The sequence below is a fragment of the Sorex araneus genome, chromosome 8 (genome assembly GCF_027595985.1).
Source record: "Sorex araneus isolate mSorAra2 chromosome 8, mSorAra2.pri, whole genome shotgun sequence".
NCBI classification, from domain to species: Eukaryota; Metazoa; Chordata; class Mammalia; order Eulipotyphla; family Soricidae; genus Sorex; species Sorex araneus.
The window spans coordinates 49,931,262-50,061,041 of record NC_073309.1 but is presented as its reverse complement, the minus strand read 5'-3'; the positions used below and the strand labels follow the sequence as shown (position 1 = coordinate 50,061,041).

Below are 129,780 nucleotides of genomic sequence, written 5' to 3'. Positions count from 1 at the left end.
GCCCGCACAGCAGAGCCTGGCAAGCTCCCCGTGGTGTATTCAATATGCCAAAAACAGTAACAAGTCTCACCATGGAGATGTTACTGGTGCCTGCTCGAGCAAACTGATGAACAATGGGAGGACAGTGCTACTATTGCTCCGACCCTGGAAACTTTTTTTTTTTGCTTTTTGGGTCACACCTGGCGATGCTCCGGGGCTACTCCTGGCTTTGCACTCAGGAATCACTCCTGGCGGTGCTCAGGGGACCATATGGGATGCTGGGAATTGAACCCGGGGTCGGCCACGTGCAAGGCAAACGCCCTGCCCGCTGTGCTATCTCTCCAGCCCCCGGCCCTAGAAACTTTTGTTTTATTTTTTGGTCACAGCCAGCGGTGCTCAGGGCTTACTCCTGGCTCTGTACTCAGGAGAATTACTTCTGGTGGTGATCAGGGGATCAGAACATGCCTGGGATTGAAGCTGGGTTGGTTGTGTTCAGGGCAAACGCCCTCCCCGCTGCACTATCACTTTGGTCTCCCCCAAATGTTTTTTTATTTTTTGCTTTTTGGGTCACACCCGGCGATGCACAGGGGTTACTTCTGGCTCTGCACTCAGGAATTACTCCCGGCGGCACTTGGGGGACCATATGGGATGCTGGGAATCGAACCCGGGTCAGCCGCGTGCAAGGCAAACGCTCTACCTGCTGTGCTACCCAGCACCTGTTTGGTGGATTTTTTTTAAATACTTTTTTCATTTGGGGGCCCTACCCGCTGTGCTATCGCTCCAGCTCCTCCCTCAAACTTTTTTATTGTTTTGTTTTTTGGATCACACCCATCGATGCTCAGGGATTTCTCCTGGCTCTGCACTCAGGAATGACTCCTGGAGGTGCTTGGGGGACCATATGGAATGCCGGGGATTGAACCCAGGTTGGCTGCATGCAAGGCAAACACTCTACCTGCTGTGCTATATCGCTCTGGCCCCTCCCTCAAACTTTTTATATTGGGGAAAAAACAACTCCAGGGGCAGAGAAATAGTAGAGGGGTTAGAGCACTGGCTTTGCACACAGCTGGCCTGGGTTCAATCTGTAGCATCACAGCTGCCCTCCAAGTACTGCCAAAGGTAACCCATGAGCATAGTTGAATGTGGCCCACCAAAAGTTCCCCATTATTATTTTTGGGCTCAGGGCTTTTAGCTCTGTGCTCCGGGTCTCTTTTTGCAGTGCTGGGGGCCCTATGAGGTGCTGTGGATTGAAACTGGGTCCCCATGTGCAAGGCTGGCATCCCCGACGGTATTAGCTCTATGGCCCTAAACGCATTACTTCAGCTAACCTAGAATGGACTTATTATGTTGCCTTTGATTTTAATTTAATGTTACATTCAGATACAGCTCACACACATTAGTGTAGCAGTTCCTGAGCATCCCTGGGGAGGTGAGGACAGGAGGCCACGGGGGTATCACACCAGGACACTGACCCACGCGCGCTGGGCGGGGGGTGGGGGGGGAGGGGCCCTAAGCGTCCCCTCGGTAAAATGAGTGTGGGGTTCAGTGCAGCACTGCTGGCTGCAACCAGGAAGGCTGGAGGGGCAGGAAGAGCTCAGGGCAAGACCGAGTTCCAGTGAGTACTGGCCGGGAACCAGAAAACTTAGAAAGAGCTGTATTGGGGGTAGGGGGAGAGGGGGGCTTACTCTTGTATTATTTGCTGGCTGCAGCAGCCTGGTGCAATGAAGAAAGGTTGAGAGGGGGCCAGAGAGATACTGCGGGAGGGAAGGGCCTTGCCTGTATGTGGCAGTGTTAGCTGCAACCAGGTTCAATTCCTGGCACCACAAATGGTTTCTGGAACACCCCCAGGACTCATTCCTGAGCACAGAAAACCCAGAGCACCACTGAGTGTGGTCCAAACCTGCCCCTCTCCAAAAAAGCATCACATAATGGTCACAGCTCATTGTTTGTGAAAATTTTGGCATAAAACCTGCAACAAGAGGGGGCTGGAGCGATAGCACAGCGGGTAGGGCATTTGCCTTGCACGCGGCCGACCCGGGGTTCAAATCCCAGCATCCCTTATGGTCCCCTGAGCACTGCCAGGAGTAATTCCTGAGTGCAGAGCCAGGAGTAACCCCTGTGCATGGCCGGGTGTGACCCAAAAAGCCAAAATTAAAAAAAAAAAAACCTGCAACAAGGATGGTAGAAATTGTGGCATGCCTGTGTGTACCCGGGCATAGGTTTGTAGGTGCCCACATCTCTGTGTGCATGTATGTGAATGTGTCTGAGTGTATGAGCTTGCACAGATGCGCATGTATATAAGCATCACATGCATCTATGTACGTGTGCATGCATGTGTTTATTTACACACGTGTATGTCTGTGCATAAATGTGTCTACACAAGTGCATGCATGTACTTATGAGTGCATGGATATGTTTATGTGTGTCTTCATGAGTGCATGTGTCTTACAAATGCACATATGTTCATGGATGCAAATGAATGCATGTATGATGAATGCATAAGTGTACATGCATGAGCATCTGCACAAATACATTGTGCATGCATGTGGACTTACACGAATGCACGGATGTGTGGATATGCATGCATGAATGTTTGCACAAAAACATACATGTACACAAATGGATTGCACACACGTGTCTGCATGACTGAATGGATGCAGACATGCGTGTCTGCATAAATGCGTATGTGGACACACGATCACACGTATGTGCATATATTGCTTGCATGAGGCGGCATGCATGTATATGGTCATATATGTGCATCTACTTGCACGAGTGTGTGTATATGTTTGTGCTCATGGGGCGACTCCATCTCAGGGCAGGCAGTTTCTTCGAGAATAAGGACAGGGAGGGGACGCTCCCTCCAGTCCAGTCGCTGGACCTGACACTCAGGTGTCACTCTGCACCTGCCCCTCCCCCCCGCTTACTGCCCAAGGACTTCCCACCTCCCGGCCCCAACTGCATCCCCTCAAGCCCCCCAGGTGTCAGGGAGGATGTGTCCAGAAGGAAGTCCAGCTCCATAGACGCAAAATGGACATGTGTCACTACCCTCTGCCCCTGCACACAGGGGTGTCCTTTGTCCCTAAGGATCCCAGATGAGGCCATAGTCACAGGGTGCAGCCCGGGGTCACTCTGGCCTCATTGCCTCCCGCTTACCCAGCGCCACTGGGGGGACGTGAAGGGACCCTCGGTGACAGTCCACAGCACTCCACAGCCCTGCTGACTTCTCAGAAGAGACGGAAGAGCTGAATCAGGGTCTGCAGGCAGTAGGGCTGGGGGTGGGGAGCACCCTGTCATTTTTTTTTTTAATTAAAAACAATTTGTTTTGTTTTTGGGTCACACCTGGCGATGCACAGGGGTTACTCCTGGCTCATGCACTCAGGAATTACTCCTGGCAGTGCTCGGGGGACCCTATAGGATGCTGGGAATCGAACCCGGGTCAGCCACATGCAAGGCAAATACCCTACCCTCTGTGCTACCGCTCCAGCCCCGCACCCTGCCATTATTATATGCCCTCACCCTGCCTTCCATCCCAGCCCTCAGTGTACTGGTCTTTGCACCCTGCACCCTCGTGCACCCTCCTGTCCCCCACAATGCCTCAGGGAGAAAGTACCAGGGGAGTAGGGAGCCAACCAGGATCAGTGCAGTGGGGAGTTGGGGGGTTTGGTGAGCGGCACACCAGAGTTACGCCTCTGGCCTTGCCTGTGTACCCCTGAATGTGAGGGTTTCGAGGTGACACAATCTGGAGGTGAGGTCACTGGGACAGGCGGGTGCTCTCACTCAGAGGACCAGCCTGCTGAGACCTGTGAGGGGACGTGGGGGACAGAAGGTTGCAGGGCCAGGGGAGGTGGGGGTTGTGGGAGCTGGTGGACACATCTTCATGGGACCCACAGCACTTTTTGGGGTCTCCCATGGCTGAGGGAAGACTTAGCTTCTGGTGCTCCCCACCCGTACACAGGGTGGGCTTCACCTGGTCCTTTGTTCCTCAGTTTCTTCATGTTTTCTTCTTTATGTTTCCAGGGTGGGCTGGAGCGATAGCACAGCGAGTAGGGCATTTGCCTTGCACACAGCCGACCCGGGTTTGATTCCTCTGTCCCTCTCAGAGAGCCCGGCAAGCTACCGAGAGTATCCTGCCCACACGGCAGAGCTTGGCAAGCTCCCGTGGTGTATTCGATATGCCAAAAACAGTAACAAGTCTCACCATGGAGACATTACCGGTGCCCGCTTGAGCAAATTGATGAACAGGACGACAGTGCTACAGTACTGTTTCCGGGGCACACCTGGTGGGTGCTCAGGGCTTACTCCTGGCTCTGAGCTTAGGATCACTCCCAGTGGGCTTGGGGGTCCATATGGGGTGCTGGGGACTGAACCTCGTTGGTGGCATGCAAGGCAAGTATCTTAACCATGTACTATCCCTCAGTCCTTCCAAGTCGTGACTTTTGATATTGTCTTGTGACATGTCCAGGAGACCTGCCTGTCTTCAGCACCCCCTTTCCTTCTGTCTTTTGGCTTGTCTGGGTGCTCAGGGCTTGCTCCTGGCTTTGTGTTCAATATCACTCCTTGAGGGACCAGATGAGGTGCTGGTGATGGGGCCAGGGTCGCCTTGTCCATTCTTGTCAATGGTGGCCAGTCTGTGGCTCTCCTGAGCCCCTCCGGACAAACATACTGTCTTGGCTTTTGAGAATAAATGGAGGCATGGATGGATGGATGGATGGATGGATGGATGGATGGATGGATGGATGGATGGATGGATAAAATGACAGGAACTCAGCCTTCCAACCTGGCTTTCCAAACCTGGCATGACACTACCACAAACCCGCTTCTAGCCCCAGGCGGTCAAGGTGGCGCTCTGCTGACCTCTGGTGGCTGGCTGGAGTATCACCACGCTCCGCACCCAGGGCCCAAGGGCAGAGCAGCTGAGGCAGGGCGGTGGGGCTGAGTAGGAACCAAACACTGGTCTCCCCTGTCCTTCTTCCTCTAAGCTGCGGGCTGAGAAAACCCTGACACCGCCACCCAGGCACCATTGCCATCCCACCTCTGTCACTGACCCCGCTCTATGTCTGACTGGCCTCAGTGTCCTCCTGGTTCTGGACTAAGTCCTGCTGTGGCTTGTGACTGTCCTTGTGGCTAATGCTGTGCACTGTGGAGTTTTTCTGCCCTGCCCTGGCCCCGCAATACAAGGTATGTGCCACACTCCTGGATCCTTTGTTTTTTTGTTTTTTTCTTTTTGGGTCACGCCTGGCGATGCACAGGGGTTACTCCTGGCTCATGCACTCAGGAATCACTCCCGGCAGCGCTCGGGGGACCATATGGGATGCTGGGAATCGAACTTGGGTCGGCCGTGTGCAAGGCAGACGCCCTACCCGCTGTACTATCGCTCCAGCCCCTCCTTTGGGTTTTGGGTAATACCTGGTGATACTCTGGGGTTACTCCTGGCTCTGTGCTTAGCTATCATCCTGGTGGTGCTCAGAGATCGAAGCTTGGTCAGCAGAACGCAAGACAAGTGTGTGCCATGCTGAGGTATCGCTCCGGTCCCGACCCTTTGGTTTTCATTTCTGATTTTTGTGGGGGATTCAAGCCAGTTGTGCTCAGAGGACCACGTGGTGGTGGCAGGGGTTGAATCTGCAGTTCCAGCCCACTAAGCCATCTCCCCTTTTTTGCGGCTACTCCTTCAAGGTGTCGAGGAGCTGTTCTTGGCTTTGTGCTTGGAAATGACCCTGGTGGTGCTGAAGGTCGTATGAGATGCCAGATATCCCCACTGGGGTCTGTGATGCAAAACAAGTGCCTTACCCACTGTACTATCACTTTGAGATTCCCCCCTCCCCCAATTTTCAAAGTACATACATATACTCTATTTTACTCCTGGCTCTGAACTCAGGAATTAACCAGTGTAGGTCCTGTGCAAGGCAAGTGCCCTTCCTGCTGTACTATTGCTCTGGCCCCATATTCTTTATTTTTATCTTTTTGCTTTTTGGGGTCACACCCTGTGATGCTCAGGGGTTACTCCTGGCTCTGCACTCAGGAATTACTCCTAGCAGTGCTAGGGAGGCCATATGGGATGCTGGGGATTGAACCTTGGTCAGCCGCGTGCAAGGCAAACGCCCTCCCCGCTATGCTCCACCCGTGACCCCCTATTTTTTTTTGCTTTTTGGGTCACACCCGGCGATGCACAGGGGTTACTCCTGGCTGTGCACTTAGGAATTACTCCTGGCGGTGCTCGGGGGACCATATGGGATGCTGGGATTTGAACCCGGGTTGGCCGCGTGCAAGGCGCATGCCCTACCCACTATACTATCGATCCAGCTCTCCCCCCCATTCTTTAAAACATAAACATCTTTAGAACATTGGGCCTGGGGCTGGAGCAATAGTACAGCGGGTAGGGCATTTGCCTTGCACGCGGCCAACCCGGGTTTGATTCCCAACATCCCATATGGTCCCCCGAGCACCGCCAGGAGTAATTCCTGAGTGCAGAGCCAGGAGTAACCCCTGAGCATCGCCAGGTGTGACCCAAAAAGCATAAAAAAAAAAAAAAGGGGCTGGAGAGATAGCACAGCGGGTAGGGCGTTTGCCTTGCACGCGGCCGACCCAGGTTCAAATCCCAGCATCCCATATGGTCCCCTGAGCACGGCCAGGGGTAATTCCTGAGTGCAGAGCCAGGAGTAACCCCTGAGCATCGCCAGGTGTGACCCAAAAAGCAAAACAAAAAAAACAAAAAAAACAAAAAAAAACCCAAAACATTGGGCCAGAGCAATAGTACGGCGGGTGGGGGGGCGGGGGCATCTGCTTTGCACATGGCTGACCCGGGTTCCATCCTCAGCATTCCATGCGGTCCCCAAGCACCGCCAGGAGTAATTCCTGAGTGGTGCAGAGCCAGGAGTAACCCCTGAGCATCACTGGGTGTGACCCAAACAGTCAAAATAATAATCCCCCCCCCCCCCAAATAAAACCCTGCACACAAACACATGATTTTTTTTTTTTTTTTGCTTTTTGGGTCACACCCAGCAATGCACAGGGGTCACTCCTGGCTCATGCACTCAGGAATCACCCCTGGCGGTGCTCAGGGGGACCATATGGGATGCTGGGATTTGAACCCGGGTCGGCCGCGTGCAAGGCAAACGCCCTACCCGCTGTGCTGTCACTCCAGCCCCACACATGATCTTTAAACATGTTTTTGTGCCATACTTGGTGTGCTCAGGGGTCATTACTGGCAGGGTTTGGGGGCCCACTGTGGTGCTGGGGACCAGACCCGGGTCAGTCATGTGCAAGACCAGTGGCCTACTCCTGTCCTAGCTCTCCAGTTCATTAGCCTTGACCCCTGATTTGGGCTCCTGGTTTGTGCCTGTGGCAAGTGCCTCACTCATCTCCTGGTACTGGTCTGTTGCAGCAGCACCTCCTCCAAGAAGTCTTCCACACATCCTTAAGGGAAGCTTGGCTCCTCTCAACACAAATGCTCCTTACTCCCCCAAAGCCCCCTTTGGCTCAATATCAGGTGTGTGTCTGGGGTGCTATGGAGATGTGAGAAAGGGGGCATTTAATTTGTTATTGGGGTATGCCCTGGGAACACCTCTTACTGGGGGCACCTGATCTGGTATTGGAGGCTGGGTCACTTGTGGTGCTCGGGGTTACTGCTGGTACCAGGGATGGAATCAAGGTCGGCCACATACCAGGAACTGCCAGCACCCCTACATCATCTCCCCCGCAAGGGTTCAAGTGTGGAGCTGTGAACATCCCTGTGAGGGCAGCATTCTGGGCGAAGGGCGGGGCTCCATCCCTGGCAAAACAGTTCCTGAGCATGGCCGGCAGAGACCCCCGAGCTGGGTGGGGGCCCTCAAACAAGAAACCAAGCGTGCTGCTGGCCTGGGGAGTCCACGTTTTCAGTGCCGGCAAAACCCCCCATCCCACCGTTGGCTCTAGGGGTTGCAGTCCGACCTCTTCCAAGAAAGCCAGTTATGCAGGGATTGAGAGGGGCCAGCGGGAATGGGGGTGCTGGGTCAGGGGAGGCAACAGCAAAAGGAGGTAACTTTCCGCTAAGAGCCCTGCGGAGCTCTGGAAGGTGCCGGGGGCACAGGAGAGCCGGGCTTTGGAAGGCGTCGCGGGGTATGTGAGCCCAGCTGTGGAAGGCTACCTTGGTTACCTGAAGCCAGAGACCAGAGTGTGGAGGAAAATGGCATTTGAGATTCAAGGGGAGGCGAAAGGAGGCAGTGGGGCAGCTGGGAGACCCTGTGGCAGCCTCTGGCTTGGAGGGGATGGAGGGTGGCCATGGCCGGGGGGCCGATGGGAGTGCTGGGAGCTGGAGTATCACAGGTGAGGCCAGGGGACAGCCCGGGAAGGGGTCCCAGTGCCTCCCTGGGTGCCCCCATAGGGCCACCCGCACTCGAGGGTCACTGTGCAGCTTTGCGGGAAGCCCTTGCCTTGGCCCTTGTGTTTTCTTTCTGGTTTTTGCCCTTTTGGGCCACATCTGTCTCTGCACTCGGGGATCACTCCCGGCAGACTCAAGGGGCCGTACGGGGTGCGGGGTCAGCCGTGCACAAGGCAAACACCCTCTCCACTGGACTATGGCTCTCGTCCTCTTGGGTGTGTTGGGCCACAGACTGAGTGGGAGGCAATGTGGGGGCTGGGTGACACTGCTAGGGCCACCCCTGTAGCCCTGAGTCACTCCACTTTGTGCCTGGATTCTCAGGAGACTTGTGCACCGGCCTAGCGGGTCACCCCTCCAGGGGTCAGGGGGCTTCCAGAACTGCACTGTGGGATGCTGGGGGTCAGATTGGGGCTTGAGGCATCCTGGAGCATTGGGATCAAGTTGGCCTGTGGGGCATGTGACAAGGAAGCAACCTGCAAGGGGGGTGGGGGGCTCTTGTAGTCCACATAAGGCAGGCGGGGGCAGGGACGGGGATGGTCCCCACTGTGCTCCTCCTCTGCTGGCAAAGGCCGAGGGAAGCCTGGGATGGGGGGTCTTCACTTCTCCAGGTGTTTTGTACAAGATTGATTTATTAACTATGATACATGTCACATAAGGCCTTCAGTTCTTTACACCGTTCCCATTGAGACAAGTACAATACTTGGTAGCAAATACAAGATTTTCAAAAACAAAACCAAACAGAAACACCTGTGCGAGAAGCCTGGCTTCAGCCCTCCAGCACAACCCCACGACGAGTCCAAAAAAACAAAACAAAAAAACCCAAACAAAAAAGGCTGGAAATGAACTGAACATTCCTAACGCCGGCTCTGCGTCCAGACTCAAACCCCCCAAATACAAAGAAATACTTGTTGTACTTGACAGTTTTCCACTTCTGCGGCCAGCCTACAAAGACCGATCAACCCCATCCGTGTGTGTGTTTGTTCTCAGGAAACTCAAGATATATTATTCAACATATAGAGAGAGCATTTAACAGGTGAAAAATACAAGTACCAGAAAAATAAGCTGGCGGCAGCACTGTTCCGAATTTTCAGACGTTTTATTCCCAGACAATCCCCACATTTCCTTTTCTTAAATGTACACAGGAGACATGATTCTTTTATGCAAACAATAACTTACGCCCTGTCACTGCGACGTGGGACGATGCAGCGGCCGGGGCCCTGGGAGGCAGTAAGTGGAACCCCTGGGGTCCGGCCCGGACGGAGGGTCCTGGTCCCTTCCCAAGCACATGTGCCTGGGGCCTGCAGAGGGCCCACAGCAGCCGGGGTCAGAGGGCATGCTGGGACCAGCAAGGGACCCTCAGGGAGCCTTTTGCCTAGCAGGTGACCCCCAAGTAGTGTGGGCCCCCAGGAGGGCGGGGGGGGGGGCACCTGGCTCCCTCTGCTCTTTGTGTGCTCGTGGGTTTCGTTTCAGGGCTGCTCCCTGCTATTCCCTGCGCCCTCACGACACCCTGTGGAGGACTGACCCTTCGAGCCCCCCCGTGCCAGGCTAGGGCTCTGGCACCCCCTCCCCGGGGAAACCCCCCATTCACCTCCAGGTAGGGGTGGTGGGCCGTCCCGGAGCAGCTCCCAGGGCTGTGTGCGTGCAAGGACAGGGGGTTCCCGTGGACTGACGCCCGCCCCCCGCGGTGATGCCCACGCAGAGTGACCCCTCGCCCGGCTGGCAGGGACAGGCACGGGCATCTGTTCTCTGGCTGTAGGGTGTCCTAGGGCAGAGCAGAGCCAGGCAGCCCCCATGCCAGGCCAGCACGGTGCCAGCAGCAGGAATCTACCCCTGGGGAACCCTGCAGGAGAACGGGGGTGGGGGATGAGAGCCCCATTTTCCAAGCACCTGATGGGCTGCAGGAGAGTCACAGGAGGCTGGGCACCCCCTGCCGGCAGCAGGGCGCAAGTGTGGGGCTGGGGGCTGGGGGCGCAGGGCCACAGGCGCTGCTGCGTAAAGTGCAAAGGGACCCACAGGCCGCGGCCCCGCCCTCTCCGCGGTGCGAGCAGCTTAGGGAGGGGGAAGCTGGGGGGACGCTGGGGAGTCCGGCTGCCCCCACACCTCGGGGCTCCTCTCTTCCCGCCCCCGCTTCAGTGAAGAAAATGGATTCACTCCCACACAGCCAACACTAACCTCACCCCCAGTTCGCCGGGCACCCCCGCACGCCCCTCCCCTCGGTCCCGGGGCGGACCCTGCCTGCAGGGCGCGTGGGCACGCACGCAGCACACACGCAGCAGCAGCAGCAGCAACGTTCGGTAGCTCTGTAGTGAGTGGAAAGCAGGCGCCGGAGCCGGGGTTGGGGGCGGGCAGGCGCCGGCACCCCAGTTTTGCTCTCAGATGCCTGCCCCCCTGCCCCCGTCCCCCAGGTCTGCGGTTCCTTCTTCCGTGGGTCCCGGGAGGGGGGGCTCTTGCTTTCCTTCCAGTGTTCCTGTTGGAGGGGATTGTGTCCCGAAGCCTGGGGAGGGGCTGGGGGCGTGCACTCTTCTGGTCCAGTCCCCCCCACTATCTCCCCCGCCCTCCCCACCGTGCTAGCGCCTTCAGCAGCGTACCTGGGGGGCACGGCGCTGGCTGACTGAGTGTTCCCCGGGAGGGGCCGGCCAGGCTGTGCCCCGGGCGGGGACGGACCCAACAGATGGGGCGTGTTCTCTGGGGGCACTGCGTCCCGGGCTCTGTCCAGCGGGTGGGGAGCGGGGCGCGGGCCCGGGCTGGCCCTTCAGTCCTGCGGGGCGCCCGATCCCGGGGCAGCCCCCCGCCCTACCTAGCCGTGCCCGCCAGTCCCGGGGCTCACAGCGTGTGCTCGGCTTGCAGCTGCGCGGGGAGCAGGGGCTGCAGAGGGGACTGCGGGGTGGGCGGTGGGGACTGGGGTGGGGAGGGCTGGCTGGTGACCGGGGTGGACGTGAGGAAGGGCACGGCGGCGGCTAGGGCCGACGGGGAGCTGGGCGCGGCGCCCGGGGCGTCGCTGATGGGCCGGTTGTAGAAGAAGAAGGGGCACTGCTGGATGAAGAGCTCGATGATTGTCTGGTAGGTGCGCGTGGCCGTCAGCGCGTCCATCGTGCTGAAGTCGGGCCGCATGAGCGTGGGCCAGAAGCAGATGGACAGGTTCTCGCTGGTCATCAGGTTCACCTTGTTGTTGTGGCTGACCCTGGGGGCGACAGGCGCGTCAGCACCCCCATCCTGGGGCGCCCCCACACCCAGCTCGGACCCCACTTACTTGTTGAGGTGCGAGATGACGTACTTGAAGACCTCGTGGTTCTCTCGCGGGAAGCGCCGCAGCACGTCCTTGAGTGCGTGCAGCTTCTGCTCACGGTCGTTGATTTCTGGGGGGAGGGGCACAGGTCACGCCCGGGGGTGAGGCTGCCCTGAGCCACCACCATCAAGGGCACTATTCTAGAGGCTGCCCCTGGGGCTGGGCTCTGCTTCCAGGGCAGATGGTGGACTGTCCTCTCCCCGGACACAGGGGGTCTCCTGAGCCCTGAGAGGGTTGCCCAACCCCCAGCACTGGGACCGGTGCCCCGACAGGCTTGGGATCTTGGGGCAGACAAAAGGACTCCAAGACTTCTTGGGGGACCTGAGGCTCAGTACTGAGCCAGTCCACAGGAGCCCCCAGAAGAACTGGCAGGTACCCCACAACTCCTGGGAAGGGCACCACATAGAAAGGTGCAATTGTGCACCCCCCAGGTGAAAGAGCCGAGAGCCCCCATTCTCACCAGGGGCCACTGCCGGGAGGGTCCCCGCCAGCAGGCAGCTCAGGAAACATCCAGCTGACAAACTAGTGAGTCCTGTGCAGCCACTCGGGCCTCCTCTCTCTTCTGTTTCTGGACCCTCCCCACCCTTGCCGCACAGCTTGTGCACTGACCTCTGAGCAGCCTCTCTGGCCAACTTCCTACCTTGGAACCCAAGATTTATTTCAATTTATTAATTGGGGTTCAGCCCAATGGGCACACACAACCTGTGGCCTGGAGCTCCCAAACCCGGCACTGTTCATCATCAATAAAAAGTTCACTGATGGGGCTGGAGTGACAGGACAAAGGGGAGGGCGCTGGCCTTGCATGAAGTCAACCCGAGGTCAATCCCCAGCATCCCCTATGGCCCCTGGAGCCCACCAGGAGTAATTTCTGAGCGCACAGCCAAGAGAAGCCCCTGAATACTGCTGGGTGTGGCCCAGAAACAAAGCAAAACAAAACAACAAAACAAAAGATGGCTGATACAAGACTCAAAGGAAGGGGGTGCAGGGAGGAGGTGCAGGTGCCTTGCTGGGGTTCAGGACACAGGGTCACTGACTCTTCCTCTAGTTCCTCTAGTTCCTGGTTACCACACTAGTGCTCCTTTCCTTCCCAGGGGAGGTGGCCCCACACTGCTGCAGGGGACACCCCTACCCGGGGCCGTGGGTACCCATCGGACCCCAGTGACCCAGCAGGAGGATGGGCTGGGGGCAACAGAGGTGTCAAGGTGTTCGCCTTGTACACAGCTGACCTGGGCTCCATCCTACCACCCCACAGGGGCCCCTGAGCACTGCTGGTGGGCTTCAAACCAAACCAATGAATAAGGCCAAGGAGCTTGTCACGCGGGCTGCAGAGCAGCTCTGCACACAGGGGCCCTGGGGCCCCCAGATGCCAATGGGCACTGCCCGGGTGGGAGGGGCAGACCAGGGCCTGGTCAGGGCAGCACTGCTGCTCGATCTCCACCCATGCCCGCGGCCCCAACATGGGGCCACCTTCTGCCAGTGACCTTGGCATTTAAACCACATCCAGGCTCTGATCGTACACACACAAAACAGCTCCTGGGGACTAAGTGGAAAGAGGCGGGCAAGGCGCCGTTGCCATGGAAACCCAGTCAGCCTGAACCATGGCTCAAGGCTTGGGGCTCCTCGTCCCGTGGCCCCTCGGCACCAGCCCAGGGTGCGCCTCTCACCCCGTTACTCCCTGCTCGTGAGGGAAGGTGCCACGTCAGCAAGATGCAGCCCCCCTCACCCCCCGCCAGCCCTCAAGACTTGAAGGATCCAGCCAAGGCCGGGTACAGGAAACACAATGGGAAGGGGAAGCGACAAGTCCCCACCCCTGCCAGCCTAGGGCCGAACCGCAGGCGGAAGGAAGCAGGCGGTGGGAAGCAGGCGGTGGGAAAGGCAGCTGACCCCCCTTGGTGCATTTTCCATTCTGGTCCCAGCCCCTCCAGACACAAAGATGCTCCCTCAGCAACTCCCCAAGAAGCAACGGGGTTCTGCGGGTGTGGGACCTGCGGCTGCCTCTAGATGGCGCCAAGCACAGAAAAATGCCACTGGGCTGGGCTCCTGCCTTACCTTCCTCCAACAGGGCGTGCAGAGACAACCCTGCCTGAGACAGCCCCCTGGGCGGTTTCTAGGAGGGCTGGACAGGGCTGGGGCGCCTGCAGCTCCAGTGACCCCAGAGTTCACAGTCCTCCTCCCTGGTGTGGGCCCCAGCCTCTTGGGCACCCCTGCCCCCTGCATCTGCCCCGGTTAGCCCGAGCGTGTGCCGTGCTGCTCAAAGTCCCTCTGGAGCTTGGCAGGCGGGGGGAGATGAGACGAGGGGCTGGGCGCAGACTTCCCACCGCATGGCCACTGCCACTCCTTCCTCTGCACGAGCTGAAGGGGGAGGGCTCCCGAGGGTCAGAGTGGGGGACCGCCGTCAGTGAGGGAGATGGTACCCACGTGGTAAGCTCAGTGATCAGGCCCCTCTGCCAGTGGTTCCCCAGGGGACAGTGGGGCAGATGCAGCCCGTGGCCATCTGGCCAGGGCCACGGCGCCACTCCCCCGCCCCCCCTCCCCCAGCCACATGCTAACACTCTTCAGTGACAGATGGGAGAAGAGGGGTGACAGGCGCAGATCACCCCGATCTCACCCGGAACCCAGCTAAGGGACGCCCCGGGGTCCCTGCCTCCTGGCCCCACTCACTGTGCGCCTCCACCAGGTCGCTCTGCATGCCGTAGGGGACCAAGGGCTCGGGCAGTTCGGAGAAAAAGCTCTTCATGGCACCGGCCACGGTGTTGACAGTGAAGTCCTTCTCGGCCAAGTCCAGGTTGTGGTCTGAAGGGAAGTCGGGGTGGCGGGTGAACACAGATGCAGCCCGGGGGGCAGGGTCCCTGGGAGACACCCAAGGACATCTCCTTCCAAGACCCCGCTCGGGGCAGAGCTGGACACCCCCTCTGGACTCTCTTCACATTGGTGGCCAGCAGGACCCTGGCCTTCCCGGGGAGCAGGCCCGCTGGAGCATGTCCCCCTCGGCCCCTCCCGCCCGGGCGCCCCTGACCTCGGCTCCAGTTTCTGTTTACATACTTCACTGCATTCCTGACTTGTAAGAAATCTGCTACTGAGAAAGAGTCACGCTTCTTGTTGGCGGGGTGCAAACACCCAAGACTCTTTGGTTTTGGTTTTTGTTGCTCAGGGATCATACCAGGGAGCGCTGCAGCCTGAACCGAGGTTGGCTATGTGAGGCCGATGCCTTGGCCCTGGGCTGGCTCTCCCACTACCAACTGGTTCTTGCACATGTGAAACTGGCCCTTCGGTGTGTCATGCTGATCAATCCCACCCACGGAAATGGAGCACATGTGTCTTGTGTGTGTATGCATGGGCGTATGTTCTCTTGAGGTACTCTGGCCGGGCCACATGTGAACTAGACCCAAGTTAAGCCCCTGGCTGGTCCTGAGTGACTGATGCCCGGGAGATGCCAACCCTGGGCCTCGCCTCCCCATGGCAGCTCCAAGGGGCTGGGCCCCCTGTCTTGGCCGTACCTTGGTCGAACTGTCTCTGCAGACTCTCCATCTCCGACTTGTTCCCGCTCACCCGGTAGATGCCTTCAGTGCTCAGTCCTGCGGGGAGAAGAAACACCTGGGGCTCAGGCACTTGAACCCATTTGGGCTCAATTTGCTTTTTTTTTTTTTGCTTGTTTTTGGGTCACACCTGCTGTTGCTCAGGGTTGACTCCTGGCTTTGTGCTCAGGGGATCACTTCTGGAGGTGCTTGGGGGACCATACAGGGTATCAAGGATGGAACCAGGGTTGCTGCATGCAAGGCAAGTGCCCTCCCTACTGGAAATAATGTTGTTTTTTTTTTCTTTTTAGGGTCACACCCGGCGATGCGCAAGGGTTACTCCTGGCTCATGCACTCAGGAATTACTCCTGGTGGTGCTCAGGGGATGATACGGGATGCTGGGAATCGAACCCGGGTCAGCTGCGTGCAAGGCAAACATTCTACCCGCTGTGCTATGTCTCTAGCCCCTGGATATAATGTTTTAACTCTCCTTCCCCACTACCGAAATATGTTGTAAATTTGCTCTGGTCTGCAAACAGTCTTGCTTTATTAGTCCACAGCATACATGCACTACTACTCTGACCCCCAACATCTGAGACCAGTCATTTCTTTACGATGTCTTTTTATTTTTTGCAGATGGGCTGTGGAGAGGGTTGGGACTCATCCCGCAGTGCTCAGGGTTGGGGATGGAACCAGGCTGGCCCCATGAGAGCAAACTACTGTCATACCTGCCCATCTCTACCATCCCACCCTTCCTTCATGTGGTTAGAATAATCTTTCCTATTTCCAGATAAGATGTTTGGTTTCTGGTTTGTTCCCAGGTTTCAGTACCAAAAAAAAAAAAAAGATGTTTGGGGGCCATACCTGACTGACACATGCGACCATGCGGGTTGCCAAGGAGTCACACCTGGCAGCTGTGTGTAAGGCCAGCACCCTGCCCTGCCTACTCTACCATATCGCTCTGGCCCTGTTGTGAGGTTTTTCACATTGAAGGTGGCAATGCTTCCAGAACTTGCTTGGTAAGCGCCCAGGCAAGCAGGACGCCAGAGCCAATCCCCCAGCACCACTGGGCGCTGATAACCCCACTACCGCCCGACCAGGACAGAGGGACTGAGGGACAGGGGCATCTGTGGGAAAGCTGGCTACACCCTGGCTGCCAAACCCACACTGCTCCTCTCAAGATTTGTCTGTGGTACTGCGGATGGAAGCAGGTGGGCAGGGGCGAGCGAGGCCACGGCCCTGCCGTCAATTAACAGGCACCCGCCCGCCCCCAGTGGCCCAGAGCTCTGCCTTCAGTTGCGCTTGGATGGCTGCTGCCTCTGGGGGGCCGTGGCCTGCTGGGGAGAAGTGAAAGCAGCCAGGGTGGCCGGGTGGGGGAGGCTCTGGAATGGGGACACTGAGCCAGCAATTCCAGGGCTTTTAAAAGCTGTTAATGGCACATGGGCCTTTACCCCTGGGGAAAGGGGGTTAACGGCGCAGGCCCCAGGACCCAGGGCTGTGGGGGATGGACACAGCCCAGGGCGGCTCCTCTCTGATGAAGAAAGGGAGGCGCACCTAGGGGGTTCCTGGTCCCCAAACACACAGCTCAGCGGTAGGGGGCCGAGTGTCCAGGCCCTCCAGAAGATTCTGGAAGATGCTGGACATCCATCTAGCAGGCTGGGGTCCTGCTAGGATACCCCTGAGGAATGACACATGACAGTGAACTCCCGGGCTCCTAGAACTCAGGGGAGCTGCAGCGGCAATTGAGCTGCCCACCCCAGAGGTCAGAGGTCAGGGAGGGCCTAGTAATGTCCCTGGTAACAATGAGCAGCTTCAGTAATTAAAAATGGAGTCTTGTCTTCTTCTGTTTTGGGGTGGGGGGGTGTGTTTCCCGAGCTATTATGCTGGGGGCCTTGATCTTGCCTAGGGGGCAGGGGGGTTCCCGGGAGGCCAATGTGGTGCCAGGGGACAATGGATTCTTTGCCTCGTGGCTTTCTTAAACTGGCCTCAGACATGTTTCAACTTCCTCCCTGGTTTGCAGCCCTGGTAGCAGCTCATGCGCCGACTCATGACTCAGCGGCCTCTTGGCAGGCTGGGATGTGCCAGCAGGCACCACCTTCTTCGACAGGGTGGCTGGAATGGTGACCATTTTCTGGACACTCAGAGAAAGAGCAGGAGTGGAACAATTCCTGAGCAATGCAGGGAGCATAGCCCGGAACGGCCTGGGGCCATCTGCCACCCTGTCCCACACCTGCCCACGCCCAGGGCAGAGAACAAGGCACCAAGGCGCCCTCCTCTCCCCTCCCCCACCAGCGGGAGTGGGCGCCTGCCAAGACCTCACCCCTGGAGCGAGTGTTCCCCGACATAGGCGCATTTGTAAGTGCAAGGCCAGCTCCAGCACCAATTAATCATCAACTTAGTATTTCCTGTAAGCGGCCCGCATGTTTATTTTACAAAATCCCATTTTAAAATAGCAGGGCCACCGCTCTGCCCCGCGCCAGGCGTCGCTTCGGAAATGCATCATTTGCTCAGGCCAGTTACCATTTGTCACAACTACTCGTTAAGATGTCGATGAAAACAAAACCCAGCGCTGACAGCAGAGGCAAGACCGCAGAGGCAGCGCCCGGGGAGTTGGAGGCCAGAAACGTGGGAGTCCAAGGGGCATTTGAGCCTCAGAACACCCCACCCCAACATAACCTGGTTCACAAGCAGCATCTCCCAAGAGGGAGCCCCGAAATCTGCCTGAGAACCTCCCCTTAATCCCCGAAGCCCCTGGACTTAGGAGAGATCTCAAGAGATCTGCTGAGCAGTAGCCTTGGCTAGCAGTCTCTCTTCTTATTTTTTGGCCACATCCAGTGATGCTCAGGGGTTACTCCCGTAGGTGCTTGGGAGACCACATGGAACGCCATGCATGGAATCCAGGTTAGGTGCATGCAAACTGAGGCCCCCCCTACCCCTGCACTATTTCTCCAGCTCCAGCCTTTTTTTTCCTTCCTTTAAAAACAAACATAAGCAAACCAATGGGGCTGGAAAGATAGTACAGTGGAGTTCTTGGGCCCACCCCTAGGATCCAACAAGTTTCGAAAGTATCTTTCAGGTTTCAAGTTATTCTCTGGGAACAGAGCAAAAGGCCGTTTCAGAACGGCCAAAGCGACAAACAGCAGAACAATGCTGGACCCTTCGAGTCGTCTTCCTTGGGCAGTCTGAGATAGGTGCACCATGGCAGGGGACAGAAAATGCAGAAGCAAGTGACTATCCTCTCAGCGTGAGAAGCAGCCAGGCCATGGCAGCCATTCTCGGGGATGGGCCCCCTCGGCCGCCCCTCTTCCGCTGTAGTCATGTCTAGGGGGTACCCCCAGGGCAAGGGTTAGGGCACCAGGCTCCATCCCCGGCACCCCACATGTTTCCTGAAGCCCCATCAGGAGGTGATTCTTGAGCACAGAGCTAGGAGTCAGCCCTGAGCATTGCTGGGGGTGACCCTCAAACCAAACCACCTGACACGGGAGGCTCACTATGCGTGGACGCAGACTCCTAAGCATGCCTGGGCCATGCTCCAGGTGCTTCTCCCCAAGCTCTCATGGCACTACAGACTCCAGTTCCCAGGTGGGGATGCTGAGATTAAGGGGCGAGCCTCGGGCAGACATACAGCAGAGCGGGGGAGCCGCCCCCTCCAAGCCCCACCCGGCCGCCCCTGCCTCTGTCCTACCGAGCCCTAATCCACTGGACCGCCAACTGCGCAAGCTTTGGCTGGTTCCAGGGTGCCCCTGTGGCAGGTACAGGCCTCACTTCCTCCTGCTGCCTCTGGGCGGGGTCATGGCTAAGTGGCACCCGGCAGGCTGGCAATAAGAGGTCTCTGCCTGGGTGGGACCTCCTGGGCCCAACCACCAAAACCCCTCATGTTTCCTTCTGAATGACCGGTCAATACTTCCTGATGGACAACATGAACCAATCAGCTCCAGACTTTCCATGTTTGGTGATGGTCACTCGGGACAAAATGGTGGGTGGGCGCGGCTGTGGCTGAGGGGGTCTGCCCATGAAAGGTAGGCAGGCACCTCATTTTCAGGGTCAGAGGGGCTGCAGACCAAGGGGACAGACCCCAGGCCCATGCCGTCTTGGCACCTGGAGCAGGAGGAGGTGCATGGCGCAGCCCTCGGATTGTTCTGCTCGTTACACCCCTACAAGCCCTGACAGCGGCTCTCCCCGTGGGCAGGGTCTGTTCGAAGGCCCGGCCGCAACAAGCCCGTCTGCAGAGACACTGCCTGAGACATGCACAGGGACAAGTGGGGACATGAGGCTCCTCCCCCCCAGAATGGGGCCACTCTCCTCAGCACCCCCCAGGACCCTCCCTGAGCCGGGCCCCTGTGGCCCCAGGCTGGCTACTCCTTCCGGTGCCCAGAGTCAAGCCTTGGAAAGTGGGGACCTGCTCTGCAGCAGTCCCCTGGTCTCCCCCCACTCCGCAGGAGCTGGTGTCTCTTTGTTCGATGTCAATTTAGGCCCATCTCTGGCTGTGTCAGACCCCACCCGCTGCTGTCTGGGGGGAGCAACTCACACCAAGTCTGGGTGTCATATGGCTCTCGCATCTGGCTGGTCCCGGGTCTGCTGCCATCAGCTGTGAGAGAGGTCTGGACCCCGCTGCGCCCTGACTGTCGGGTGGCGGGGAGCCTGGCGGATGGTTCCACACTGGCCCAGGGATACACAGGCGGCTGGGGGTGAGCAGACTGTGCCCCGCAGAGCAGCCAGGCGCCTGCCCAGCCGGAGCAGCTGTGGGAGTTTCCTGCCAACCCAACAGGGCCCAGGGCGGCCCTGGGTGCTCAAGTGTGACTTGGTGAGCTCATGCCTGCAGGCCAGCAGTCTGGGTTGACGGCTGTGACTGGGGGCGGCTCAAAGGCTCCACAAAGAGAGAACCCAACCCTACCCCGCCTACACACTATGCAGACTACCCTACCTACACACACACACACACACACACACGCGCGCGCGCGCGCGAGCGCACATGCAGGTACGGAGGTCTTGCTTGTCTTCTACAGCTAGTGGGTACCCCAGGCTGACGACCCCACGGCCCCTGCACGAGACCTGGGTTTCACTGCCCCCCACCCCCATCGTAGCCTGTGTCATGCCCGAACACAACGCAGAAGAACAGAGGTGGCAGAGGCAGGGATGCACAATGTCTGGCGGACTCTGGTCTTACCCTGGCGCTACCGTGCATCTAAGGGGTCCCGGGCCTCCAGAGCATTGCTCAGGACCTCCTCCACCCAGACAGGAAAATAAGCGCCCAAACCACCATGGCAGCAAAAGCAAATGGGGGCTGGCCCGGGGTCTGAGCATGCCACCAGCACTAAAAGGATGTGCCCCTCCCCAGAAGCTGGATCTGTACTGACCAATGACTGGGCAGCTCGCCCCCGAGACACACTGGTGCCGCCCAGTTTCACCCAGCTGCGGGGAGTGGGGCTCGATGACTGCGGGCAAACGTCTTCACTGTGGGAGCCAAGCCAGCACGTAAGCCCCAAGTTCCATCCCTGCACTGAGTGGCCCCTCCCCAGCCCTCCAAAACAACATCCCGACTCCTACACGCCAGGGTCTTGAGGTGAAAAAGGGCCATAAAGCAGAGCGCCTGTCCCCATTCCACTAAGTCCCTGCTGTCACAGTGCTAGGCTCTAGACTTGGGCCGGGGGAAGCCCCAGCAGCCCCTCTGCACCGCGGGTGACCCCAGTGGGAAGGACAGGGATGACGCCCAGCTCAGGCAGGCAACCTGGGCCTCCTCCTCGGCCCCCGAGGCGCCCCAAGCTGGAGCACACGCCTGGCATCTGGGCGCACGGGAGGCACGTCCGGCCTGAGTCCTGTGGCCGAGGGCAGGCGTGAGGGGAGGGCCGTGCCAGGCAGACCTGGCGGAACTGTGGCGGGATCTGGCCTTCCACTCAGACTATTTCTGTCTTGGATGCCAGGGCAGGATCATGCTGAGAAATGACTTCTCCTTGGCTGCTGCGCCCTGCAGGCAGCTTGCCAGGCCTGCTGTTCCGATCCGGGCATGGGGCCGGGGGGAACCCGCCAGCAATGCCGAGTCACAGCCACTGCTTATCTGCAGAGGCAGGAGTGAGCCGACTGCCTGCCCTGAGTGAGCAGAGTGAGCGACGGACACATGCGCTCGCGTGCGTGTAGGTGCAGAGGGCTGGAAACGGGCCCACAGGAGGAAGTCTGAAGCCGTGGGGGATGCTTTGCCTTAAGACGATGTGGGTTACAGAAAAGCAACTTGCTAGTAAACCCAGACATGCAGGGGAAGGGTGAGATTTAAATAACGCGGAGCCCCTATAAAAACCACAGCCGAGGAAACCGCACACCTCCTATTTTAGCCCTTTATCATCAATTCAAAGCAGTATAAATATGGCAATTAGGCACATAAAGCCTAGTTGGTGAGCCCGAGCCATAACAGTACCTATTAAATGGTTGGTGCGACAGGAGGGACGGTTGGGGCTGGAATGAAGCCACCGTCTCTCAGAGCCACCGTCAGGGCGCTCCTGCAGCATGGGAGAGTGGTGATGGCTGGGCAGCTCTCCCCAGGGAGCCAGGGCAAAGTGGAGAGCGTGGACAGGGTGTGCAAACAGGCTTTTGGAAGCTGCTTCTTCCCAGGGGGCAGGGACCTGAGGAAGGTTCCAAATGGTCCAGAAGGCTGCTGGCAGGTCCCCGAGACCCCGGGACTGGCTTCCCTATGTGAGGAAAGACAAGAACTACAAACTCCGCAGAGCAGTGTCCCACACCCCTCATCCCTGCCCCCTGTCCAGTGGGGGAGCTTCCTACCAACGCCCTACCCTCAGTCTGTACTGCTTGTGGGCATTCATTATTACTCTGCTATACTTTATTTAAAAAAGAAAAAAAAATTGGGGGGGGGGTGGGGAAGTGTCACAGTAGCAATGCTTAAGGCTTACTCCTGGATCTGCACTCAGTTAATTACTCCTGATGGTGCTCAGAGGAACACAAGGGATGCCAGGGATTGAACCTGGAGTCAGCTTCATGCGAGGCAAGGCCCTCCCGTTGTTCTATGGCTCCGACCCCAGCTATGCTTCTATATACCCGCCCGGGGAGACCATTCTAGGTCTGTCCCTCTCCAGAGCCATCCGTACGGCAGCAACCTGCACAACTCTCTTTGCTGACGGCAGAGGAGTCCATCGCATACATGCACCACAGTTCCGAGTGCTTCTTAGTTATTTTTCTTATTATCATCACCATTTTTTACTTCCACCCAGAGGTGCTCAGGGCCTACTCCCAGACTGGGGCTCGGGGGTTGCTACTCGTAGTGCCAGAAACTGGACCTGGGTCTCCTGCATGCAAAGGCATTTCTCAGCCCATGGAGCTCTCTGCACTGCCCCCTTTACCCCCTACAGAGCCACATCCAGTAAGGCTGGGGGTCAGGCTCAGCCCGAGCTAGGTCTGCCAAACTGCTGCTCAGTCACCTGCAGGTACAGCTGCACTGGTCAGACCCAGCACACATGGCCTTGGGGTATGAGGAGCTTCTTGATGCTGAGCGCCTTGCAGAACAGAGAGAGAGAGGGATTGGGGGACTGCCCACAGTCCGTCCCCTGCCCTGTGTGTCTGTCCCACTGGTCACCTGCAGTACAAACAAGTGACGTGTGGGAAGGGTCTGGGAGCCCCACCTGACTGTCCCCATCTTTGTCCCTGGAGCCTCAGTGAGGGCCATCTGAAGGCACAGCCTATAAGTGGCAGGGGTGAGACTAAGTCGGGGAGCTGGTGCCAGAGAGCTGGAGACCCTCAATTCCAACAGTGCTTGCGTAGGGCCAAGTCCAAGGTCTTCTGGCTGGGGCCTTCTGACATCCACATCCCCTTATTTAGGCTTTGAGCTCCCCCCAGCAGAAAGATGAACCAGCCAGGACTAGAATGATCTCCATGAGTCCCAGACCCCCCACCTGATTGGGGTGGGTATCCTGCCTGGGGGTACAGATGCCTGCAGGGATGCCGCCCGCACCTGTCAGAAGGCAGAGACCAGTCATGGTGGAGGCTTGCTTAGGCCCAGGACAGCATTTCCGGGGACCCTGAACAACGTGGGAGCCACGGACAGCTGCAAGGAATCAGCCTGAGGACCCGCCTGGCCTCTGTCCTCCTGCTCCCTCCCTTCAAGGCAGCCCTGCAGCTTGCTTGTGGCGTTGGGGGGCAGCCATGGAATGACCCCAATCAGCAGCACTTTCCCGCTTGAGGGGCTGCCAGTTCCAGCCATCGTGAGTCTGTGTGAGAAGGGAACGAGGTCATGGGGAGTGTTAGAAGCCGAGAGGAGGCCCCATGCACGCTCCATGACCGAACAGGACGACACTGGGCACTGCTGCAGTGGCAGAGCCACTCCTGGCGCAGGGCCAGGCTGCTCACCCTCACCGTGTCAGGTATCCTGAGGACGAGGGTGTGCTGGCATCCCAGCCAGTGGGGGTCACGGCAGGTGTGTGGAACCTTCCTCACACTGACAACTGCCTGTCCCCACTAGTGACCCCTTTAGCTGTGCCCACTCCTGACTTAACGGCTTGTCAGTCTGGTGTGTTGGAGCTCAGGGCTCACTCATGGCAGCCCCCCACCCCACACTGACACAGAGAATTCTGCTCCTACGCAGAACCTTTTGTGACTACCTGGCTAAAGTCTGCAGCGATGCTCCAGTGCCCACGGCTCCCCTGCCAGCTGAAAAGGACTCCTGAGGCGGGGCAGGGGGGTGTGGTTCTCGAATGTCCACCTGGATACTCACAGTTAAAAGGCCCCAGCCCTGCCCGTCCCTCACGGAACAGTCTACTGGGGAAGGTCAGTCTGAGCCTAGCGTGTGACCTTCCCAGAGGGCGAGCAAGCACAGACACTGGGATGGGGGGGGGGGGGGGCGGCAGGGGCTATCTGAAAACGGTGTTGCAGTCAGGGTGCAGGGAGGCAGGGTCAGGCAGCAGCTCCTGCCTATGTGTTCGTCAGAAGGGGAATGCCAAGAGCTGAGACTGTTCCTGGAGCAGCAGGGCACCTGCAGCAGTGACGGGCCCCAGGGGAGGCCTCCGTGGCTGGCACCTCTTCTCTCTGCTGCAGACTGGCCCTGCACTCAGCAAGAAGTCCCACTAACCCAGTGTTTGTCCTCCGTGTCCTCATGCAAACGCTGAAACTCCACAGCACACAAGCCCACATTCCTCACTAGGGAGATTCTGCCTTGTCCTTGATTAGAAACTCCACCTCCTCATCCCAGCACAGACCCTAGACCTGATGTGGACCAAGTTGGCTTGGGGGGATCCCCTCTCTCTTGCCCTCACTGCTTCCCCTACCCCTCGGCCCCGTTGGCACTAGGCACAGCCACCCTCAGCTCAGAGATCTCTGCCACCACCTTGTATCCACTGGGCTGCATGTGAGCAAGCATGTGCAAGAGCATGTGCGCGCATGTGTACACACAGACACACCCACGCATGCATGCATGCATGCATGTACATACACACACTCTCTCTCTCTTCCCCCCCTCCTTTTTTTGGGTCATACCTGGTGATACTCAGGGGTTACTCCTGGCTCTGCACTCAAGAATGACTCCTGGAGGTTATCAGGGGTGGTACGACATGGGATGCCAGGGACTGAACCCAGGTTGGCTAACTGCCTTACTATTGCTTCACTACCCTCTTTCATGACGATACAGAAACTGCACCACAACTAACTCTCTCTCTCTCTCTCTCTCTCTCTCTCTCTCTCTCTCTCTCTCTCATGACAGTGCAGAAACTGCATCGCTGACATTACACTAATTGTCAAGTTCTGGGGAACAGACAAAGGCCTCGATTATATGCAAAAGAGAGAAGGATAAACCAGATTCCCAGGATCTTGGACGGAAAGACTATATTTTTACAAAGATGTTCAACCATATTTTAGCATAAACCAACTAGCAAACCAATGAAGTCATTTAAAGGCATGACATGTTGTTAAACAATCACCAGTTCTGGGGCCAGGGAGGGTACTTGCCTTGTAGGGTTCGATCCCCAGTACTCCTCATGGTACCCTAGGCCCCACCAGGAGTGATCCCCGGGAACAAAGCCAGGAGTAAGCCCTGAATATCACCAGGTGGGCTCCCGAACAAAACAAAAACAAAGCAAAATCTGTTCAATGCACACAAATCTTAGAAAAGGCCCTAATTTCAGGGCTTAGCTGATGAGTCATGTCTCAGGGAAGGCGTCATGTGCGTGCTGAGGCCCGAATGTCTGCTGTAGGGACAGCAGTGGGCAGCGACCCCTGACAGGAGCTCTTGTCATAAAGCACAGAAGCAGGTGACCTTCCTGCTTCTCCCTGGTTTTTGAGGGCAAATCTGCGACCTCTCTTTTCCGAGAACAAGCTCTGTGGGGCTGGAGATAAGCCAAGAGCAGGTGGTCGGTGGTATGGGATGGCAAGCTCCCTCGGGGAGCCCAGGAGGTCGGTCTGCAACCCTGCTACTGCCCCGAGTCCAGGGCTCTCTGGCACAGTCAGGATGGATGGACAGACGGACACCCTACCCACTGTGAGTGGCTCATCATGGCTAACCCCTGGCCCCACAGAGGTCCCCAGAGCCGGGCCTGCACCTTTAGAGGGAAACGCCCCCAAGCAAAGGGAACCTGGACACGAGAACCTTCCCTCCAGTCCCTGAGCTGGTCCCTCCTTCCTGATCTGCGCAGGCCCAGTCGAGGCAGCACGGGGAGATCATAGAGGGAGATGGAGCGGTGGGCACACAGGTGCAGTGTCAGCTCTGAGCTCAGATGCAGGCACCAGCCGCCCCTGCCAGTGTGGGACAAAGTGTGGGGGTCCCCCCAGCTGAGGCCTCTGCTAGAAACCCAGAAGCTCCACGTGCCACCCCAGCTGGCTCCCCAGCCTTCCGAGAGCCTGCAGAAGCCTCTCGGTAAGACACTAGCATGGTCACAGCCTCCCGAGTGCCAGCCACGGTCAACTAGCCTTGGTGAGCAGCATCAGCACCATGGCTCCAGGCGGGGGCTTCCACTGTGACCACCCCAGCAGCAGAAGCCCCCAGCCACGCCCACTGCCCTGGGCCTGAGGTCACAGGAAGTCATCCCCACTGTCCCACTATACAGGAACAGGCCACCAGGTATGTCTTCTGTTTCTTGTTCTTTTTTTTTCGGGGTGGGGGTCATCCTTGGTGGTGCTCAGGGGTAGTTACTCCTGGCTCTGAAGTCAGGAATCAGTCCTGGCTGTGTGAGCAAGTGCTGCACTCCCGCTCTGCCTCTCCACGCACGTCTTCGTGAAGTTGGGGACACACAAGCATCAAGATACAGATGAATGTGATCATGAGCTTGAGCTGAATCTGCAAGTCATCGGTGAAGCTGCTTTTGGGAAAATGATTTCATTCCCCTTATTGTAAAGGGGAAAACAGTTGTCTCTGCCACCTCCCAGGGCTGTGTGGGGATGACGAAGATCCTCGGACAGAGAGCAGGTGCGTGGGGAAGGTGCAGGCCTTGTACACAGCCAAGCCAGACTCGAACCCCAGCACCATAGGTGCCCCCTCCCCAAGCTCTGCTTATGTGACCCCTGAGTTCAGAGGCAAGAATTAGCCCTGAGCACCTCCAGCCAGCTCAGCTCAGAACACCCTCCACTGCAAGACAGACATCCCTGTACTCGGCCGGTGCTAGAAGGGGCAGCAGAGGCCTCATCCTCATACCCGCATTCCCACTTCCGACAATGACGAGAAGAGGCGGAACGGGAAGAAAGGCCCTCAAAAGAGCCCTTCCAGGGGACTCCTGGCTGAGGACGATGCAGAGCAGAAGCCAAGACAAGGATCCGGTGGGAGACACAATTCTTGGATCTTGGTCTCACCTGACTGTCCAACTAAAACAAAAACCAAAACTTCTGAGCTGAGGAAATGCTAAATAATGGAGGTTGCAGTGAGACAGGAGGATGAAAGAATGAAAACCCAGGAAATCCTCAAGTGTGACAGAAGGAAGCCATGGGGTGTGTGGGGTCTCGGTTGTCAGCCACTTGTGCTCTCACTCCTGTGGGCTACATGGCCCCGGGACCCGCAGGTCGCTTAGCAGGTACACACATGCATACACAAATGCATGTGTGCACTAGGTCACACACACACAGGCCTCAGACCTGTACATACACTCGCACATATGCAGGAAGAACAAAACTGTAAAGAAAAGGGGCCAGAAAGATAGTACAGCAGGGAAGGTGGAAGGATGTTAACCTTGCATGTGGCAGACCCGGGTTCAATCTCTGGCATCCCACATGGTCCCCCAAGCACTGCCTGGAGTTATTCCTGAGTGCAGAGCCAGGGGTGACCCCTGAACATCACCAGATGTGGCCCCCAAACAAATGAAAACCAAACTGTGAATAAGATCCCAAGGGACAGAAAGAGTAGGCAGAGAGAAGAAAGCAAAGGGATGATGGCTGGGATCGCAGGCAGGCACGGGAAGGGCCTACAGAAACTGAATGGGCCCTGTAGCCCAAACAGGCCACCGCTGCAGAGCAGGAAGCACCCCCTCTCAGCAACCCTGAACCCACTCCCTGAAAACATTGAGCCACTTTTTTGGGGGTGGGGGGAAGAGAGGGTTGAGGCCACATCTGGTGATACTCAGGGGTTACTCCTTGCTCTGTGCTCAGGGATCACTCCTGGGAAGACTAAGGGGACCACATGTGGCACAGGGATTAAAGTAGGGCTTGGCTGCATGCAAGGCAAGAACCTTATTACACTGCTGTGATACGCTTCCAACCCTAAGCTAAAGCTATTCTCCAACGACAAATAACAACTTCCAGCCCACAGTAGGAAGCAAGTTCTTGTGAGCAGGCAAAAAATAAGCACTCAGAAATTACTCCTATGGGATGTCGGAGATTGAACCCGGGTCAGCTGCATGGAAGGAAAACACCCTACCCACTGTACTATCCCTTCAGTCCTCCAAAGTGCATTTCTTAAGCATGCTGTAAGTATTGCTTTAAATTAGGGTGGTGCTTAGTTTTAAGTGGCAAAATAAAAGACTTTACTACCCACGGGTCTCTGGAGAGCATTGTACAAAAGCAAGCCAGAGTACGAGAAGCAGAAACATCCCGTCTGTGACAAAACTAGAGACATCTGTGACCCTGCACCCCAAGAGCGAGAAGCACTCAGTGCTGTCTGGGTCAAACAGGAGCGTGGGAAGGTGAGGGTGAGTAGGCCGGGGTCACAGCTGTCAGGCTAAGTGAGTCCATTTCTAAACCATCACTGCTGCACCAGTCCAGGCAGAGCTGCAAAGCTGGCTCTGTGCAGGGGCTCGGGCAACCGTCTGCATAGGTCACACCCATGGGAGGGGGGTCCTGGAGAGAGAAGGCCTGGGCATCCTGCTGCCAGCCACAGTGCCCAGGGCAAGCCAGGCGAGGAAAGAAGTTGCCACATCCAGCAAGTGACAGTCTCCAAAGAACCAACACCCTGCAAGTTTAAAAATGGTTCAGTACAAGACGTTGGGGAAGATCATAAGCAAAAACAGTTAAAGGAAAACCCAACCATAAAGATCACTCATCCAGAAAGATTGGCTTCAGGAAGGTATCTTCTGATGAACTGAAAGACCAATGCAGAGGGGATAAATGCCAAGTGAACAGTGGGGCTTCCAATGAAGCTGAGCGACTGTGTGGAGCAGACACAGGCATTTAGAAAAGGTCGGGGACAATCAAAGGGGAATGACACCAGGGAGAGCTCAGAGAAGAAGAAAAATTAATACCTGCTCATACCAGAAATGTGAAACATGGAAAAGAGACATCTGGGAACCCAGGCAGGCACGGGAAAGGCCCACAGAAGCCAACCGGGACCTACAGGCTAAACAGGCCACTGACGCAGAGCAGGAAGCATCAGCTCTGTCTGGCCCGAAAGACCCTTCTAGGGGCTGGAGAGGGGAGATGGGGAGGAGGATGCTGACCTTGCATGTAGTCAACCCAGGTCTGATCCCCAGCATGCTGAGGATTCCTCGAGCACCACCAGGAGTCACTCCTGAGCACAGAGCCAGGAGTAAGTCAGGGGATAGCAGGCTGGGTGTGGCCCCCAAACTTAAAAGTCAAGTGGTTCTTCCAAAGTGTCTACAAAATCACAGTAATTACAGCTACGTGGGTGGGAGCTGGGGTCCTGAGCTGGACAAACGAGAAGAGAGGGTGCAGAAAGCCCCCCTAGTCCCTCTCCTTACACAGGAAGTCCGTGCACATTCCAGTTTTCAATCAAGTGACAGGAAGACAGATCGTGCAATAAAAACACGTCACAACTGAAATAATGTTCTCCCCTTCAAAAAAATAAATCTTAGATAAAAATATAACCATTAAATACTAGGAGGAAAAAAACTATGCTGGACTTTCAAAAATTATCTGGGAGTGGGGCAACCCTTTCTAATCTATCAAGGACCCAGGAGCCAGAAGAAACAATGGGAAACCAAATTCAACTGCAAAACTGAACAAGATGGAAGAAAGGGGGAATCAAAGGCAAAGAAAAGATCTGGCAGGGGCTGGAGCAATAGCACAGTGGGTAGGGTGTTTGCCTTGCACGCAGCCGACCCGGGTTCAATTCCCAGCACCCCATAGGGTCCTCTGAGCACCACCAGGAGTGATTCCTGAGTGCAGAGCCAGGAGTAATCCCTGAGCATCACCGGGTGTGACCCAAAAAAGAAAAAAACAAAAACAAAAACAAACCACGAGATCTGGCAGCTGGAGACTTGCGTCAGGCTGTGGCTCCCATGGTCCTGGTAGGCACCTGTCTGCCTGTCTACCTTCTCAGACCAGCTCGCCACCCTGGTGCGGGTGATAGGCCGTGTTGTCTCTCAGGCCAGGACGCAGTTACTCTCCTCGAATCGATGACCTTGGGACAGGGAGATGGCTCAGGGCTCAAGGCACATGCCCGGGAGGCACAAGGACTCCACTCAATCCCCGGCACAGTGCACCCCACTGCCAGGTTCTAGGAGTGACCTGTCCAGCTAGACGGACCAAGTGTGCTGGGAGTGGCCCTGTGCCTCCTAAGCAATGTCTGGGGGGGTCTGAAGAAAATAATCAAAATGAATGTCTTTGTGCCAGCAGCAAAGCTGGGGATCATCTCTCCTTCCCCCCATCTCTTCCCCCCCTTTCCTTGGTTTTGGGGCCATACCAAGAGGGCTCAGGGCTTATTCCTGGCTCTGCATGGGACACCCTATGCAGTGCTGAGGATGGAACTGGGGTCCACTGCATTCAAGGCAAATCTCAACCCTACAACTCTCTCTGGACTCCACATGTCTGTCTCTCTGTAGATCAGCACCCGGCAGGGGACGTGGCTCAGCCCTGCTCCCACTTGTGGGCCTCCTGATCACTGCCCTGCCCTGTCTTGCATCGAGACTGTCACAGAAGGCCATCCACGTGTGCAGCAGATCAGGACAAATGTTGAACATTGGGGGCCTGCATCGACCACCTGCTGCCTCACCAAAATGCGGCCCCTGCCCAGCCTCTGACCTGTGGAGCGACCAGGAGAGCCCAGGGGATGACCTATCACACACCACAGGTCTGATGGTCTGAATCCCACTTTCATTTTATAATTTCTGGGGGCCACATCTGGCTCTGCACTCAGGGATCACTCCTGGTGGTGCTCAGGGGACCAGTACAGGATGCTGGGGATGGAACCTGGGTCAGTCATGTACAAGGCAAGCGCCTGTCCCGCTGTCTTATAGCTTTGGCCCCTGAATCACACAGCGCAGACAGCAGCAGGGAGAGGTTCTGGGTGGCTCTGTGTCCTGTTCTTGCCCTTCAGTGAACTGGGGGATGAGCCTCATGGCTTATTCTCACCTTCTGTTCCCCCTTTCAACAACATATGCAATTTCCATTCTGTCAAAGAGACAACCATTTGGGGGCTGGGAGAGATAGTATAGGGGGTATAGCACTTGCTTTCTACGGACCTAGGCTCAAAACGGTGTCCTTTTTTTTTGTTTTTTTTTGTTTTGGTTTTGTGGGTCACACCCGGCGATGCACAGGGGTTATTCCTGGCTCATGTACTCAGGAATTACTCCTGGCGGTGCTCGGGGGACCATATGGGATGCTGGGATTTGAACCCGGGTCGGCTGCGTGCAAGGCAAATGCCCTACCCGCTGTGCTATTGCTCCAGCCCCCTCAAAAGGATGTCTTGAGCCTGCCATGAGTAAGCCCTGAGCACATCTGGGTGTGACTCACAAAAACTGCCCCCCAAAACCAAGAATCACTGTACTGAGCTCACTTCAGGGGGGTAATCTTATCTTAGTTTCCCCATCGAGTCCTAGGGCTCTTAAAATAACAACACATAAGCTATGGTTCTCGAGGGTCCAAAGACTTAGGAATTGATGCCCATTTGGTTTTGGTCATGGCTGAGATGCCTGTGCCCCCCAAAGTTCTAGGGGAATGGGTTCTCGACTTACACAGGCCAGCCAGGACGCCAAGTGCCTCTGTACAGATTAAACAGCCACAGAACCCCTCTCCCTGCCATAGCCCAAAAGCTGGCCGCGGACATCCACAAAAGAAGAAAAGAGTTTTCTGTTGTGGCTTTGAGGCCCGCCCTCCACAAAACCAGAAAACAAAACAGAAATCCTGTAGATAGTGCCAGCTTTCGGGCGCCCCTCAACCACAAACACAAGAGATCTGGTTTCCACTGACCTGTGGCGCATGTGAAACAAGAAATTGTGTGTTTTTAAAGAAAGCTCTTGGTAGGCCACCTGACTCAAACTGCCCCAATGTCCCCGCCAAGACTGAGTGAGAGAGAACGGAGACTGGGGCGCGATCATGCCCCATCTCTATTGGAGAAAGTGGCATTCAACTACCCCACCGAGAGCCCTAGCATCTTACATTTCAAACTCACCAACCACCCAGGAGACAGCCTGTGGCCACACAAAGGTGTAAGCTGAGACCCGGGCCTGGGGCCTCAAGGTCGCCCGGCTCCTTTGGCGGCTGCTCCTGCTGCCTTTGACCTCATTTCCTGGCCACTCCCGCCGACCCAGTTGCTGTACCCTGCAAGGACGCTCCCTGGGCTGCCCCCTGGAAGGGGCCTCCACCTCACAGGCCCCAAGTTCAGGTGCCTGTGTTTACCCTCCCTGCAGCGCCCCCTCTCCTGGACAGTATCGGCCTTGAGCGGCTCCCATCCCAGCAGGCCAGGGACCCCCGCCCTGGACCCCACTCAAGTCTGATCCAAGGGGAAATAGGGCTGCTAGGCAGGCAGGCCAGGGAGCATGCCTGGTGCCCACCCATCTGCTCCATCCGGTCTAAAAGCTGGACGAACCATGTCATCTGGTGGATTAGATAGAGATGAGGGACCTCGGACAGATGGCAAGATGGGGAACATTCACAGCCCCTGGAGTCGGACCTGTCCCCCATGGCTGCCAGAATGGCTGTCCTGAGTGCTCCTGTGGGAATTTTGCGGGTTTCTCGTTGGTAATGGCACAGCCCCCTTGTCTTCTCCATCTGACATGCTCTCCCCTCTGCATACCCCATCATTCTCGCATCCACTCAGGGTCTGAAGCTATGACCACTCACCCCTACATCGCTTAGACAGTACCAGTCACTGTCAGGGTCCTTGCCAGCTTGCACGAATGCTAAGGGCAAGGAATCTGCACACACCCCCTTTTTTTTGCCCACCAGATCTTTTTTCTGAGATGTTGTATTTTTTTGGTGACATGTAACCCAACGGTGCTCAGGGGCCATTCCTGGCTCCGTGCTCAGGAGACTGTATATGGTACTGGGGATTCGAACCACGGCTGCAGCTGTGTGGAAGGTAAGTGCCTTCCCTGGGCACTGCCTCTGCAGACCCTCGCCAGCACCCCAAAGGTGCATGGTGTGGCACATGACTCAGCAGTGACGTCCATGTGCAGTAGGGCTGAAAAGGCAGCACCCTCCTGGGGCTGGGCGCCGGACACAAACCGAGAGATAACGAAGGAAATGCACAAAGGGCTGCTTCTATGAAGAAGGGCTGGTGAGGAGGAGGTGCGGCGCCCCAAGGGGCAGGGCCGAGATTTTAAATCAAATGTACCTGGTTCCAAAGTCCTTGTGTGACCTCTGCCAGCCAGCCCATTTCTGGGCCCTTGGGAACTCAGAAAGGGGAATGAGTCACTAGCTTTTCTCCCTGGCAGAGAGAGACCCAGGCAGAGCTCTGAAGGTCAAGTGTCCCTGGACAGGGACTGGACAAAGTCTGGTTCACAGGGCACGGCAGGCTTGAAGGCTCAGATGATAACACCAATATGGCAACAAAAATTCATTGATTCTGCACAACCTTTAGGAGACATTACTCCATGGGAAGTGAGCCAGCAGGGGCGGGGCCACCAAAATATAAACCTCACACATGCACACACATGCTCCCGGTCCCTATGGGTCCCTGGCTTCTTCCATTGCGGCCCAGTTCGAATCACACGCTGAATGCTCCCTTGCACTGTGATGGCTGCTGATGGCCTCCCAGAGGGCATTTTCCTCAAGACACTACTCTCACTGGGCGTGTCATTCACCTGACCAATGAGGAGCATCGGGAAGCAGCCCCCAGCCTTGGCACAGAGCAGATCTGCGGGTCCACAGCTCAGAGCCTCCCCTCCATGTCCTGTCCCCCCACTCCCTTCACCCTCCCGACTCACCACGGGTCTCCAAGATCAAGGCTTTCATTCTGGTGTTACTGGTTATTGTGAGGTGATGGTGTCAGGAGCAACCCCATCCTGTCATCCCGCCGTCCACCACCAACCACAGAGGATGAACCGTGCCACAGGGTATCCGGAGAACTCAAGACTCACCCCACCCACTGCACCCATATATGAGAATGATCCAGCTGCTGCTAGAACATGAAGGACAATGCTGTGTACCCCACAACTCTCATAAGAACCCCTCAGAAAACAGGACACATGGGGGCTGGAGTGACAGCACAGCGGGTAGGGTGTTTGTATTGCACGCAGCCGACCCAGGTTCGATTCCATATGGTTCCCCGAGCACCACCCAGAGTAATTCCTGAACAACCTCTGTGCATTGCCCGGTGTGACCCAAAAATGCAAAATAAATAAATAAACAAACAAATAAATAAAAAGCACTGCAGCACTGTCATCCTGTTGTTCATCGATCTGCTTGAGTGGGTACCAGTAACGTCTCCATTGTTGAGACTTGTTACTGTTTTTGGCATATCGAATACACCACAGGGAGCTTGCCAGGCTCTGCCGTGCAGGCGGGATACTTTCAGTAGCTTGCCAGGTTCTCTGAGAGGGACGGAGGAATCAAACCCAGGTCAGCCGCATGCAAGGCAAATGCCCTACCCGCTATGCTATTGCTCCAGCCCCACACCCCCCAAAAAAAAGAAAACAGGGCACACATGACATAAAACACAAAGCCCTTATGGGGAGCACCAGAACCCCCAATCCCTTGCAGCGTTAACTCTCAGTCTCACTGATTACTGCCCTTCGGAGACTGGGATGGGTCTGGAACAACTTCGAAGCTGTCACATTCAATAGGCTGAGACTTCATTATGAAAATGGTCTTACTCCTGGGCATACAGACCACGTCCATGGGTGCACACAAAGGCACCGAAACACATAGGCACGGCAGCACCCCTGATGGTAGCCCCAAACTGGACAGCACTCAAATGCCTATGGACAGCAGAGGGAGTGAAGGAACAGGAGGCTATTCGCGTGACAGGCTGACATGTGGCAGGGAGGGTGAACAACAGGAAGCTGTTCATACTGCCAATGCGTGCATTTATGGACTTCGGCATGGGTGACTCGCACACCAAGGCTGAATGAAAGGAGCCACATACACCAACTGTGTGCTTGGACAGTGCCTTTTTAATTTATGGCTTTTAGGCCCCACCCAGTGGTGTCTGGGAGAACCAGGCAGTGCCAGGGATCAAACTTGGACCTCCAACATGCCCAGCTGGAGTGGGAGAGAGAGGACAGCGGGAAAGGTGCTTGCCCAGTTTGACCCCGGCACCAAGAATGGTCCCTGAGCCCCACCAGGAGTGATGCTGAGCACAGCCGGCAGCGGTCTCCAAATCAACAAAAAACAAAACGCAGAGGGCTCAGCCTGTTGAACTACCTCCCTAGCCCCCCAAAACCATGATTTTGATTCTCAATTTGAAGCAAAGAAGAAAATAGGTATTGAGAGTTTAAAGCAAGCCAGGAGACCTGGGGACTCCGGGCGCGGGGGCGCACGGCCTGCCCTGCCGCAGGGAGGGGTGCAACCGCAGTGTCCAGACGCTGCCTAAAAGCCCCAGGCTGCTTCTCTTTTCATGACAAGACCTATAATAGGGCCCAGGCAAGGTTTTTTTTTTTTTTTTTTTGGTTTTTGGGTCACATCCGAGATGCACAGGGGTTATTCCTGGCTCTTCACTCAGGAATTACCCCTGGCAGTGCTCAGGGGACCATATGGGATGCTGGGATTAGAACCCGGGTCGGCTGCGTGCAAGGCAAATGCCCTACCCGCTGTGCTATTGCTCCAGCCCCCCCCCAGCAAGGTTTTTTTTTCTCGTAAAATGTCTCATATTCTGGGTTTCTGATTATTTTCTTTTTATTTATTCTTGTTTTTTGGCCACACTGGCTGTGCACAGGGCTTACTCCTAGCTCTGTGCTCAGGGATCACTCCTGGCAGGCTCCGGGGACCGTGTGGGGTGCTGGGGATGAACCCAGGTCAACTGTATGCGCGGCAAGTGCCCTCCCCCTGTACTATCTTTCTGGCCCCCTCTGGTTATTTTCTCCTAAAAAAGATATAGACAAGCTATTTTTCTGTTTTTTGGGGCCACACCTGGCTGTGCTCAGGGCTCATTCTTTGCTCTGCACTGAGGGAATCATGCCTGGAGGGGCTGGATAGGTGAATGGTGGGATTCTGGGGTGCCTGGGATCAAATACAAGTCAGCCTGTGCAAGGCAAGCACCCCACCCGCTGCACTATCACTCCTGACCCGGGAGGTGAGAGTTCTTACAAAGGGGCACAACACCTCATGTTGTCTGAGCCACAAGTAGAGGTGGTTACTGACCCCTCAAAGGTTTGACTTCCCAGACCTCTCCATGAGAAAGGCACATTTCCCCTCTGGAGTCAGTAATAAAAGCACTGGGTGATACTTCGAGGCCATTAAAAATTCAAGTAACCCCAAATCCTTCTGCAGTCCTTTTATTCTCCAGTCCCCCACATTAAAGAAACTCTATTACAGAATCAACTGCAATTTTTGTCTGTTTGGGCCACACCTGGCGAAGTTCAGGGGTTACTCCTGGCTCTGTGCTCAGGAATTATTCCTGGCAGTGCTTGGGGGGACCTTATGGGATGCTGGGGATGGACCCAGAAGGCAAGTGCCCTCCCCGCTATGTTATCGCTCTGGCCCCTAGACTGAATCTATTTCAAGTGCACGACTGGACAGTGCTGAGCTCTGCAACGGGAGCGCACCTTCACTGCCACTGGACAGACCCTCGTTCTATCAGCCGGAAAAGGCTCCCGTGCTCCTCTGCAATCAAATCCTGCCACTGCAGGCAACCACTGATCTGCTTCCTGTTGCTCCAGATTAGCTTGTGTTTTCCAGAGCTATATATAAATGGAAGTGTAATTGGCCGCCTCTGGTGTCTGGTTTCTATCATTGCCCAGCAGATGAGTGTGAGGCTCTACCACAGCCCTGCACAGCAGCAGCGACGCTATCCAGTGGGTCTGGGCAGGCCAGGCTGTCCCCTCACCCGAGGGTGGCCTCAGGGCTCTGTGAACAGGACTACCTAGTTTTTGCATGAACGCTTCCCTCTCTCGCAGGCAGCTACCAGGAGCGAAATGGTCCGTGTCTGACTTCTTCATGGGCTGCCAAACAGGGTGCTCAAGCGAGCCAGCGGCAGACCAGCACCAGCAGCAGAGGGCAGGGGCTCTGAGCGTTCTGACCAGTGCCTCGTCTCCCCTGGACGCACCAGCTTTCCTTTACTTTAAATGGGGCCACACCCAGCATTCAGGTGGGGCCTGTGGCCTAGGGAAGCCCCTGTCAGCTGCTGGATTTCCCAGTGGTTCCTTCCCTGCATCAATTATGTGCATGTATGGTAAAATGCTCCCCTGAAACCCTCTGGACACGGTGGGGAGGCAACTTCAAGGGCACATAATGGCGGGCACATAGAATATATAGAATTAAAAAAAAAAAAAGACTGCAACGTCTTTTTTTTTTTTTTAGTGGCTTTTTTTGGATCTCACCTGGGAATGCTTAGGGGTTGTACTCAGAAACAACTCTTGGTAGTGCTTGGGAGACCATATGGGATTCAGGGGATCAAAATCAAAAGGGCAAGGCAAATGCCCTCCCCGCTGTACTATCGCTCTTGCCTCGGCAAAGTCATTTTAGATCCATAAATGAATTAGGAGCTTTGTGTCTATGATGATGCGATGCTGGGCATAAAACTTTTTTCACTGACTAGAGGCGAGTCAGGTGAACAGGATCTGTTGCCCAGTGCAGATGTGCCCCCCAAAAACTACACAGAGAACCCCTTCACTGTGGACAGGTGGAAAAGTTTGAAACCAGGTTGCACAGCACCTCTCCCCCCTGCAGAGGGCGAGGGAGCAAGCAGGGTCCCTGCTGCAGTGCTGCCCAGGAAGGTGGCCACCCGGATCTCCCCGAGAGCCAGTGAGGAGCAGATCAATTATTCAGTGCTTCTCTCCTGCCGGGTCTGCTCTTGCTGGACCCCAGACAAGGGCCCGACAATGATAAAGCAGCATGATTTATCCCAACCCATCTGGATGGCCCACCCGGTTTCTGAGGTCGGCAGAACAAGCTCTGGTGAACTAAGCTCACAGTCACCCAGTGCCCAGTGCAATGCCTGGGTCACAGCAGAACATGGGAACCAACATGCTGGCACTGTGATTTCTAATTTGTTTGTGGGGGTTACTTCAAGCAGTGGGGGGGTGGGGGGGAAGGTGCCCTGTAGTGCCGAGACTGTGCTCAGAGCCCCACGCATGCCCAGTCTGTGCTTGGCTCTGGTGCTATCTCCCCTGTCTGACCTAGTCCAGCGACCAATGAATGTAATGAATGCACTGCAGTCCAGGGTGGAAGCCGAGGCCACCTTCTGTCCATATGCAGTGGCTTTGAGCATGGGCTGAGAGGTGCTGGGACTGGCCACAGCGATGATGCGAAGGGCTGTTGGACAAATAAATTGGTGTCATGATAGAGAAGAGGTGGTTAAACATCACAGCAGGAGGGAGGGAGGGAAGGAATAAAGGCACATCCCTGGAGAACAGTGTTTTTAGTTTGGTGCTGACAAGTGTGGCTGCAGGTCTGGGACTGCCTGTCACTGAGCCCCAGTACCCACAGACCTTGCTGAAGCCTGACTCCAACTTGGAGCTGAGATCCTGAGTGCTGTGGCCAGCGTCAGGCACCAAATGCCCAGTCTGGAAACCCTCGGGTGGGGTGGGTTCTCTGGCCAATGCCCAGACTCTGCATGCAAGGTGCCCAGGGTCTAGCCCTGACTTGCAGGACCCCCGAAAATCATCACTGGCAGTGACCCAAAGCATGGTCATTTGTGGCCCAAATACTTCAAAATAGGAAACTGGAGAAAGAAAAAGGTCCTCATCTAGCCAGATCAGCTGTGGGCAGAACTGAAGGTTCTGACTCACTGCTCTGCCGGCGAGCTCTGCCTAGGCTGGCAAGCGCTGCTTCAATGGTGCGGTGCATGCATCATTGCAACAGGAAGGGCCGGTGACTCTACTGCCCTGATGAAGGCCCACATGGACGAGCAACAGAAGAGAAAGCAGCCAAGGCTAGTCTAACTGTGGGACACTGCTGTCCTAGGCCCAAAGAGGGAGCGAGTGAAAATCTCACATGCATTAGCCCAGTAGGCAGAGGGGCTCAGCCGGGTATTGTTCCTGTCACTGGTGCGATTGGGAAGAACTTGCTCCAATTTTGAGTCCCACAGAAGTGGGGGGATTGGAGCAGAAGCTCAGGGGAGTTGAGCTGATCACCACATATGTGGCTATGTGCCACTCAAGCCACTCAGGGAGATCCTCCAACAGCCTTGGTCACTCTGGGCAGCAGCTGTGTTGGCAAGAGGGTGAAGACCCTCTCCTGGGACCTAGATCCCAGGAACTGGCCACTTCCTCGTGTGGAAGGGGCCAGCCACAGGCCCCCTCTGGAACATGCATGGACTTGGTTGCTCTCCTTCACTGGACACTCTCTTCCCTGGACAGAGTCAAATGCAGCGGCCTGGGGGAGGCCTGGAGGCAGAGCACCAGACTTGCAGGCGTGAGGCCTCAAGTTTGATCCCTGGCACCACTCTATCAGCTGGGGCCTGGGATGCCCAGTGACACAACCAAGTGTGGCAATGCCACACCCTGTGTGCGCGCCCTAGATGCAGCAACGCTAAAGGGGTACAAGAGGTCCAGACCATGGCCCGGTATCCACACCGTGACAGAGCCCATACAACCTCATGCTCTGAAACAGCAGGGGGAGGGGTGGAGAAGGGCCTCCTGGCACTAGTGGAGGAAGCGGGCACTCTGGGGGCGAGTGTGGTGTCAGCACTGGATGGGGATAGGAACTATGGCAGTGCTGGAAATCATAAACCATGTACCTTGATAAAAATGGGGGTGAAAACAGAGTGGGAGCAGTACTAGCAGGAGAATCATTCAATAATTGATGATTGTCACTACCGGGAGTTGGGGTAACCCAGAATGCGCCCCATGTGGTGCTTGTCATCAGAATGACAGACACGACGCCCCCTCCTGTCTGTGCTGTGGCTGCAGCACCCACACGCGGGTGATGTGCACAGCGCAGGGAATCCCACCTGAGGCTTCAAGACTGCAAGGCAGGAAGGAACTTTGCCACTGAGTCACCTCCGGGGGACCGGAAAATGCCTTTCTGAGGCAATAAGCTTGCTCTGGTGGCCCCAGCACTTAATGGCCATGCCGCCCACTCCCTCCGCCTGGCCGGCCTTCAGTGCTGCCTCTCTGGCTGTGCATGGTAGCTGGGCAGGGGCGTGATCCCACAGCACAAAACGAGAGGATGCGGGAGTGCTGGTCTACCCCACTGGCAGCTCCTGGCACCACCCTGGCAAGGGCTGGTGCTGGATTTCGTGAATCAGGACAAGTGTAGGCTGACTGTCCCACGGGGACCTAGCGCAGCTCAAGTCCCAACCACAGGAGTGGGCTGTGCAGACCAGTCCCCTCCCACGTTTCTGCTCCTACTTGCTCTGATGGGCTGCAGGACTAGCATGGAGACACCCGGTCACAGAGACCTGCCCCAGGTTCGAGTGGGACCCGAGCAGGAGCAGGGAGCAGCACAGAACCCCCAGTTCGTTCACTCACCTGATCACCCCACAGTCCCTCTTCCCATTTCCCACTGCCCTGTGGGTTAGCCCTCAGCTCAGACAGGAGTCAAGATGAAGCAGTTTGGCTGACGTCAGGGGGCTGAAGATGAAGGATGGGTACAGAGAGCACCACACCAAGGACAAGACTCACAGAGAGCTGATAGTGACAGGTGACAATGGAGCAACAGCCACTGTGCTGCCAGTCAGAAGTGGGTTCTAGAACTTGAAACCATTAGGTTCGGAAACCAATGACATCTCAATCGAGAGACTGAAAGAATACGGAGAAATGAAACTTCAAAAGGGACCAGGGGACAGCACAGAGTTAAGGCAAGTACTTGGTTCCCACACGACCGATGCAGTTTTGATTCCCAGCACCCCACATGGCCCCCCTGAGCCCTGCCAGGAGTAAACCCTGAGCACTTCCAGGCATGCTCAAACAAGAGGTGACAATGTGCTGGAGCTTGAGACTCAACAGCAAATATTCCTGGACCCTAAACTGTCTTCTGCAATAAGGGATGTGGCCGGGGACAGCTGGAAAAGCGAGCCCCTACCATAGGCAGGTCACCACAAGAGGGAAGCTGCTACCCTGAGGCTGATAAAGCCACCCAGGAAGGGAGTGCTTAGAAAAACCAGACTACTTTAGATAAGTCCAATGGCTTCACAGCAGCAACTGGAATACATTTCAGAAAAGAAGATACAAAGTACTGAGGAGGTTCAAAACGGGAGAGAGAAAAACCATCATTCAGTAAAAAACTTAACTCCAGCGGTATCATCCCATTTGAAATTTTTAGACTTCCTGGAACGTATGGCCAGTGACATCTCAAACTCTACAACACCGATAAACCAGGAGTAGCACACCAGATTGGATGGAATGTAATGTAGAAGGCAACCGATCTCCATTCACGAACATAAACACAGAAGGCTTAACCTGTAGCAACATCTTAGTAATCTCTTCTACAAAGACTTAATGGTTTCATGGTGAGATACAACAATCTTCACTAACTTTCTTCTAAGGAAACTTTTGATCTTTTTTTTTTTTTTTTTTTTTTGCTTTTTGGGTCACACCCAGCGATGCTCAGGGGTTACTCCTGGCTTTGCACTCAGGAATTACTCCTGGCAGTGCTTGGGGGACCATATGGGATGCCGGGGATCGAACCCGGGTCGGCCGCGTGCAAGGCAAACGCCCTACCCGCTGTGCTATCGCTCCGGCCCCAACTTTTGATCATTCTGTTAGCAAACTATTGGTAACAAGCAATATATAATAAATTATTGGGGGCTGCTATGGGGATAGGCTTAAGAGCTGGTTAGGAAAATTGGAGACAATGGTAGAGGGAAGGTGTAACGGTGATGGATTGGTGTTAAAATATTGAATGCCTGTAAAAATCATCATGAACAACTTTGTAAATCACAATGTTTATAACATGTAAGGAAAATAAAATTTAAAAAAGTTTTGTTGGAATAAGTAATATAAATTTGTTATATGTCAAAGGGGGCAGGTTGGGCTTAGGAGGGAAATTGGGGATATTAGTGGAGGGAAGGTCATACTGGTGGTGTTGGAAGACTAAATGCTTGAAACAACTGTATAATGAACAACTTTGTAAATAGGTGTTTTAATAAAAATTAATTAAAAAAAGAAAAAACAGAGGGGGAAGTACAGCCTTCCCCAAAGCTTGATCTCTTAGGTATCCTTTCCCCTCCTCAAAGAACACAAACTATTTTTGTGTGTGGGGGTGGAGGGCAACAAGCCAGGCCAGGGGGGTCCTTCCTCGGCAGCCTTCTTGTGTCTACTCCCAGATGCTAGACTGCACCATCCAAAACCAAGCTCCAAAGACGGGCACTAAAAAGGTTTTGGGAACCACCCCCCAACCAGCACTGCTTTGACAAGGCCGGTGGTCGCCAGGATTTGGCCTGGACAGCTACAGAGGAAAGCTCATGACTCAGGGCACCCCCACAGGACACTCTGTCATCACTGCCCAGCAGAAAGGGCACAACTACTGACCCCTGCCTTGGCTTCAGATGGGCTACATCGACATTCTTTTGGTTTTGTGGTTTTATTTTTATTTATTTATTTATTATCTTTTAAAAAAAAAATTTATTATATCACCATGTGGAAAGTTACAAAGTTTTCAGGTTTATGTCTCAGTTATACAATATTCAAACACCATCCCTTCACCAGTGCCCATATTCCACCACCAAAATCCCCAGTATACCCCCCGCCACAGCGCCCCCCAACTGTATAACTGATGAATTTCACTTCATTTTCTCTCTAATTTTTTTTTTTTTTTTGGCTTTTTGGGTCACACCCGGTGATGCTCAGGGGTTACTCCTGGCTCATGCACTCAGGAATTACTCCTGGCGGTGCTCAGGGGACTATATGAGATGCTGGGAATCGAACCTGGGTCGGCCGTGTGCAAGGCAAACACCCTACCTGCTGTGCTATTGTTCCAGCCCCTATTTTTATTTATTTTTGTGGGGGTGCTTTTGGGCCATTTCCAGCCAAGCTCAGGGGCTACTCTCTGTGTGGTGCATGGAGGCAATGCCGGGGACCATGTGATGCTGGGGACCCCGATCGGGTGGGCCTCTGGCACGAAGAGAAAGTGCTGGGACTCCCTGGGTTCTCTCCTGGGCCTGGGTAAGCCCATCTTCCTGAGCTCAACTATTAATGCTTAAGAATGCACGTGCGTCCTGAGACCACCTCTCTTCAAAGCCCCAGCTTGGAGAGATTCCAGGAGAAAGAAAGGGTGAAAATGGGAGTTCATGGAGATTCACAAGGCCACAGAGACATACGGGAGCTGCAGATGACACAGGTGACACAGAGCTGTGAATAAACACACGTCAAATGCTTCCACTTGGGGTGGGACAGATCCACAGAGGTTAGGGCTGAGGCATTTGCCTTGCACGGTCTACTCCAGTGTCGGCCCCAGCATGGCACATCAGCCCCTAAGCACAGAGCCCAGGGCAGCTCCCAAGCACTACAAGGTGAGGCCTATCTGCTCCTGCCTCTGCATGCAGGTTTCATAAAGTCTAAGGGCAGGTACCAGAGCAATAGAACAGCTGGGAGGGCATCCACCTCGCATAGGGCCAACCCAGGTTCGATCCCTGGCATCCTATGGGGTTCCTAGAGCCCCACCAGGGTGTGATCCCTGAGTGTGGTTGCATATTAGTTACTCAAAAAAGGAAAAAAAAATTCTGAGAGCAGTATACACAGACATCACCCCCACCATGTCACGGACTAACCATCAGCTGCTACCTGACGAGAAGGTCTGAGCGTTCCTATCTATCACTGCCCACAGGGTGCCCAGGTCATTGGCCCTAGACACACAGTGACACAGAGGACAGTTAGCACCCACGATGCCGTTGGCCAATGGGCTCCCTGGCAGACGGCAAACCCTCTTACCTGTGGCCTCAATGTACTCGATACATCTCTCGATGAAGACAGGGATGGGCTTTTCCGGAGTCACCACAGTGGTCAAGGGCACTCCAAAATAGTTGCTCTCCCAGGTCGCCTTTGTGATGGATGGCCGAGGTTTAGGCTTTGGTTTCTGTCCAGGAGAGAAACGAAAGCATGAAAAGAGTCAGTATCAACACATGCCAACTTCAGGGTCAGCACAGCCCAGTCCTGAAGATGTAGGGGCTGCCGCAAAGATCCCAGCGGGGCAGGGATGCACATGTAGCCAGAGCTGCTTTCATTCACTTGGTACTTCGGAGTCTCTGAACATCACAGGACACCGGCAACTTGCCACAGAGTCACACGTCGACTGCTTAGGAGAACAAAGGTGTTTATAAGAAGCCAGCCATGTTTATCTAATAACAGGGAGATGACTATCCACATCCTTGATCAGGGCGCAAGGGGGCAAACAGGAAGTTTTCCAAACATCCCCTTTGGATAAGAGATGATGTACATAAGAGATGGCCGCGCAATTCAGAGAGATAAAAGGTGAAGTGGCAATGGATGGCTTCCGCTTGGCGGAGGAGAGTGTCCGCACGCTGTAAGGGCCGAGGGCCCCGGGTGACACCCGCGAGGCCGGGCTAGCTGCCCAGGTTTCCCCCTTAGAAAGGGCAGAACTAAGGAATCGAACATGACAGCTGAGAGAGTTCTTTGTTTCTCCATCCCCGTCACTCCCTGCACCACACAGTACTGGAAACTGCAGCCCTGGGGTTTACTATACACCCAGCAAGTCTCAAGTCAGAAACTGCTGCCAACCTCTCAACATCACCAGCTAAAAAGGAAAATGTCCCCGGTGCCTGCAGGACACAACTAGTGAGTAACCAATGCTGGGCTTCAAAAATTCACGAGGTCTGTCTCATAACTATTCTTGAGACATTTTGCCCTAGAATTATTCATTTTTGGATTTATGTCTTAAAAGATTCTCAAAGGTGGGCTGTTGAGATAGCACAGCAGGGAGAGCACTTGCCTTGCATGTGGCTGACCTGAGTTCAATCCCTGATATGGTCCCCTGAACATCACTGGAGTAATTCCTGAGTTGCAGAGCCAGGAAGTAAGCACTTAGCACTACCGGGTGTACCCTCCCTACTCCCAAATGAAAACAAAGATGCTCAAGGGTCAGAGAGAAACCTCAGTGGGAGTGTAGGCTTTGCACCTGGGAAGTTGGGGTTCCATCCCTGGCAGCACTAGTCCCCTGTCCACTGCCTGGAGCAACCCAGGAGTACTGTGCCAGGAGCAGCCCCAGCACTCCTGGATGTGGCTCTAAAACAAACAAAAGTAACTGGCAAATTTCCTAAAGTCACAAAACACTATGCTTGACCTTTTTTTTAAAATATATACTGAGGGGGCTGGAGCAACAAGATAGCGGATAGGGCGTTTGCCTTACATGCAGCCAACCCGGGTTCGATTCCCAGCATCCCAAATGGTCTCCCTGGAGTAATTCCTGAGTGCAGAGCCAGGAGTAACCCCTGTGTATCACTGGGTGTGACCCAAAAAGAAAAAAAAATACTGAAGAGGAGGCTTGTTTATATAGGACCAAGGTATAGGGACCCAGATGTGAGCAACACCTTCTCATTCCCAAGGGTCTGAGGCAGATAAAGTGCAGTTTCCCAAGGATGCCAAAAGCCTATAGGGTTGGAAGTATTTAGGGATCCTTGTATAAGAGCCTCAGAAGAGGGCAACTAACGAGCTGCCAGGACGGCCGCTTTCCTTCCTTACCCTGCTCATCCTCAGACCTTTGGGCACCTCTGTAGATGAACAAATCACTTCCTGTTTAGTCTGAGGCTCTATGAGAACTTCCTGTGAAACACATGGGGGGTGGGGATGGGAGGCACAACCCAGCTGAGATGAAAATATCCATGAGAGAAGGAAGGAAGAGGCCCATTCTGGGTGACTGGAGGGAATCACCTAGACATAAAGCCAGCAAGGCCTCGTGTAGCCTGCTCCGTGACTCAGTGGCGGGCTGGGAGCCTGTCTCGCTCTGTTCAAACCATCGGCTCTGCAGACAGGTGCAGAAATGAGAGGGAGACATTCACAAAGGCTGCGTCTCTGTATGGAACTATGGCATTCAGACCGGTGCCCTCCTCATAGCTTCTTAGGTGTAGTAAGACACGCCAAGCAGCAACTTTGAAATCTGACAAATTCTGTGCCTCAGCCCCTTAGTCATGAGGCAGCGGCCATGAGGGTGTGATGCTTGGGCCAATGAGGCACGGCTCAGCCCCCGGCCCCCATTGGGCTCCTCGAGTATAAATGCCACTGAAGGAAGACTTGGGCTGAATGTTCATGTAGCTCGACACGGTGCTGTGGAGAACGATGAGGCAACTGGCATGCTCTTTACAAAAACAAAAAGGCCACAAGGGCCGGGGAGCTGGCTCAAAGGGCTGGAGCACACAGGGCCCTGGGGAGCCCAGCACAGCAGGGAGCAGCTCCCAAGTGATGCCCAAACAAAAGAAATGCCATATGAGGTGGCGGTGGGGGGGGCCGATATAGCTCAGGGGCTAAAAGCACCTGTCTTGTGAGCATGAGACCACGGTTTTGATCCCCAGTGCCACCTGCATCCACACAATCCTGGTGGTCCTGCTACGTGGTATGCCCAGGATTCTGGCTGATGGTCTGCTGGTGTGGATAAACACCCTGACGAGAATGCATGCCTGGCAAACTCTCAATCCGAATGTGCAGAAGCACAACCAAGCGAGAGCCCCCTCACCTGCCCCCGAGATGCAGCCTGATATACAACCTAGAGCCAGGGATTCATGGGGCTCGCCATGCCCTTGGAATGCTGGCTGAGGCATCTAAATATCCAGAGACCACCTGGACCCAAGCCTGTGGAAACTGAGAGACAGCAGCACAGCGCCCAGCCTGACAAAGCAAGACCCGGAGGAAACTAGAACCCGGAGCATCAGGGAAGTGACTTGTAACCGCTTCAGAGCCTCTAGTGAGGGACAGGCTGTACCACCCATCAGCATGCAACTGTGAGCTATGGGCTGGAAACCGCCGCCTCCACCACTCCCGAAGGCCAAGCTCCGGCCTCCTTTCCTCACAGATACTTCCCCACTCTTGATTCACAAATCTGGCAGTTCGAGCACCAACAGCCCCCCTTTTCAAATTTTTGGGACATATCTGGCAGTGTTCAGGGCTTATTCCTGGCTCTGTGCTCATGGATCACTCCTAGCAGGGCTCAGGAGACCCTATGGGGTGCTGGGGTTTGAACCCGGGTCAGCTGTATATAAGGCAAGTGCCCTCCCCGCTGTGCTATTGATCTGACCCAGAGTCCCCTTTCACAGATGGAGAAGCTGAGTCCTGGAGCATGTCAACCAGCTGCCCACTGTTCGGTCCTTCTGATGGTGAGCCCAGGCTGGCGCGGACAGCACAGCTGCAGGTGGTGAGGCTACATCACTCCCCCAGGTAGCAAAGCTCCCTCGTGGAAAGTCATGGGTCAGTGCACACTGCCCCAAGTTCCCCTGGAGTGGCCCTGTCCAACGTCTCCTCTCTGAGTTTAGACACGGGCTACCCATTAGGGAGTCTCAGGGGCCAGGACAGCACCCAAGGTGGGACCCCAGCACAAGACAGCAGGACACCTTCCCTGGGGGTCCCCAGCACCACTGGGCACGCTGTCTACCACATCACCTCCAAAACCACAATGAAGCATGGAGCCAGAGGGGACCCCGGCCTGAGAACGAGCCACATATGTGGGCTTCAAAGCTTCAGGTCCCCTTGGGTGGGGACAATCACTAGGAGTGGCCCTAGGTCTGTGCCATCACCCAGGAGCAAGGTGAGGGCTCTCTGTGCCACAGCACATCTGAGAACCCACAGCGTGGCACCAGGCAGTCCAGACAGGAACTCTCACTCTGTCCCTCCCATGGCCACCTCCACGATGAAACGCTTCTGACACTTAAAAGGGAAAGAGGAGAAAGAAGAGGGCTGTCACCCTCATCCTCACGTTGGCCTCTGTGGATCCCACTCTAACAAGTCACAGCCCTCTGCTCTGGCCCTCTCCTTTGGAAATGTACCTGGACCCACCCCGACCCATGTGGCCAAGAAAACAAAGACACAGGCCAGTGTTCCAGGCCAGGGCTGTACTGCGGAAGCGCTCTGACGGGCAGCGCCTCTGGTCTCGGGGCAAGGAGAGGACAAATACAGGGGAAACCCCCAACCTTAGCAGAGGAGGAAGAGACAGTTTGGGCGTGGGGCCTAGAAGGCCAGTCTACAGCCCCCTCCGTACCAGTGTGCAAGAAACAGGTGAAAACGGCAGCGAAAGGAGGGTCTTCCCAGCAGCCCCCTTGACAAGAAGGCGCCAGAGCCTGGTGAACAGAGGGCAGATGGGCGGGCAAAGAACATTAAGCACAGCCACGGCTGTATGTGTGGTGTGGGGGCTGAGGTGTGCATACCAACAGTACTGTATCACAGGTGCTGACACAATGAGGAGGGCCTGAGACAGTACAGGGGAAGGCACTACTGTGTGTACCCCAATTCCATCCCAGCACCCCATATAGTATCCCAGGGGTACCCCAGCCCCCTCTGCCATGGTATGAGCTGTAAGTATAGAAGTAACACACACGTGAACCTCTTCCTATTGGGAAGTTTCTGGAGGGTAGAATCTTGGCATTCTTCCTTTTTTATTATTGTTTTGTTTTGTTTTGGGGCCACAAATGGAAGTGCTCAGGGCTTACTCCTTGCTCCGCACTGGGAGATCACTCCTGGTGGGGCTTAGGGGATCACATAGGGTTACAGGGATCAATCCCAGAAAAGCAATAAGTGTGGCGAATGCCTTACCTGCTGTACTATCTCTCTGGCTGCACTGGCATTTTTTTTCTTTTAGTCTCAAGAATCCCACTACCTGATCACATAGCAAAGTAGTCAGAGTTAACACTAGGACCAAAACTGTCTCCTGCCCGCAATGACCTTAGAAGCAAATGAACATGAGAAGAATAGCTGCCACAAAAGGGAGGTGATGGGGCCGGCCGGCAGGCAAGGGAGCGTCTGAGCCACCCTTTCTGGGTGAAACATATCCTGGCTCCTGTAGAAAAGAAAGAAAGTGCTGCCCCACTGTCCGCTGCCAATCTTCTCTCTGGGCTCCACACACATCCTTACTTCTGCAGATTTTAGTGGGAAAATACAGGTGACTGGAGCCGGCCCATTGGCCAGTTCAGGAGCAGGAGCGGCACTCGGGCGGAGAGGCCCTGGCCTGTGCACCCCACAGCATTGTCACTGCTGTCTGCCTGCAAAGGGACCTCACAATTCCCAGCAGAGCTTCAACAGGATCCTTCCATAAATTACCCACTCACACCCCAAAATGTCTTTTTATGGGGGTGCGGGAGTGCTGGGGGCCACACAAGCAGTGCTCAGAGGCTATTCCTGGCTCTATGCCCAGGCGTGACCCCTGACCCCAGGGGACCACACATAGATTCTGCAAGCAGAGCAAGTGCCTTCCCACCGGTCCTGTCTCTCTGGCCAACCCCTGCCCCCGGCCAAATATTCTGGTTTGAGTGGTGCCCCCCCCCATTCTCCTTCTGCAGAAACAACGTCTGGGAGTGAGAGAAAACTCGAGGGGAAGGCCACTACGACTGCCACGTCTATGGGCACCCTTCCCGGCTGGCACGGCGGGAAAACACAGGCAGGCCCCCAGCCCCATGGAATGGGCAGAAGCACGGCAATGGGGCTGCCCCTTCAGCCTTTGGCCAGGCAGAGGGGGCTCAGCCTGATGGCAGGTTGGGGCGCTCTGTACCACCCCTCAGCTTGACTAGAAGAGCAGGGAGACCTCAGTCCCTAATGGGGGCACTTGAGTATCGCTGGTGGGGGAGGGCAAGACATTGAACACTGTGTGTGTGTGGGGGGGGGGGTGTGTGCTGATGTCATTTTCTTTCTTCTCTTGCTGTTTTACAAGAACAGGTGTGCTGTAAGTCAAGGCCAAGAGGCAAAGATAGTCTATTTTCTGAACACACTGCAGCATTTTTCTGGGCCTGAAATAAACTGGGAAATGAATGGCGCCAGCTCGGAACTGCTTCTTGGGGCCACAGTTGCTCGCAGGCCTTTTTTGTCCTCTATGCTGGGAGACGCTCAGACCAGACACAGACAGCACCATGCTGCTGTGAGGGGCAGCGTGTGTGCGGAGACAACCAGAGCCTGAGCCCTTTGTCTGAAGGGGACAGTGACGCAATGGAGCAGCCCCAGCACATGGGGCTCCCCCAGGGACCAGAGCTGAGGAGCCTCAGTGCCTCCGTGTGGGGACCAGGCTGGGCAGGGCGCCCCCGCCCGCTGAGTCACGAGTGCCTGGGCTCCAAAACCAGGATGGAGAAAAACCTTCCAGGGGCGGGAGGGAGAGTAGGGTAAGCTCCTTCCCTGCACGCAGCTACCCTGAGTCTGGTCCCCCGGCTCACAGAGAATCCCCTGAACCCCACCAGGAGTGATCTCTGAGTACAACCAGGTGTGGCCCCAAAACTCGAACCCCACATCATTCAGGTTGGGAAGAGAACCAGAGGAATGCCTGCAGTAAGAATGTCTGAAGTGGGGGGTGGGGGACACCCCATAAGGGCTGCAGGGGCCTGTGTGGTCTGGGGGCCCTGCACCCCGCCACTCGGCACTCTGGATGCATCGTGTCTTGTTGAGCCCTAACTCAACGCTGCTGTCTCTGAGGCACCCCCCAGGCACCTCGCAGCCTTTGCCTGCCTCCCCCTTCAAGCCCCAGACTTAGCTTCCCCACTGTGGCCAGCTTGGTTTCAGGTGGAAGCTCTGAATTACTTGGCACCTGCTTTCTGCACTCTAGTAACATTGCAAAATGCACTCAAGTGTAGGCTCCAAACCTCCCACCCCCGCCGTGGCCAAGCACACAAGTGCCCATGAGATGCCAACACTGACTGGAACGAGCCACCTGCAGAGAATAGACGACCTGCAGAGAATAGCTCTGGGGCCAAAGATTTTTTTAAAAAACTTTTGGGAGCCGGAGCACAGCAGGGAGGGTGCTTGCTTTGCACACGGCCAACCCGGGTTCGATCCTCGATATCCCAGAGTGTCCCACGAAGTCCTTCCTGCAGAGCCAGGAACAAGCCCCAAGCACTGCTGGGTGTGACCAACTTACATAAATAAATGATGAAAGAACATTTTTTGGTCACTTGCACCCCAGCACATGTCTGAGGGCTCTCTCGCCTGCAGCACCCAGGATGTCACAGAGCTCTACAAAGTGCGCCCCCTTTCCCCAGCTGGTTTTTATTCACACCAGGAACCCTAACTCCGTCCTTGGCCTCACAAAATGAGAGCTGTGTCCCACACAAAGCCACAACAACCAGCCAATTCACAGGCTCCAATGAAATAAGCCGATTCACAAACTGTCAAACTGGTTACTGGGCTTCTCAGAGGCCGAACAATGCATGATTGAATTGGTTTGTTTTTCAATAGGTTGTCTTGTCATGCGGTAGCTGCTGCGAGTGAAAGATTTTCTTTATTGTTCTGTTGTGTGTGTGTGTTTTCACAGAAAAATACGAGCACATCAGGCAGAAGGCTAAAGAGCCAAGAAAGGTCTTTAAAAGTCCCTGGTGGAACCTGCTCCGTTTGCAGATTCGAGCTGGTCCTATAGGCACCTTTTGTGGAGCGAGTCTCCCCGGCCTGCTTCTTGGCTTTCGCCTTGGACCCTGCTGGTCCTGATCTCATCTCTGCAAACTCACAGCACCCGGGGACAGGGACCACGTATGTGCCGCGGCGACTCCCGATGGACAAAGCGGCCATTCAGGACCCTGCTCCAGCGTGAGCGCTACTGCGAGTCTCATTCACTGAGTGCGGAAGGCACCCACGATGAGGGCGGGTTGCTCAATGGCTCAGCTGGGAAGAGGCCCCAGTGAGAACCCGCTCACAGGCTGCACTTTCATGCGCGGGAATGAAAGCCACCCCTCACTCCCAGCCCCACTTGGACAGCAGAGAGCCGCGCTGGCACGGAAACCACGGGCGCGGGGCAACTCCTCTCTGTCCCCACCCCACGGGGACCCGGAGCAGAGCTGCCCTTGTCGCTGTGAGGGCTGTTGCTAGGGTAAGTGCTGAGAAAATGGCCCAGCGACACCCAGGATGGAATGGAACAAAGGGCAGGGCTATCAGGATCCTTTCCTGAGAGCAGCCCCGGCCACTTTTCTCCTCCCCGAGAGCAAGGCACCTGTTCCCACCCTCAGGCCTCACAGATCCTTGTGCCCTCCCTCATTCTAGTCACTCCACCTGCTCCCACACGCAGAGGGTCTGGGAGGGGCACGCCAGCTCCCTCCTTTGCCACCAGCACTGTGGAGAGCAGCGGACACATCAAGATTCTGGGGTCTCACCTCCTGGCCGTGACCACTGAGCCTCTTCACCATCACGGTCCACCCGGGCAGGCGAACCCCTGAGTGCCCGGTGTGGTGGGGGTGAGCAGAGTTGTGCCAGGTCCCTGGTGGGGGTCTGCCAAGTCGAAGGTACTCAATGTGCCCCCCGAGGCCTGACGGAAACAGCTTTGGAGTGCTGCTCGAAACCACAGGCCAAACCCCCCACATGGGGCTGGCCGAGCACTACTGAGCCCACGGCACTGTTCCAGTGAAACAAGTGTCAGGGTGCTGGAGCAATAGCACAGTGGGTAAGGCATTTGCCTTGCACGCAGCCGACCGGGGTTCGATTCCCAGCATCCCATATAGTGCCCCGAGCACCGCCAGGAGTAATTCCTGAGTGCAGAGCCAGGAGTAACCCCTGTGCATCGCCGAGTGTGACCCAAAAAGCAAAAAAAAAAAACCAAAACAAAACAAAAAACAAAAAAACAAAGCAACAAACAAGTGTCAGTCTGCGCCCGAAACGGCAGTGATTTCCACTGTGCGACTTACTCACACCTGCCAGGCTGCTGCTCTTGGGCTCTAAGGATCATTTTCATCTAAGGTACAGAGGGTGGCCCAGCCACGGCAAGACTGGGAGCTGAAGGTGACCTACAAGCTGAGCTCAAGGCTCACTCTGCCGTTCCTGCAGAGCGCGCAGCCGGTGTGCTTTAAAGCATGCTTGTTTGAGGTGTCCCCAAAGCACTATTTTCACCCAATGTTCGACATAGCTGGAGAAAGATCTTTCTCATTCAGTGTGCTGGGAGAATCTCTACTCCCGACCCCCCAGAGTCAGAAGACTGCAGCCCCTGGAGAACTGTTCTGACAGCTCTGCACGGGGAATGGAGAGGGAGAGAACAAAGTCACACAACGTTTGAGATGTTTGCATGCAGCGTGATTCTCCAGGAGAGCGGGGGAAACCCGAGGCGGCAGGAAGGCTGCACTAAGGCTACCAAACCAAGGGCAGTTTTCACACACCTGCTGCTCCCCACATCTGGGACAGCCAAAACCCACCTAAAGTTGAAAGAACCGGGAAAGGAAAATCCACCCCGGGAAATTTCCCAGAGGCCTCACCTGTGAGGCATGGCAGGGGAGGGGAACACTGCCTAGGACACACCACTGCCTTGGCCTCTCTGACACTGCATAGGTAAGAATGTTCTGGAAGCTCCTGCATGCTACTAGGGAACACAGAGCAGCTATGTCTTTCTGGAAAGGGTCCTGCAGCACAACTCTTGGTTTTTAAGGGCCACAGACTAGCATCCAGGTGACAGCGTAGAACAGCCTGCACTCAAGAGCCCTCTGACCAGGCACTCTGGGGTCACCATCCCCCCCACCCTCCCTGTGCTACTTTCAGCTGAGTGGCCACCATGGGATTGGGCACTGTTCTCTCATCCCGAGGCCCTTCTCTGCAAGTCTCTCCCCTGATTCTGGAAGGAAGGGGAGACCTTTTCTGTCATCAGATCCAAGTCCCAGGGGCCAGGGCACTCTGCCCTGCCCACTGCATTCCCCCATCTAGCCCAGACTTCGGCAGCTGTGATGCTGGGGACATTGGCTCACTGCCTGTCACTTAGGATGCATCTGATCTCCTGCTCCCATAGGAAGCGGAAATGCCCAGTGTCACCTAAGGCAACTCGCTGAGAACTATGGAGCTGGACATCACACAGTGTGTCACAAACATGGCGCAGAGTCCTTGCTCCCAGGAACACAGATCTCATTCTGCATCTGAGTACCTAAAGACACTTCACTGATCTGTCTGTGCAAATCAAACAATTGTGCAACTTCTCACCGAAAATGCAGTCACCTTTACAGACCAGCCAGGAATAGCCGGACACAGGTGCATCTGCGGGGGAATGGCTGCTGGGCAGCATGGAGACTGGCACATGCGCTTCTGGATCCTGTGTTTTCTGTGTTGGTGTTTGTTTCATTCTTTTCCTATAGTGCTGGGAGGTCAAGCCTCACTAAGGCCAGCAAGTGCCCAATAGCAAAGCTACGGCCCTGGTCCTGGGTCCTGGGTCTTGGGGGCAGGAACAGCAAATGTGCTGTCACTGACCTGGCAAGCTACATGTCAGGGCACTGACAAGCTCTCCACAACCTGCTCATTCCAGTAATTACTGTTTGGACAAAGATAACTCAGGCTATTTCCCTAACATCCTTACAACTTAAAAAGTGGCCAGTAACAGCTATCTAAGATTCTGTTTCCTTTACCAAGGAGCACGTGCCTGCGTGCACACACAAGAAGGAGAGGGAGAGAGAGAGAGAGATTTACACTAGAGTTGCTTTTGAAAACCATGATCATTGGGACCAGAGAGTACACAGGAATTAAGGTGCTTGCCTTACACGTATGTGGCCAACCTGGTTGCTTCCTGGATACAGTGCAGTCCTCAAGTACTGCAGGTAGCAACCCCAGAGCAGAGAGCCAGGAGTAGACCTGCAGCATGGCCGGACATAGCCCCCAAACACAACAGAACAGAGCTCACTGAGACCCTACTCCCACATCACCATCCCCGAGACAAGTCTGACCTTAGTGTTCCTTCGAAGGCTGCGGAGAATGTTCCTCCTCCTGGGGTCCTCATCAGTCTCGTAAGGAATGACGGCGCTGTCCCCCTTGAAGCCCTGGGAGGCCTGGTCCTCCTCTTTCTTCCGGATGGGCCCCAGCTCGTCGTCACTGCCCACGCTGAAGCTGGTCCGGTAACTAGCAAACCTCCCGAGCCGGCTGCATCTCGTCCTGTACAGCACGGGCTTGCTCACGATGGAGACCTTGCGACCGCGCTCCAGGGAGCTGGTATCCATCTCACTGTCGGAACCGTTCCCACTGCCGTTGGACTGGGCCTTGTTGATATTCCGAATGGTGATGATCTTACCCTGGGTGCTGTCGTGGGGCACTGAGTAGATGTTTTCTTCTTCGTTCCGAGGCTTGACCACCGCATCGATGGGCTCAGCGTAGTCGGAAGGATCGAAGCCATCGGGAGGGAGCCAGGTGCTGGATGACACTGACTTCCTCTGGCCCTCTCGGTGGCCTTGGTCTAGGTAGGAGAGGTCCCCCTTGGTGATATCAAAATGGACGGGAGGCTTTGGTCTGACTGGTGGAGGTACTTTGTTGTTGAGTTTGCTCTCGAAGCTGCTCACGAGGAAAGACAGCCCGTCGTTGCCCTCCAGCTCCATGGAGAGCTTCGAGTGGTCTTTGCACAGGGACGGCAGGGATGCGTCTTCCCGGAACAGGCTGTAAGAAGGGGGCTCAAGGTCCTCCTCCGAGTCCTGCAGGTTCGAGTTACAGAGGGGTGAGCCAGCGCGGGGTGAGTTGAACACTTCCTCGGCAGTGCTGCAAGCCTCGGCAACATTGTCGTACATGTGCGCCGCCTCAATGATGTTCTTCTTGTCCACCACGTCCTTGAAGAAGGGGTGGAAGAGCTCTAGCCGATGCTGGGGCTGGCTACAGGGGATGCTCGTGAACCGCCCGTCGATCTCCTGCGCGATCTCCTCCCCCTCACTCAGCTGCTCCCGGCTGAGGTCATTGTCGAGGACGTCAAGAGCCCCGCCCGTGAGGGCCACCAGCTGCACAGGGATGATGTCCTGCACCTCACACAGAAAGGCACGTAGCATAGCCAGAGAGGCCTTTCGTTTGGCAGAGTAAAAAACAATGTACCCGTGGACCAGCCGGCTCTTCCGAATGCTGAACGAGGAATGGTACGAAAGGACTGACAGTTCAATGCGCTTCCGGTGCGGCCCGACGGGCAGTTCAAGTAACACGGAGTTGTGGCTTCCGCACTGGGCTGACTGACAGGTCTGAGACTGAAGGACTGGGGAGAGGATGTCATCGGCACTGGAAGGGTCCCCGCACATCAGACACATAACGATCCGCAGGTCCACATCCGCTAGGTCCTTGATGCTCGCTGTGGAACTGACCAAGTTTAAGTTCCGCTTGGAGTCCAGGAGGCCTTTCAGCACTTGGCTGATCTGCTTCTCGTTGATATTGCGGCCATAACTGATGCCAGCGGAAGCTGGGTCCAGGAAGACGCACTGCAGCTTGCTGGCAATCTGCTGGCCTTGCTGGATCAGGCTGTGCAGAGTCTCACCACTGGGGTCGCCTCTCTTGTTCACCAAAATCAACGTCAGGGGGAGATGGACCAAGTGGTTCTCTCGCCGACCCAGGGTGGACTCCCGGCTCTTCTCGATGCTCTCCACCACGTAGGACAGCGACTCCTTGGAGTTGTAAAGGCAGAGGCAGCCGTGGGGCTGGAAGGTCGGGGTCTGGAAGGAGTTCACGGGGAGCCGGACATTGCCCTCGATGGGCCTCAGTGAGAGCTCATACATTTTCCCATCGATCACATACTTGTCATCATTTGTGCAGAGTGCTCGAATCTCATTGGCCAACTCTCGAGCGAGGCCGTCTTTGCCCAGGATGACCAGATTGATCCGATCGATGTTGGAGTCAGAGAGGGAGTTCTTCTGATTCCGGTCGGAGGGGCGGATGAACCGGGAGCTGATCAGATGCTCAATCTTGGCATCCACGCAGGCGGGGCAGCTGGGGCACGTCTCCTTCGTGGGGTGGTACACAAAGTGGATGTGCTTCAGGATGAGGGCGTCCCGCTCTGCCTGGAGCTTCTGCAGTGCTTTAAAGCGTTGTTCCTCCCCTAGGACATCCTGGATGACTCCCATCTTCTCCTTGCTGGGCTTCGCGTCCAGCTCGAGCTCATAGAACAGCTCTGAGTACTCCAGAAGCAGCTCCTGGAACTCCTCCTTTGCCTTGTCAATGATCTGTTTCTGGTGTTTGCCGTAGATGTCCATGTAGACGGACTCTTCCAGCCACTGGTAGAAGTCCTCGTTCATGATGAAGCTGCGGGCCTCCTCCCAGGGCTTGCCGGGTGTGATGAAGGGCGAGGTCTCCAGGTTCTCCTTGAACGCCCTCCGCATCTCTGCCCGCTTCCTCTCATTGCGCAGCTTCTCCAGGTGGCTCTCGAACAGCTGCTCGGCGGGTGCTGTATCCATCAGGTCAAAGGGGACACGCTCATTCTCCATGTTGTCGATGTGGCTCGTGGCATCCCATGGGGTCTCCTCCAGCACCACGAACCACTTCAGGAAGTCAGGCTTGGTTTCCAGCAGCTTCTTGGCTTTGCTGCAGCTCAGGTGGTCGATCTCCTCAAGGCTGGGGATCAGCGCCTCGAAGGCCAGTGGCAGGGCAGCCAGGTAGAGCTTCCGCCTGCGCTCAATGTGCTCGTGCTTCAGGCGCTGGACGTGTTGCAGGAAGAGTTTCTTGGCCTTCGGGGTGCCCTCCAGGTAGACATAGTCCTGATACTCGGGGGAGGCCTGCATCTTGCGGCTGACGCTCGCCCAGTTCTCGTTGTGGCTCTTCACAATGCGGCTCACCAGCCACTCATATTTGTCTTTGGCCGTGGCAATCTGCTGGCTCTGCTGCTTGAGGGCCTCGAAGTACGGGATGATCTTCGTCTTCCCCCGGCTCTTGTCGATGAGCTGCACCAAGGTGCCAAAAGCCAAATCCACATTCACGTTGGACCGGGCCGAGGTCTCCACGACCTGGAGGTTCTTTTTGCTTAAGGCAAAAGTGTGTGCGTCGCGAATGTACCGCTCCACGCCCTCATCACACTTGGTCAGGACCACCACGATGGGCTTCTTGGTTTTTGCAAGCTGATTGTAGAGGTTGGAGACGAACTTGAGCTGGTCGTCGAAGCTCCGGTTCATGCCCCGACTGACGTCGATGCCCAGGAGGAAGCCATCGATCAGCAGCTTCCCATCCGGCATCTGCTTCTGCTCAAAGTCCTGCTCCAGCCCCAGCTGGTCAGTGCAAAAGTACATGAGTTTCTCGGCCGACGCGAGCTTGGTCGCGGCAGCGCGCTTGATGTAGGGCTGCAGGGCTGTGCTGCGGTGCGGCTGGAAGGTCTGGTCGTCAATGAACTCAGTCTGCTCCACCACATGCATCTTACACTCCACACAGTCCTCCAGGGAGCGGCCAACTTCGCCCCAGTAGAGGAAATGGTCATTATTGACCACCCGCCCCCCGAAGTCACTGGTGCTGAGCACCGAGGTGTGGTCCAGGTGGAACTCATCGGCACTTGGGCGCACAAAACGGTTGCACAGACACGACTTCCCAATGCCACACTGGCCCTTCTCCTTCTCGGTCCCGGACAAGCCCACCACGCTGATGTTGTAGGTGGGGATGCGGACATCTTGCTTTCTTGCCATCATCATTGTCGACACATCCTGCCACAGTCGGCCACGTCCGGGATCAGACTCGTGTTCCCAAGGGGCCCCACCGGCTTGCTGACACCATCAGTGGGGGCCGGCTGCCCATAGTGTAGCTTCACTAGGACGGGGTCAGTTCTGGCCACTTCTCATCGCCAGAGAGCCAACATTTCTTCCTAGATAGAGAGGGAAAAGAAAAACCCATCAGCACCATCATTTCAAAATGCAATCCTCATCACTGAGCCGTAGGAAAACCGAGTTTATTACTCAACAGTATTTAAGAGCAATAAACATCCAATGTCACAGGCCTTATGCTGAGTGGAGACATGAGTAAATAAGATCAACGGGCACGGTCACTCAGAGAGGTGCAAATAGCACCGGATGGAGGGAGACAGGTGACTGAGAAGATGGGGCGCTTAAGGCAAGTGGCTGGAAGAATGCCAGCAGCACCGAGGACACATGCCCAGCTCCCCTTCCGTGGTGATGTGAGCATCAGAGCGACAAAGTTAAGCAAAGGACTAGAGCCTATGGGCCAGAGAGAGCTCCTATCTGCACATGGCTGACCTGTGTTTAGCCCCCATACCACATGTGGTTCCCTGAGTACCACCACAAATGATCCCTGAAGATAGAACCAGGAATCAAGTCTGAGCATCACCAGTGTGTGCCCCCGCCCCCAAACAAAAAAAGAACAAAAAAAAGAATTAAGAGTCCAGGGCAAAAAGCTGAGCCCTCAGCACTACTCTGCCTTTGGGCACCTAAGCTGAGGCTTTACCTTGTGGCCACTCAGTGATCCAAAGGGCAGGAGGAAAGACCAGAGACCACACAGCAAAGATGCTGGACCGCACTTCAGGTGACAAAAGAAGTGAGATTCTCCTGGAGGCCCTGACATCACTGCACTTGACATTCCAACCAAGCACATGGACACTCGACAGACTCTAGGTGAATGAGGCTCCAAGGGGCCATGCGCTGTGGTCTGAAAGGTCCACCAAGGTCAGGAGAGCTGAGAATGGCGACATCAGCAGTCCTGACAGTGGGCTGGGCACACCATGACTCAGAGCCATTAGCAGGCTCTAGACCATTCTGTACCCAGGGTAGGCTGGGAGGGTCATCAGTGGCATCAGAGATCAATAGTCAACTCTGGACTATGAACAGGGGATGAGATAAAGGGATTCTGGCAGTCAAGGGCTCGGCAAGAGCACACGGGCTGCAGCCATACAGGTGGTTTGATTCCCAGCATGAACATGACACTGCCGGACTCTGGGCAGGGTCTATTCCTGACTGTGTGCAGGAATGTCCCTGGTAGTCCTGGGGGTCCACATGTGGTGCTGGGATCAAACGGGGATCAACTGCACTGGAGGGCAAGTACATCACCCGTTGTACAATCTCTCCTGCCCCTGGACCATTTTCCAAGGAAGAATCCTAAGGACTGACAACCCTTGCCTCCCAAGAACCTAATGGCGGGCCCCTAAATAGCAAAAGGGAATGGAGGGAGCGGCCCAATCCTTCCCCATCCCCTAGTTCTTCAGGTGAGCCTGAGAAAATTCCACAGACCTGTGAATGCCACAGCGTGTCCCCCCTGCCCCCCCCCCGAACATGCTGGCAAGAGCAAGTATCTGCCTGTCAGTGTGTGGAGCATTCAGCCAGGTTCACTCCAAGCCATGCAGGGGTTCAGGTATGCCAGCGCCTGACCAACCAGGAAGAGGTGAGGAGGAGGCTGAAGGAGGCCAAGGTTGCATTCTCTCTCCAGCAACCTCTCCTCCCAGGGTCTGGGAGGAATCACAACCACCTACTCGATGAAGTTGAAATGCAACTTGGTGATAGGGCTCCCTCGTTCAGAGACTGCTGGCTGTCATTATTGGCAGGTGGGTTCATTACAGTCTTCTTCAAAAAGTAGAAAAACTACGTCACCAAAATCACAGGGAAACAAAACACCAACCTGCTCCTGAACCTCATCAAAGAAATGTGCAGTCACTGAGCACCCAGGCTTAGGGGCCCCTTGAACAGCATGACCGTCCATTGAGCTCACTGCCTCAGCGCTGGGTATCAGGAAAGGCCAAAACAGAGCCACACAAACAGGCGGGTGGTTGCTTCCAACCCAGAATGCAGCCAGTCGGCTGGCACAGTCAATGCTGTGCGACATGAAATTCGCCTGGCACAAGAGCGGTTAATGCTTGGCCACCTGGGCACTTCCCACTTGTTAGAAACCAAACAGGTTCCCTGACAAACGAACGGGTGCTCCTGTTACCCCCGCTGCTCTTTGATGTCTGGGTAATGCAGTTTTACTAGCTCCTCAATTGGGGCTGAATTACATGGTAAACAAAGACTGTTAGAAATCTAAAGATGCCTCAGACATTTGGTTAGAGGAAATAACCCCAAGTGCTTGGTCACAAGCACGTTCAACTGTTCTGCAAGGTAGGTGGGGAGGAATGAGCTGAGTCACACAGTGACGAGCTGGAGACCACAGCGAGAGAGAAAGTCGAAGGTGGGGCACACCCAAGACTGCGGCGCCTTCCAAGAGCGGGGCTGACAGCAACCAGGAGACTTAAACAGCAAGCTCTGGGGTCCATGCTGGCCAGCCAATTTTGACCCTTTCAGAAGTGAGGCGTGAGACCAGGGGTGAGGAAACTAGCATCTGGAGCAGTGACCCTTTCATCTCTGACTTGGCAGAGTTTTTGAAGGAAAAATACAGAAACACAGAAACAAATTTTATGCCGTGTCAACTACTTCATAAAGGGAAAAACATTCGAGGGGATTTGCCATCACTTCTCACAAACACAGAATGCACTAGAACAGAATGCAAGCACCTGAGGGCTTTGAGAATCAGCCGCCAGACTGCCAGGGCTGCCCCCATGATCTGACCGAGACACAGCATCCTGCCACCGCTGGAAGAGGCCATCTGCTCGGCATGCAAGACACAAGACACTCCAAGACGGCACAGGGATCTGTTGGGACGCAGCCTTGCTGGGACTAGAGCATTCCCTCTGCACAGATGTCACTGTGTATTTCCCTCCCTGTCCAACCCCCCTTCCTGGCCCCCACCCGAGAGGAAATGTTGCGAGGCTCTGGGCTCATGATAGCCAACACACAATTCTCCCCAGGAGCCAGCGCTAAGACCGGCCTCCTGACCTCTCATAAGCCTGATCCACAAAGTCTGAAAACACGTTCAGTTTCGGGCCACCAGGGACACGGAACCAATGGCATGACACTATGATGATTATGTAAGCATATAGCAAGAAAATAGGACGATGTTTGCAAGGAATCGTTAAATAATCTTTTCAGAATCCCAACAGGACCACAGAATGAAAGTACGCATGGTAACTGAGAGCTAAGAGCTTTGCCCAACTCTCCCTACTACCTCCTACTACCTAACACCTCATGTTTCTACATGGGTTCTGGAAGCGATGAATGACCATCCGCGGCTGGTTAAAATGTTTTCTGGACAGAAAAGAATAGTAAAAGGAGCAGTTGTGACTGGGAAACACTCCCCATAATAGAGAAATTTCCAGAGGAATTATTTTCCAAATAGGTCAGAAGACCAAGACAGAAGCTCTGTTAAGGACAGACTACTCTCCACAGTGACTCCTGAAACTGGCGGCCCCGGGAGCACATGTCACAAACCATGTAACATATCTCTGTGTAATGTAAAGTTCACCCTGGTTGCATTTCTGGGGCAAAAAGGGTCCTGAATGGAAAAAGCTTCCTTGCCCTAGTCTACAGAACAGCTGAATTTAAACAATCTGTAAACTGACAACAATTTCATATTATTAAGTGACGCTCAAAGGGCTGGAGTGCATACCTTGCACGGGGCATCTGAAACTTTTTTTCCCACTAATGACCCCTTACCTGCACTCTTTCTCCAGCCCCACAAATTTATTTTAAAGCAAATCTTACATGACCCCCACAGTTTGGTACTGCACTTGCCCTGCAATTAAACAGAATTTAAAAGGGCACCAAAATCTAATGTATAGGACGCAGCACACTGACTCAGGAGGTTGGGACCAGATGACTCAGCAGGTCTCATTTTGTTTCGGTCTCTGAACACTCTTTTTGGGGGTAGGGGGACACACCCAGCAGTGTCTGGAGATTAAGGGACCATATGGGGATGGAACCCAAGTCGGACACGGACAAGGCAAACACCCTCTCTGCTGTACTATCTCACTCTCTTAGCGAGCAGCTAAGACAGATTCTCGGACAGTTCATGTACCATTTTTTGCAAATGTCCCTTTCAATGCCTCTTGATTAATTTTCCTCTAATCCTTGGCAAAGGAACCTCTGGATTCCGGGGTAGAAAAAAACAGAACTATGTTCCTTGTTCCTTCTTTGGGGGGTGGGGGGGTGGGGATAGACGGGGTGGGGAGGATGGGGCCAGGGACAGGATCCAAGGGCCTCATACCTGAGAAGCATGTGTTGCGCACAGAACTCCGCCAGCCCGCACTGCCCTCTGCCAGCCCAGCTGCCCGCACCGACAGCAGCAAGCACCCTGCTACTCACCAGACACAGCTCCCGTGCTCCAGGGCTTACAGGTCTCTAAGGCCCATCCCAAAGACACAAAATTTCTAAGCCAATTATTCACAGGATGAAATCAAATTCCCCTGATGAATGAAGGGGGCTGCTTTTCTGCCAAAGTCCTTCCTTAAACCTGATCCCCAGCCGCTTCCCTCCGGGGGCGAGGGGAGCTCTGGGCCAGCTCTAATCAAGCCATCTGAGCAGAGCAGCTAGAGACAAAGGCAGAACCCAAGGCGGAAAACCCTTTCTCACTGAGGCAGCAGAATTGCTCAGGATTACCTATATTAAGAAACACAACAACAAAACAGGATTTCTGATAAGCTGTAAGAATATTCCATGCTGAAGGAAATGCGAAACCAGGGCCAATTCAAACCTGAAGGCCCTGTCCTGAGCCTGAGTACCAGTGGCCCAGGGAGCTGAGATGCTGGGCAAACCCACAGCCAGCCACAGCCGAGCCACATGCCCGTACCTCCCAGTGCTCGAACCCATCCACACTGGACTCGGAAGTGCTGGGCGAGTCCCTTGCTGTCATCACAGCACTTCTCTCTGAGCACTGATGACCTGGTCTGTTTCTAACTTCTCAGCGGAAAAACTCATCCTTGGGGCCCAAGCGAGAGCATAGCAGGTAAAGCACTTGCCTTGTATGTGGCTGACCCAGGTTCAATTCTGGGCACCCCATAGAGTCTCCCGAGCCCTGCCAGAAGTAAACCCCTGAGCTCCACTGGGTATGCCCCAAAACACTTATAAAAAGAAAAATTCCCTCTCTTGAAAAGGCAGCTCTATGAAAAATGCTGAGAATATGCAGGAAAAACAGGCTCCACACAGCCTGTAGTACTTGTGGACAGAGGCCCGAGCTGAGCCACAGGCATCTCCGCCCACTGGGGAAAGTGAGGCTGCCCAGCAGTGCGTCTGACAATTCTGCTCCCCTGGTGGCATTGAGATGACAAGAGAATGGCGGCCCGTAATTTCCAATTATTTCTCACTCCTCGTTTGCATTGTTCTATAAAATGCCAGGCCTAACATGAGCTACTGAAAGTAGTAAAACTTTTACCACAGCATAAACGCTTAAGAGAAAAGAACATATGATTGTCTTTTACTTAATTACCTCTAATAATGAAAATGGTGTCACAGAAACAAAACAGAACCCACTTTAACACCCAGAACATGTCAGTGGGAAAGAATCTAGAACCAGAGCATAAAGAACTTTCAGGATTTACATAAGCAAAATCGATACTCAAATTCATCTTCTCCATTTCCACATTTACATACTCGACTTGATTCAAATGAATTTAAACACAGAGACATACGAGATGAGGAAAAATGAACAGCTATAAGGCTGACTACGGGAGGGGCTAGGAATCAGCCCCAAATCAGACCTTCCGGGCCAAACTAGTATTTGAAAATCTGCTAATCAAGGGGAATTACTGTGATCTTTATCTAGAGATGAACATATAACAAACTGGATTTTCTGAATGAAAAGTTGACATGTGTAGGCACTATTTATGACAAGCACGAAAAACATTTCTTGTTCAAATATTTATCACTTTAATATTTGGAGAGAAAAAATGTATTGGTTCCTACTCCAAGATAAGGCCAGAATCACACAAGCAGAACTCCTATTCTACCTTTTTTTGGGGGGTGATGGGGGGTGGTCTGGGGTGAGAACCAGCTATGCCTACGACTTAATTAATGGCCCTATGCTTAGGGATCACTCTGACTACAGTTGGTTAAGAGGGTACAATTCTGAGCAATGAAGACATGTGCTTGCACCGCTAACCAAGGGAGCGAGGGTTTGCTTCTGGGGGCACAGTGAGCCCAAATGGAAGCAGCCATTCTCTGAGGCCATGCGGAAGGCTGAGGATTCATCTGACCTCCCAGCCTTAAAACAGAACATATATAACGGGCTTATTTTATACATCGGGGTGCCACTTTTTTTTTTCTTTTTGGGCCAGACCCAGCGATGCACAGGGGTTACTCCTGGCTCTGCACTCAGGAGTTACTCCTGGCGGTGCTCAGGGGACCATATGGGATGCTGGGAATCGAACCTGGGTCGGCCGCATGCAAGGCAAATGCCCTACCTGCTGTACTATTGCTCCAGCCTCCAGGGTGCCACATTTTAAGTGATTTATATATTAGTTCAGAAAACATTATATTGGGTCAGAGATATAATACAGGGGAGGCACTTACTTGCCTTGTACATACCAACCCAACCAGGTTTCAATCCCTGCCACTGCATAGGGGTTCCCAAATCCTGCCAGGAGTGATCCCTAAGTACAGAGCCAGGAGTGATACAAAATCCAAGCAATAGAAGTACAACGGGTAGGGCCTTTGCCTTACATGCAGTCAACATGGGTTTAAGCCCTAGCACCAAATATGGTCCCCTGAGCCCATCATGAGTGATCCCTGAGAGCCAAGAACAACCCCTGAATACTGCCTGGTGTGGCCCAAGATCCAACAAACCAACCAACAAAAAAAATCAGCTTCCAATCTGTCCCCCACTCTGTCCCCTCCTCAATCAAGGCCCTCCCAGACTGGGGACCATTGGACAGAGGGTGAACCGAGTTCAGCCAGTAAGAGGTGGCTTGAGCTGATCCAGAGTCCTCTCGCTTATTACCCTGCATCTCAGCTCTGTCTCCCCACCGCGCAGAAGGGCATCCATCTGCAGGGCCTATCATACTCTGGGGTCTTCGAGACCAAGAATGACTGGTGCAGTCTCTGCTGCAGTCCACACACTCCCTATTGCATGCCTCACCGTGAGAACAAGAGCATGCAGGCAGGACAGCTGAGGCACAGTGGGCAGGGGAATGACGTCCCCAGGAGCCCCAGAGCTGCAGAGTGAGCAGCACTGATGATGAACAAAGACTCCAGGCCAGCACTTCCTTCACAGGCTGCCACCCGCGGCCCCACTGTGTCCCTGTGAGGGGAGGCTGCCACGGGGAAAGGGAAGAGAAGTCAGCTGCAACTCAGAAGAAAACGGGCCCATCTGAAAATGATCCCTGGGGTTTCCCTGGAGAGTAAGAGCTGAAAGAACTGGCAATGTCCAGTGGGGCCCATGTGAGCCATGCATGGGAGACAGATTCCACAGACACAAGGACGCTCCGGGCCAGAGAGCAGCTAACGGAGCTGAAGCCCAAACAGTGACGTGGAAGGTCTGGGTGTGAAAAGGCCCCTTGGTCCAGTAAGTATCCCTTCATACAGCACGCGCCCCCTGCCCCCCACCATGAGCATGCACCACACCTTCCTGCAACCTCCAAATCTGTCACCCATATCAATATCAACTGCGAAGTGGGTAAGCATGTCCTCTTGGGGAGCTCAAAACTAGCCCCTGTGATCCTCTAAGGAACTTAATCGCATGTTTCTGTGTGTGCGCGTGTGACTTCAGGGATTACTGTGTGTGGTGGTGGTGTGTATGTGCAGAGGGGGAGGTGTACAAGGCTTCACACCAGCAAGGCATGTTCTCTAACCACTGAGCTCTATTCCACAAGTGACCTCTGCTCTCAGACGCTCCCTCCATGATATTCTCTCAGTAGCCACCTGACCAACTGTCCCTTCCAGAGGGGACCAGAGGAGTAACTGAGTTGCACCAGCGTTCCTTCGAAAGCCCTGGGCTGGTGATGAGTGAGTCATGGCGTATCTTGGGCCTGGCCCACTCTCCCGTGACTGCAGCTCCACCCTGGCCTCATACAGTTGGCTGCAGTTCAGGGAGCCGCGGCACAGAGTTCAAGAGATCAAACCCATGTTCCCCTGTCATGGCCACGCACCATCCTCCACTCTAGTGCGCAGCCCGGCCCGGGGCCTGCTGAAGGCTCCACTGACCCCGCTGGTCACTCCCCAGAAGCACGCAGCTCTGGAGCTATTTCACGGCAACTTCGCTTCAGCGAGTCTAATGACCCACGTCCAACAAGCAAGTGCTGCCAGTTTCTACTCACTTCACAAAGGACGGGACAGGAAAGTGCACCTTCACTGTAAAAACTTATCAGCAGGGCCTGGAGCAACAGCACAGCAGGGATGGTGCTTGATCTGCATGCAGTGGACCTGAGTTGAGTGCCCAGCACCCCCATACAGTCCCCTGAGTCCCCCTATGAGTGATCCCTCAGCACAGGGCCAGGACCAAGCCCTAAGAACTGCCAGTGTGGCCCAAAAACCAATAAATCTAAAACTGTAAGGGAAAAGGAACAGAGCTAGCACAAGGCAAGGCACTGCCCCACATGTAGACCACCCTGTTTTGAGCCCAGCATATGGCCCCCCAGCGCCCCCAGGGGTCACTCCTGAGCAGAGCTGGAAATAGCCCCTTAGAACCTTTGGGCAGACCCCAAAACAAAACCAATGAAACAAAGGGGAAGGGAACCAAGAGAGAAAACTTAAGTGCAGCCAAAATGATTACAGTCTGCATAAGAAAAAGCATCTGGGGGGTGAACTAAGGGGAAATCAAAGTAGCCTCTTCACTTCCACATACCTGCCCAGTTCCTCAGACCACTCACCTGCCCCACCCCCTCGCCCCTGCTGCAGTCAGTTATTTTGCTCAGAGTAAGAAACTTCTGCTTAGAAACCCACTGGGTGAGCTGTCAGGGGCTTGATTCTACCGCCCAGCACACACCCAGCCCTCCCAACCTCGAGCACGGTGCAGGTGTCAGCATGTCGACTCACACAACTGGTTCGTACCCAGACATCCCGTCACACACACAGGCCCTGCTCCAGGACCGTCACATCACGGGTCACACACAGATATACATATTCTCCCAAGCTGCCCATGACCCAGAAAGGAATTGCACCCAAGAGGGCTGCTCAGAGCCATAGTATGAGGGAAGGGTGTGTGCCCGGCACACTGCCAGCTCGGGCTGGATCCCTGGCACCCCAAAGGGTTTCCTAACCCTACCACCAGTGATGATCCTTGAATGCAGAGCCAGGAATAAGACCTTGGTTGGGTGTGGCCTCAAACCTCCCTTGAACACCCTTTGCCCCGCAAAAAAATAAAATCACACCCAACAGAATAAGGCAAGATCTTTCTACTGCTGCTGATTACAGTGGGTAGGGCATTTGCCTTGCATCCCATTTGGTCCCCTGAGCACCGCCAGGAGTAATTCCTGAGTACAGAGCCAGGAGTGACCCCTAAACATCGCCAGATGTGACCCAAAAAGTCCCCCCCCCCACAAAAAATTTTTATTGTTGCTGGTTTTGGTGTTTTTTTTTTTTTAATTATTAATGGAGGGGGGATTTTAGTCTTTGATTCTACTTATACCCCAACCATCTTATTTAAAACATCAAATAGGGGACTGGAGTGATAGCACAGCGGGTAGGGTATTTGCCTTGCACGTGGCCGACCCGGGTTTGATTCCCAGGATCCCATATGGTCCCCTGAGCACTGCCAGGAGTAATTCCTGAGTGCATGAGGCAGGAGTAACCTCTGTGTATCGCCAGGTGTGACCCAAAAAGAAAAACAAACAAACAAAAAAATCAAATAGTGTGGGCCACTTCAAAAGTCGTGATTAAAATAAGGATCATGGCTGGCTGTGGTGAGAGAGGTCCAAAAAGCTGGGGATAGAGGACAAAGATGTGACTTAAGGCTAAAGTGGACGCCTGGCGTGCAGGAGCCTGGGTCTGGTCCTCCTGGGCACTGCAAAGAAACAGGGGAAGAAAAATTCCTAGGCTAATGAGCTCCACTCAACCAGTTCAATCATGACCACTTGAAGCCTCAGGAGCCATCAAAGAGTGACTGCAGCTGAAAGCCGTGGGTCCACATTCCGCAGCAACAGAGCAGAGCCCAGGCCTGGATGGGATCCCCTCGGCCTGTTCCGGGTCCACCACAGCTCCATGGAATCTGATGGAGTCCTCAGCATGCCCTGTCCTCACACAGTGAGCTCAATTTCATGAGGAGTCAGGCTGTCATGGGGGCTTTCTCCTAATTAAAGGCCATCTGTGCTAAGAACTTAAAAATAATAACACTACCAATATCCAGGCCAGAACCCCAGGAATGCCAAGAATGCTAAGTACCTGCTAGTCCTCCAAAGCAACCTTTGCCAAGGGCTGCCCTGCCCTGTCAGGAGACAGAAACAAGCCCTGGGCAAAGCAAAGGGCACCGGAAAGATCACACTGCCACCAAGTCACCAGAACCAGCCAGAGCTCTCCAGGGCGAAGCACCAGGATAAATAAGCTCAAAGTAGCAAGGTCAAGTAGCAAAGATCAAAGTTTCAAAAGTCACTAACCGCGCCAGCAAGTTATTCCATGGACCCTGGGGAAGGTGATAGTCCTGTCCTGTTAGTTGGGGTGTAGCCAAGCAGTCTGGACAGTTGCCCAAATTAGGTTGGCGGGGCCAGGGAGGCGCCAGCAGACACACGTGAGTCAAGATGCAGCAGGCAGGTTCCTGGGGTTATCAGGAGGTAGGAAGGGGTAGGGAGTACTGAGTGCACGCAGGTCTGAGCCCACCGAAACGGTGCAGTACCTGCCCCTGGATGTCCTGAGCCACTGCACAGCAGAGTACAGGCCTGCTGCTGCCAGAAAATGGCCATAGCCCCACACCCTTCCAAACACTGCCTGCCTGCAGTGCTCGGGCAGCCATGCATGATGGCACGCAGAGCCTGCTCTCGGGCCCGAGGAACACTCTCACCCACTCCTGGTCTTTCTTTCCTCTTTTCGCTTGAGGGAGTCACACATAGTGGTGCTCAGGTTAGCTCCGGGGAATGTATGTGGTGCCAGGGATTGAACCCAGGTCAGTGCATGCAAGGCAAAAGCTCTGCCCACTGTACTGGCTCTCTTGTTTTTTTTTTTTTTTTTTTGCCTTTTGGGTCACACCTGACAATGCACAGGGGTTACTCCTGGCTCTGCACTCAGGAATTACTCCTGGTGGTGCTCAGGGGACCATATGGGATGCTGGGATTTGAACCCGGGTCGGCCGCATGTAAGGCAAACGCCCTACCCGCTATGCTATCGCTCCAGTCCCCTGTACTGGCTCTCTGAACCCCATCTCCTCCCCCCTGTGTTTCTAAGAAACTACCTCCAGTCATGCCTGGGAGTCACCAGGGCTATCACGTGGTATAGGGGACCAAACTTAAAACCTCATACACACCAGGCATGAGCTTGAATATTTGAGTTCTCTGGCCCTACAAATTACCTTTACACTTAAAAGATCTGGTCATGGCCACCTCCACTCCAACCTTCAATTTGCACTTCTACTAAAACCCCAAATTCCTACCATGAAGCTGAGCCCCAATGTGAGCTCATCACTCCATTCTACCTTTTTCTCACTAGCCACTACTGCCTTCTTCCGGTCCCTTGGAAAGCCTCAGTCCTTTGTTCTACTATTCATCAAACAGGGACAGAGTTTCTGAACTGTATGTGTCGGCAATGCAGCAGGGACTGGGCATATGGCAACAAGCAAAGAAGAGAAATATCTTTGCCCTCCCATTCTAGCAAGGAAAGAAGCCATGACAAAGCACATCCCTTTAGACTACGAAACAGCACAGAGGAAGTAAGCCGCAGAGTGCAGGGAGAGAGGTAAGAAGCCCATGGGAATGAAGGGCAGGTGAGTACCTGGGTAGAGGTGAGCAAAGGGACAAACCTCATGTTCTGAAGTCTGTCCTGGGGACATGACGTACATCGCGAAGTGACTAAACCCTTTGTTGTGTTTTGGAACTTTCCAAAAGTTCCCATCAGAAAAACAAACATATGATGAAGGTGACAGATGTCAGTCACACATATCGGAATCACTCTGCAACAATACAAACATTAAATCACACATATCTCTATGTGCCAATGCCATCTCGATCTGAAGCCCAACAAGCGGGTCAGAGATACGGAACAGGAGTAAGGTGCTTGCCTTGCACACTGCCAACCTGGTTGGATTTCTGGCACCACCTATGGGCCCCCAGGCACAGTGTCTCCAGAACAAAGCCAGAAATAGCCCCTGAGTACCACCAAGTATGGTCCAAAAATAACTAAAAATAAATAAAGCTTTTAGATTTATATGGAGGTGGAGGGGCTTGAGCCACATGTAGCGGTGCTTGGGCTCGCTCCTGGCCCTGCACCCAGGGATCACTCTTGGCGATGTTCTGAGGACCACCTGGGGTGTGCTGAGGATCGAATCCAACCAACAGGAGCCACCCCTGACAAGTTCAAGGCCCGAGTGCGTAAGCACAGCCAGTAGCATAGTTGCATGATCTCTGGCTACTACAACAGAGGCAACAAGGGAAAGGATGAGGGAATTATTACTGGAAGGATTCACACCTGGTGATGCTCAAGGCTCATTCCTGGTTCTATTCTCAGGGCTCACTTCTGGTTAGCTCGGGGAGACCATACGGAGTGCCAGGATCAAACCTGGGTTGCCACATGCAAGGCAAGCTCCCTGCCCACAGTACTATTTCTCCTGGCCCCGGAAAATTAATTGTAAAAGGGGTCAGAGAAAGTTAGGACCTGAGTTCAATCCCCGGCACCAAATTTCTGGGTGTGCCCCCTACGGCTCCCAGCACTGCAGGGTGTAGGCAGCACTGCTCCTGGGACCTCAGCTGTGAGTCATCTGGTGTGGATGGCCGCGAACTGCCGAGAGAGCCCCCAGGCTCTCTGAGCACAGTGGGGCCCAGGGTTGAGAGGCACCTGTCCTACACAGCCAACAGGGACCTGGCAGCCTCCAACCCCACTGCATCAAAGGCCTGTTTGGACAAGTGTTATCAGGAATGGTCCCAGACCCCTGAGCACTGCCAGGGAGACCAAAACATGAGACAGAGAGTCAGACATAGCACGTAACTGTCAGAAAGCCTCAGAGAGGTAAAAACACAAAAAATTAACAACAAAGACCTTTCAGGGACCATAATCAACACGAAGAAAATGATCAGAAAACCTTAATTCTTTGTCCCACTGGGTTGCCCTCTCCTGCTGTGCCAGAAGACTGGTCCTGAGGATGAGGGTTCAAGTGCAGCTCCTTCCCCCCACACCACCAAAGACCCCCTTAGGCCATGAAATGCTCATGAGCAAAGGCAAGAAACTTTCTTTGCTCTCATGTTCTAGCAAGGAAAGAAATCATGACAAAGCTCATCACTTTAGACCAGGAAACAGCACAGAAATATGAGGAAATCAAAATGGGGGCAAGAGTTAAAGAAAAGGGGCTGGAGCAATAGCACAGCGGGTAGGGCGTTTGCCTTGCACACGGCTGACCCGGGTTCGATTCCCAGCATCCCATATGGTCCCCTGAGCACCACCAGGGGTGATTCCTGAGTGCAGAGCCAGGAGTAACCCCTGTGCATTGCCAGGTGTGACCCAAAAAGAAAAAAAAAAGAGTTAAAAAAGAAGATGAAATATAAGATAGCAAAAGAATGATAGCTGTACTTTTTTCATTTATTAATATTTTATTTTACCAAGCTCCTGGAAGCGTGTGGCCACTTTGTGGCTGTGTGACATCTTTTTTTGCCTAGTTCTCCGTCTGGGAGAACCTGGCAAGCTACCGAGAGCTTCCTGCCCACATGGGAGAGCCTCACAAACTCCCCATGGCGTATTCATATGCCAAAACCAGTAACAATGATGGGTCTCATTCCCCTGACCCTGAAAGAGCCTCCAATGTGGCACCATTGGAATGGACGAGTAAAGAGAGGCTTCTAAAATCTCAGGGCTAAGATGAATGGAGACGTTACTGAGACCGCTCGAGAAATTCGATGATCAACAGGATGATGATGATGAATATTTTATTTTATTATCATTATTAATGTCCTGGTCCTAAGACTTTCTCTCCTTCAGGTATGGGACATTAACATTAAAAAAATGAACAATATTTATTTATTGTGGGCTTGGGGGCCTTAGTCTCTCCCGGGCCAGAGCATGTACTCGGGACCATGTCCATCCCCCAATTCCAACCTGCCCTCCCCTCCCCTGTTTTCCCTTCTCCCTCTCTTTTGGTAAGAACTCCATGCCCCAGACAAACCGTTTCCTGAACAGCCTGGGCAACGGTGCCACCTGCTCCCACATGGGCACAGCCCCGGGCACCTGTCCGCCTGTGCCCTGCTCCAGAGTGCAACTCTGCTCACCCACGCAGTCACAGCCCTGGGCCCCTGCGTGATCTTCTGTGACCTCAGGACTCAGAGCTGGTGAACTCCACTTCCCAGACTCCTGGGCCAGTAGCCACACTGGATCCAGCCAACGGCTAGTGATGAGATGGCAGGAAGCAGGCTACAAGGCTCCATACCAGCCCTAGGCCAGGCACGGCGGCAGGCATATGCACATGCCAGTGGGGTGCTGGCCACCTGCGCTGGGCTGTGACACCAACCTTAAAGAGGAGCAGCAGTCCCTGCTTCCCTCTGCTCCCCTGCCACCCTCTCATCCTCTGAGCTTCCAAGCACCTCCAGCTCCTCTCACAAACCCCTGGCCCGAGAGCCTCCCTCCTTCAGGTGCCACAGCATTTCTCCTTTCCAAACCGGGCCACTGATGGAACCAACAGGACATGAGGAGGAAATAAAAATGGGGTATCACCTAAGAAGGAAGATGGAATGTCAGATGGCAAAATGATAGCTAGAATTCTTTTGATTTACTGTTGGTCTGGGGACCAGTTCTTTTGAAAACCTGTGAAACAGAATCCTAGAAAATGTTTCCCTAGGTAAATTCTAATGTGACTTTTCAGTTCTAAATTTCTGAATGCCAGTCTGGCTGTGTACCTACCTGTTCACTCAAAGTACTGTCTAGGCCTGAGTGATAGGACATGGATTTGGTCCCCAACACACCATAGAGTCCCCTAAGCCCACCAGGAGTGATCCCTGAGTGCACAGCCAGAAATAAGGCTTGAGTACTGCCAGGTGTGGACACACACACACAAAAAAACAAAATAAAAACACAATAATAAAATACAGCCTAGCTATACAACTATATGGGGGAAGGGGAGGAGCTTGGACCAAATCCCACACTGATACAGACCAACCCTGATGATGCTCAGGGGGGTCCTCACCTCTTCTAGGGTCCCACCCCACAGTGCTAGGGATAGAATCCGGCTTCCCGCATCCAAAGCCTACACTCTAGCCACTTCCTCAATTCTGAGAGCCAAGTCTGCACCTCTGGGTTTTTGTGGAAAAGGGAGAGGCCTTGGGCCTGGAGCGATAGCACAGCGGGTAGGGCGTCTGCTTTGCACGCGGTCAACCCGGGTTCAATTCCCAGCATCCCATATGGTTCCCTGAGCACCACCAAGAGTGATTCCTGAGTGCATGAGCCAGGAGTAACCCCTGTGCATTGCCAGGTGTGACCCAAAAAGCAAAAAAAAAAAAAAAAAAGGGAGAGGCCTTCTGTGTACTTTCCCCTATGACTCCTCCCTACCCCCTGCGCCCAGGTGATGACCAGTAGAAACTTGAAACTCCTGCTGTCGAAAGCACCATGAACACCCATCTCGAAGCACAGCATGGAGGAATCCCAAGGCCTCTCAGCCCTGGAGGACAGCCTCTGAGGAGAGGGGGAGAGTGGCGCAGGTGAGCCAGGATTCCTGCCTCCGAGGTGCCATGGCCACCTGGCACCTGGCAAGCTAGCTCCACGCTCCTGAGAGGGCTAGGCTGGTGGGCTCCAGATCTTGCTTTGAAACTGGGACAAACCATAACAGCCATGGCTCAGGGGCGTGAAGGAGGCCATGGAGAGCAGAGTGGACGGTCAGCTCCTGCCTGCTCCAAGCCCACTCAGGTACAGGACATGCCGGTGCCTAGCACGGAGCCACTGCCCCGGCCCGACAGCTGGGACACTGTCCTTAAGTTCATTCTATCAATTCAGGAGGAGGACAGACATGGAGCCAGACGAAGCCTGGGAGCCTAACTTTTTTAAGCAAAGTAAAAACTGCTAACCTTGGAGGTCAACAATTCTTCAAACCAGTAGATTTCAAGCTTTTAACACTTGATGTCCAGCAGCAGTCCACAGGCCACTCACTGCCTACGCCCTCCTGCCCCCCCCCCCAATGGCCCCTCAGCACCGGGGATCTACTGACCATGTTTCCCATGAAGAGAAGATGCAAACTCTCCGTTCTCCCAGCCCAACGTGGGGCCAACTGACCGGTCTGGACTTACTTTCCACATCACTGTCCTACCCTGAACTCAACAAACGTGAACGCTGTATCAGTCAGAACCCTTTCAATGACTGGCCTGTGCCCACTTCTCACTGCCCTACCCTAGGAAACCATGTCCCCCAGCCCCACTAGCATTTCTGAAATAACAGTCCTGACTGAAAACCTTCCAGAGGCAACTTCTGCTAATATAAGATCTACTGAATGCTACAGAGATTTAAAAAAAAAGTTCCCAATGCCTAGGAGGAAACAAAAATGTGCCTCGGAAAATAATTTCATCCTTCTCTGATAATGAAGTGGGCACTTCAGGTCTAATGTGGATCTGTCTTAAGGGGGGGGAGGGCACTCTGGCCCCATGCACAACACACCAGCAGAGGCTCTCACATGCCATGCACACTCACACCCGGCGGCTGTTGCTCTGGGGAGATGCACAGCCACAGACCATCACCCGCCCAGCCAGAGAGCCCCAATGCATGACTCACCTTCCATCAGTACCCTCATACAACCAGCAGGTTCTACTGAGTGAAAACCCCATTTTACAGGAGGAACCAGACCCAGAAAAGTCAGTGAGGGCACCAGAGTTCCCCAGCTCCGAATCCCTCTCAGTGACCACCTCAGAGGCTTACGTACTGGGCTACACCTCGAGCAGCTCCACTGCAAGGACAAGTGTGCACATATAGCGTGAGGCTCCAGCTTCCTGGAGAGAACTTAACGGGTCATGGGGACCCACATACTTTCATCAGTCCCTTAACTACCTAGAGGCAAATGTGAACCCCACACTTCACTGCCCCGGAGCCCGGGGTGCAATCACACAGCAGCCTCAGATAGAGCCTGAGGTCAGAGGGGCTCCAGCCACCCACCCACCACAGGTATTTCCCTGCCACAGTTTGAGCCAACCAGAAATCTGATGAAAAATGAAAACCTGGAAACCTCACTAATTGGCAATTAGTAAGTATCCTGGCAGTTGTCTGAGCAATAAAATATGAGGAAATGATGACTTGCACCTTTCTTTAGTTCTGAAGCTGCAAGTTTACAGGGAGAAAAAACGCTTTCAGTCTTGCTCTTCAATGAAGCCTGCTGAGGGTGGACCCAAGCATTAGTAGAGGGGCAGGTGCTGGCAGCTGGGTTTGGTCCCCAGTATCCGGTATGTCCCTCAAGTCCGCCAGGAGTGATCCCTGAGTGCAGAACCATGAATTAGACCTGAGCACTGCCAGGTGTGAACCCAAAACAAACAACACAACGTAGTCCTTTGGGGGACATGGACGAGGTTCAGCACTGGTGTGTGTGTGAAACCGGGCTGTCTCCTCGGTAGAGAGCCGAGCTGGAGCTCTGCCCGCTACTCACATCACCTGTGTGGCCCAAACAAAAGCAAACCTAACCTCAGAGCCAGAATATCACTTTAGCGGTCATTTTTCATAAATTTGTCCAATCTAAGGGCAGCCTGACTTCATCCAGGAGCTTCCAAACTGTGCAAAGATAATCTTTCTTGAGTCCGCTAGCCATGGATTGCACACTAATTGCATCACTTGCTCTTTGTTTGAGGGCACAGGGGTCAATTGTAAGAGCAAGAGGTTGTGCTTAAAAATACTCAGCCTAACCACAAGTTGGAAACACCTGGGAAACAAGTACTCCCTGAATCTCTGATTAAAATTTACAAAAAATAATCAACTCAAATCAGTAGAGAAGTCTGATTTTCCTCAACACACACCCTCTACCAACCAAAAACTAAGAACTTAAGAGCTCATCAATTTTCAACTTTTATTCTTTTTTTGCTTTTGGGGATACACCCGGCAGTGCTTAGGGGTTCCTCCTGTCTCTGTACTCAGGAATTACTCTTTGCATTGCTCAGGGGACCCTATGGGGTGCCAGGGATTGAACCCAGGTCGGCCACAAGTAAAGTAAGCCCCCTCCCCACCATAGGATCTCTCCAGCCCCTCAGTATGTTCTATTTGGAAAAGCGGTCTCGGTGTTACCTTACCAGAGTGCTCAACTGCAGAATCAAGGGCACAGTTGTGGCCCGGACCCGCACACCTGTCAGTTAGCCAATCCTTTCTGTTTGGGGAACACAGCTCTTGATACGCCAGTGTTCTTCCAAGCAGGGCATCGTACGCTTCCCCAGCACACCAAGCCTGCACCCCAGCCCCATGAACAATCTCGCTCAATCAGCCAAGTCTTCAGCTGTGGGTCATCAAGGAGTTCCTTAACAAGCTCCAAAAAATGCCAATCCTCTCCCGCAAAATCATGCACAAAATTTAAGAATCCCAGACTTAGAAACTTTGCCCCTACCTACTGGTTTTTGTTTTGTTTTCTCCACAATCTGGGGGGCCACACCCAGAGTATTTGGGGCTTTCTCCTGGTTCTGCACTCAGAGTTCACTCCTGGAGGTGCTGAGGGACCATGTGGGTGTTGGGGATGAACCCCGGTCAATAGTGTGGTAGGCCAGGGCCCTCCCTGCTGTACTGTCTGTCACTCTGGTCCCTCTGGTTTTTGTTCGCGATGACTAGACCACTTGCCTCTTTCTGAAAGATTCAGCCACTGTGTCTAGAAGCAATGAGAACTATGAAGATCCATTCTCCACATTCAGGCTGCTCTCAGAGCGCCACACTGACCACTGTTAGAGCACAAAATTCAGGCACTTTCCCACCTGCTGCCAATACGCAGCACCCCCTCACAGGCCCATACGGAGGAGACAGAAGCCACAGGGCAGAGGGCATAGCTGGGTCTGGAACTCAGAAGTCCTGACTCTAGAAGCCCAGCTCGACTGCCTCCCAGAAGAGGAGACCTTGTCACCATATTGATCATGGGGAGAGATCAAAAGTCGTTGCCATTTCCTACTAATAAGTCAACAGGCAGGTCCAAGGGTCTGGGACAGCCCCACACCCCCTTGGAATATGCCGTAAATAGCTGCTGAGCGGTGAAGGGCAAAGGGAACCACGCAGCTCGGTGCGCAGGCTGAGGACCAGGACTTCAATTTCTGTAAGGGCACCGTGCAGAAAATGTGTCCAAGTTGGGGCCCTGATAACTGCCAGGTTTCAACCGGACCTCTTCAGCTTAGCAAAGGTCCCAAGCCCTGCAAGGGCTACACCTGCCAATGAGAGGATCACCACACCTCAACAAGGGGATGAGATCAATCAGCGCGACAAGTCAGGACACCTCGCCCACACGGCTCCTGCACACGCACGCCCTGGCCCTGCGACACTGTCGAAAGGCCACTCCAAGAGCTGTTCCCGTAAGACTACGTCTTTTACCTCCCCGGGGCCAGGAATTGAACCCAGGTCTGACGTATGCAAGACAAGTGCCTCAGCACCGAGCCACACCTGACCCGCCCTGAGCAAATGCTGAGCTGAACTGTGCTTCTTTTGTGTCAGGCCCAGGGTTTGGACTCACGGCTTCACATACAAGACAAGTGCTCTAGAGGGCTGGCATCACAGGACAGCTGGGAAGGCGCTTGCCTTGCATGCGCCCAACCCAGGTTCAATTCCTGGCACAACACAAGGTACCCCCAGCACTGCCGGGAGTGAGCCTGAGCAGAGCCAGGAGTAAGTCCTGAGCACTGCAGGTGTGACCCCCTCCCCAAAGAAAAAGACAAGCAGTCTCTTGCTGAGCATGCTCCCAACTATCATTTTAAAACATTTATATTACTTATACAACATACAAATGATTATTGGGGGGCTGGAGCAATAGCACAGCGGGTAGGGCGCTTGCCTTGCACGCGGCCAACCCAGGCTGACCCAGGTTCGAATCCCAGCATCCCATATGGTCCCCTGAGCACCGCCAGGGGTAATTCCTGAGTGTAGAACCAGGAGTAACCCCTGTGCATTGCTGGGTGTGACCCAAAAAGCAAAAAAAAAAAAAATGATTATTGGGTATCATCAGTACCAACTGTGTATCAACAGAGCAATTCTGTATGTATCATCAAAAGCCTCCTTGGGGCCAGGACCTAGTTATTTTCTTTTTTCCCCCCAACCTTTTTGGGTTTGTTTTATGTTTTTGTTTTTTGGTAGGAGGGAGGGTAGTTTGACCACACATAGAGGTGCTTAGTCACTACTCCTTGTGGTGCTCAGGGGACACTATGAGGTGCCCGGGATAAAACCAGGGTTGGCTGTATGCAAGGCAAGCACTTTAACCCCTCTATTACCTCTCAGGCCCCAGGACCTAGTCATTTTTGTTTTGTTTTGTTTTGGGGCCACACCAAAGTTGTTCCCAGGATTACTCCTGGCAATGCTGGGGGACCATAAGGGGAGCTGAACGAATGGGGGTCAGTTGCTTGCAAGGCAGCCAACTTATCTACTGCACTATCTTGCCAAGACCTAGTCATTTTTACATTTTACATTTTACAGCAGTAACCATTTTCTCAGAATAAAAACTTTTTTTACAAAACAATGGAAGACTAAAGCCTTCAGAGCCAGAATATCAAGATTCCAAACACACGTTGGGGCTGGGAGATACTGCAGCATTAAGGCACATGCCCTGCAATGGCCCAACCCAGGTTCCCTTCCATGGTGCCCCGAGCCTGGCTGGGGGAAACCCTGGGGAACCTCCAGTACCACCATGGAGGCCGGGCAGTGCCTCCTTGGGCCCTTTCATTGAACTACCAGCCTGAGGGCCGAGAATCATAGGTAGGGCGCCCAGTCCTCTAGAAGCACTGCTTGGGAGGCCAGTCCCCACTCCCACCCCCCTCCCCCAGATACTCAATAAACATTTGACACACTCTTCCCTTAAATGTTCATGTAGAGGTTGGGCTGGAGCAATAGTAGGGCATGAAGGGCATTTATTTGCCTTGCACAGAGCCAACCCGGGTTCAACCCCCAGCACCCCATATAGATCTGAGCATCGCTAGGAGAAATTCCTGAGTGCAGAGCCAGGAGAAACCTCTGCACATCACTGAGTGTGACACAAAAAACAAAAAAGAAAATTTTCATGTGGAGCATCAGGGGTGCCTCTAAAATATGCATCAGGGAAAACAAAGCGCAATGCCCAAGAGCAAACAGTGATCAAAGGGTTACAGAGGCCCTAGGTCTCAGTGTAACCCTAAACCCTGGGGTTCTGACCATTCTTGGGTCAGGGGTTCCTTTGAGAATTTCATGAACGCCACAGATCCTCTGTCCGGCAGGAATGAAATCCAGCACACACTCGTGACAGCACCCTGCTCGCCCAGCCACCCTCACCCCTAGGGCCCCACAGACCTGCAAGGTCAAACCAGTGCTAACAAACTGTCTCAGGTCACATGGGTATACCTGGAGGGCACCCGAACTCATCAGCCACTTTGTTTTGTAGAAGCCAACCCCCCGACATGGGGCAACTGAACCCAGAGGAGATGGCTTCAGTATAAGCCAAGTCTCATCATTCCCTGATCGATGTTATTCTGCCCTGCAGGATGGAGAAGGACTTGATAGTACAGCGCGAGGAGGACGTTTGCCCTGCAAGAGGCCAAAAACAGTTCGATCCCCAGTATCCCATAAGGTTTCCCATGCACTGCCAGGAGAAGTAGCCACTGAGCATTGCATGGCCCAAAACCCCAAAAATTTAAAAACTAAGGCAGGATGTTCTACCTGTCCCAACAAGAATGCAAGAAACTCAAAGCAGGAGCTGTACCAGAGCAGCCGAGTTCCCACCTGGTGTCACACACATCCACAGTTACCTGTTGAGCAGTTTCCTGAAGAACAGATTTCAAACAACCCACACACTACCTCTGATGGCAAAAGAAGGTTAGTTTACATAGATGGGTAAAGAAAACATTACATAACCAGAAGATTTTAAAACAAACTGCTTTCCTAAATTGGGCCCTTGGGACCTGAAATGCAAGAACAAGTCTGTTAAAAACCCACATTTTCAGTTCTACCATTCTGGTCTCTCTCTAGAAAATTTTGGTCCCTTCTGAGGGAAGATATGCCCGACAGTGTGGCTGGAGCTAGGGTAGCAGGGAGGGCACTTGCCTTGCGTGGGGGACAATGTGGGCTTGAACCCCGGCCCCCCATATGGTCCCCCAAGCCCTCGGACGTAAGCCCTGAGCATCACTGATGTGCCCACCCCCCAACAAAAACAAAATAGCTCATGCAGTGTTTCCACTTTCCTGCCCCTGCAGGCAGCTGGACTGACCGGGCCGGAGCCCAGTGGCCATCAGACCTTCTATACCTGCATTTAGCCCTTGGCCGCAGCACACTCCCTCCACTAATGCTGAGGCTGTGTGAGGTGCGGCAGGAGTCCCACTTCTTGGAGTCAAGCTCCCTATGAAAGAAACAGCTCCGCAGACACGAGTGACACCCAGACACCCTGGGCACATGCTCCGGGAGAAAATGATGAAAGCTCCTGCCGTAGCTAGAAAGAGAAAGCAGGCCCCTCCCCCACAGAGCATGAGGCGCCAGGCAGGAAGACTCCAGAGACACCCTGGCAAGAGGCTCACCAGTGATGGGCAGGGCACTTTCTGCAAGAGGGAACATCTAGGGGCCAGAGAGCTAGGATAGGGCTGAAGGTGCACTCCCAGTTCGATTCCCAACACCCACAGCCTGGCCAGGAGCAACCCCTGAGCACTGCCACATGTGGCCCAAAAACTAGGAAAAAGAAAAAAGTCCCAGACTGTAAGCAGCGACACCATTGGGATAGCCACAAGTAGACAAGCCACACAGGCAGGCAGGCAGGCACGCAGCGCAAGCACAGGCGCACACACACCAGGCACTAAAAATGAAGTCACTGAAGGTGCTGATCCTACCATGAAGGGAAAAGAAACTCTAGATGACCAGCTCCTGCTCTGTTCTGTTAGCAAGATACCACCCTCCCGCCCCCTCCCCCCAAAATCAGTCTTCTCGAAGACCCCAACCACGCCAAGGAATTCAGCCAAAATCACACAACTTATCCTGAAAACAAAATGCTGGCTGAATCATGTTGAATTGGACGGCTGATTGGAAGGGCTCTAATTGTTAGGAGCCCACAGTACCCCAACTTTCCAGAATGGTCCACTCGGCGCCATACACTTAGGGGATTCAGCTCTCTCCTGAGCTCCCAAATCCCCAACAATCCTGATGAAGGCTGACTGGAAGAAATGAGGTCAAGACCTAAGCAGAAATCACTACAAAGTCAGGAAAAACTGGCATTTTTCTGTAATTAGACACAACTGTCAATAATGGTGATACCTAGGAGGTAAAGGATTTTTGGTTTTGTTGTTGTTTTTGCAGTGGTAAGGGGGGGTGGAAGGGTGGGGGCCACACCTGGAGGCGTTCCGGGCTTACCTCCAGCTCTGTGCTCAGGGATCACTCCTGGCAGGACTCAAGGGACCATATATGGTGTCGGGGATCAAGTCAGGTCTGCCATGTGCAAGGCAAACGCCCACCTGCGATATTATTTATTGCTCTGGTCCTCCAAGGAATCAAATTAGGTCTGCCATGTGCACACAAGCACTGTCCCTGCTGCACTATTTACCGCCCCCATCCTCAAAGATGCAAAATTTATTAGACTCTTTGTTGTACCTATATATTTCTACTTGCATATTTCAACTATTTGGGCTCTTCATTTTAAAAAATAGAGAATACAGGGGGCTGGAGTGATAGCACAGTGGGTAGGGCATTTGCCTTGCATGCGGTCGACCCGGGTTCAATTCCCAGCATCCCATATGGTCCCCTGAGCACTGCCAGGAGTGATTCCTGAGTCCATGAGCCAGGAGTAACCCCTGTGCATCGCCAGGTGTGACCCAAAAAGCAAAAAAAAAAAATAGAGAATACAGTTCTATGTGAGAATTGGGGGAGGACAACCTCAATCATGAGGCACACAGTCTAGCACTTTACTCTCAATCTTTCAGTCAGCTGAGGCTTGATCAAAATTGAATAGTGTGAACACTCAGTCTGTGGGCCAGAGGGATAGCTCTAAGGGCTGGCATGCAGCTTGGCATGGAGGGCCAAGCCCCATCCCCAGCACAGCATGGTCCTCGACGTCCCACTGGGGTGAGTCCTAAGTACCAAAAAATAAAATTCAGCTTCTAAATCTCATTAGCTATATCTCAAACAGAAATATGCAATCTGTGGCGACTGTCAAAAACAGCATAGAAAGCTCTACTCGACAGAAATTATCTCAAAAGCGACTGTGAGGAACAGTGAAGAAATCTCTACTCAACAGAAAGGATCTCAAGGGCTGGAGCGATAGCACAGCGGGTAGGGCATTTGCCTTGCATGCGGCCAACCCGGGTTCGGATTCCCAGCATCTCATATGGTCCCCTGAGCACTGCCAGGGGTAATTCCCGAGTGCAGAGGCAGGAGTGCAGGAGTAACCCCTGAGCATTGCCAGGTGTGACCCAAAAAGCAAAAAAAAAAAAAAAAAAAAAAAAACCCAAAATAAGTTCAGACGCTTACAAAGAAGAGAGAGGTTCCAGGAAGGCCTCTAAACAGCCTGCACCCAAAACAGACAGGAATGACAAACAGGAGAAGCCACTGGTCCTGCCCTTAAGAGTCTGAGGAAATCCCAAACTTTCCAAGCCTGTTCTCCAAAAAGCAAAAGGCAAAAAAGTTTTGGGGCTAGGACAGTAGTACTGAGGGTGGGGTGTTCCCCTTACATGTGGTCGACGCAGGTTTGATCCCTGGCACCCCATATGGTACCCCCAGCCCCATGCCAGCCCTTTTATTCTGAGCATAGAGTCAGAATAAACCCTGAGCACCATCAGGTATGGCCACAAAACAAACAAAAAATAAAATACTTGGAGTGGGCCCTACAGAAGTACTGTGAGTTGGGTTCTTATGGGGAGAGCTTGGTGGCAAGCAGCAGATCTGACTCTGCACCACCCAGAGATCCAATAAGAACCCTGGCACCGAGCAGCACTGCCACTCAGGGTCCCTCCCCCACTGCCACCCCTCTACAAAGTATGTCCCGACCCCAGCCAGCAGCACAAGCCAATGAGCTTTTCATCCCCAGGAAAGGGTGAAATGATGAGAAGGAAAGACCCTAAAATGAAAAACCAAAGTGATCAAGCCCAATTAGGGACAAGCAAAAAAGCAAGGGGGGGATGAAAATGAGATGAACTGCTAGATCATTTTGGAAATGTTAAACAGGTAAGCTGGACTAGGTGGGAAGAGGTATGCCAATGCTCTGACCCTAGTGTGGCCCCAAACCATCTACCTTCCCCCACAAAAAAACAAGAGTGAGAAGAGCCTCAACACCTTTGAGCACTGCAGAATTGCTTTTGGGAGCCCCAAAAACCTTCTGGGGTTTTTTGTGGGGGGAACCATACCCGACAGTGCTCAGACTAACATCTGGCTCTGCACTTAGGGATCACTCCTGGCAAGGCTCGCGGGACCTTATGCGGTGCTGGAGATCAAACCAGGGTTGGCCACAAGCCACATACTTTTAAGTGGCTGTACTGTCACTCAGCCCTCAACTTTTTTTTTTTTAATCTACAACTATTTTTCAAGATGAAACAAACTTGGACCATTTTCCTTAAAGGTTCCTGCTTATCATAATCTGGAATCTTATCGCCCTGCCAGTGCATTCTGACAGACGTGCAGTCACACTTCCTTCTTGAAGATCAGATCAGGAAAACATTAGGCAGCTGACCTGCAGCATTCACTGGCGCAGACAGAAATGCTGTGGCCACGTTCCGTGGGCGACAGGAACTGCCTCTGCTGTAGGAACGGCAGAGAAATTCTGGAGAGGACCAGAGAAACAGTACAGAGGTAAGGCAGAACTGGGGTAAGAGACTTGCCTGGCACACAGTTGGCCCAGGTTCAATCCCCGAGCACCCCATAAGGGCCCAAGCCCTGCCAGAAGGAAAAAAGGAGCCCTGAGTCGGCCAAGCGTAGGGCAATGGGCTGACTGCACAGCAAGTACCTAAGTGCAGACTCTCTCTCCAGCCCACACTACCAGCTTCTCTCTCTCTTGGAACAAACACACGGGTGGAGAGACCCAGAGCACCCAGGGGTGTGTGTGCTTGCTTTTATGTAGCCTCCCAGGCTGGTCCACTGAGGATAGTCAGGTTCAACCCCCAAGCACCTCCAGGTGTAACATCCAAAACACAGAAAAATCACAGATGCAGGCAGATGGAGGTATACACCTTGCTGCAGGGAGATCTGAGGGCATGGGGAAAACAGGTTTGGGCAGGGTAGCAAACACACCGGAGAAGAAAGCAGAGAGCAAAGGCTCTGAACGGGCTGCCCGACTGCACTGTGGCCTTGGACAAGTGCCCTCTGGAAGTCACTGTCTTGAAAAAGACATGAAAAAGCACCTGGCTCAGAGGGCCACCATGATGAAGAGATGAGGGGACACTCAGTATTGACCCTGAGCTTGAGAGACAAACTGGTGCTATTAACCCACAAGACAGACGTGGAGTTTCCGGAAGCACCTTCAGAGAACCTGGTGTTCAATGCATCACAGCTCTTAGCCCTTCTCGTTCCTTCCTTTCAGCTCAATGTTTCCCCTCAGGTTTGGCGTGGGAAGGGGAGAGAGAGGGAGAGAGGGAGAGAGAGAGAGAGAGTGAGAGAGAGAGGGAGAGAGAGAGAAGGAGAGAGATGATACTGCCCCCATATTACTTAACATTCTTTATTCTGAATCAAAATCATTGTGGATGGGGCTGGAGCGATAGCACAGCGGGTAGGGCATTTGCCTTGCACGCGGCCAATCCGGGTTCGATTCCCAGTGTCCCATATGGTCCCCTGAGCACTGCCAGGGGTAATTCCTAAATGCAGAGCCAGGAGTAACCCCTATGCATCACCGGGTGTGACCCAAAAAGCAAAACAAACAAACAAACAAAACCCAAAAAACCAAAATCATTGTGGAAAACTCAGGGGGAAAAAGAGAGGGAGAGAGCATTTAGGCCGCAGCTCCAAGTGCAGGGGGCTTCTCCAAGTCTGGAGTCAGCTCCGGACTAGGCTGGTTCCTGGCACTGTCTCTCTAGCACCCTCCCATGCTGCAGCCAGGATCACACCGTTTGTAATCCAGTATACATCTGCATAACTCTATCTTGTGCATATGCTCTCCTGTTCTCCCCTCAGGAACGACCCCCCTCAGCCCCCCCTTGAAACAATAGCTCAGTAAGGCTGGTGTGCAGGCTCTGCACATAGGGGGTCCTGGCTCACTACCTGCCACCAAACAGTTCCAGAAGCATCTCAGGAAGTGACAGCCCCCACCCTAGATAAAGCCAAGAGTTTGGTCCCCTTGTACACCAGGTGCGACCTACAAAATGGAACTCCCCCCCACTTGTCTTTTTAAAAATAATTTCCCTCTTTTCTACAAAGCAATAGTATCTCCCGAAGGTTAAAACACTTATGTAGATTCTGTACTTTGATTTTTTGGGGGGAAGCACACCAGTTAGCAGCTTTGTATACACGTTTAATCCTCATCTCTGTTTCTTATCCACAGAGGTTTGCGGTGGGGAGGGTGAGCACACCCTACCCAGTTTTTCTCAGGAGTAACCACCTGGCAGTGCTCAGGGGACCAAATGCAGTGGTGGGTCTCAGCCACCACAGTCACATGTAAGACCTTCCCTCCTGTACCCCCCACAAAGACCCCTGTAGGCAGTCTCGGAAACACAGGTCCCCAAAACACAGCCCCAAGCCTTTCAGGAAGTTCACACCAGTCTCAGCCTCATCACCATCTCACAGCCTCATCTAACTATTTCCTCTTGCTCCCAGCAAACAGACCCAAAGCACCTGCAATTACAGCACAAACAGGGAAGACCTGCTGTGGAAAGAATGCTCCCAACCCCTGAGGTGATTTGTACAATGAGCCCCTTCCTTATCAGGCATGTGACCTCAAGTGACCTTGGACAGGTTATAAATAAGTCAGACACATTCACATTTGGAGATTAAAATCAAGATGGAAGAGACTTACATCTGAATGATCCAATCATTTGCAATTTACTAAGAATTATGTGCAGGGGCCAGAGGGGTAGTACAGAGGGAAGGGCTTTTGCCTTAAGCACTGCCAACCTGTACTTGATCCCCCCCACGTCCCATATGGTCCCCTGAGTCTGCCAGGAGTGATTCCTGAGTGCAGAGTCAGGAGGAAGCCTTCAGCACAATCAGGCGTGGATTCAACAAAAACCAAAAACACCCACAAAGACAGAAAGAGAATTATGTGGAAGCGCTGGAGTCATAGTACAGCAGATGTGGCTGTTCAAGCCCCAACACCCCACACGTCCCCTGAGCCCGCTAGGAGTGACCCCTGAGCACAGAGTAAGTAAGCCCTGAGCACCGCTAGGTATGAACCAAAAAATGGAAAAAGGTAAAAGAAAGAAAACAGAAAAAGGAAATTATGCAGAAAAGTAAAATATATGAAAAGATGGGTCTGACATAAAGTGAGAAATGTACATTTTAGACTTAGACACTTTCACATTAAGTTGTACCTTAGGGTTTTCTTTCCCCTAAAAACACCCCAGTTGTGCTAGGGCCCCCTGAGGTGCTGGGAATGGAAGTCAGGAGGACCCCGCAGGCAAAGCCTGTGCTTCAACCCTCTGAGCCATCGTCCCCAAACCCACTCCCAGAATCAATCTGGGGCCTTTCCCCCTTTTCCAGCACAAGGTTCTGTCTGTATTCCCTAATTGACACAGCAGACACACACAACGGTCAGTTGTCCTGCCGCATTAGAAACTCTTCAAAGAGGCTTGAGAGACAACAGGCAGGGTGCTGGCCTCGTTCATGGCTGACCTGGATCCCCCAGCACCACACAGGGCCAGCACCAGAAGTGATCCCTGAGCGCAGAGCCAGGAGTGGCCCCAAAACAACAACAAAGCTGCAGAGACAGTATGACGACAGGGAGGGCGCTTGCCTTGCATGTGGCCAATCCGGGTTTGATCGCTGGCATCCCATATGGTCCACCAACACCCCCAGGAATAACTGCCGAGCACAGAGCCAGGAGTAACCCTGAGCACCACCAGGTGAGGCACAAAAACAAACCAACAACAAAAATCTTCTGTGACTCAGGTTATTACAAATTATATGACAAAAGCAGCTTAACAAGCATTTTGGAAAATAAAAATACTTTTTACCGCTAAGCATTTAGGTATTGTATTCCCAGAGAGCAGATTCCCTTGAAGTGAAAGCTACTCTAGCGAAAGAGATTTCAAGAATTGAATAATCTTGTATTAATGTAGTGCCGACTTTCACTTGTACATAATCAATTTGTTACTGAACAAAGAATCTTTTTTAATTGTGTGTGGCAATTAGCGGTAATCATTTTCCTTTGTCTTACTCTGAAGTGGTTCATGCCTGTGGGTTTAAACCCTTCTTTCAAGTGAAATACCAGGCAACTTTCAAGTGAAATACCAGGCAACTGCAAGTTATATATAACTAAAATATACTTTTTTCCCTCTCTTTTTCTTATACTTCAGAAGGCTACTAATTGCAATTGGCCTACTTGCTTTTTTTTTTTTGCTTTTTGGGTCACACCCGGAGATGCACAGGGGTTACTCCTGGTTCTGCACTCAGGAATTACTCCTGGCGGTGCTCAGGGGACCATATAGGATGCTGGGATTTGAACCCGGGTCGGCCGCGTGCAAGGCAAACGCCCTACCCGCTGTGCTATCGCTCCAGCTTGGCCTACTTACTTTTTTGTTCTGTTTTGTTTTTGTTTTGGATTTCTGGACCACACCCAGCAGTGCTCAGGTTACTCCTGGCTTTGTGCTCAGGCATTACTCTGGGCAGACTGGGGAAACCATATGGGGTCTCGGGGATTGAACCTGGGTCAGCCGTGTACAAATCAAAAGCCCTCCCCGCAGTTCACCATCACTCTGGCCCCTTACTTCTACTGCAATGCTTTTTAAAACTGCACTGAATATTATCATGAGTTTCACATTAGTAAGTCAAGGAGCAAAATATATCTGGGAGGCCGCAAACCCAGTGGTACTCAGGGAGGGCCAACTCTGTGCTCAGTGAGCCTAAGCGTTGGTTCCAACCACATGCAAGGGTCATGCCCCTGTCTCTACCATGTCTGTTAGACCCTCAGTCCCAGCAGAGGGTACTTTTAGCCACACATTTCCAGTTTCTAAGAGTTTTCTCAGACCAATAAACCTCACAATTAAAAGCTACTCAGATACTTTCCTATTTGCCACGGAAGTAAGGTGTTTTTATTTGCTTGTTGGGGGGCCACACTGGTTGTGCTCAGGGCTAACTCCCAGCCCTCTGCTCTGAGATCACTCTTGGTGAGGCTAGGGACTGTTCATGGTGCCAGGATGGAAGGCCAGCAAGCACCTTGCCACTTGCACTCTCTCTCCAGCCACAGCGAAGTCAGATATAAGGAATCATTCTACAATCAAATACTTCCATCTTCTTTCGGCCAAGTTAACTTGTATATAAGTTTTGTTCTACCTGGGTTTGAATTCAAGTCAGAAATGAAGGGCCAAAGATAGTACAAGAGTTAAGGCACTTGCTTTGCATGAGGACAGCCCCAGTTTGATCGCAGGCACAAGGTCCCCCGAACGTCCCAGGAGTAAGCCCTGAGCACTGCCAGGTGTGACCCCAAAACCAAAAGGAAAAAAAAGGGGGGCTGAAGTGCTCAACTTTTCCTATAAACTGACTATAAAGGTGAGCTGGTACTTGTGGCTTAGAGTCTTCTCTGATACTGCGACAGGAAGAAGAAAATCTTTCTGATGGCTCTGAGAGCACCTCCCAAAAACCAGAAGGCCATCAGAATGATCTGGGGAGTCCAGAGGAACAAGCCAGTGAGGGCAGCACTTACTATGTATGTGCCTGGCACACATGCCAGGTTTGATCCCTGGCACCTTACCGGGTCCCCCAAGCCCCGCCAGGAATGATCCCTGAGCAGAGAGCCAAAAGTAAGTCCTGAACACCATCAGGTATGGCCCAAAAGCAGAAACAAAAAAATCAGAAGAGGCTGATCATCTTCGTTTACTCCCTGGCCCCAGCTGATGCCACAGACACTCTCAACCCCGTTTCTGGCTGGTGGCTTCTCGGGAGTGCACTGTGGCGCCTACTCTCAGCCCACTAACACATGCATTTTGGAATCAGGCCGACTCAGAGCTATAACACTGTTCGCCCACTAGTAGCTGAGTGACCCTGCCTGAGACAGGCCCTCGTGAAGGAAAGAACAAGAGTGAAATGCCAGTCCAGAGGGGATGCCCTCTGAGAGGTCAGCACCCGAATGCAGCCATGACCGTTGCAGCTGGAGCACACGATTCCTCTCCCCACCCACCAACACACAGGCTGCTCTGGCACTTGTCTGGGTCTAATCAACCAACAATGTGGGAGGTGGGTTTACTACACGTAGGTGTTTTGTTAGACGTGCCTGGAAAATAAAAAATAAATGAGAAGGGCCTTCTGCTCAACGATATTTACTAGCTCCAGAGAAAATGAGTATTGACAGCCATCAAGCAGAATGAGTACCAACTAGCATAATCCCATCCTGTCATCACACTTTCCCTTTATTTGGGAGGAGGGAAATAGGGGGCCACACCCAGCAGTGTTCAGGGTTTACTCCTGGTGATACATAGGGAACTAAACAAGGTGTCAGGGGACTAAACAGGGTCCCAGGTGGGTGATGTGCTAAGTTATTTAGTAAGTTTGGTAAAACTTTAAAATTTTGGATAGTAAATATTTAATCATAAATTCACAAGCCTGGGGGGAAATGGCAAGTCCTTCTTACTCTTTTTCTTTTCTTTTTTTTTCTTTGTTTGTTTTTAGGCCCAATTCCTCTGTCCCTCTTGAAGAGCCCGGCAAGCTACCAAGAGTATCTTGCCCGCATGGCAGAGCCTGGCAAGCTACTCGTGGCATATTCGATATGCCAAAAACAGTAACAAGTCTCACAATGGAGACGTTACTGGTGCCAGTGCGAGCATACTGATGAACAACAGGATGACAGTGCTACAGTGCTCCCACTTTCCTTTCATTTTTCAAACAAACAGTAGCCCAAAGAGGAAGGATTTGGCCACAGACACAGCATACAGCAGGGCTAGCACGGTACCCATGATTCTCCACTACCAATTCCAATTCTCTTTACACCATAGAAAGCTGCCTCTTGGATATACAAATTCAATTCCCAGGGACAAATCAGCCCTTACAGTGGTCAGCAAGAAGACACTTTTGAAATGAGAACAAAGACACACAAGGAAAACAGAAACATAAGCACATGGATGCGGGATCAAAGTCAACCCCAGCTGCGAAGTTCATCAAATGAAGGTGCGTGTTTCAACAGAGAAAGCTGAAAGGGCCATGCAATTCAGACTAGTTTCCATTCAAATAGGTTTCTCCTGGGAACTCCAAGCACCAGGGTCTGTCGCTCCTCGGCACTGACGGACACTGAACATGGAAGATTCAACTTGATGCAAATTTGACTACCCAATGCCAAGTGACTTTCAAGCATTCACCAAAGATGAAGCCTAATAAAGCATATTTTTTTTCAAAAAAAAATGAAAAAAGATAAACTTTTAAGAAGATGAACAGGAACGATTTGTTTGCATTTCTTATTACCATCAATTCAAAAGCAATTCAGACCACTGCTATTGGAGCGCGTAGGTCAACAGTGACTCAGCTCTGGGAAATGCACCATTGGAGGTGCCTGATCTGAGCATGGAGGAGGTGCCTGATCTGAGCGACTGAATGCACTCGGGGCTCCCCACCACCACCACCCCACTATAAATTCTACTGCTCACAAATGACTGCAAACAGAACAGAATTTCTTTTCTTTTCTCTTTTGGGGGTTATACCCGGTGATGCTCAGGGCTTCCTCCTGGCTCTGCACTCAGGAATCACTCATGGTGATGCTCGGGGGACCACATACATGAGATGTCGGGATGGGACCCGGGTTGGTAGCATCTGAGGCACAGTCCCAAGACAGTGTTTATTTTCTATTTGGAAAAGGGGACACAGGACAAAGGTGACGTGTTCATTTTACAACGCCACACCCAGAAGTGCTAGGCCACTGACACTGGAGCCCAGGGGCAGCAGCATCTCTGCCCATCCAGCCTGCATCCTCCTAGGAGCTGAGAGTCGAAGCACAGTGGCTCATCCAGGGGCCAGAATCCCACTTGGACCTCCAGCACTTTGCCAATGAGGACAGGAAGCTTGTCTCCAGGCCCTGAGTACCACCATGCTCCAGCCCAACAAATGTCTGCTCCTTCCCTTCCCTCCTCACACCAACAATCTATTTGTGTGCAAAAAAGAAATGGCAACAACTGGGCCAGATGACCCCCCACAAATGACACCAACCGGGTCAATTAAGACACCACTTGGCCTGCCACAGGGTGAATGACAGAGAATGGTCAGGCAGATCACAGGCAAGCCCTTTAAGGGGTCCCACACCTCCCAGCCCACCACAGCAGATCAAAGGGGAGGAGAGCAGCCCCGAAGGACCTGAAGGTGGGAGAAGGCAACTGTGCCCCTGCCACACAGGGATCTCCCCTCACCCTGCAGCCTGCACCCAGGACCACCTGCTCCACGAGACTGGCATCGAGAAAAGACTCTACCCTGATGCTTTGTTTTTAATGACAAGGAAGAGTGGAGTCGGATCAGGGAGAGGAGCACTAAGAAGCGAGTGTAGGACTGTGAGGACCCGTGTTCACAAACTCAGAACGGCCGAACTCGAACGGACCTGGGAGAGCGTCAGGAGGAGGTGAACAGTTGTCTGGCTCCAGCTTCTGCTCCCCACCCCCCAACTGGCACATGAACCACTCCAGAAGGCTAAGGCTGCCACTTCAGATTTCTGCAGCCCCCCAACCCCATCAGCCCAGCACATGCTGACACTGGGGCCTCTGCCATCGGCCGAGAAAGCTGACAGTCTCCAGCACATCACTTCCCAGTTTGGGAAGAGAAAGTGGTTCTTTGTTCTTCCCTTGTCGCCTCTTTCTCTCTCTGGTGTCAATTCAGCCACTGGGCCTGCAGCCCCACACACTGCATGCATGCCCCAGCCCTGACTTCAGATCAGCCATACTTGTTTGCACACTGAGAAGCCTGAAATGAGTGGACCCTGATGGACAAGGCCAAAATGGAGCAGTGGTCAAAAAAGCAACAGGAAGGGTCCTAACTCCTGCAGGAACCAGCACTGAAGACACGGGCCAGAGCTCACTCAAAGAACAGCCTAGAGAAAGGGAATCTCAGAGATGGAGACAGGCCCCTACCCCTAGACCCGTGTCTGGCCATTCCAGGGTCCAACGACAATGGAGGAGGAGAGCCAATGTCCCCGATTTCCAATCTGTCCACACAGAACCATTTCTACACAAGTGCTAAGTAAACAAAGTTTGATGGCAGTCCAGTTAGGAAATAAAGAGTATTTCCAGTAAAGGCCCCTTCACAGCTGGCCGGCCACTATTGCCCTAGGCCACAGGAAGGGGGTGGGGGGAATCAGACTTCTGATTTACTTAAGAAATAAAATAAATAAACTAAGACCATGCAAAATATTTCCTTCTTCCAAGTTAAGGAAGAAAAAGGTTGGAAGTTGACAGTGAAAACCACCTCCTCTGGGGTTGGAGAGATAGTACAGCGTGGAGGGTTCTTACTTTACACCGGGTTCAATTTCTGACATCCCTGCTCCCTCTCTAGCCCCACGAGGAGTGACCCCTGCACACAGAACCAGGAGTAAGCCCTGAGCATCTCCGGGTGTGGCCCCCAAAACACATAACAACAAATTATCTCCTCTGAATCAATGAATTTCCTCAAGCCCAACTCCCTAAAGGAAGGAGAAGTGCCAGGAAAGGTATGGAGTCCTGAGGATGGGACCAAACTCCCAAGCCCCTTTCTCAAGACCACTCAGGCAGCTGAAAGCCCCCTCCCCCACCCCACCTCCGCACACACACCAAGGGCTGAGGATCCCCAACTCCCCAACTTACCGCCCAGCTCTGTCTGGAGCAGTACCAGAGGACAGAAACCTCATTGACAGCCAACAGAGCAAGATCCAACCCTGATCCAGGAGGGCAGGTGGCAAAGCCTCCCTGCGGCAGACAGGGGAAGAAGGCAAGAAGCCCACTGGCCCTGCAGGAGGCCACAATGCAGACAAGTATAGGGGAGAAGGGACCGTAGACCCCGAGAAAAATACACCAAGTGTAGCCCTCACCCCAGGTGGGACAGAGGAGCCCTGGCGGGCTGGCACATCGCCAGCCAGGAGTAACCCAAAGAGACAATTTGTCAGCTGGAAGGAACCCAGCAAGAACAGGCCTGAGTAGTCCCTTGAGGTATCGGCTCCGAGGTACAAGTGTCTGAGGGCTTGGAGGAGAGCGGGGAGCAGGCGGAGATGAAGAGGTCCAGCAGCGGCAAAGCCCAGGGAACGCATGCCTGGACCACACCCCCCAAGGGATCCTGGGGAGAAATGGGGGGTGACACTCCCAGATCCCGGAGGATAGCTACCACTCAGGCAACACCCCCTCGAGTTACCCTGCGGCTCTCATGGGCTCCTGCAGCCTCTCCCTTTCAGCCGGGAGAGGCACGCTGGGAGGCTGTTCCTCCAGCAGTGCCCGCCCAGGCCCAGAAAGGGGAGATGGAAAGGCAGACCCAGCGCAGGCCAGGGGGCAGTTGGGAGAGGAACTGGGAAGAGAAACCTGGCAGAGTGGAAGGGGGGATGAAAAGATGAAAGCAGAAAGACCAGGAGAAATTAAAAGGTGGATGACCCCATCCTGGGAGGGTGCTCAGGGGGATGTCAGAAATGAATGAGAGGAGACCCTTGGCACTGCGGGCAGCAGAGCCGAAAGGTGGTATGAGGGAATATGAGGGAGGGCAAGAAAGGTGAGCAGGAAGGTGGAGAACAGCATCCACATGGTCGTGGGAGCTGGGGCGGGGGGAGCGAAATACGGTCCTGAGTCCCACCAGAGAGAGGAACAGGGTGAAAGGCGGCAGAGGGTAGCCCCAAAGAACTACCAGCAGCTCAAGAGCTCAAGTGGGTCAAGAAATCAAGCAGGCAAGTGGACAGCTCCAAATGGAGAGGAGCTGGGGGGTGAGGTTTCCACCCCCCGCACACTGAACCAGGAGCCAAAGGCCAAACGTGCCTGGGAGACACAGGCAATGAGAACAGGGAAGGGATGGGAAGGGAGTGATTTGGTTGCATGAGGTCATAGGCAGAGCCAACAGGGGCTGAAAGGGAGAGGCTGCAGGAGAGCCAGTGCCTGCGATCGCCCCAAAAGTGTACCCTCAAAGTGTACCGACTGAGGTGAAATCTCGAAGAAGGGCGGTGGCGCAGGGGGGGGTGTCAGGGCAGCGCAGATGCGAGGTGGGAGAAGTGCAGGGCAGCAAAGCGAAGGGCAGGGGCTGCGGGGAGCGTAGGGGTGGGGGTCAGCTCTTGCAGAGCGGGAATGCAGGTGAAGGCGCATCCCGCCAGCCACCCGGGCGCGGGGCCGCGCAGGGCCAGCGGGCAGAAAAGTCTGGAAGGGTGTGAATGGCACGGAGGTGCGGGATGCTGCAGCAGGAGGAAGCCAGCGCCCGGCCAGAACTGTGGTCGGGAAGGGTCGCAGGGGTATCCAGCCGGTGCCCGCTAGGGGCGACGAGGGAGGCAGCAAGTCCCAGGCGGAGACCTGGAGGGCTGCGGTGCGAGACACGGGATGTCGGGGCGGGGTGGGGGGCGGGGGGCTGTTCCCCGGGGATGGGACCGCTGGAGGCAGAGAGACAGCGCCCGGCCGGTCGCGAGGACCAGGGGAGCTGAGCCCCGATCGCAGGGTGGGGGAAGCAGGAGGCGCCCCCGAATCGCCAAACAGGGATCCGGGAATTTGACGATGCACGGCGGGGTCAACGGAGGAGGTGGGGTCCCGCGCGCACTGCGGAGTCCAGGAGGGGCGGAGGGCATTGCCCAGCAGCGGAAGAGGGAATGCGAGGTGGGGGTGACACAAAATTGGGAGCAGAGTGGCTGCAGGGGAGGGGGCGGGCAGGGCGCCCGCGCCAGACCCCCGAGGTTCCGAGGGTAGGCGGCCAGGGGTGCCGCCGGCGGGCCCCGCGCCGCGTCGGGCCGCCGCCCCGAGCGGCGGGGCCGGCGGGGCCCGGGGGGCCGGGGGGGACCGCTCCCTCCCCTCCCCCTCCGGCTCCTCCATTGTTCGCGGGCTCCGGGCCCCGCCGCCGCCGCCTCCCCCCGCCCGGACCCCGCAGCGGGGCGGCGCCCGGCCCGCCCGCCCGCCGGGGCCCGCGAACTCGCACACTCACCGGCGGGGCGCCCTCAGCGCGGCCCGGGCCGCGGGGATCCCGGCCGCGGCGACGGCGGCCCCGGCGCCATGTTTCTGCGGCTCGTCGTCCCGCGGCGGCGGCTGAGGCGGCTGAGGCGGCTGAGGCGGCGGTGGCGGCGGCGGGGGGCCGGGCGGACCCTCCCTCGCGGGCTCCCTCCTCCGCCTCCTCCACCTCCTCCTCCCGCCGGCCGCGGCGCTCCCTCGGGGCGGGGGGCGGGGAGGGGACGGGGGGAGGGGCGGGCGCCGGGGGGCGGGCGGACCGGCCTCGCGCGCTCCCCGCCTGCCTCCCTGCTCGCAATGGCGGCGGCGGCGCCTCCTTCCTGCGGCCGCCGCTCCCGCGCGCGCGCCCCCTCACTGCTGCGCGTGCGTGGCCCGCGGGATAACGGCCCCTGAGGCGCGCGCCGCGAGGGACCTGCCCCGTGCGTGCCCGGCGAGCCCGGGACTGAGGGTGGGTGAGGGGCGCTCCCTGCGGCCGCCGGCGAGACTGAGGAGGGGGGGAAAGAAACGGGCTCGGAGACTGCAGTGCGCGTGCGCCCCGAGAAACTGCGGCGGCTGCGGCGCGAGCGGGCGCGCCGGGAGCCGCGGGGCTGGGGCGGGCCCGTGCGCGTGCGCGGGCAGGGGGCGCGGGGGCTGCTGCGGGCCGCCCCGGGCCGCGGGCGCCCGGCGGAGCGGCGGGGGGGGCGGGCGTTGGGGGTCTGGCAGGCTGAGCTCGCTAGCTGCGAGCCCCCTCCTCGGCACCGAGTCTCGGAGAGAACGCGGGAGGCGAGAGAATTGGGGCGGCCTGGGGGGCGGGGGGCGCAGGGCGCGATCCCGCTCGCGCGGGACCCGGCCAGCCAATAGAAGACCAGGGGAGGTGGGATGGCGGCGCAAGCCGCGGCCCCCGGGATAACGGAGGAGGAGAGAGGGAAGGACGTAAAATGGGGCGGTGGGAAGGGGCAGAGGAGGGGGGAGCGCACCCAACAAGGGAGTTGATTGGGGGCACAAGGAGGCGTGGCCCGCCTCAGCCCAATCTGGGCCTCGCCATTGGTCGTTTCGGAAGAAGGGGCGGGGCCGAGGAGCGCGTGCTCCTTCCCCTTGGCAGGGAAGAAAATCTGCGGGCATCGCGCGCGTTAATACAACTTTCTCTTGATTGTTTGATCGCCTCATGCCTGTGAGAGGGGCGAAGGTCTACTCCTGGGTGCAGCCCCGGCCTCCTCAAGTCAGCATTAAACAATGGCTGCAAATAGCTGCAGCCTGGGAGGGAAACAGTAGGGATGGGCTGGGGTGCCCGGGGTTAACCCTTGAATTCCGCAGAATTTAGGAGGGCTTCCTCTGGGACTGCCCCCCTCTCCGGAAGTATGAATGGTGGGCAGTGAACGTTCAGGTATATGTCAATGTATAAGGAATGCACAGAGGCTGGATTGCAGATCGCCCTTTGCTCTTCTTTCCCCAGTGTTTTAATATGTAAAATGGAATCATCCTACTGCTCTCAGGGTTTCTATAAGAATTAAATGCTTTATGGGGCTGGAGCGATAGTACAGTGTGTAGGACGTTTGCCTTGCACGTGGCCGACTCGGGTTCAATACCAGGCATCCCATATGTCCCATATGATCTCCCAAGCACCACCAGGAGTAATTCCTGAGCGCAGAGCCAGCATTAACCTCTGAGCATCGCTGGGTGTGACCCAAAAAAGCAATAAATAAATAAATAAATAAATAAATGCTCTATTTGTTAAGACACTGCAAATCATGTCTCCCTATATGGAGATTAATAAAATCACATGAGTGAGCTCAGGCTTATTGGTTTTAGACTGGGGCCTATTCCCAGTTCTGGGCTCACTGATCTCACCCAGGGAAGAAGACCATGCAGTGCCTCTTGCCTGCAGAACATGTATTCATTCAGTCTTCTAACATCTCTTCAACTCTCAAGTGTTTTTTTCAAAAATTTGTTTATTTAGGCACTTAATTTACAAATGCGCCCATAATAGTTTCAGGCATACAATGTTCCTGAGTCAATCCCACACCCAGTGCCAATTTTCCTCCACCATGATCCCCAGGTTCCCTCCCAAATCCCAGTCAGTCTCCTTAACAGTAACATTTTTTGTTTTCCTTTTTGGTTGTTTGTTTTTTTGTTTTGGGGCTACACCCAGTGGTGCTCACGACTTATTTCTGGCTCTGTGCTTAGGAATCATTCCTTGAAGGGCTCAGGGAACCATATGTAGTTCTGGGGCTCAGAGCTAGGTCAGCCCTGTGTAAAGCAAGCACCCTACTCACTGTTCTATTATTTCAGCCCCAGACACATTTTTAAGTTTAATTTTTGTGATTTGGACACCATGCTTAAAATATTAGTAGACCTATATATATATATATATATATATATATATATACATGTCTATGTGGATTCAGACATATACATGTACTGCACTTCTTCATCACTGTTAGCTCTCAAACTTTAAAAACACCTATTAAGAGCTGGAGCAATAGTACTTGCCTTGCATTCAGCTGACTCGGATTCTATCCCCAGCATCCCCTATGAACCCCTGAGCATCGCCAGGACTAATTCCTGAGTAGAGAACCAGAATAACCCCTGAGCATCTCCAGGTGTGGCCCCAAAACCAAAACAAACCCAAAATAAATACTTTTTAAAAAACTGTTAAATAAACTATATTTTAAGCTATATTTTAAACCACTGTTCAGTATGAATCCACAGACATTTTTCAAAGTTTAAACAGTCTGGGCTGAAGTGATAGTAGATGGGTAGGATACTTGCCTTGCATGTAGCCAACCTGGGTTCAATCCCCACATTACATTCAGTCCCTAAACCCTCCAAGAGTGATCCCTGAATGAAAGGCCAGGAGTAAGCCCTAAGTACACCCAGGTGTGGCCCCTCAAAAGAAAAAAAGTAAGCACTTTGGGTCAAGCAAATCAACTGTCATGTTCTTTTCTTTCTTTAAACTTGCAAGTCCTAGTTTGTGACTTTGAGATGACTTTAGGGAAGCAGAGGAAGACCGAGGGAGGGGACACCACATTGCATTCTCCTACCTCAAATGAACAAGTCCCTATAACATTAGTGCAATATTCTAGGTCCTTCCAGTCTTATGAAATTGGGGGGAGACCACTCCCAGCAGTGCTTGGAGGCTATTCCTGGCCCATTTTTCCATCCATTGAAATTTTTTTAAGAGACTACTGATAGCAGTGTATCAGATAGCACAGAGGGAAAGGCATGTGCCTTGCATGCGACCAACCCAGGTTCAATCTCCAGCATCCTATATGGTTCACCCAAGCACTACCAAGAGTAATTCTTGAGTGCAGAGCCAAGAATAGACCTGAGCATCACTGGGTGTGACCCAAAAAACAAAAAAAAAAAAAGAAGAAGAAAAAGTGCTCCTAGACAACTCCACTTTTGCAAAACTTGCTGGAAGTTATTTTTTCAGAATGTCTCCCTAGATTTTTCCTGTCCCCTTTGACCTGAAGAGAGAGTACAGAGGTTACATATCCTGCCAACTGTAGTTTGAATCCCTTGCTGAGCATCACCAGGGGTCACTCCTAAACACAGAGCCAAGAATTGCCCCTTAAGACTCTCAGATATGGTTCCCCCCACCAAATAGAAGGCAACATTTTTTTTTTTGTTCTTGAGCCATACTCAGTGATGTTCAGAGCCTACTCCTGGCTCTGCACTCAGGAATCTCCTGGTAGTGCTCAGGGCACCATATGGGATGCCGGAGATCAAACCTGGGTTGGCTGTGTGCAAGGCAGTCAGAAAATATGACTTTGATCCCTGGCATTTCATGGTTGCAGAGTTCTGCCCAGAGTGACCCCCTCCCCACCATTGTGCCACTACCCTCAGCAACACTGGGTATGAAACCCAGAGCTTCATTCATTCGTTTAATACTCACTACACCTTTTTTTTTTTATTTGGCCACACTCAACGATGTTCAGATGTTACTCCTGGTTCTGCACTCAGTAGTTACTCCTGGGGTGTAGGGACCATATGGGATGCTGGGGACCAAACCTGGGATCAGCTGTGTACAAGGCAAACGCCCTCCCCACTGTACTATCACTCCAGCCTCCCTCACATCTGAGTAAGCTATGGTTGTTATTCTAATGGAGTGAGGCTCAGAGAGGGTGCACAGCTAGAAAAGATCAGATACATAATTTAAACCCATTCTCCCAGGATCAGATGAGGACATACATAGCACTTCACAGAACTCCATCCGGGGTCAAAGGTCTACATTGGTCTCACCATTTTGTATGTGAGTCCTTTAAGGCAGGGGGTCACCTGCTACTTCCTCAGTCTGACCAGTGGCCCACAATAAATACTTGATAACAAACTCCTGAGCAAGTCCAATGCCCAACAGAGGAAATGGCAGATGGGGCCAGAGAGGGGTTAAGGCACTGGCCTTCTATGCCACTGAACCTGGTTCAATCCCCAGAGTCTCTGAGCACAAACTTGACCCCCAAGCAAAGAATAGCCCCCAAGCACTGCAGTATGTGTCCCAACCCCCACCCAAAACAAACTAGGATAGCACGCATTGAGGATCATGTAGCCCAAAGAAAACATCTTTAGGACCAGAGCCATGGTACAGCAGGTTGGGCACTTGCTTTGCATGCAAGACAACCTGGGTTCAATCCCCAGCACCCCATATGGTCCCTTGAGCCCCCTGCCAGGGCTGATTCCTGAGCACAGAGCCAGTAGTAAGCCCTGAGCACCACTGGTTGTGGCCCCCAAAACAAAAACAAAGACCGTCTTTGGCCAATGGCTAACTCCTACACCTTTTTCAGGTGCTAGTGCATATGTCACCTCTTCCAGGACGTCCTCCAAGCTGGATTAGATGCATCTTCCAGTATTACACTATCCTGAGGGGTCATCCATGCAGACCGGCCTGAGTCAGCCCTGTGGGGTGCAGGCCTTTTCCACTGGACTATGAACCCCGTGTGTAAAGGTGCAGATCTGTGTCAGTCCCTGCTGATGTCCACAGCGCAAGCCAGCTCTAAAGCAGGGTGGTATGAGCGCTTGGGGGCAGCAGCTTTCTCTTAGAAGAAAGGACCGTGCTGGGGGCTGGAGTGATAGCACAGCGGGTAGGGCATTTGCCTTGCACGTGGCCGACCCAGGTTCGAATCCCAGCATCCCATATAGTCCCCTGAGCACCGCCAGGGGTAATTCCTGAGTGCATGAGCCAGGAGTAACCTCTGTGCATTGCCGGGTGTGACCCAAAAAGAAAAGAAAAGAAAGGACCATGCCAGGAGGGACTTCCCAGCTCGGCAATTCTTTGCAACGCTCAAGGAAGATGTTTATTAATGGAGCCAGTGGATCCCAGGAAGCAGTCTTCTCCGCCCCCAGTTCACTCCGGCTAGCTTCCACTCCAGGATACATAAACAACCGATAAAAACTATCAGCCCATGGAGCAAAGCGCCGACCGCCAGCCTGGACACCTCTCAAGATTTGTCAAGTATCGCACTTGAGGACCTGATGGTCTGATAATCGACTGCAGAGCCGGGAAAAGTTGCAGGGTCACGCCCAGGTGTGAACCCGCATGGGAGAAATGCATTGGCAGAACAATACACAAAATTGTGTTGCTAAAAAAAAAAAAATGCCGGAGCATAATCTCGCTTCCTTCTTCAGAATCAAGATGAATCAAAGAGGAGGATGGAGACCCGATGGACCGTGGTGGCGGTGGGCTCACAGCGCCGCCAGCAAACCCACTGCAGCGTCCGTACAGCCAGCGGCTGCCGCGGCTTGGTCAGAGCTGTGAACTCTTCTGTCATTGGCCAGATGGGAAGCCAATCACGAGGAAGAAACGGGAGGCGGGGATGCTTGGATTCTCTACCTCATCCCCGGGCCTGGCAGCGGCTTGACACACAACACTAAATAGCTGATGCACTGTCCTATTGTTGATGAATCTCTCAAATGCCATCAACTTTAACTCTGAAAGAGAGCGTGTAGGGACGGATGGGGTAGTACCTGGTTTAGAGCGCTTGCCTTTGATCCCCAGCACCGCTTATGGTCTGTAGGCACAGCCCTGTGAGTGATTTCAGAGCATCAATAGAGCATCAATACGTGTGCCTCAAAACCACCCCACACCCCCACAAAAGTGATATGGTCCAAAAAATGCAGAAGCCTGCAACTCAATTCATATCCACAAAGAGCACATACCTGTGCAACCAGATCTCAATTTAAGAAACAGTACAGGGGCTGGAGTGATAGCACAGGTGGGTAGGGCGTTTGCCTTGTATGCGGCCGACCCGGGTTCGATTCCCAGCATCCCATAGGGTCCCCTGAGCATCGCCAGGAGTAATTCCTGAGTGCAGAGCCAGGAGTAACCCCTGTGCAACGCCAGGTGTGACCCCCCAAAAAAATAGAGAGAGAAACAATACAATCAGAGGCTGGAGAGATAGTATAGCGGTTAGGAAGCTGCCTTGCACTTGGCCAACGTAGGTTGTGTCCCCAGCATCCTATATGATCCTCAGAGTCCAGTCAGGAATGACCCCGAGCACAGAACCAGGAGTAAACTCTGAGCACTGCCAAGCGTGTCCTCCCAAACATAAACCAAGCAAGAAACAATATAAGGGCCAGAGCGAGGGTGTTTGCTTTACACATGGTTAACACGGGTTCAATCTCTGACATTCCATATGGTCTGCAGAGCACTGTCAGGAGTAATTCCTAAGTGTAGAACCAGGAGTAAACTCTGAGCATTGCCAGGTGTGGCCCCTCAAAAAAAAAAAGGGGGAAAGAAAGAAAATGAAATGAAGAACATAATTAGTGTCTGAGAAATCCCCCAGTTTCCTCACTGTGGGACCAGCCCAACCTCCACTAGGAGAACTTAGATTTTGATTGCTATAACTCTAGTTCTGGCTATTTTTATTAAATGGAATTATATAGTGACTGACCTTATTTTCATCAACAAAAATAAAGATGTCTTTTTTTTGTTTTTTTTTTTCCTTTTTGGGTCACACCCAGCGATGCTCAGGGGTCAATCCTGGCTCTGCACTCAGGAATTACCCCTGGCCGTGCTCAGGGGACCATATGGGATGCTGGGAATTGAACCCGGGTCGGCCGCGTGCAAGCAAATGCCCTACCCACTGTGCTATCACTCCAGCCCCCTGTTTTGTTTTGTTTTTTTTTTTAATTTTTAAAAAAATTTTTTTTCACTGAATCACCGTGAGCTACAGTTACAAAGCTTTCATGTTACAGTTTCACTCATACAATGATCGAACACCCATTCCTCCACCAGTGTACACTTTCCACCACCAATGTCCCCAGTATCCTCCCCCCTGCCCTCCTCCCTGTGGCAGACAATTTCCCTATTACTCTCTCTCTACTTATGAGTACTATAGTTTTCAATACAGATAATGAGAGGCCATCATGTTTGGTCATTTATCTACTTTCAGCACACAGAAGATGTCCATTTTATTGAGTAGAAATGCAGATCATTCTTGATTTAACTGTGTGCCTGGACCATGTATCAACCAATTCTACTGTTGATGAGCATCTGGTTAGTTTCTACATGTTTGACTCAGATGAATATTCTTCTTTCATGCACACAAATTCTATCCTATGAGGTATGTAGCTAAGACTGAAGTATGGGGGCGGAGAGATAATACAACAGGGGATTTGCCTTGCACATGGCTGACCCAGGTTCAATTCCAGAATCCCATATAATCCCCAAGCGCCACCAGGAGTAATTCCTGAGTGCAAAACCAGGGATAACTTCTAAGCAACATCGAGTGTGACCCAAAAACAAAGTACTGATGTGTGTTGATGTGTGTTCAGCTTTCCCAAGCAGTTTCCCAAAGTGAATGTCAATATCATATCTCCTGATTCAGGTATAAGAATTTCAGTTAGGGGGCTGGAGCAATAGCACAGCGGGTAGGGCATTTGCCTTGCACACGACTGACCTGGGTTCGATTCCCAGCATCCCATATGGTCCTCTGAGCACCGCCACAGGTGATTCCTGAGTCCAGAGCCAGGAGTAACCCCTGTGTGACCATAAAGCAAAAAAAAAAAAAAATTTCAGTTTCAGCTGGGGCCAGAGCAATAGTACAGAGATAGGAGGGCACTTGCCTTGCAAAGAGCTGACCTGGGCTCGATTTTTGGAACCCCATATGGTCCCCCAAACTCACCAGAAGTGATCTTGAGTGCAGAGCCAAAATTAAGCCCTGAGCATAACTTGATGTGTTTCCCCCCCAAAAAAAATTTTTTTTTCAGTTCTCAGGATCAAAGAGATAGTATAGCACTTTCCTTGCATACGGCAGACCAGGTTGAATCTCCCAAGCACCACCAGTAGTGAGAGCCAGTAGTAGCTCCTTGGTGCCCCTAGATGAGGCCCAAACCTCCCCACTCCCAAATTTTCAGCTGTTCCATGCTTTTCCAAAGATTGATTTCATCCATCTTCAAGGGAGAGTACTTTGGCCACACCCTGCTATGCTCCGGGCTTACTCCTGACTCTGTTCTCAGGGATCATTCCTGACTTGGGGATCATATGTGGTATTAAGGACAAAAACTGGATCAGCCATTTGCAAGGCAAGTATCCCACCTGCTGGATTATCACTCCAATCCTTCAACTTCACATGAGTCATTTCAATAGCATCATTGGGTGTGGGGTGGGATTGGAACCCTGTGGTGCTCAGGGATTTCCTCGTTTAGTGCTCAAGGGTGACACCTAGCGGTACACGGAGCTCCAGCCTTGGCACTGCCTGGCGCCTGAGTGCACAGCTGGATGTGTGAGTCATGGTGCCAAAAAAAAGGCTCTTGTATAGACAAAACGATTTATTATCTCTATATTTTAAAAGAATTATTATCTATTCAATCATTTTCAGGTGTGGTCCAACACCCCCCAATTATTTTTTGGCTTTTTGGGTCACACCCGGTGATGCGCAGGGGTTACTCCTGGCTCGTGCACTCAGGAATTACTCCTGGCAGTGCTTGGGGGACCCTGTGGGATGCTGGGAATCGAACCCGGGTCAGCCACCTGCAAGGCAAACGCCCTACCCACTGTGCTATTGCTCCAGCCTCCCCCCTCCCCCGCCAAGTTTTTTTTGACAAAGGAGCCAGACCAATAGTACAGTGAGTAGGGTGCTTGCCTTTGCGACCGGCCAAACATTGATTTCATAACATTGATCTCATCCATCCATTGACTTCAAACCCAAGTTTGATCCCCAATATCCCCTATGGTCTCCTGAGCCTTACCAGGGCTGATTCCTGAGTGCAGAATTAGAAGTAAACCCTGAGCTTAACGGGGTAGATCCCCCAAACAAAACAAAACAAAACAGAAAAGACAAATAAAAAATTTAGACAGAGGGGCTGGAGCGATAGCACAGTGGGTAGGGTGTTTGCCTTGCATGCAGCCGACCCAGGTTCAAATCCCAGCATCCCATATGGTCCCCTGAGCACCGCCAGGAGTAATTCCTGAGTACAGAGCCAGGAGTAACCCCTGTGCATGGCCGGGTGTGACTCAAAAAAAAAGCAAAAAAAAAAAATTTAGACAGAGATAACGAAAAAGAGACTGTACATTGGGTAGCGTGCTTGCCTTGCAAAAGGGCAACCTGTGTTTTATCCATGAGCTCTATGAGGAGTGATCCCTGAGCACCGCAGGATGAATCCTTAAAATAAAACAAACAAAAAGATAAGGGAGGAAAAATCATATGATATAAGGTAAGTATCACTATGGAACTGCTTTTGATATTTTAGGGATTATCCAAGCCAATGCATAGATACTTCTTTTTCCATTCTTTTTTTTGTTTTTGTTTTTGTTTTTGAGCCATTCAGGCACTGCTCAGGCATTACTCCTGGCTCTGTGCTCAGGAATTCCTCCTGGTGCTGCTCAGGGAACTTTATGAGATGCCGGGGATCGAACCTGGGTTGGCCACATTCAAGGCAAATGCCCTACCCACTGTTCTATTGCTCCAGCCCCTGATACTTCTTATTTCAAGGGTTAAGGTGTTGGGTCACAACTGGTGATACTCAAAGGATCCTTCTGGTTCTGTGTTGAAGAGTGACCCTGGGAGTGCTTTAGAGTTATATGTGGTGCCAGGGATCAAACATTGGGTCTGAGTATGTAAGGCAAGCACCTTACCTCCTATACTATCTCTCTGGTCCCTACATACCGTTTATTTCTTTTAATTCTTGTGTATTGTATTAAGTGCTTATTTCTGATCAATTTCTGTCTCTTACCATTCTTTTGGCGGGGGAGGTTGCAGTGGGGGTTGTTTGGTTTTGGCCCACACCTGGCGGTGCTCAGGGGTTACTCTGCACTCAGTAATTACTCCTAGCTGTGCTCAGGAACCGTTGGGCATGCCAGGGATCAAACATAGGTTGGCTACATGTATAAGGCAAACAACCTCCCCACTGTCCTATTGCTCCTGCCCTGTCTTCTTTTCACTTGTTTCTCATGACAAGCATGTTTTGCCATGACATTGCAAAGGGGAGAATCTCTGCAGGATTCTCAGGGGTTACTCCTGCCTCTGTGCTCAGGAATCACTTCCCATGGTGCTCGAGTGACCATCTAGGGTACTGGGGACCCAACCCCAGCACGGAAGGTAAGTGCCTTACCAACTGTACTATCATCCCTGCCCCGCTAGGGGGCTCAAATATTGGCGTACATGTCAAATACCTGCAAGATTTTGATTTTGATAGCACCAGGCTATGATCTCTTTAAAAAAAATAAGTGATTGCACGGAAGCTGACAGCTGGCTGACAGGTTAATCCTGGGAGACTCCAAGCCACAACCAAGCTACATTGCTCCCACACTCCCAACCCACAGTAGTACGGCATGATTACATGCTTTTGTTCTTTGCTTAGTATTTTTTTTTTTTATTTTTGGGTCACACCTGGCGATGCACAGGGGTTACTCCTGGCTCTGCACTCAGGAATTACTCCTGGCGGTGCTCAGGGGACCATATGGGATGCTGGGATTTGAACCCGGGTTGGCCGCGTGCAAGGCAAATGCCCTACCCGCTGTGCTATCACTCCAGCCCCTGCTTAGTATTTTTTTATTGATTGATTTTTTTTGTCACACAAGGCAGTGCTCAGGGCTTACTACCAGCTCTCTGCTCAGGAATCACTCTTGGCAGTTTTGGGACATCCTAAAAGGTGTTGGGGATCGAACCAGGACAGCTGAGCGCAAACAAGCACCCTACCCACTGTACTATCTCTCGAGCCAGGAGCAAACCCTGAGCATCAAGGCCCATGAGTAAGCCCTGAGCATAGCTGGGAGTGGTCCAAAAACCAAAAAGAAAAAAAAAATGGAGGTGAGGGGACCAGAGAGTACAGAGTGTAGGGTGAGCAGAAAAATGCCAATCCCAATTTCTCAGTTGTTAATTATTTAGTTAGGTTTGTTTGGGGGCTACACTCGGAGATACTCAGGGGATACCCTGTCTTTGCTCTCAGGAATCATTCCTGGCGTTGCTTGGGGGACCATACAGAATGCCCAAGATGTAAAGCCTTACCCACTGTACTATCGCCCTGGACCATGTCCGTTATTTAATATTACAGTTCGCACTAGCGGGCATGGTCCAAAAGCTAAAAAGAAAATGAGGGGCTGGAGTGATAGCACAGCGGGTAGGGCGTTTGCCTTGCACGCGGCCAACCCGGGTTCGATTCCCAGCATCCCATGTGGTCCCCTGAGCACCGCCAGGTGGGATAATTCCTGAGTGCATAAGCCAGGAGTAACCCCTGAGCATCGCCGGGTGTGACCCCCCCCCCAAAAAAAAAAGCAAAATAAAAAAAGAGTAGAGTTCTGAGCAAGCCATCGTCCGGGAGAAGAGATGGGAACTACGTTTCCCAGAATGCAACGCACTCCTGGCCGGAGGCCGCCCCTGACCTGAGCAGAGTCCGCCACAACACCCAGCATGCACTTGGTGGGCAGAGACAGTCGCGCTTCATGTTGGGAAGTGGGGTCGAGCCGCTTCCCCGACGCGCCAGCCCAACGAGTGCACCCATCCTTGAGACTACAATTCCCAGAGGGCTGTGCGCCAGAGGCCGGCGGGTTCCGTTGTCGGAAGTCCGCTCTAGCCCCGGGTCCCCCAACTGCAGCCTGAGCCGGAGCCGCCCAGAAGCCGTGGGACCTGGGCCGCTGGGGTCCGGACAGGGGTCGCCATGGTAACGGGGGCGCGCCCACGCCGGGGACGGGCAGAGGGTGGGTCCACGTGCGGCGACCCGAAACTCGGCGGGCTGCTGGACTAGCCCCCCTGCCGCTGTGCGTTGGTGTGGCCGGGCGTGGGCTCTCGGGCTCGGAGCCCGTGAAAGGCCGGGAACTGCGCGGGGATTCTGGGGCACGGGTGTGCCCCGAGGGGGTCTCGAAGCGAGGGGCACATTGGAGACCAGATGCCGGGGCGGGGGGCAAGGCCGGGCGGCCGGGGGACGTGAGAGGCAGGGTCCCAGGGGTGAACCTGAGGAAACGGAGAAGAGGGGACGCCCCCAGAAGTGTGCGCCCCGCACCCTGGAGAATGGCAGACCCCGGGTTGGCGCGAAGCGGGCTAAGAGCAGGGGTGGGCGGGAGGGTGGATAGATCTCGAATCTACGGAGGAGGAGCCAGGTGGGCACTGGAGACCGGAAGTAGCAGTTGCAGGGCCCGGGACCAGGGTCGGGATGGCTGTAGGTAGAGAGATTGAGGCGCAGACATGAAAGGAACTAAGGGGGCAGTTTTGAAGATCAGGACGTTGCCTTGGCATCCATATCCCCGTACCCCCCTCGGTATTGGAGAAAGGATTCTTTGGCCAAGGATCTGGGAAAAGGGGTGAATGGGGCAGGGTATCACTGCAAGGGGAGGTCTCCCCAAGTTTGGGCTTTGGAAGCCAGATGTGACCTTTGGGACAGGAACGGGGCGGGGTTGGGGGAGGCAAGCCTGAAGTCAGAGAAGGGAGTGCCCCAATTGATTGAGGGCCAGGCAGGGGGTTCAGGGCTCCATCCCCAGCACCACAAAATCTCTGGGCTCAGACCCTCTTCTAAGCCCGTAGAGAGGGTCCAGAAACAGAGCAAGTGGAGGGTGGAAGAGAACCCATACCAGGGCACGGGGCCTTGGAGCCCCGAGGTTGTGGGATGAACGAGAATTCTCAGGACAGAGACCCTGAATTGGAGAGTCAGTGACTGGGAGAGAAGCAGGAAGACAGGAGTGAAAGCCATGAAGGAGGCGGGCGGAGGGGGGGGGGCACCGCAGGATACACAGCCGGGCGTTATGCTAACTCTGTAATCGTTCTTGTGATTGTCTTCTGGGTGCATTTGTCTGCTGCAGCCAGACAGTCACTCCATCCTGCCCCACTCTGTGCCCTTTCCTTCCTGGCCAGCATGCCTGGGTCTGCTAGGAAGAACTTTTCTCCTGGTTCAGCATTTTCCCCCCTGGCTCAGGGGTTCTTGGAAGTCAAGTGTAACTTCCTGTTTCCTGCTGGGGGGAAGGGCGGCTGGGGTATGTGGAGAATGAGGCTGGGAAAGCGCCTGAGGCCCAGGGAAGGATGGGATCTTCCCCCAGGGGGATAGTGGGGCATTTTGGGACAGTTCCCCAGCTCTGGTCCTGAGGGCGCCTTTCCTCAGAGCCTTCATCTAGAACTGTACCAAAGGCTTCCCAGATTTGCTGCCAACCCAGACTTGATCCTCAGCATCCCATAGGTCCCCCCAGCACCTCCAGGAATGATCTCTGAGTGCAGAGCCAGGAGGAAGCCCTGAGCACAGCTGGGTGTGCCCCTGCCCCCCAAACAAAAACTAGGCACATATGCTTAAACAATTGAGCAGTTCTAGAAAAAGCTAGACATGACCCAGCAATTCTACACAGGTATTCCAGGGAAATGAAGACAAAGCCAGCAGCAGAGTTAATATTGGAGTATTCATAGCTGCATTCTTCCTAATCACCCAAGAGCAGAAGCAATCAACTGCCCATCAGTGGGGACCTGAAGCCATAGTACAGCTGGAAGGGCGTTTGCCTGGCACACGACCAACCCGGGTTCCATCCCTGGCATTCCATAGGATCCCTCGAGCATTGGGAGTTATGCCTGAGTCCAGAGTCAGGAGTAACCCCTGAGCACTGCTGGGTTGTAAAACAAACACTGTTTATCAGTGTCTATTGTCACTGTCACTGTCATCCCATTGCTCATCAATTTCTTCAAGCGGGCACCAGTAACGTCTCCATTGTGAGACTTGTTACTGTTTTTGGCATATCGATCATGCCACAGGGAGCTTGCCAGGCTCTGCCGTGTAGGCGGGATACTCTTGGTAGCTTGCCAGGCTCTCCGAGAGGGACGTGGGAATCAAACCCGGGTTGGTCGCTTGCAAGGCAAACGCCCTACCTGCTGTGCTATCGCTCCAGCCCATCAGTGTCTATTAATGGAGAAAAATAGATGAGGGGCCGGAGTGATAGTATAGTGGATAGGGCCAACCAGGTTCACTCCCTGTGTCCCATCCCGTCTTCCATGTCCTGTCGCAAGTGATCCCTGAGCTCAGAGCCAGGGCTAAGCCCTGGGCATAGCAGGACATGGCCCCAAAAGGAAAAGGAAATGAGATCAAGGGAAGCGGCATAGCCCAGCCAGAAACCTATGGGAAGTAGCAGCTGATGACCGACTGTGTGGGTGAAGTTCAAGATGGCACTGCTAAGAAACCAGGGAGGGGCTCTGAGCACAGAGGGCTGGTGTCCAGACTCTGCATACAGCAGGCCCGGGTTCGGACCCCAGCACTGCCTGTTCCCTTCAGCGTCACTGAGAGTAACTCCTGACAAATTTGCTGAGAGTAGCCCCTCAGCACTGATGGGTGTAAACCATCCCACCACCAAAAATAAATAAAGGATGCTGACTAAGATGCCAAATGCGGGAGATACTTTTGTATCTTGCAGCTGCTTTTGTGATATCAGGTGTAAGGTTGGTCCACCAAGAGAAAAAAGATGGAGAAACATGGGAAGATGCCCAGAGAGCTGAGCACAGGCTGAAGTCCCAGACTCCATCCCTGGTCCCGCATCCCTGAGCACCACCAGGGTTGACCCTGAGCCCTGCACCAAAGTCGCCTCTGTGTACTTTGGGGTGTAGCCCCCAAATAAATCCCAAATATCAGGGGGTGGGGGGTAGGAGATGACTGCTAACAGGCGAGGGGTTTCTTTTCTGGGGTGTTGGGCATGTTCATAGTTGCCCTTTCTGCCCACTCCTACAAACTTACCATCAATCCTTGAGCTGTTGTGTCTTTTCCTGGGACAAATTTCATTTGTATGTGAAGAGCTCAATGTCTCAAGTTCTGTGACAAGAACATCGATGGCAGGACCAAGACTTAAGGCTCTTTCCAAGTCCTGCAAAGGATGAGCTATGGAACTAAGTTTGTGAAGTGTCAGCCTTCAAAACTGCACCAAGCGCCAAGCGTGGTGCAACGCTGAGAGAGCTTAGGGTTTTTTGTTTGTTTGGTTGGTTCGTTGAGCCATACCCAGGGCTGCTCAGGGCTTACTCCTGGCTCTGCACTCCAGAATTACTCCTGGTGGTGCTCAGGAGAACATATGGGATGCCCAGGATGGAACCTGGGTCAGCAGTAAACAAGGTAAACATCCTCCCTGCTGTACTATGGCCTGGGAGAGCTGAGCCTGAGACACACTCGGGGGGTCGGGAGGAGGGTCCTGGGCCTTCTAAGGAACCTTGTTTTGCTAGATCAGGAAACAGAGGCTTGGAGGCTCTCCTGCCTGGGGCCATCTGTCCATCGGCTGTGGGGTACAGGCATAGGCCATGGCTACCTGTGGCCTGTGCTCCCCTGGAGTTTTAGGGACTCCCCTGGCCATCAGGGCCATGCTGGAAAGGCTGGGCTGGGTGGGGCTGGGGAGGGAGGCCACCCCACCCACATGGCCTGTCCCCATCACGCCTTCCACCCCTTGCTACACCCCCCAGATCCGCTTCATCCTCATCCAGAACCGGGCGGGCAAGACGCGCCTGGCCAAGTGGTACATGCAGTTTGATGACGACGAGAAGCAGAAGCTCATCGAGGAGGTACACGCGGTGGTCACTGTCCGGGACGCCAAACACACCAACTTTGTGGAGGTAAGCCCCGTGCACCCCTGCACCCTGCACCCTCCAGTCCCTGCACCCCACATCACCCCCCACCCCTACTTTTGGTGCACCTCTGAGCCTCGCACCACCTCCACCCCTACTTCTGACACACCCCTGCACTGTGCCACCCCCCTCCCTGCCCCTGGTGCACCCTTGTGCCCTGTGCCACCCCATCCCCGCTCCATGCACCCCGCACTGCGTCTACTGAACCACTATGCCTCGCACCTCCCACATCCCTGCTCCCAGCACATGTGCACCGAGTCACCTGTCCAGTTCTCAACCGCCATCACCCTCCCATCCTACACAATTGAAAAATCATGCATACAACACTTTTTTTTTTTTGTCACACCCAGCAATGCTCAGGGCTTACTCCTGGCTCCGCACTCAGGAATTGCTCCTGGCAGTACTGGAGCGCCATATGGGATGCTGGAAATTGAACCCGTGTCGGCCACATGCAAGGCAAACGCCCTACCCGCTGTGCTATCGCTTCAGCCCCACATACAACACTTCTGTGTGGCTTTTTATTTTTATTTTTTTAGGGGGGTATTAGCCTCCCCCAGTGGTGCCTGCAAGCTTGGGGGTCTCCTATGGTGAAATGTGGGATGGCAGTACCTGTCCAGGTTCAGGGGTGCAGGGGCCCCAGCTGCATGACACTTGGGCTTCCTGTGGTGCTGGGGATTGAACTTCGGCCTCACGCCTGCTGGGCGCATGCTCCAACCTTCCCATCTATCTCCCTGCCCCAGAATTCACTTAATTTTGTTCTGGGGTCACACTCTGGTGGCCCCAACATTTGATAAAAAATAGCCAAAGCAATCCTAGGGAAAAAAGATGGAGGAGCTTCTTTCCCAACTTCTAACAATACAGTAAGACCACAGTAAGCGCGTGCAGGCGCGCACACACACGATTACTTTTTGAATTTGGGGTCACATATGCCAGCCCTGAGTTAGGGGAAAGTCTCGGCTTGATGTGGGGTTGGAACCCAGGGCGCCCACATGCCTGATCCACATTCTTGTCCTTTGAGCCTTGTCTCGGGCCCCCTGAGGCCATGGGGCCCTTATGTGAACCTTCACTGTCTCCTTTTCTCGATATCACAGCAGTCACGCCCGTCTCCCTGCACCCCTCTCAGATGTCCCGCCTGTTCTTTATCCTGTTTTGATCCCCTGCCGGGGTCACATGGGGTGGCGGTACCCCAGAGCTGACTCATCCCAGATCCCAGCCCAGTCTCACCAGCCTCGGGCATGCAGGCAGAGGCCCCTGGAGCCCCCCTTAATCCCCCCCCTCCGCCACTTTCCTTGGAACAGGTCCCACCTTTAACCCTGGGGTATTTGCCTTCCCTGCCATCCGACTGAAGTGCTCCCACTGGGGCTGCCTGCCAGGTTACGGTGGTCACCAAACCTGGGGGAGGACATGCTGCTGGCTCTGTGCTTAGGGGACCTTATGCAGTGCCAGGGATCGAACTGGAGTTAGCCAGACTTTACACGTGGGACACCCAATTTCCAGCCCTTGAAGCTTTAGAGTTCCCCACATTGGGTAGGACCCCAAAACCCCTCCAAACAAAAAGAAGTGAAAAGTCCCTGAGTACCACAGAGCTGGCCCTGGGGTCTCCAGCATGACTGATCCCCACTCTCTATGCCTGATGTCTGGCTTAGGCACCCCCAAGCGTGTTCAAGAGCACTCCCACCACCCACCCACGGTGGATTTAAAGACGCATGTTGGCTCTTGTGGTGGCCACCAGGTGGCAACACACAACAGTTCAGATTTTCAGTAGTGGTTCAGATTTTCAGTTTTTGTATTTTTTTGTTTTTTTTTTTAATTTTATTTTTATTTATTTAGTTTTGGGGCCATGCCTGGCGATGCAAAGGACTTACTCCCGGCTCTGCACCAGGAATCACGCCTGGTGGTGCTCGGGGAACCCTTTGAGATGCCGGGGATTGAACATGGGTTGGCTGAATGCAAGGCCAACGCCCTCCCTACTGTCCTATCACTCTGGCTTCTCATTCAGATTTAGGCGGGGCGGCCCTGTGCTTTGGCCACCAGTCAGCCTGTCTTTGCATCTGCTGCCTGCACCACCCCCGGCTCTGATCACCCTGCTCAGTCTTCCTGCTCCCAAGCTCCTGTCTGAGTGTCCGGAACTCAGTTCAGATTCCCCCTCCTCCAGAAAGCCCTCTCAGATGCTTAGGCCAGGTGGAGCGGAGCCAGTGTCCCTGGACTGGTAGCTCTCGAGGGGCAGGTCCTGGGCCCCAGCAGCCTCCCTCCCTGCCGGATCCCCCACACAGGGCAGGCTGCAGGGCCGGGCCTCTGGGAGCCCAGCAGGACAGCAGGCCTCTGTTCTCAGGCCCCTCGCTGCCTGGCTCGGCAGGTCCCGGCCCTTTCCTGCCTCTGACAGTCTCTCCGGCCCGCAGTTCAGAAACTTCAAGATCATTTACCGCCGCTACGCCGGCCTCTACTTCTGCATCTGCGTGGACGTCAATGACAACAATCTGGCCTACCTGGAGGCCATCCACAACTTCGTGGAGGTATGTGTGCTGGTGCTCCCCGCCTGCACTCCTGCTTTTCCCCCCCGCCCCCCCATACGCACAGTGCTCGCTGCCTGCACCTCTGCTCCTCCCACCTGCACACACAGGTGCCCCTTCCCGCCCGCACATGCTCTCGCCCACTGCCTCTGGCCTCTCTCCCTGAGCCTCAGTCTCTTTTTCACCGTGTGGGATGGGGATCTGGGTTAATTTCGGTCACACCTGGCTGTGCTCAGGGGCTGCTGCAGGCTCAGGAGCAGCCCCTGGAGGTACGCAGTGCGGGGGGGACAGGGATCCGCTTCCTGCAAGGCAAGTCTCTTTTTGGTTTTTGTTTTGGGACCACACCTGGCAGTGTTCAGGGATTTCTCCTGGTTCTGCATTCAGGAATTACTCCTGGTGGGACTTGGGACCATATGGGGTGGCGGTGTATAGGATGCTGAGGATTGAACCCAACTCGGCTGTGTGCAAAGCAAATGCCCTCCCCGCTGTACTATTATTTTGTCCCCTTGTTTTATTTCTTGGGGTTCTCACCCAGCAGTGCTCAGGGCTTACTCCTGGCTCTGCGCTCAAGGATCACTCCAAACGGGCTCAGGGGTGAGCCCTGAGGGGACCCTATAGGGATCGAACTGGGGTCTTCCATGTGCAAGACAAGTGCTTTCCTCACTAGACTACCTCTCTGGCCCTCCAAGACAAGTCTTTTTTATTTTTATATTTTTGCTTTTTGGTTTTTTTTTTTTCTTTTTGGATCACACCCGGCTATGCACAGGGGTTACCTCCAGGCTTTGCACTCAGGAGTTACTCCTGGCAGTGATCAGGGGACCATATGGGATGCTGGGAATCGAACTCGGGTCGGCCGCGTGCGAGGCAAACACCCTACCCGCTGTGCTATTGCTCCAGCCCCTATTTTTTTGCTTTTTGGGTCACACCCGGCAATGCACAGAAGTTACTCCTGGCTCTGCACTCAGGAATTATTCCTGGCAGTGCTCAGGGGACCCTATGGGATACTGGGAATCGAACCCAGGTCAGCTGCATGCAAAGCAAATGCCCTACCCGATCCAGCCCCCAAGGCAAGTCTTAACCCCTGTACTATCTCTCCAGAGAGCCTTGTCTTAGGCCCTTTTTTTTAAGTATCTTTTTTTGGGGGGTGTCACTCCGTGGTGATACTTGGGGGCCCCAGAGTGCAGGTCAGACTCGGGGTTCTCACAAGCTCTCTCCCTGCAGCCTCTGCCTGGCTCTCCTTCAGGGTAATCTTCATTCTTGCTCACTCTCTCTCTTGTGCTGAGTTCCGGCCTCCCCTGCCCATCGCTCCCCGCCCCCCCGCCCCTGCCTCTCTCTGTCCCTACTTCTCCCTCTCCCTCTCTCCCTCTCCTCCCTCTTCATGCCTCCTACCCCTTTCTCCCGCAGGTCCTCAATGAGTATTTCCACAACGTCTGTGAACTGGACCTGGTCTTCAACTTCTACAAGGTGGGCACCCGGGAAGAGGGGTAACTGGGTAGGATGCTGGTCACCCCTCTACCTGGGTTTGCCCCTTTTATGTCTTTGGAGGTGGCGGGGGTCTTCCAAACAGGGGGCCCAGGGACCATGCTGGGCCAACGGGTGGCTCAGTGCTGGGCTGGTGCAAGCCCAGGCACGCACTCAGGCACACACCCCCTCGGTCTCCCCGCCCCCAGGTCTACACGGTCGTGGACGAGATGTTCCTGGCGGGCGAGATCCGCGAGACGAGCCAGACTAAGGTGCTGAAGCAGCTGCTGATGCTGCAGTCGCTGGAGTGACCCCGCCGGGGGCCCCCCCACCTCCGCCCCTGCCCGGACTCGCCTGCCTGCTTCCCCCTCCCTCAGCTGCCCCGGAGGAGGGATCCCAGCTGGGCCTGGGTCACATGGGAGCAGTCGGGGTCCCCCCGCCCTGCGTGGGCTGAGGCTGCCCTGTCTGCCGAGTCGCTGTGCCGTTGTGGTGTGATGCCGTGATGTGCTGCGTGGAGCCCCCAATAAACCCGTGGTCCTGCCTGGTCACATCTCTGCAGCCTTGCCTGTGCCCCTCCAAGGGCCCTACTGTCCTTGTCACGGCCCCCCATTTGCAGAAACCCCCTAGCACCCCTCTTCCCTGCCCTGACCACACAGCTCCCCTCCATCAGTCCCCCCACACCGCACCCCCCAAACCCCCAGTTCGGGGCCACTCAGAGGCACCCAGAGCACTCATGCCTAAAGCCATGATTTGCCAGTGCCCAATGGCCTCCTGTCCTCATGGAGTCAGGGCACTGTCACCACCTTGTTGGGAGGGACCGTCCCTGCAGCAGCGCCTCAGACAGCACCTGCCCCCATGGTGTAGCTGAGAAACCAGCCCGACCCCCTTGAATCAAAAAGGCCTGGCGTCACCTCAAGTCCTACTGGTACTGAGGCACCCTACCTTTCTCAGGGGTGTGGGAACTTGCCTGAGTGCCCAGGGGGTGGCACAGCAGGAGAGCACAGAAAGGTGAGGCCTGGAAAGAAGCAGGAAGAGAGGATGAAGAGAGATGGATGGGAGGTCAGGTGGCCAGACGGTGGACTGTTATGTTAATTAGACAGGGCAATGGATAAGTGGCATTTGGTGGAGGGATGGGTGCGTGGATGGATGATGAATGGGAGGAAGAGTGGATGGATGGAAGGGTAGATGGGTGGGTTGATGGGTGATGGAAGGATGGGAATCTGGATGGATAAAGGATGGATGGGAGGGTGGGTGGGTAGATGGATGATGGGAGGCCAGTGAGCGATCTTCCGTGGAGAGTCTCCGTCTCTGCTCTGTGAACTGTGTCATCATGAAACGACAAGCTTGTCGCCCTCTTTAAGAGGGAGGCCGAGCTGCAGTCTCACCGAGCAGTTGAATACTGAGTGTTGGTTTTGTTTTTGTTTTGCTTTGGGGCTATACCCCAAGCGCTCAGGGCTTACTCCAAGCTCTGCACTCAGGGATTACTTCTGGCGGGGATCAGGGGGACCATATGAAGTGCTGGGATGGAACCAGATTTAACCACTGTATTCTCTTTCCTGGCCCTATGAAGTGCTTTTAAATAGAAATACACATTAAACAAAGCAACAATGTACATGTGAGCAAAACAACAATACCTTGAATAAGAAGTCTTTAAATAGAACCAGTGAAATAAAGCAATAATTTCAGTTTTTGGACCACACCCCAGGATGCTCAGGGCTGGCTCCTGGCTCTGCACTCAGGAATTATTCCTGGCGGTGCTCAGGGGACCCTGTGGGATGCCAGTAATTGAACCAGATTGGTTGCTTGTAAAGGAAGCGCTCTCCTGGCTACACTGTCTCTCCAGCCCCATATAAAGAATCTTTTAAGGGGCTGGAGCAATAGCACAGCGGGTAGGGTATTTGCCTTGTACGCGGCTGACCCAGGTTCGATTCCCAGCATCCCATATGGTCCCCTAAGCACTGCCAGGGGTAATTCCTGAGTGCAGAGCAAGGAGTGACCCCTGTGCATCGCAGGGTGTGACCCAAAAAACAAAAAGAAAGAATCCTTAAATAGAAATATACATGAAACAAAGCAACTTCTGTATATGTGAGAAAGTAACAATGTATAATATATAAAGTGTCTTTAAATGGGAATATACTTGAAGTAAAGCAACATCTATTTCATATATGTAGCTAAACAGAATCAAAAGAAAAGCAACAATGTATATGAGCAAAGCTATAATGTAGAAGATGTCTCTGTTTATTTTTCACTTGTCGTTTTGGCTTACTCCTGGTTCTGCACTCAGGAATTAACTCCTGGGAGTGCTTGGGGGACCCTATGGTCAAACCCAGGTCACTCACATGCAAGCCAAATGCCCTCTCTGCTCTGTTATCTCTCCAGTTCTATTCAGTTTTTAACTTCTGTGATTTTTTTTTTGGTTCCCACACTGGCCATGGCTCAGGGGTCCCTCTTGGCTCTGCACTCGGGGTTCATTTCTGGAGGGCCTTGGGGGACTATACAGTGACAGGGATCAAACTCAGCCAGAGGCATGGCCTGTGCCCTACCCACTGTACTATTGTTCCCGTGACATTCTCTTTTATTGTGGAGTGGGGGGTTCCCATGTGGTGCTCAGGCCTGGGGGACTCACTGGAGATTCTTGGTCAGTTTAATGACAGGGCCCTATGGGAGTAGCACTACTCAGGCCTGTGGTGTGGGGCCCCCCATCGCCCCCCATAACACTCTGGCGGTGCTCAAGGGATTTTGTGGGTTTTGTTTTGGGTCACACCCGGTGATGCTCGGGTTACTCCTGGCGGAGTAACTCTGAGCATACTCTGCACTCAGGAATTACTCCTGGCAGTGCTCAGGGGACCTTACGGGAAGCTGGGGATTGAACCCAGGTTGGCCGCATGCCAGGCAAGTGCCCACCCTGCTGTACTATCGCTCTATCCCACTTTATCTCCAGAGTCTAAATTAATTGCATCAGCAAAGACCGCCTGGGCAGCTAAGGGAACCTTGCCCCGGGGCTGGGGAGTCTGCCTCTGTGCATCTGGGGCCATTATCTGCTTGCCATAATTGGCTGAAATGTAACTCCAACTCCCACCCACCGGCTTCTTGTTCTTTCAGTGTCAAAAAAGTAGTCGCTGGGGTCAGAGCAATAATAGTTGAGCGGGGAGGGCGTTTGCCTTGCAAGTGACCAATACATCCCTGGCATCCCATATGGTCCTATGAACACCACCAGAGCACAGAGTCAGGAGTAACCCCTGAGCACTGCCAGGTGTGAGCCCCCCAAAAAAAACATAGTCACTGCTTGTTTGTGGCCTCTCAACCTCCCTCTTTCAGTGTAGGCTCTGAGAAGACTGGGGTTCTGTCTCATTCTTTGATTTTTTTTGGGGGGGTGGGAGGCTACCCCTGGCAGTGCTCAGGGTTTACTCCTGGCTCTGTGCTCAGAGACCTCTCCTGGCAGTGTGTGGGGGAACCCTAGGTGAGTACTGGGCTTCCAGCCTGGGGTCTGCTGCCTGTGAGGCAAATGTTCTACCCTCTGTCCTGTCTTTTTTTTTTTTTTTTTTGCTTTTTTTTTGGGGGTCACACCTGGTGGTGCACAGGGGTTACTCCTGGCTCTGCACTCAGAAATCAGCTCTGGCGGTGCTCAGAGGACCATATGGGATGCTGGGAATCGAACCCGGGTCAGCTGCATGCAAGGCAAACTACCCGCTGTGCTATTGCTCCAGCCCCTCTGTCCTGTCTCTTGCCCCTGACTTTCTTTTTTCTTCTGTTCCTTCCCTTTGCTGCTCTTCTTGTTGCCGTAATCTGGAGCCACACTGTTGTAATACCCCAGAGCAGTTCCGGCTGTCCTTGGAGACTTGATGGCAGTGTTTCAGGGAGTGAGGCTGTCACACGCTTTTTGTGGCAGGGCTGGGAGGCCCCACATTATAGAGCCTTTGGCCCTTGAGGACAACCCTCGGCACACGTGCGCTGCAGCAGAGACCAAACTCGGGGCCTTACACTTGCAGGCAGGTGAACTATGGTCCAGGGCCCCTGGGGTGTGTTTCCTTTATCACTGTCTTTGGTGTTGGCATATTTCGTGGTACCTGGCAGTGGGGGGGGGGATCAACACATGCTTGTTGAGTTAATCAAATTATATAGATGTTTTTTCTGCTGCTCTATCTCTCGAATGATCTCTCAGACAACCTCTACTCCCACCTCCCCCACGTGGCTCCCCTCTGTTCCCAAGCCAGGTTAGATGTCACAGTGGGGGGAAAGGAAAGAATGGGAACAGTCCAGGAAGGCTTCCTGGAGGAGGGAGGAGGGTCGGTGGGTAGCAGAAACCCCAGCTGGTCCATGTGAAGATATTGCCATCCCCCTCCAGGAGGTAGGCCTGGCTGTTGCCATGGAGATAATTGCCAGGCCTCACTCTCGGCCCTAAGTGATGAAGATGTGGTCGCCATGGTGATGTGGCATCCCAGGACCGAGGTCTATTCCTGCCAGATACCCTTTGGGTGGAATTAGACTGATGTGGGATAAAAATAGAGCAAAGCCGGGCCGGAGCGATAGCACAGCGGGTAGGGCGTTTGCCTTGCACGCGACCGACCCTGGTTCGATCCCCGGCATCCCATATGGTCCCCCAAGCACTGCCAGGAGCAATTCCTGAGTGCAAAGCCAGGAGTAACCCCTGAGCATCGCTGGGTGTGACCCAAAAAACAAAAAAAAAAAAAAAAAAAAAAATAGAGCAAAGCCTGATCTGCGCCTCGCCCGCCCCTGATGCGGGGCTGACCCCAGGCCTTCCTTCGTTTTCTCAGACTTTCCGATCCTGCTTCTAGGGCCTCTCCACGGACTCAGAGAAAGACTCAGGCCCCTGGAGCCTGGATCTCCCACTGCCCTCAGGCTCCAGCCTCTGGCGTCACTGCTCCCACGCACCCGTCAGTGAAACAGGCCCCTGGTCCCAGCTGACTTCCTCCCTCACTTTTTCCATGACCTCCGCCCTCTTCACAGCCGGCACCACCCTCAGGCGCTCTCCAGACGGATCTATCTGGCTGGTGTCCTGACTCCCAGATGCTGGCCCAGCCCAGCCGCAGAGCCCTCCTGCCAGCCCCACCCGGCCAGTCTCCCTGCGCTGCCCTCGCCCAGGGCAGAGCACTGGGCAACACGTACAATCCTGTACCCACCCCTCACGGTCTGAGCCCCCATCCGATGCCCCCAACAGGGCTGGGAGAAAAACACACACTGGGCTCACTTGGTCTTCTGTTTTGTTTTTTTTTTTTTTAATTTGTTTTTGGCTTTTTTGCATCATATCTGGTGGTGCTCAGGGGTTCCCCCTGATGCTGCACTCAGGAATTACTCCTGGCAGTGCTCGGGAGACTGTATGGTATGCCAGGGATTGAACCCAGGTCGGGCACATGCAAGGCAAACAACACCCTACCTGCTGTGCTATGGCTCCGGCCCCTACCCTTAACTTTTCTCTCTTGATTCTGGGCCACATCTGGCTATGCTCAGGAGTTATTCCTGACTTTGCATGAAGGAATTAATCCTGGCAGTTCTCAGGGGACCATCTGGGATGCTGGAATGAGACCTAGGTCAGTCATATGCAAAGCAAGTTCCCTCATGGCTGAACTATCGCTCAGGCCCCACCAACCTCTGATTCATGTGTGTTGACAGGAACCAAACCCCAGGTTTCACACCCATCAGCAATGCAGTCTATGGGGAGCCATATTGCTACTCTTAATTTGGGGGGGGGCCACGCTGACCATGCTCAGAGGAGACTTTGGCTTCAGTGCTCAAGAGACTGCACCCGGTAGTGCTCAGGGGAGCACTCGATGCTGACTGAGATCAGACCCAAACCGCCTGCAAGCAAGGTCCGTGCTCCAGCCTTTGAACTGCTTGCAATAGTCTTTACACATGATCTTCAGAAATACAGTACACTCTGGGCCAGAGCCATAGTCCAGAGGGGAGGGCACTTGCCTTGCACGTGGCCAACCTGGGTTCCCATCCCTGGCACCCCGTATAGTCCCCTGAGTACCTCCAGGAGTCATTCCTGAGTGCAGAGTCAGTAGAGACCACTGAGCATCACTGGGTATGACCCAAAAAGCAAAAAACAAACAAACAAAAAAACACAACCTAGTGTATTTAGCAGTGGGAAGAGCACTTGCCTTGCACTTGCCAACCCAGGTTGAGTCCCAGCATCCCATAGTTTTCCACGCCTGCCTGGAATGATCCTTGAGAGAGCAGAGCTAGGAGTGAGCCCTGAGCGCCACCACCGGGAGTGGCCCCCAAACGAAAAACCAGAACAGAAATACAGTACTCACTTTCACTTTTTAATATTATAACTTGCCTTTGGGGACCTTTTTTTTTTTGCTTTTTGGGTCACATCTGGCGGTGCACAAGGGTTACTCCTGGCTCTGCACTCAGGAATCACCCCTGGCGGTGCTCAGGGGACCATATGGGATGCTGGGAATCGAACTCAGTTCGACCGCGTGCAAGGCAAATGCCCTACCTGCTGTGCTATCGCTCCAGCCCCAAGGGAACCATTTTTTTTTAAATGCATATTTTCCTGGCACTTAGTATGCTCAAAATGTTGTGCAACTGTCCTTTCCCAGAATTTTCCCATCTCTCCTTCCCCTGCCCCAGCCCTGTCACCTCTCATCTACTTTCTCTGTGAATTTGCCCCTTTAGGCCCTTCTGGACTCATGCAATGTTTGCCTGTGCCTGGCTGGTTTCAATGGGCAGAATATTTTACAAGTTCATCTATTGCGGGAGCAGGTGATCATAACTTTGATCCTTTTATTTATTTATTTTTGCTTTTGGGGTCACACCCAGCGATGCACAGGGGTCACTCCTGGCTCTGCACTCAGGAATTACCCCTGGTAGTGCTCAGAGGACCCTATGGGATGCTGGGAATCGAACCCAGGTCAGCCTTGTGCAATGCAAACGCCCTACCCGCTGTGCTATCGCTCCAGCCCCATAACTTTGATCCTTTATGGGGAAGGTCACCTCCAGTGATTTTCAGGGGCTACTCCCAGCTCAGGGATCCCTCCCAGAAATGCTCAGGGGACCATATCAGGATTCAAACTGAGGATTAAGCTCCTCATGCAAGACTGGTGTCCTCTCCCCTGCACAGATACTCGGGCCCCAACATCGATCCTGTTTCTGCCCCTAGAGACATCTCCCTATCTATGAGTGGTGCCTCCCCAAAATCTAAAATCCAGGATTTCCCTCTTAGGCACTTGTCTTTTGGTTTGGGGGTCACAGTGTAGGAGGCTACTCCTCGCTTGGTGTTTGGAGGTTGCTTCCAGGAATGCCTGGGGGACCCTGAGATGCTGCTCCAGCTCTTTGATTATTTATTTATTTGCTTTCTGGGTCACACCCGGAAATGCTTGGAGGTTACTCCTGGCTCTGCACTCAGAAATTACTCCTGGCAGTGCTCACATGACCATATGGGATGCCAGGGATTAAAGCCAGGTTGGCCATGTGCAAGGAAAATGCCCTACCTGCTGTACTATCACTCCGGCCCCCCCAGCCCTTTTATGTTTTGGAGGGGTCGTCTTGAGGGGCTACACCCAGGCGCTGAGGAAATACTCCTAGCTCTTGCTCAGGGATCACTCCTGGAGGTGTTCAGGGAACCATGTGCAGTGCCAGGGATGGAGCCCGGAAAGGCTGTGTGTAAGGGAAGCGCCCTCCTGACGACTGTTCCGGCGTTTCCATCCCCGTGTCAGCCCTTTGACCCATGTTTCCAGCCCCACCTGTCTTTGCTTTGTTTCCTTTTGATTCATTTTGCCAGCTGGGCATCAGCGCAGGGAAACCACAAGAATGAAGACTCTGTTTCCAGTGTCACTGGCTCAGCGAACAACGATAACCTCTAATTAGCCCGAGGAACCACGCTTGCTTATTGCAATTGGGATGTGACAGAATGGAGAGATGGCACGGCGGGGGGGGAGGGGGGCAGACAATGGTCTTGCATGCATCTGGCTCTGGTTCAATCCCTCACCGGCCCCCCACTCTGCCCACTCCCCACCCTCCCGCCCCCCGCCCCCCACCAATCCCTGCAACACACCATCCCCTGACCACCACCACGGGTAGCTCCTGAGCACAAAACCAGAAAAAGCCCCTGAGCACTGACAGGTGGGGGGTGAAAGGGAGGATTCGGGGAGGTGGAGGTACAGGTTGGGACTCGAGAGGAAGTACAGCGGATAGTACTTGCATGTGCCCGACCCAGTTTGATCCCCAGGAATCCCATAGGTTCCCCCGAGCACCACCAGGAGTTATCCTTGAGCACAGAGCCAGGAGTAACTCCTGATCATTGGGGGTGGCCGCAAACTTAAAAAGAGAGATACAGGGGCTGGAGCGATAGCACAGCCGGTAGAGTGTTCGCCTTGCATGCAGCCGACCTAGGTTTGATTCCCAGCATCCCATAGGGTCCCCTGAGAACCGCCAGGGGTAATTCCTGAGTGCAGAGCCAGAAGTAACCCCTGTGCATCGCCGGGTGTGAGCCCCCTCCCCCCAAAAAAAGAAAAAAAAAGAGGATGTTCCCTTTACCAAGCTCACAGGGACTTTCCGGGCAGGGGAAGAAGGAGGTATTTATTATACTGGCTGAGCAAACTACTGGGCCTCAGAGAAAGCTCAGGGGTCCCAGAGTTTGTTTTTATCAGGCATGACCACAAATTCATCATTACTTTGCTTCCTGCTCAAGTAACACATGGACGTATGCACAGGATAGCAGCTTATCGGTACAGCTAAGGGAGTTTCCTAAGATCAGCCTTTTCTTAGCTTGGAGCAGGGAAATTTATCCCCAGTGTAGACAAGTTGGGCAACCTTTTTAAACTTTCCAGGGCCAGAGCAATAGCACAGCGGGTAGGCGTTTGCCTTGCACACAGCATGCCATATGGTCTCCTGAGCACCGCCAGGAGTAATTCCTAAGTGCAAAGCTGGGAGTAACCCCTAAGCATCACCTGATGTGACCCAAAAAGCAAAAAAAAAGAAAAGAAAAACCTTCCCCCACAAGCAAAATCATCTCTTTAAAGTATATTCTATATGGGGCTGGAGCGATAACACAGCAGGTAGGACATTTGCCTTGCACATGGCCGACCTGGGTTTGGTTCCCGGCATCCCATAGGGTCCCCTGAGAACCGCCAGGGGTAATTCCTGAGTGCAGAGCCAGGAGTGACCCCTGTGCATGGCCAGGTGTGACCCAAAAAGCAGAAAAAAAAAGGACATTCTATAAACCAATTCTAAAACCAAAGATTAGATAGTCTATTTCCATCATAATGCCACCACTAGCTCATGCTCTCTGCTCCCAGTCTGGTGCTCGTCTCTGCTTCCTAGAATCCGGGAAGCCTTGAACCATGAAAACAGTGCCCTGGTGTCTCATGTCACCCGTTCTGACACTGAGCAGAGGACAGCAGTCCTGGCAGACGCTGCTCCCAGCCTGCGCCTCGTCTCATTTTACCTTCCAGCTTCTGAGAAGCCAGCACGGGTGCTGCTGAGAATAAACTGGGCCAGCTCCAGGGACCTGCGACCTCGCTGCTCTGTTCCCACCACATCCTCGGCCTGCCGGCCAGCAGCTGGCATGGCACAGCTACTCCAGAGAGCATTGTTTGGGGAGTGACAGTGCCGTGGAGAGGGCGCCTGCTTTGCACATGGCTGACCTGGGTTTGACCCCTGGCATCCCACTTGGTCCCCTGAGCTCTGCCAGGAGTGATCCCTGAACACAGAGCCAGGAGTAAGTGCTGAACACCATTGGTGTGCCCCACCCAAAGATTGCAGTCATTGCTGTTTGGGGGGCACTGATCCCAAAGCTTAAACACAGGACTTCATGTGAGAAAAGCATGTCCATGGACTAATTGTATTTTCTTGTGTTGTGTTGTTTTGTTTTTCAGATCACACCAAGAGATTCTCAGGGGCTACTCCTGGCTCTGCACTCAGGAATTACTCCTGGTGGTGCTCAGGGGACCCTATGGATGCCGGGGACTAACCCAAGGTCAGCCATATTCAAGGCAAATGCCCTCCCTGATTGACTATCACTCTGGCCCCTGGGCTATTCTTGTTTTGTCTATTTGAAGGCCTGGTGATGTGGGGGAGTTCTTTCCTCTATGGTTGCTCCTGGTGGTGCTCCAGGGGCCACAAAGTGGCCACAAAGGAATTAAACACAGGGCAGCCTCGTTTCGCCCATTGAGCATCTCGCTGGTCTCGAAATTCTTTTGTTTGTTTTGGGGTCCCACCTAGCATGCTCAGGGGCTACTCTAAGCTCAGTGCTTGGGGACCTTTGGGGTGAGAGTCAGGCCTCCCACATGCAGTGCACATGCTGCAGCCCTTTGAGCCTTCACCCAAGCTCCTGAACAGAAGATGTCTTTGTCCCTGTTAAAGGAAAACTGGGGGCTGGAGCGATAGTACAGTGGGGAGGTATTTTCCTTGCACAAGGCCAACCCAGATTCAATCCCCGGCATCGCATATGGTCCTCCAAGCACTGCCAGGAGAAATTCCTGAGTGCAGAGCCAGGAGTAACTCCTGAGCACTGCTGGGTGTGGCCCACAAACAAACAAACAAACAAACAAAAAGGTGATTCTTTTTAGTAATTAGTGTAGTGGGACACTCAGGGAAGCCTCACCCAGAAGGTGAGGGAGGTGAAGGGCGCCCTTGCTGGCCCTACACCCTGCCTGGCTCCCACAATTCTGTGCCCTGAATGCACATGCTGGGCAGAGCTGAGCCCTCTGATCCACCCTATGCTGACCCGCTCCATGGCAGCTGCAGATGTGGCCACTTCAGAGCATTTGCCCTGGGCCTGCAGCCTGCCAGAGGCACCAAGCTGGGATCCGCCCAGAACAGCCTTTGAGGATGGGATGAAAGGGGCTGTGCTGAAGCCATTGTGAGTGGCCGCACAAGGAGCAAGAGAGACTGGATAGGTAAGAAGTTAGAGGGAGGGAGGCAGACGGCAGGGCGGCTACTGAACACCTGCTCTGTACCTGGCGACAGGGCACAGTGGTGGCTGGTCCTGCCTTCAGAGAACAGTGGGGTAGACAGGCCAATGACCAGAGAATAACAGCACAAACAAAGGTGGGGCGTGGAGTGGGGGCATCTGATGTCATCAAGGAGGGCTTCTTGGAGGAGGGGGTGTCAAACTCTTTGGAGACTCTGATTGTCATGGAGACTGACCTCTTCAGCCATCTCTGATGATGACCTCCCTCCCCCAAGCCACACACACTTTCTGCAATCCAGTTGCACTGGCCTTTCTGGTTCCTGAATTCTTCAAGTTCACTTCCAGCCTCAGAGTCAATATGCTTGCAGTTCCCTCCACACAACTTGCTTTTCCCCGCTCCTCACCGGCCCCGTGTCTTCGCCTCCTTCAGCTTGCAGACCAGGGCCAGGCAGTGAGGCCCACAGGAAAGTGATTACCTTGTAAGCCTGAGGACTGGCAACCGAGGATGACGCTGGTTTCTGTGGTCGTGATGGGAACGTGTATTCTGTGTGTCGACCGATTTAGGATTGATTTTAGCAGGTGCTGTGAGAAAGATGATTTCGCTGGTGGGAGGCACGTTTTCCAAATGCCCGTCCTGTCTGCGCTCAGGATGAACTCCCCCGTTTTAAGCTGAGAGAACAACAAAGTAGGAAGCTCTCTGGAGCCAGGCCGATACGCTGGCATCACGCATCCACACACACCCGCCACCCGCCTCGTCGCATGAGCACGAGGCAAAGTAACGATGAGTTTGCAGTAATGTCTGATAAAAAGGCTTGTGACATCGACACTTCTGGCTGATATTCACAGACACCCTTGCTGTCTGGACGCCGCCCACTTTGGGAAATCAAACCTCCTTGTTCACCCACCCTAGACTGCCTCGGGGTGTTTGGCTAAGGGTACGGCTGGTTACAACAAAGGGAGGGAACAGTATCAGTGAAGGGGGGAATAGCATGGCAAAGGAAGGAAAGAGGGGGGCCTGGGAGAAGTCAGGGATCAGAGAAGAAGAGAGGGTGGAAGAGGAAGCAGGAAGATGGGGCGGGAAGGAGGAGGGGGGGTAAGGGAGGAGGGGAGGGAGGAGGAGAGGGAGGACTGCGGATCCAGGAAGGGCTGGGAAGGGTGGGATGCCAGTGTAGACCACTCGGGGCATGAAGAAACCCTCAGGAGGTTTCATGCCTGCACAGCAGGAGGCAGCAGAAATCTTCATGGGATTTTTTTCCTTTTGGTGGGGGTGGTAAGCCGTGGGACTTTTGTCGGCTGCTCAGGATGCGGGTGGCTGGTTTGCTGAGGTCTGGCCAGAGGGAGGGACATGAGCGAAGGGCTTGGCCGCCTGAAGGCCTCTCAGGGCTTCATGTAGAACATTCCATGGCCTGAACTTCTGGACCAGCTGAGAAGGCTTGGCAACACCCCTGTCAGCCTCTCCTGCTCCCCGCCACAGCCCCGGACAGCGTTCCTAAATGGCACCCTGAGAAAAAGTGCCTGTTAATAAGAGCATGAGGCACGGGTTTCCAAGGCTGCAGGAAGGGTGCAGAGAAAGCCTTGTCCACCCTCTCCCTCTAGCCCCCTGGGGGCCCTGGGCCTCCAGCAACCTGGTGCTCTCTGAAATCATTAATTAAAGGGAAACACAGAGGTTTTGATGTCCTCTGGGCCAGCCACGCACTTCTGTGCCTTCATACCTGGTACTTTTCTTACTCAGAGCAGCAGACTCAGACCCGAGTGGGGGATCAACAAAGGTGATTAGAGATGAAAACAAAGAAGAAGGAGAAGGAGGAGGAGGAGGAGGACCCAGAGCTATAGGACCACAGGGAGGGTGTTTGCCTTGCACACGGCTAACCCAAGTTCTATTCCCAGCACCCCAGAGTATTCCCCCAAGTACTGCCAAGAGTGATTCCTGAGCACAGAGCCAGGAGTAAGTTCTGGCCATCGCTGGATATGGCCCCCAAACAAAAACCAAAAAGAAAGTATGTGGGGGGGGGCTAGAGCAATAGCACAGCAGGTAGGGCGTTTGCCTTGCTCGCAGCCGACCCAGGTTCAATTCCCAGCATCCCATATGGTCCTCTGAAAACTGCCAGGAGTAATTCCTAGTACAAAGCCAGGAGCAAACCCTGTGCATCGCCAGGTGTGACCCAAAAAGCAAAAAAAAAAAAAAAAGTATGCGGTGGGGGGTGGGGAGCAGAGCAGATAGCACAGCAGGTAGGGTATTTGCCTTGCATACAGCTGACCCAAGCATCTAGTGTGGTTCCCTGAGCACTGTCAGGCATGACCCCAGAGAACAGAGTCAGGAGTAAGCCCTGTGTGGGGGGTAGGGGGTGGTAGTAGGAGGGATACTGGGATCATTGGTGGTGGGAAAATGGGCACTGGTGGAGGGATGGGTACTCGAGCACTGTATGACTGAAACACAAGCATGAAAGTTTGTAAGTCTGTAACTGTAACTCATGGTGATTCACTAACAAAAATTTTTTAAATAAAAAAATAAAAATTTAAAAAAAGGAGTAAGCCCTTTGCACCTACAGATGTGGCCCCAAAACCAAAATTTGAAAAAGAAAAAAATGGTATGTACTTTTCCATGGAGCCACCACCCCAGCCCTGGAACCTCTGTTTTTTGGGGGTGGGAGAAGGGCCACACCTGGTGATGCTAAGGGGTTACTCTTGGCTCTGCACTAAAGAATCCCTCCTGGTGGTGTTTGGGAGACCATATGAGATGTCAGGGATCGAACCTGGGTCAAGCATGTGTAAGGCCTATTTGCCGTACTCTCTCTCCAGTTCCCCGAAACCTCTCTTTTAATTTTTTTTTTGTTTTTTTTGGGGGGGTCACACCCGGCAATGCTCAGGGGTTACTCCTGGCTCATGCACTCAGGAATTACTCCTGGCAGTGCTTGGGGGACCATATAGGATGCTGGGAATCGAACCCGGGTCAACCGTGTGCAAGGCAAATGCCCTACCTGCTGTGCTATCACTCCAGCCCCAACTCTCTTAATTTTTTGCCACACACACGTGCCTGACTCCTAGCTCACTCACTTCAGTACTCAGAGAACTGTGCAGTACCTGGAATCAAACCGGGGCCTCCTACATGCAAAGTATGTTCTC

The 129,780-nt window shown here is 53.8% G+C and overlaps 2 protein-coding genes across 4 annotated transcripts; one reads left to right on the top strand and one right to left on the bottom strand.

Annotated features, from left to right (window-relative positions):
• Positions 1-8,946: 8,946 nt before the first annotated feature.
• Positions 8,947-96,258, bottom strand: ARHGAP35 (Rho GTPase activating protein 35). The gene is made up of 7 exons (XM_055146367.1): positions 95,805-96,258; positions 54,573-58,426; positions 43,693-43,837; positions 15,119-15,196; positions 14,283-14,414; positions 11,586-11,691; positions 8,947-11,516 (listed from the first exon to the last, which is right to left on the bottom strand). The coding sequence occupies exons 2-7, from the start codon at positions 58,254-58,256 to the stop codon at positions 11,159-11,161; spliced, it is 4,503 nt and encodes a 1,500-aa protein (XP_055002342.1). The 5' UTR covers positions 58,257-58,426; positions 95,805-96,258; the 3' UTR covers positions 8,947-11,158.
• Positions 96,259-107,674: 11,416 nt separating this feature from the next.
• Positions 107,675-116,323, top strand: AP2S1 (adaptor related protein complex 2 subunit sigma 1). 3 transcript variants are annotated; one of them, XM_055145601.1, is made up of 5 exons: positions 107,675-107,899; positions 111,643-111,792; positions 114,137-114,317; positions 115,719-115,778; positions 115,985-116,323. In XM_055145601.1, the coding sequence occupies exons 2-5, from the start codon at positions 111,710-111,712 to the stop codon at positions 116,084-116,086; spliced, it is 426 nt and encodes a 141-aa protein (XP_055001576.1). In that variant the 5' UTR covers positions 107,675-107,899; positions 111,643-111,709; the 3' UTR covers positions 116,087-116,323. The 3 variants fall into 3 exon arrangements, with proteins under 3 accessions (XP_055001576.1, XP_055001577.1, XP_004607767.1); XM_055145602.1 differs by having other exon boundaries at positions 107,677-107,899; positions 114,161-114,317; XM_004607710.3 differs by having other exon boundaries at positions 107,692-107,899; positions 114,204-114,317.
• Positions 116,324-129,780: the final 13,457 nt, after the last annotated feature.

Coding starts and splice junctions, on each gene's coding strand:
- ARHGAP35 (XM_055146367.1), bottom strand. CDS start 58,256: ATGATGATGGCAAGAAAGCAAGATGTCCGCATCCCCACCTACAACATC. Junction 15,197..43,692: donor CGAGTACATTGAGGCCACAG/GTAAGAGGGTTT, acceptor TTCTCCCCGCAG/GACTGAGCACTGAAGGCATC. Junction 11,692..14,282: donor CGACCTGGTGGAGGCGCACA/GTGAGTGGGGCC, acceptor CCCTCCCCCCAG/AAATCAACGACCGTGAGCAG.
- AP2S1 (XM_004607710.3), top strand. Junction 111,793..114,203: donor AACACACCAACTTTGTGGAG/GTAAGCCCCGTG, acceptor TCCGGCCCGCAG/TTCAGAAACTTCAAGATCAT. Junction 114,318..115,718: donor CCATCCACAACTTCGTGGAG/GTATGTGTGCTG, acceptor TTTCTCCCGCAG/GTCCTCAATGAGTATTTCCA.